Raw genomic sequence first — 142,828 nt, forward strand, 5'->3', positions numbered from 1 at the left:
AGGGGGTTGACATCTGCTGCGTCATAACTTCTCCGGGCCACGTAGTGTGAGCACAAGTAGAGTGACCCAACGTCTCATCCCAGTTTTCTGTGTAAGTTGTCCAAGGCAAACTCCCTGCTTGAATCCCTGCGTGGGGTACGTACCCTCCAGAGAAAATTGGATGCTTGGGACCCTGGGCTGGTATCTAGGTTAATGTTCTGTGCATCCACTTCGCAGCTGTTCTCTCTAAGCATGTCCCAACCTCGTTTTGGAAGAGTTTCCTGAGAGCGTCGGAAATAGGAAAGTAGCCGACAGGCCCACGAGGAGGCAGTGCTCTCCAGCAACAATGCTACCAGCCTCAGACACTTGCGTTCTCTTTGGTACATGAAAGAACACTGGGCTTGGAAGCTTCTTCCATCCAGTTTGCGAGTCGCCCTTCCACAGTGTCCTAGGATTCCAAGTGTTGCCATGCCGTCACAATGGCCAATTCTTAGGCCTATGACGGCAGAGTGTCTGGCAGCTCTCAAAGAGACCTTAGGAATGCTGGCTTTTTGGCTTCTTCCACCGAGAAACCAGCTCCTCCAGGTGCTCTGTCATTAGTGATTTCACGTCCGAGAATCTCTGGGCACCCTCATTCCTCCTCCACGAAGTAAGACACAAACGGAATTGCCCAAACGGGGAGAAGCCTTCTGAGCCCGGCAGAGAGGCCGACTCTCCCAATCAGCATTCCCACAAGGCTGAGCCCAGGGTACGGGACAGAGAGAGGGAGAAAGATAGCCGTAATCGCGAACTTTTCCACAATGTAGACTAGGCCTCAACTTTCCAGCCCACTTGAATTGCCTAGAGAAAGCACCAGGCCTCTCTGTGCTTTCCTGTGGCAGGAAACTTTGCTTTCGTTCTTTAGGAGACACATTGACTCAGGACTGCCCTACCCCAAGGACTCACGGTGTGCAGGCCGATTGGTTGAGATCAGCCCTTCTAGCTCTTTCACGGAGGATACCAACTGGGAAAAGAGCCGATCAAACCCTGGAAACCGTGGTGGTTTTCCCTAGTCTACACAGGAACAGCACTCTGAGGGAGAGGAGCTTCTGACGTGTAGTAGCAAAATCTCCTCTTCTCAATAGAAACATTTCGTTGTAAGCGGGTTCCGTAAGCCTTGCCCCATTTTCTCAGTTGCCTATAATGGAGGCCAATCAGGTGGCAGACTCCCCTCAGGCCCTACTTCCCAGGATGTGATACAGACACGTCGCCTGCTTCAGCCCAAAGGCACAGCTTATCGGAAGGTAAAAACCCTGAGTGGCAGAGTTCCTGCCTAATCCCTGCCACAAGCACAAGCAGATTGCCATTGGTCAAAGGCTTTCTCCACAAGCTTAACACGTTTGCTCCCATGTAGCCACCGAAGTCCGGGTTTACCTAGCTAGGAATCAAACTTGAGGAATAGTACTCAGAGGGCTGGCTGACTGCAAAAACAGTTTCACCAGGCAGCCCAAACCGAGTACACCTACTTGTAATATCCATGGGCAGAACAAATGGTGTCAACTTACACGCCTCCAGCACGGGAGGGGCGAGGGACACATTCTCCATGTGAAACAAGCCCATGCCTTCAGGGTGAAAGGCCTCTATGCCTCTTTGCTTCTGCAGCCCAGGGATAGGGTCAGGGGTGAAAGGCTTCCAAAAGAGCAGAGATAAAGAACCTTTGAACCACAGAGCCGGTGCAGCCGAGAACAAGGACTGCTCTTGGCCTGAGAACACCCACGGCCCAGCGCTACTTTGGAGTGCACATGTGTGGAGAAAGGGGGTTGACATCTGCTGCGTCATAACTTCTCCGGGCCACGTAGTGTGAGCACAAGTAGAGTGACCCAACGTCTCATCCCAGTTTTCTGTGTAAGTTGTCCAAGGCAAACTCCCTGCTTGAATCCCTGCGTGGGGTACGTACCCTCCAGAGAAAAATGGATGCTTGGGACCCTGGGCTGGTATCTAGGTTAATGTTCTGTGCATCCACTTCGCAGCTGTTCTCTCTAAGCATGTCCCAACCTCGTTTTGGAAGAGTTTCCTGAGAGCGTCGGAAATAGGAAAGTAGCCGACAGGCCCACGAGGAGGCAGTGCTCTCCAGCAACAATGCTACCAGCCTCAGACACTTGCGTTCTCTTTGGTACATGAAAGAACACTGGGCTTGGAAGCTTCTTCCATCCAGTTTGGGAGTCGCCCTTCCACAGTGTCCTAGGATTCCAAGTGTTGCCATGCCGTCACAATGGCCAATTCTTAGGCCTATGACGGCAGAGTGTCTGGCAGCTCTCAAAGAGACCTTAGGAATGCTGGCTTTTTGGCTTCTTCCACCGAGAAACCAGCTCCTCCAGGTGCTCTGTCATTAGTGATTTCACGTCCGAGAATCTCTGGGCACCCTCATTCCTCCTCCACGAAGTAAGACACAAACGGAATTGCCCAAACGGGAAGAAGCCTTCTGAGCCCGGCAGAGAGGCCGACTCTCCCAATCAGCATTCCCAAAAGGCTGAGCCCAGGGTACGGGACAGAGAGAGGGAGAAAGATAGCCGTAATCGCGAACTTTTCCACAATATAGACTAGGCCTCACCTTTCCAGCCCACTTGAATTGCCTAGAGAAAGCACCAGGCCTCTCTGTGCTTTCCTGTGGCAGGAAACTTTGCTTTCGTTCTTTAGGAGACACATTGACTCAGGACTGCCCTACCCCAAGGACTCACGGTGTGCAGGCCGATTGGTTGAGATCAGCCCTTCTAGCTCTTTCACGGAAGATACCAACTGGGAAAAGAGCCGATCAAAACCTGGAAACCGTGGTGGTTTTCCCTAGTCTACACAGGAACAGCACTCTGAGGGAGAGGGGCTGCTGACGTGTAGTAGCAAAATCTCCTCTTCTCAATAGAAACATTTCGTTGTAAGCGGGTACCGTAAGCCTTGCCCCATTTTCTCAGTTGCCTATAATGGAGGCCAATCAGGTGGCAGACTCCCCTCAGGCCCTACTTCCCAGGATGTGATACAGACACGTCGCCTGCTTCAGCCCAAAGGCACAGCTTATCGGAAGGTAAAAACCCTGAGTGGCAGAGTTCCTGCCTAATCCCTGCCACAAGAACAAGCAGATTGCCATTGGTCAAAGGCTTTCTCCACAAGCTTAACACGTTTGCTCCCATGTAGCCACCGAAGTCCAGGTTTACCTAGCTAGGAATCAAACTTGAGGAATAGTACTCAGAGGGCTGGCTGACTGCAAAAACAGTTTCACCAGGCAGCCCAAACCGAGTACACCTACTTGTAATATCCATGGGCAGAACAAATGGTGTCAACTTACACGCCTCCAGCACGGGAGGGGCGACGGCCACATTCTCCATGTGAAACAAGCCCATGCCTTCAGGGTGAAAGGCCTCTATGCCTCTTTGCTTCTGCAGCCCAGGGATAGGGTCAGGGGTGAAAGGCTTCCAAAAGAGCAGAGATAAAGAACCTTTGAACCACAGAGCCGGTGTAGCCGAGAACAAGGACTGCTCTTGGCCTGAGAAAACCCACGGCCCAGCGCTACTTTGGAGTGCACATGTGTGGAGAAAGGGGGTTGACATCTGCTGCGTCATAACTTCTCCGGGCCACGTAGTGTGAGCACAAGTAGAGTGACCCAACGTCTCATCCCAGTTTTCTGTGTAAGTTGTCCAAGGCAAACTCCCTGCTTGAATCCCTGCGTGGGGTACGTACCCTCCAGAGAAAATTGGATGCTTGGGACCCTGGGCTGGTATCTAGGTTAATGTTCTGTGCATCCACTTCGCAGCTGTTCTCTCTAAGCATGTCCCAACCTCGTTTTGGAAGAGTTTCCTGAGAGCGTCGGAAATAGGAAAGTAGCCGACAGGCCCACGAGGAGGCAGTGCTCTCCAGCAACAATGCTACCAGCCTCAGACACTTGCGTTCTCTTTGGTACATGAAAGAACACTGGGCTTGGAAGCTTCTTCCATCCAGTTTGCGAGTCGCCCTTCCACAGTGTCCTAGGATTCCAAGTGTTGCCATGCCGTCACAATGGCCAATTCTTAGGCCTATGACGGCAGAGTGTCTGGCAGCTCTCAAAGAGACCTTAGGAATGCTGGCTTTTTGGCTTCTTCCACCGAGAAACCAGCTCCTCCAGGTGCTCTGTCATTAGTGATTTCACGTCCGAGAATCTCTGGGCACCCTCATTCCTCCTCCACGAAGTAAGACACAAACGGAATTGCCCAAACGGGGAGAAGCCTTCTGAGCCCGGCAGAGAGGCCGACTCTCCCAATCAGCATTCCCACAAGGCTGAGCCCAGGGTACGGGACAGAGAGAGGGAGAAAGATAGCCGTAATCGCGAACTTTTCCACAATGTAGACTAGGCCTCAACTTTCCAGCCCACTTGAATTGCCTAGAGAAAGCACCAGGCCTCTCTGTGCTTTCCTGTGGCAGGAAACTTTGCTTTCGTTCTTTAGGAGACACATTGACTCAGGACTGCCCTACCCCAAGGACTCACGGTGTGCAGGCCGATTGGTTGAGATCAGCCCTTCTAGCTCTTTCACGGAGGATACCAACTGGGAAAAGAGCCGATCAAACCCTGGAAACCGTGGTGGTTTTCCCTAGTCTACACAGGAACAGCACTCTGAGGGAGAGGAGCTTCTGACGTGTAGTAGCAAAATCTCCTCTTCTCAATAGAAACATTTCGTTGTAAGCGGGTTCCGTAAGCCTTGCCCCATTTTCTCAGTTGCCTATAATGGAGGCCAATCAGGTGGCAGACTCCCCTCAGGCCCTACTTCCCAGGATGTGATACAGACACGTCGCCTGCTTCAGCCCAAAGGCACAGCTTATCGGAAGGTAAAAACCCTGAGTGGCAGAGTTCCTGCCTAATCCCTGCCACAAGCACAAGCAGATTGCCATTGGTCAAAGGCTTTCTCCACAAGCTTAACACGTTTGCTCCCATGTAGCCACCGAAGTCCGGGTTTACCTAGCTAGGAATCAAACTTGAGGAATAGTACTCAGAGGGCTGGCTGACTGCAAAAACAGTTTCACCAGGCAGCCCAAACCGAGTACACCTACTTGTAATATCCATGGGCAGAACAAATGGTGTCAACTTACACGCCTCCAGCACGGGAGGGGCGAGGGACACATTCTCCATGTGAAACAAGCCCATGCCTTCAGGGTGAAAGGCCTCTATGCCTCTTTGCTTCTGCAGCCCAGGGATAGGGTCAGGGGTGAAAGGCTTCCAAAAGAGCAGAGATAAAGAACCTTTGAACCACAGAGCCGGTGCAGCCGAGAACAAGGACTGCTCTTGGCCTGAGAACACCCACGGCCCAGCGCTACTTTGGAGTGCACATGTGTGGAGAAAGGGGGTTGACATCTGCTGCGTCATAACTTCTCCGGGCCACGTAGTGTGAGCACAAGTAGAGTGACCCAACGTCTCATCCCAGTTTTCTGTGTAAGTTGTCCAAGGCAAACTCCCTGCTTGAATCCCTGCGTGGGGTACGTACCCTCCAGAGAAAAATGGATGCTTGGGACCCTGGGCTGGTATCTAGGTTAATGTTCTGTGCATCCACTTCGCAGCTGTTCTCTCTAAGCATGTCCCAACCTCGTTTTGGAAGAGTTTCCTGAGAGCGTCGGAAATAGGAAAGTAGCCGACAGGCCCACGAGGAGGCAGTGCTCTCCAGCAACAATGCTACCAGCCTCAGACACTTGCGTTCTCTTTGGTACATGAAAGAACACTGGGCTTGGAAGCTTCTTCCATCCAGTTTGGGAGTCGCCCTTCCACAGTGTCCTAGGATTCCAAGTGTTGCCATGCCGTCACAATGGCCAATTCTTAGGCCTATGACGGCAGAGTGTCTGGCAGCTCTCAAAGAGACCTTAGGAATGCTGGCTTTTTGGCTTCTTCCACCGAGAAACCAGCTCCTCCAGGTGCTCTGTCATTAGTGATTTCACGTCCGAGAATCTCTGGGCACCCTCATTCCTCCTCCACGAAGTAAGACACAAACGGAATTGCCCAAACGGGAAGAAGCCTTCTGAGCCCGGCAGAGAGGCCGACTCTCCCAATCAGCATTCCCAAAAGTCTGAGCCCAGGGTACGGGACAGAGAGAGGGAGAAAGATAGCCGTAATCGCGAACTTTTCCACAATATAGACTAGGCCTCACCTTTCCAGCCCACTTGAATTGCCTAGAGAAAGCACCAGGCCTCTCTGTGCTTTCCTGTGGCAGGAAACTTTGCTTTCGTTCTTTAGGAGACACATTGACTCAGGACTGCCCTACCCCAAGGACTCACGGTGTGCAGGCCGATTGGTTGAGATCAGCCCTTCTAGCTCTTTCACGGAAGATACCAACTGGGAAAAGAGCCGATCAAAACCTGGAAACCGTGGTGGTTTTCCCTAGTCTACACAGGAACAGCACTCTGAGGGAGAGGGGCTGCTGACGTGTAGTAGCAAAATCTCCTCTTCTCAATAGAAACATTTCGTTGTAAGCGGGTACCGTAAGCCTTGCCCCATTTTCTCAGTTGCCTATAATGGAGGCCAATCAGGTGGCAGACTCCCCTCAGGCCCTACTTCCCAGGATGTGATACAGACACGTCGCCTGCTTCAGCCCAAAGGCACAGCTTATCGGAAGGTAAAAACCCTGAGTGGCAGAGTTCCTGCCTAATCCCTGCCACAAGAACAAGCAGATTGCCATTGGTCAAAGGCTTTCTCCACAAGCTTAACACGTTTGCTCCCATGTAGCCACCGAAGTCCAGGTTTACCTAGCTAGGAATCAAACTTGAGGAATAGTACTCAGAGGGCTGGCTGACTGCAAAAACAGTTTCACCAGGCAGCCCAAACCGAGTACACCTACTTGTAATATCCATGGGCAGAACAAATGGTGTCAACTTACACGCCTCCAGCACGGGAGGGGCGACGGCCACATTCTCCATGTGAAACAAGCCCATGCCTTCAGGGTGAAAGGCCTCTATGCCTCTTTGCTTCTGCAGCCCAGGGATAGGGTCAGGGGTGAAAGGCTTCCAAAAGAGCAGAGATAAAGAACCTTTGAACCACAGAGCCGGTGTAGCCGAGAACAAGGACTGCTCTTGGCCTGAGAAAACCCACGGCCCAGCGCTACTTTGGAGTGCACATGTGTGGAGAAAGGGGGTTGACATCTGCTGCGTCATAACTTCTCCGGGCCACGTAGTGTGAGCACAAGTAGAGTGACCCAACGTCTCATCCCAGTTTTCTGTGTAAGTTGTCCAAGGCAAACTCCCTGCTTGAATCCCTGCGTGGGGTACGTACCCTCCAGAGAAAATTGGATGCTTGGGACCCTGGGCTGGTATCTAGGTTAATGTTCTGTGCATCCACTTCGCAGCTGTTCTCTCTAAGCATGTCCCAACCTCGTTTTGGAAGAGTTTCCTGAGAGCGTCGGAAATAGGAAAGTAGCCGACAGGCCCACGAGGAGGCAGTGCTCTCCAGCAACAATGCTACCAGCCTCAGACACTTGCGTTCTCTTTGGTACATGAAAGAACACTGGGCTTGGAAGCTTCTTCCATCCAGTTTGCGAGTCGCCCTTCCACAGTGTCCTAGGATTCCAAGTGTTGCCATGCCGTCACAATGGCCAATTCTTAGGCCTATGACGGCAGAGTGTCTGGCAGCTCTCAAAGAGACCTTAGGAATGCTGGCTTTTTGGCTTCTTCCACCGAGAAACCAGCTCCTCCAGGTGCTCTGTCATTAGTGATTTCACGTCCGAGAATCTCTGGGCACCCTCATTCCTCCTCCACGAAGTAAGACACAAACGGAATTGCCCAAACGGGGAGAAGCCTTCTGAGCCCGGCAGAGAGGCCGACTCTCCCAATCAGCATTCCCACAAGGCTGAGCCCAGGGTACGGGACAGAGAGAGGGAGAAAGATAGCCGTAATCGCGAACTTTTCCACAATATAGACTAGGCCTCACCTTTCCAGCCCACTTGAATTGCCTAGAGAAAGCACCAGGCCTCTCTGTGCTTTCCTGTGGCAGGAAACTTTGCTTTCGTTCTTTAGGAGACACATTGACTCAGGACTGCCCTACCCCAAGGACTCACGGTGTGCAGGCCGATTGGTTGAGATCAGCCCTTCTAGCTCTTTCACGGAAGATACCAACTGGGAAAAGAGCCGATCAAAACCTGGAAACCGTGGTGGTTTTCCCTAGTCTACACAGGAACAGCACTCTGAGGGAGAGGGGCTGCTGACGTGTAGTAGCAAAATCTCCTCTTCTCAATAGAAACATTTCGTTGTAAGCGGGTACCGTAAGCCTTGCCCCATTTTCTCAGTTGCCTATAATGGAGGCCAATCAGGTGGCAGACTCCCCTCAGGCCCTACTTCCCAGGATGTGATACAGACACGTCGCCTGCTTCAGCCCAAAGGCACAGCTTATCGGAAGGTAAAAACCCTGAGTGGCAGAGTTCCTGCCTAATCCCTGCCACAAGAACAAGCAGATTGCCATTGGTCAAAGGCTTTCTCCACAAGCTTAACACGTTTGCTCCCATGTAGCCACCGAAGTCCAGGTTTACCTAGCTAGGAATCAAACTTGAGGAATAGTACTCAGAGGGCTGGCTGACTGCAAAAACAGTTTCACCAGGCAGCCCAAACCGAGTACACCTACTTGTAATATCCATGGGCAGAACAAATGGTGTCAACTTACACGCCTCCAGCACGGGAGGGGCGACGGCCACATTCTCCATGTGAAACAAGCCCATGCCTTCAGGGTGAAAGGCCTCTATGCCTCTTTGCTTCTGCAGCCCAGGGATAGGGTCAGGGGTGAAAGGCTTCCAAAAGAGCAGAGATAAAGAACCTTTGAACCACAGAGCCGGTGCAGCCGAGAACAAGGACTGCTCTTGGCCTGAGAACACCCACGGCCCAGCGCTACTTTGGAGTGCACATGTGTGGAGAAAGGGGGTTGACATCTGCTGCGTCATAACTTCTCCGGGCCACGTAGTGTGAGCACAAGTAGAGTGACCCAACGTCTCATCCCAGTTTTCTGTGTAAGTTGTCCAAGGCAAACTCCCTGCTTGAATCCCTGCGTGGGGTACGTACCCTCCAGAGAAAAATGGATGCTTGGGACCCTGGGCTGGTATCTAGGTTAATGTTCTGTGCATCCACTTCGCAGCTGTTCTCTCTAAGCATGTCCCAACCTCGTTTTGGAAGAGTTTCCTGAGAGCGTCGGAAATAGGAAAGTAGCCGACAGGCCCACGAGGAGGCAGTGCTCTCCAGCAACAATGCTACCAGCCTCAGACACTTGCGTTCTCTTTGGTACATGAAAGAACACTGGGCTTGGAAGCTTCTTCCATCCAGTTTGGGAGTCGCCCTTCCACAGTGTCCTAGGATTCCAAGTGTTGCCATGCCGTCACAATGGCCAATTCTTAGGCCTATGACGGCAGAGTGTCTGGCAGCTCTCAAAGAGACCTTAGGAATGCTGGCTTTTTGGCTTCTTCCACCGAGAAACCAGCTCCTCCAGGTGCTCTGTCATTAGTGATTTCACGTCCGAGAATCTCTGGGCACCCTCATTCCTCCTCCACGAAGTAAGACACAAACGGAATTGCCCAAACGGGAAGAAGCCTTCTGAGCCCGGCAGAGAGGCCGACTCTCCCAATCAGCATTCCCAAAAGGCTGAGCCCAGGGTACGGGACAGAGAGAGGGAGAAAGATAGCCGTAATCGCGAACTTTTCCACAATATAGACTAGGCCTCACCTTTCCAGCCCACTTGAATTGCCTAGAGAAAGCACCAGGCCTCTCTGTGCTTTCCTGTGGCAGGAAACTTTGCTTTCGTTCTTTAGGAGACACATTGACTCAGGACTGCCCTACCCCAAGGACTCACGGTGTGCAGGCCGATTGGTTGAGATCAGCCCTTCTAGCTCTTTCACGGAAGATACCAACTGGGAAAAGAGCCGATCAAAACCTGGAAACCGTGGTGGTTTTCCCTAGTCTACACAGGAACAGCACTCTGAGGGAGAGGGGCTGCTGACGTGTAGTAGCAAAATCTCCTCTTCTCAATAGAAACATTTCGTTGTAAGCGGGTACCGTAAGCCTTGCCCCATTTTCTCAGTTGCCTATAATGGAGGCCAATCAGGTGGCAGACTCCCCTCAGGCCCTACTTCCCAGGATGTGATACAGACACGTCGCCTGCTTCAGCCCAAAGGCACAGCTTATCGGAAGGTAAAAACCCTGAGTGGCAGAGTTCCTGCCTAATCCCTGCCACAAGAACAAGCAGATTGCCATTGGTCAAAGGCTTTCTCCACAAGCTTAACACGTTTGCTCCCATGTAGCCACCGAAGTCCAGGTTTACCTAGCTAGGAATCAAACTTGAGGAATAGTACTCAGAGGGCTGGCTGACTGCAAAAACAGTTTCACCAGGCAGCCCAAACCGAGTACACCTACTTGTAATATCCATGGGCAGAACAAATGGTGTCAACTTACACGCCTCCAGCACGGGAGGGGCGACGGCCACATTCTCCATGTGAAACAAGCCCATGCCTTCAGGGTGAAAGGCCTCTATGCCTCTTTGCTTCTGCAGCCCAGGGATAGGGTCAGGGGTGAAAGGCTTCCAAAAGAGCAGAGATAAAGAACCTTTGAACCACAGAGCCGGTGTAGCCGAGAACAAGGACTGCTCTTGGCCTGAGAAAACCCACGGCCCAGCGCTACTTTGGAGTGCACATGTGTGGAGAAAGGGGGTTGACATCTGCTGCGTCATAACTTCTCCGGGCCACGTAGTGTGAGCACAAGTAGAGTGACCCAACGTCTCATCCCAGTTTTCTGTGTAAGTTGTCCAAGGCAAACTCCCTGCTTGAATCCCTGCGTGGGGTACGTACCCTCCAGAGAAAATTGGATGCTTGGGACCCTGGGCTGGTATCTAGGTTAATGTTCTGTGCATCCACTTCGCAGCTGTTCTCTCTAAGCATGTCCCAACCTCGTTTTGGAAGAGTTTCCTGAGAGCGTCGGAAATAGGAAAGTAGCCGACAGGCCCACGAGGAGGCAGTGCTCTCCAGCAACAATGCTACCAGCCTCAGACACTTGCGTTCTCTTTGGTACATGAAAGAACACTGGGCTTGGAAGCTTCTTCCATCCAGTTTGCGAGTCGCCCTTCCACAGTGTCCTAGGATTCCAAGTGTTGCCATGCCGTCACAATGGCCAATTCTTAGGCCTATGACGGCAGAGTGTCTGGCAGCTCTCAAAGAGACCTTAGGAATGCTGGCTTTTTGGCTTCTTCCACCGAGAAACCAGCTCCTCCAGGTGCTCTGTCATTAGTGATTTCACGTCCGAGAATCTCTGGGCACCCTCATTCCTCCTCCACGAAGTAAGACACAAACGGAATTGCCCAAACGGGGAGAAGCCTTCTGAGCCCGGCAGAGAGGCCGACTCTCCCAATCAGCATTCCCACAAGGCTGAGCCCAGGGTACGGGACAGAGAGAGGGAGAAAGATAGCCGTAATCGCGAACTTTTCCACAATATAGACTAGGCCTCACCTTTCCAGCCCACTTGAATTGCCTAGAGAAAGCACCAGGCCTCTCTGTGCTTTCCTGTGGCAGGAAACTTTGCTTTCGTTCTTTAGGAGACACATTGACTCAGGACTGCCCTACCCCAAGGACTCACGGTGTGCAGGCCGATTGGTTGAGATCAGCCCTTCTAGCTCTTTCACGGAAGATACCAACTGGGAAAAGAGCCGATCAAAACCTGGAAACCGTGGTGGTTTTCCCTAGTCTACACAGGAACAGCACTCTGAGGGAGAGGGGCTGCTGACGTGTAGTAGCAAAATCTCCTCTTCTCAATAGAAACATTTCGTTGTAAGCGGGTACCGTAAGCCTTGCCCCATTTTCTCAGTTGCCTATAATGGAGGCCAATCAGGTGGCAGACTCCCCTCAGGCCCTACTTCCCAGGATGTGATACAGACACGTCGCCTGCTTCAGCCCAAAGGCACAGCTTATCGGAAGGTAAAAACCCTGAGTGGCAGAGTTCCTGCCTAATCCCTGCCACAAGAACAAGCAGATTGCCATTGGTCAAAGGCTTTCTCCACAAGCTTAACACGTTTGCTCCCATGTAGCCACCGAAGTCCAGGTTTACCTAGCTAGGAATCAAACTTGAGGAATAGTACTCAGAGGGCTGGCTGACTGCAAAAACAGTTTCACCAGGCAGCCCAAACCGAGTACACCTACTTGTAATATCCATGGGCAGAACAAATGGTGTCAACTTACACGCCTCCAGCACGGGAGGGGCGACGGCCACATTCTCCATGTGAAACAAGCCCATGCCTTCAGGGTGAAAGGCCTCTATGCCTCTTTGCTTCTGCAGCCCAGGGATAGGGTCAGGGGTGAAAGGCTTCCAAAAGAGCAGAGATAAAGAACCTTTGAACCACAGAGCCGGTGCAGCCGAGAACAAGGACTGCTCTTGGCCTGAGAAAACCCACGGCCCAGCGCTACTTTGGAGTGCACATGTGTGGAGAAAGGGGGTTGACATCTGCTGCGTCATAACTTCTCCGGGCCACGTAGTGTGAGCACAAGTAGAGTGACCCAACGTCTCATCCCAGTTTTCTGTGTAAGTTGTCCAAGGCAAACTCCCTGCTTGAATCCCTGCGTGGGGTACGTACCCTCCAGAGAAAATTGGATGCTTGGGACCCTGGGCTGGTATCTAGGTTAATGTTCTGTGCATCCACTTCGCAGCTGTTCTCTCTAAGCATGTCCCAACCTCGTTTTGGAAGAGTTTCCTGAGAGCGTCGGAAATAGGAAAGTAGCCGACAGGCCCACGAGGAGGCAGTGCTCTCCAGCAACAATGCTACCAGCCTCAGACACTTGCGTTCTCTTTGGTACATGAAAGAACACTGGGCTTGGAAGCTTCTTCCATCCAGTTTGCGAGTCGCCCTTCCACAGTGTCCTAGGATTCCAAGTGTTGCCATGCCGTCACAATGGCCAATTCTTAGGCCTATGACGGCAGAGTGTCTGGCAGCTCTCAAAGAGACCTTAGGAATGCTGGCTTTTTGGCTTCTTCCACCGAGAAACCAGCTCCTCCAGGTGCTCTGTCATTAGTGATTTCACGTCCGAGAATCTCTGGGCACCCTCATTCCTCCTCCACGAAGTAAGACACAAACGGAATTGCCCAAACGGGGAGAAGCCTTCTGAGCCCGGCAGAGAGGCCGACTCTCCCAATCAGCATTCCCACAAGGCTGAGCCCAGGGTACGGGACAGAGAGAGGGAGAAAGATAGCCGTAATCGCGAACTTTTCCACAATGTAGACTAGGCCTCAACTTTCCAGCCCACTTGAATTGCCTAGAGAAAGCACCAGGCCTCTCTGTGCTTTCCTGTGGCAGGAAACTTTGCTTTCGTTCTTTAGGAGACACATTGACTCAGGACTGCCCTACCCCAAGGACTCACGGTGTGCAGGCCGATTGGTTGAGATCAGCCCTTCTAGCTCTTTCACGGAGGATACCAACTGGGAAAAGAGCCGATCAAACCCTGGAAACCGTGGTGGTTTTCCCTAGTCTACACAGGAACAGCACTCTGAGGGAGAGGAGCTTCTGACGTGTAGTAGCAAAATCTCCTCTTCTCAATAGAAACATTTCGTTGTAAGCGGGTTCCGTAAGCCTTGCCCCATTTTCTCAGTTGCCTATAATGGAGGCCAATCAGGTGGCATACTCCCCTCAGGCCCTACTTCCCAGGATGTGATACAGACACGTCGCCTGCTTCAGCCCAAAGGCACAGCTTATCGGAAGGTAAAAACCCTGAGTGGCAGAGTTCCTGCCTAATCCCTGCCACAAGCACAAGCAGATTGCCATTGGTCAAAGGCTTTCTCCACAAGCTTAACACGTTTGCTCCCATGTAGCCACCGAAGTCCGGGTTTACCTAGCTAGGAATCAAACTTGAGGAATAGTACTCAGAGGGCTGGCTGACTGCAAAAACAGTTTCACCAGGCAGCCCAAACCGAGTACACCTACTTGTAATATCCATGGGCAGAACAAATGGTGTCAACTTACACGCCTCCAGCACGGGAGGGGCGAGGGACACATTCTCCATGTGAAACAAGCCCATGCCTTCAGGGTGAAAGGCCTCTATGCCTCTTTGCTTCTGCAGCCCAGGGATAGGGTCAGGGGTGAAAGGCTTCCAAAAGAGCAGAGATAAAGAACCTTTGAACCACAGAGCCGGTGCAGCCGAGAACAAGGACTGCTCTTGGCCTGAGAACACCCACGGCCCAGCGCTACTTTGGAGTGCACATGTGTGGAGAAAGGGGGTTGACATCTGCTGCGTCATAACTTCTCCGGGCCACGTAGTGTGAGCACAAGTAGAGTGACCCAACGTCTCATCCCAGTTTTCTGTGTAAGTTGTCCAAGGCAAACTCCCTGCTTGAATCCCTGCGTGGGGTACGTACCCTCCAGAGAAAAATGGATGCTTGGGACCCTGGGCTGGTATCTAGGTTAATGTTCTGTGCATCCACTTCGCAGCTGTTCTCTCTAAGCATGTCCCAACCTCGTTTTGGAAGAGTTTCCTGAGAGCGTCGGAAATAGGAAAGTAGCCGACAGGCCCACGAGGAGGCAGTGCTCTCCAGCAACAATGCTACCAGCCTCAGACACTTGCGTTCTCTTTGGTACATGAAAGAACACTGGGCTTGGAAGCTTCTTCCATCCAGTTTGGGAGTCGCCCTTCCACAGTGTCCTAGGATTCCAAGTGTTGCCATGCCGTCACAATGGCCAATTCTTAGGCCTATGACGGCAGAGTGTCTGGCAGCTCTCAAAGAGACCTTAGGAATGCTGGCTTTTTGGCTTCTTCCACCGAGAAACCAGCTCCTCCAGGTGCTCTGTCATTAGTGATTTCACGTCCGAGAATCTCTGGGCACCCTCATTCCTCCTCCACGAAGTAAGACACAAACGGAATTGCCCAAACGGGAAGAAGCCTTCTGAGCCCGGCAGAGAGGCCGACTCTCCCAATCAGCATTCCCAAAAGGCTGAGCCCAGGGTACGGGACAGAGAGAGGGAGAAAGATAGCCGTAATCGCGAACTTTTCCACAATATAGACTAGGCCTCACCTTTCCAGCCCACTTGAATTGCCTAGAGAAAGCACCAGGCCTCTCTGTGCTTTCCTGTGGCAGGAAACTTTGCTTTCGTTCTTTAGGAGACACATTGACTCAGGACTGCCCTACCCCAAGGACTCACGGTGTGCAGGCCGATTGGTTGAGATCAGCCCTTCTAGCTCTTTCACGGAAGATACCAACTGGGAAAAGAGCCGATCAAAACCTGGAAACCGTGGTGGTTTTCCCTAGTCTACACAGGAACAGCACTCTGAGGGAGAGGGGCTGCTGACGTGTAGTAGCAAAATCTCCTCTTCTCAATAGAAACATTTCGTTGTAAGCGGGTACCGTAAGCCTTGCCCCATTTTCTCAGTTGCCTATAATGGAGGCCAATCAGGTGGCAGACTCCCCTCAGGCCCTACTTCCCAGGATGTGATACAGACACGTCGCCTGCTTCAGCCCAAAGGCACAGCTTATCGGAAGGTAAAAACCCTGAGTGGCAGAGTTCCTGCCTAATCCCTGCCACAAGAACAAGCAGATTGCCATTGGTCAAAGGCTTTCTCCACAAGCTTAACACGTTTGCTCCCATGTAGCCACCGAAGTCCAGGTTTACCTAGCTAGGAATCAAACTTGAGGAATAGTACTCAGAGGGCTGGCTGACTGCAAAAACAGTTTCACCAGGCAGCCCAAACCGAGTACACCTACTTGTAATATCCATGGGCAGAACAAATGGTGTCAACTTACACGCCTCCAGCACGGGAGGGGCGACGGCCACATTCTCCATGTGAAACAAGCCCATGCCTTCAGGGTGAAAGGCCTCTATGCCTCTTTGCTTCTGCAGCCCAGGGATAGGGTCAGGGGTGAAAGGCTTCCAAAAGAGCAGAGATAAAGAACCTTTGAACCACAGAGCCGGTGTAGCCGAGAACAAGGACTGCTCTTGGCCTGAGAAAACCCACGGCCCAGCGCTACTTTGGAGTGCACATGTGTGGAGAAAGGGGGTTGACATCTGCTGCGTCATAACTTCTCCGGGCCACGTAGTGTGAGCACAAGTAGAGTGACCCAACGTCTCATCCCAGTTTTCTGTGTAAGTTGTCCAAGGCAAACTCCCTGCTTGAATCCCTGCGTGGGGTACGTACCCTCCAGAGAAAATTGGATGCTTGGGACCCTGGGCTGGTATCTAGGTTAATGTTCTGTGCATCCACTTCGCAGCTGTTCTCTCTAAGCATGTCCCAACCTCGTTTTGGAAGAGTTTCCTGAGAGCGTCGGAAATAGGAAAGTAGCCGACAGGCCCACGAGGAGGCAGTGCTCTCCAGCAACAATGCTACCAGCCTCAGACACTTGCGTTCTCTTTGGTACATGAAAGAACACTGGGCTTGGAAGCTTCTTCCATCCAGTTTGCGAGTCGCCCTTCCACAGTGTCCTAGGATTCCAAGTGTTGCCATGCCGTCACAATGGCCAATTCTTAGGCCTATGACGGCAGAGTGTCTGGCAGCTCTCAAAGAGACCTTAGGAATGCTGGCTTTTTGGCTTCTTCCACCGAGAAACCAGCTCCTCCAGGTGCTCTGTCATTAGTGATTTCACGTCCGAGAATCTCTGGGCACCCTCATTCCTCCTCCACGAAGTAAGACACAAACGGAATTGCCCAAACGGGGAGAAGCCTTCTGAGCCCGGCAGAGAGGCCGACTCTCCCAATCAGCATTCCCACAAGGCTGAGCCCAGGGTACGGGACAGAGAGAGGGAGAAAGATAGCCGTAATCGCGAACTTTTCCACAATATAGACTAGGCCTCACTTTTCCAGCCCACTTGAATTGCCTAGAGAAAGCACCAGGCCTCTCTGTGCTTTCCTGTGGCAGGAAACTTTGCTTTCGTTCTTTAGGAGACACATTGACTCAGGACTGCCCTACCCCAAGGACTCACGGTGTGCAGGCCGATTGGTTGAGATCAGCCCTTCTAGCTCTTTCACGGAAGATACCACCTGGGAAAATAGCCGATCAAAACCTGGAAACCGTGGTGGTTTTCCCTAGTCTACACAGGAACAGCACTCTGAGGGAGAGGAGCTGCTGACGTGTAGTAGCAAAATCTCCTCTTCTCAATAGAAACATTTCGTTGTAAGCGGGTACCGTAAGCCTTGCCCCATTTTCTCAGTTGCCTATAATGGAGGCCAATCAGGTGGCAGACTCCCCTCAGGCCCTACTTCCCAGGATGTGATACAGACACGTCGCCTGCTTCAGCCCAAAGGCACAGCTTATCGGAAGGTAAAAATCCTGAGTGGCAGAGTTCCTGCCTAATCCCTGCCACAAGAACAAGCAGATTGCCATTGGTCAAAGGCTTTCTCCACAAGCTTAACACGTTTGCTCCCATGTAGCCACCGAAGTCCAGGTTTACCTAGGTAGGAATCAAACTTGAGGAATAGTACTCAGAGGGCTGGCTGACTGCAAAAACAGTTTCACCAGGCAGCCCAAACCGAGTACACCTACTTGTAATATCCATGGGCAGAACAAATGGTGTCAACTTACACGCCTCCATCACTGGAGGGGCGACGGACACATTCTCCATGTGAAACAAGCCCATGCCTTCAGGGTGAAAGGCCTCTATGCCTCTTTGCTTCTGCAGCCCAGGGATAGGGTCAGGGGTGAAAGGCTTCCAAAAGAGCAGAGATAAAGAACCTTTGAACCACAGAGCCGGTGCAGCCGAGAACAAGGACTGCTCTTGGCCTGAGAACACCCACGGCCCAGCGCTTCTTTGGGGTGCACATGTGTGGAGAAAGGGGCTTGACATCTGCTGCGTCATAACTTCCCCGGGCCACGTAGTGTGAGCACAAGCAGAGTGACCCAACGTCTCATCCCAGTTTTCTGTGTAAGTTGTCCAAGGCAAACTCCCTGCTTGAATCCCTGCGTGGGGTACGTACCCTCCAGAGAAAAATGGATGCTTGGGACCCTGGGCTGGTATCTAGGTTAATGTTCTGTGCATCCACTTCGCAGCTGTTCTCTCTAAGCATGTCCCAACCTCATTTTGGAAGAGTTTCCTGAGAGCGTCGGAAATAGGAAAGTAGCCGACAGGCCCACGAGGAGGCAGTGCTCTCCAGCAACAATGCTACCAGCCTCAGACACTTGCGTTCTCTTTGGTAGATGAAAGAACACTGGGCTTGGAAGCTTCTTCCATCCAGTTTGCGAGTCGCCCTTCCACAGTGTCCTAGGATTCCAAGTGTTGCCATGCCGTCACAATGGCCAATTCTTAGGCCTATGACGGCAGAGTGTCTGGCAGCTCTCAAAGAGACCTTAGGAATGCTGGCTTTTTGGCTTCTTCCACCGAGAAACCTGCTCCTCCAGGTACTCTGTCATTAGAGATTTCACGTCCGAGAATCTCTGGGCACCCTCATTCCTCCTCCACGAAGTAAGACACAAACGGAATTGCCCAAACGGGAAGAAGCCTTCTGAGCCCGGCAGAGAGGCAGACTCTCCCAATCAGCATTCCCACAAGGCTGAGCCCAGGGTACGGGACAGAGAGAGGGAGAAAGATAGCCGTAATCGCGAATTTTTCCACAATGTAGACTAGGCCTCAACTTTCAAGCCCACTTGAATTGCCTAGAGAAAGCACCAGGCCTCTCTGTGCTTTCCTGTGGCAGGAAACTTTGCTTTCGTTCTTTAGGAGACACATTGACTCAGGATTGCCCTACCCCAAGGACTCACGGTGTGCAGGCCAATTGGTTGAGATCAGCCCTTCTAGCTCTTTCACGGAGGATACCAACTGGGAAAAGAGCCGATCAAACCCTGGAAACGGTGGTGGTTTTCCCTAGTCTACACAGGAACAGCACTCGGAGGGAGAGGAGCTTCTGACGTGTAGTAGCAAAATCTCCTCTTCTCAATAGAAACATTTCGTTGTAAGCGGGTTCCGTAAGCCTTGCCCCATTTTCTCAGTTGCCTATAATGGAGGCCAATCAGGTGGCAGACTCCCCTCAGGCCCTACTTCCCAGGATGTGATACAGACATGTCGCCTGCTTCAGCCCAAAGGCACAGCTTATCGGAAGGTAAAAACCCTGAGTGGCAGAGTTCCTGCCTAATCCCTGCCACAAGCACAAGCAGATTGAAATTGGTCAAAGGCTTTCTCCACAAGCTTAACACGTTTGCTCCCATGTAGCCACCGAAGTCCGGGTTTACCTAGCTAGGAATCAAACTTGAGGAATAGTACTCAGAGGTCTGGCTGACTGCAAAAACAGTTTCACCAGGCAGCCCAAACCGAGTACACCTACTTGTAATATCCACGGGCAGAACAAATGGTGTCAACTTACACGCCTCCAGCACGGGAGGGGCGACGGCCACATTCTCCATGTGAAACAAGCCCATGCCTTCAGGGTGAAAGGCCTCTATGCCTCTTTGCTTCTGCAGCCCAGGGATAGGGTCAGGGGTGAAAGGCTTCCAAAAGAGCAGAGATAAAGAACCTTTGAACCACAGAGCCGGTACAGCCGAGAACAAGGACTGCTCTTGGCCTGAGAACACCCACGGCCCAGCGCTACTTTGGAGTGCACATGTGTGGAGAAAGGGGGTTGACATCTGCTGCGTCATAACTTCTCTGGGCCACGTAGTGTGAGCACAAGCAGAGTGACCCAACGTCTCATCCCAGTTTTCTGTGTAAGTTGTCCAAGGCAAACTCCCTGCTTGAATCCCTGCGTGGGGTACGTACCCTCCAGAGAAAAATGGATGCTTGGGACCCTGGGCTGGTATCTAGGTTAATGTTCTGTGCATCCACTTCGCAGCTGTTCTCTCTAAGCATGTCCCAACCTCGTTTTGGAAGAGTTTCCTGAGAGCGTCCGAAATAGGAAAGTAGCCGACAGGCCCACGAGGAGGCAGTGCTCTCCTGCAACAATGCTACCAGCCTCAGACACTTGCGTTCTCTTTGGTAGATGAAAGAACACTGGGCTTGGAAGCTTCTTCCATCCAGTTTGCGAGTCGCCCTTCCACAGTGTCCTAGGATTCCAAGTGTTGCCATGCCGTCACAATGGCCAATTCTTAGGCCTATGACGGCAGAGTGTCTGGCAGCTCTCAAAGAGACCTTAGGAATGCTGGCTTTTTGGCTTCTTCCACCGAGAAACCAGCTCCTCCAGGTGCTCTGTCATTAGTGATTTCACGTCCGAGAATCTCTGGGCACCCTCATTCCTCCTCCACGAAGTAAGACACAAACGGAATTGCCCAAACGGGAAGAAGCCTTCTGAGCCCGGCAGAGAGGCAGACTCTCCCAATCAGCATTCCCACAAGGCTGAGCCCAGGGTACGGGACACAGAGAGGGAGAAAGATAGCCGTAATCGCGAATTTTTCCACAATGTAGACTAGTCCTCAACTTTCAAGCCCACTTGAATTGCCTAGAGAAAGCACCAGGCCTCTCTGTGCTTTCCTGTGGCAGGAAACTTTGCTTTCGTTCTTTAGGAGACACATTGACTCAGGACTGCCCTACCCCAAGGACTCACGGTGTGCAGGCCGATTGGTTGAGATCAGCCCTTCTAGCTCTTTCACGGAGGATACCAACTGGGAAAAGAGCCGATCAAACCCTGGAAACGGTGGTGGTTTTCCCTAGTCTACACAGGAACAGCACTCGGAGGGAGAGGAGCTTCTGACGTGTAGTAGCAAAATCTCCTCTTCTCAATAGAAACATTTCGTTGTAAGCGGGTTCCGTAAGCCTTGCCCCATTTTCTCAGTTGCCTATAATGGAGGCCAATCAGGTGGCAGACTCCCCTCAGGCCCTACTTCCCAGGATGTGATACAGACACGCCGCCTGCTTCAGCCCAAAGGCACAGCTTATCGGAAGGTAAAAACCCTGAGTGGCAGAGTTCCTGCCTAATCCCTGCCACAAGCACAAGCAGATTGCCATTGGTCAAAGGCTTTCTCCACAAGCTTAACACGTTTGCTCCCATGTAGCCACCGAAGTCCAGGTTTACCTAGCTAGGAATCAAACTTGAGGAATAGTACTCAGAGGGCTGGCTGACTGCAAAAACAGTTTCACCAGGCAGCCCAAACCGAGTACACCTACTTGTAATATCCATGGGCAGAACAAATGGTGTCAACTTACACGCCTCCAGCACGGGAGGGGCGACGGCCACATTCTCCATGTGAAACAAGCCCATGCCTTCAGGGTGAAAGGCCTCTATGCCTCTTTGCTTCTGCAGCCCAGGGATAGGGTCAGGGGTGAAAGGCTTCCAAAAGAGCAGAGATAAAGAACCTTTGAACCACAGAGCCGGTGTAGCCGAGAACAAGGACTGCTCTTGGCCTGAGAAAACCCACGGCCCAGCGCTACTTTGGAGTGCACATGTGTGGAGAAAGGGGGTTGACATCTGCTGCGTCATAACTTCTCCGGGCCACGTAGTGTGAGCACAAGTAGAGTGACCCAACGTCTCATCCCAGTTTTCTGTGTAAGTTGTCCAAGGCAAACTCCCTGCTTGAATCCCTGCGTGGGGTACGTACCCTCCAGAGAAAATTGGATGCTTGGGACCCTGGGCTGGTATCTAGGTTAATGTTCTGTGCATCCACTTCGCAGCTGTTCTCTCTAAGCATGTCCCAACCTCGTTTTGGAAGAGTTTCCTGAGAGCGTCGGAAATAGGAAAGTAGCCGACAGGCCCACGAGGAGGCAGTGCTCTCCAGCAACAATGCTACCAGCCTCAGACACTTGCGTTCTCTTTGGTACATGAAAGAACACTGGGCTTGGAAGCTTCTTCCATCCAGTTTGCGAGTCGCCCTTCCACAGTGTCCTAGGATTCCAAGTGTTGCCATGCCGTCACAATGGCCAATTCTTAGGCCTATGACGGCAGAGTGTCTGGCAGCTCTCAAAGAGACCTTAGGAATGCTGGCTTTTTGGCTTCTTCCACCGAGAAACCAGCTCCTCCAGGTGCTCTGTCATTAGTGATTTCACGTCCGAGAATCTCTGGGCACCCTCATTCCTCCTCCACGAAGTAAGACACAAACGGAATTGCCCAAACGGGGAGAAGCCTTCTGAGCCCGGCAGAGAGGCCGACTCTCCCAATCAGCATTCCCACAAGGCTGAGCCCAGGGTACGGGACAGAGAGAGGGAGAAAGATAGCCGTAATCGCGAACTTTTCCACAATATAGACTAGGCCTCACTTTTCCAGCCCACTTGAATTGCCTAGAGAAAGCACCAGGCCTCTCTGTGCTTTCCTGTGGCAGGAAACTTTGCTTTCGTTCTTTAGGAGACACATTGACTCAGGACTGCCCTACCCCAAGGACTCACGGTGTGCAGGCCGATTGGTTGAGATCAGCCCTTCTAGCTCTTTCACGGAAGATACCACCTGGGAAAATAGCCGATCAAAACCTGGAAACCGTGGTGGTTTTCCCTAGTCTACACAGGAACAGCACTCTGAGGGAGAGGAGCTGCTGACGTGTAGTAGCAAAATCTCCTCTTCTCAATAGAAACATTTCGTTGTAAGCGGGTACCGTAAGCCTTGCCCCATTTTCTCAGTTGCCTATAATGGAGGCCAATCAGGTGGCAGACTCCCCTCAGGCCCTACTTCCCAGGATGTGATACAGACACGTCGCCTGCTTCAGCCCAAAGGCACAGCTTATCGGAAGGTAAAAATCCTGAGTGGCAGAGTTCCTGCCTAATCCCTGCCACAAGAACAAGCAGATTGCCATTGGTCAAAGGCTTTCTCCACAAGCTTAACACGTTTGCTCCCATGTAACCACCGAAGTCCAGGTTTACCTAGGTAGGAATCAAACTTGAGGAATAGTACTCAGAGGGCTGGCTGACTGCAAAAACAGTTTCACCAGGCAGCCCAAACCGAGTACACCTACTTGTAATATCCATGGGCAGAACAAATGGTGTCAACTTACACGCCTCCATCACTGGAGGGGCGACGGACACATTCTCCATGTGAAACAAGCCCATGCCTTCAGGGTGAAAGGCCTCTATGCCTCTTTGCTTCTGCAGCCCAGGGATAGGGTCAGGGGTGAAAGGCTTCCAAAAGAGCAGAGATAAAGAACCTTTGAACCACAGAGCCGGTGCAGCCGAGAACAAGGACTGCTCTTGGCCTGAGAACACCCACGGCCCAGCGCTTCTTTGGGGTGCACATGTGTGGAGAAAGGGGCTTGACATCTGCTGCGTCATAACTTCCCCGGGCCACGTAGTGTGAGCACAAGCAGAGTGACCCAACGTCTCATCCCAGTTTTCTGTGTAAGTTGTCCAAGGCAAACTCCCTGCTTGAATCCCTGCGTGGGGTACGTACCCTCCAGAGAAAAATGGATGCTTGGGACCCTGGGCTGGTATCTAGGTTAATGTTCTGTGCATCCACTTCGCAGCTGTTCTCTCTAAGCATGTCCCAACCTCATTTTGGAAGAGTTTCCTGAGAGCGTCGGAAATAGGAAAGTAGCCGACAGGCCCACGAGGAGGCAGTGCTCTCCAGCAACAATGCTACCAGCCTCAGACACTTGCGTTCTCTTTGGTAGATGAAAGAACACTGGGCTTGGAAGCTTCTTCCATCCAGTTTGCGAGTCGCCCTTCCACAGTGTCCTAGGATTCCAAGTGTTGCCATGCCGTCACAATGGCCAATTCTTAGGCCTATGACGGCAGAGTGTCTGGCAGCTCTCAAAGAGACCTTAGGAATGCTGGCTTTTTGGCTTCTTCCACCGAGAAACCTGCTCCTCCAGGTACTCTGTCATTAGAGATTTCACGTCCGAGAATCTCTGGGCACCCTCATTCCTCCTCCACGAAGTAAGACACAAACGGAATTGCCCAAACGGGAAGAAGCCTTCTGAGCCCGGCAGAGAGGCAGACTCTCCCAATCAGCATTCCCACAAGGCTGAGCCCAGGGTACGGGACAGAGAGAGGGAGAAAGATAGCCGTAATCGCGAATTTTTCCACAATGTAGACTAGGCCTCAACTTTCAAGCCCACTTGAATTGCCTAGAGAAAGCACCAGGCCTCTCTGTGCTTTCCTGTGGCAGGAAACTTTGCTTTCGTTCTTTAGGAGACACATTGACTCAGGATTGCCCTACCCCAAGGACTCACGGTGTGCAGGCCAATTGGTTGAGATCAGCCCTTCTAGCTCTTTCACGGAGGATACCAACTGGGAAAAGAGCCGATCAAACCCTGGAAACGGTGGTGGTTTTCCCTAGTCTACACAGGAACAGCACTCGGAGGGAGAGGAGCTTCTGACGTGTAGTAGCAAAATCTCCTCTTCTCAATAGAAACATTTCGTTGTAAGCGGGTTCCGTAAGCCTTGCCCCATTTTCTCAGTTGCCTATAATGGAGGCCAATCAGGTGGCAGACTCCCCTCAGGCCCTACTTCCCAGGATGTGATACAGACATGTCGCCTGCTTCAGCCCAAAGGCACAGCTTATCGGAAGGTAAAAACCCTGAGTGGCAGAGTTCCTGCCTAATCCCTGCCACAAGCACAAGCAGATTGAAATTGGTCAAAGGCTTTCTCCACAAGCTTAACACGTTTGCTCCCATGTAGCCACCGAAGTCCGGGTTTACCTAGCTAGGAATCAAACTTGAGGAATAGTACTCAGAGGTCTGGCTGACTGCAAAAACAGTTTCACCAGGCAGCCCAAACCGAGTACACCTACTTGTAATATCCACGGGCAGAACAAATGGTGTCAACTTACACGCCTCCAGCACGGGAGGGGCGACGGCCACATTCTCCATGTGAAACAAGCCCATGCCTTCAGGGTGAAAGGCCTCTATGCCTCTTTGCTTCTGCAGCCCAGGGATAGGGTCAGGGGTGAAAGGCTTCCAAAAGAGCAGAGATAAAGAACCTTTGAACCACAGAGCCGGTACAGCCGAGAACAAGGACTGCTCTTGGCCTGAGAACACCCACGGCCCAGCGCTACTTTGGAGTGCACATGTGTGGAGAAAGGGGGTTGACATCTGCTGCGTCATAACTTCTCTGGGCCACGTAGTGTGAGCACAAGCAGAGTGACCCAACGTCTCATCCCAGTTTTCTGTGTAAGTTGTCCAAGGCAAACTCCCTGCTTGAATCCCTGCGTGGGGTACGTACCCTCCAGAGAAAAATGGATGCTTGGGACCCTGGGCTGGTATCTAGGTTAATGTTCTGTGCATCCACTTCGCAGCTGTTCTCTCTAAGCATGTCCCAACCTCGTTTTGGAAGAGTTTCCTGAGAGCGTCCGAAATAGGAAAGTAGCCGACAGGCCCACGAGGAGGCAGTGCTCTCCTGCAACAATGCTACCAGCCTCAGACACTTGCGTTCTCTTTGGTAGATGAAAGAACACTGGGCTTGGAAGCTTCTTCCATCCAGTTTGCGAGTCGCCCTTCCACAGTGTCCTAGGATTCCAAGTGTTGCCATGCCGTCACAATGGCCAATTCTTAGGCCTATGACGGCAGAGTGTCTGGCAGCTCTCAAAGAGACCTTAGGAATGCTGGCTTTTTGGCTTCTTCCACCGAGAAACCAGCTCCTCCAGGTGCTCTGTCATTAGTGATTTCACGTCCGAGAATCTCTGGGCACCCTCATTCCTCCTCCACGAAGTAAGACACAAACGGAATTGCCCAAACGGGAAGAAGCCTTCTGAGCCCGGCAGAGAGGCAGACTCTCCCAATCAGCATTCCCACAAGGCTGAGCCCAGGGTACGGGACACAGAGAGGGAGAAAGATAGCCGTAATCGCGAATTTTTCCACAATGTAGACTAGTCCTCAACTTTCAAGCCCACTTGAATTGCCTAGAGAAAGCACCAGGCCTCTCTGTGCTTTCCTGTGGCAGGAAACTTTGCTTTCGTTCTTTAGGAGACACATTGACTCAGGACTGCCCTACCCCAAGGACTCACGGTGTGCAGGCCGATTGGTTGAGATCAGCCCTTCTAGCTCTTTCACGGAGGATACCAACTGGGAAAAGAGCCGATCAAACCCTGGAAACGGTGGTGGTTTTCCCTAGTCTACACAGGAACAGCACTCGGAGGGAGAGGAGCTTCTGACGTGTAGTAGCAAAATCTCCTCTTCTCAATAGAAACATTTCGTTGTAAGCGGGTTCCGTAAGCCTTGCCCCATTTTCTCAGTTGCCTATAATGGAGGCCAATCAGGTGGCAGACTCCCCTCAGGCCCTACTTCCCAGGATGTGATACAGACACGCCGCCTGCTTCAGCCCAAAGGCACAGCTTATCGGAAGGTAAAAACCCTGAGTGGCAGAGTTCCTGCCTAATCCCTGCCACAAGCACAAGCAGATTGCCATTGGTCAAAGGCTTTCTCCACAAGCTTAACACGTTTGCTCCCATGTAGCCACCGAAGTCCCGGTTTACCTAGCTAGGAATCAAACTTGAGGAATAGTACTCAGAGGGCTGGCTGACTGCAAAAACAGTTTCACCAGGCAGCCCAAACCGAGTACACCTACTTGTAATATCCATGGGCAGAACAAATGGTGTCAACTTACACGCCTCCAGCACGGGAGGGGCGACGGCCACATTCTCCATGTGAAACAAGCCCATGCCTTCAGGGTGAAAGGCCTCTATGCCTCTTTGCTTCTGCAGCCCAGGGATAGGGTCAGGGGTGAAAGGCTTCCAAAAGAGCAGAGATAAAGGACCTTTGAACCACAGAGCCGGTACAGCCGAGAACAAGGACTGCTCTTGGCCTGAGAACACCCACTGCGCACCGCTTCTTTGGGGTCCACATGTGTAGAGAAAGGGCTTGATATCTACTACGTCACAACTTCTCTGGGGCACGTAGTGTGAGCACAAGCAGAGTGACCCAACGTCTCATCCCAGTTTTCTGTGTAAGTTGTCCAAGGCAAACTCCCTGCTTGAATCCCTGCGTGGGGTACGTACCCTCCAGAGAAAAATGGATGCTTGGGACCCTGGGCTGGTATCTAGGTTAATGTTCTGTGCATCCACTTCGCAGCTGTTCTCTCTAAGCATGTCCCAACCTCGTTTTGGAAGAGTTTCCTGAGAGCGTCCGAAATAGGAAAGTAGCCGACAGGCCCACGAGGAGGCAGTGCTCTCCTGCAACAATGCTACCAGCCTCAGACACTTGCGTTCTCTTTGGTACATGAAAGAACACTGGGCTTGGAAGCTTCTTCCATCCAGTTTGCGAGTCGCCCTTCCACAGTGTCCTAGGATTCCAAGTGTTGCCATGCCGTCACAATGGCCAATTCTTAGGCCTATGACGGCAGAGTGTCTGGCAGCTCTCAAAGAGACCTTAGGAATGCTGGCTTTTTGGCTTCTTCCACCGAGAAACCAGCTCCTCCAGGTGCTCTGTCATTAGTGATTTCACGTCCGAGAATCTCTGGGCACCCTCATTCCTCCTCCACGAAGTAAGACACAAACGGAATTGCCCAAACGGGAAGAAGCCTTCTGAGCCCGGCAGAGAGGCAGACTCTCCCAATCAGCATTCCCACAAGGCTGAGCCCAGGGTACGGGACACAGAGAGGGAGAAAGATAGCCGTAATCGCGAATTTTTCCACAATGTAGACTAGGCCTCAACTTTCAAGCCCACTTGAATTGCCTAGAGAAAGCACCAGGCCTCTCAGTGCTTTCCTGTGGCAGGAAACTTTGCTTTCGTTCTTTAGGAGACACATTGACTCAGGACTGCCCTACCCCAAGGACTCACGGTGTGCAGGCCGATTGGTTGAGATCAGCCCTTCTAGCTCTTTCACGGAGGATACCAACTGGGAAAAGAGCCGATCAAACCCTGGAAACGGTGGTGGTTTTCCCTAGTCTACACAGGAACAGCACTCGGAGGGAGAGGAGCTTCTGACGTGTAGTAGCAAAATCTCCTCTTCTCAATAGAAACATTTCGTTGTAAGCGGGTTCCGTAAGCCTTGCCCCATTTTCTCAGTTGCCTATAATGGAGGCCAATCAGGTGGCAGACTCCCCTCAGGCCCTACTTCCCAGGATGTGATACAGACACGTCGCCTGCTTCAGCCCAAAGGCACAGCTTATCGGAAGGTAAAAACCCTGAGTGGCAGAGTTCCTGCCTAATCCCTGCCACAAGCAGAAGCAGATTGCCATTGGTCAAAGGCTTTCTCCACAAGCTTAACACGTTTGCTCCCATGTAGCCACCGAAGTCCCGGTTTACCTAGCTAGGAATCAAACTTGAGGAATAGTACTCAGAGGGCTGGCTGACTGCAAAAACAGTTTCACCAGGCAGCCCAAACCGAGTACACCTACTTGTAATATCCATGGGCAGAACAAATGGTGTCAACTTACACGCCTCCAGCACGGGAGGGGCGACGGCCACATTCTCCATGTGAAACAAGCCCATGCCTTCAGGGTGAAAGGCCTCTATGCCTCTTTGCTTCTGCAGCCCAGGGATAGGGTCAGGGGTGAAAGGCTTCCAAAAGAGCAGAGATAAAGAACCTTTGAACCACACAGCCGGTACAGCCGAGAACAAGGACTGCTCTTGGCCTGAGAACACCCACTGCGCACCGCTTCTTTGGGGTCCACATGTGTAGAGAAAGGGCTTGATATCTGCTACGTCACAACTTCTCTGGGGCACGTAGTGTGAGCACAAGCAGAGTGACCCAACGTCTCATCCCAGTTTTCTGTGTAAGTTGTCCAAGGCAAACTCCCTGCTTGAATCCCTGCGTGGGGTACGTACCCTCCAGAGAAAAATGGATGCTTGGGACCCTGGGCTGGTATCTAGGTTAATGTTCTGTGCATCCACTTCGCAGCTGTTCTCTCTAAGCATGTCCCAACCTCGTTTTGGAAAAGTTTCCTGAGAGCGTCGGAAATAGGAAAGTAGCCGACAGGCCCACGAGGAGGCAGTGCTCTCCAGCAACAATGCTACCAGCCTCAGACACTTGCGTTCTCTTTGGTACATGAAAGAACACTGGGCTTGGAAGCTTCTTCCATCCAGTTTGCGAGTCGCCCTTCCACAGTGTCCTAGGATTCCAAGTGTTGCCATGCCGTCACAATGGCCAATTCTTAGGCCTATGACGGCAGAGTGTCTGGCAGCTCTCAAAGAGACCTTAGGAATGCTGGCTTTTTGGCTTCTTCCACCGAGAAACCTGCTCCTCCAGGTGCTCTGTCATTAGTGATTTCACGTCCGAGAATCTCTGGGCACCATCATTCCTCCTCCACGAAGTAAGACACAAACGGAATTGCCCAAACGGGAAGAAGCCTTCTGAGCCCGGCAGAGAGGCAGACTCTCCCAATCAGCATTCCCACAAGGCTGAGCCCAGGGTACGGGACAGAGAGAGGGAGAAAGATAGCCGTAATCGCGAACTTTTCCACAATGTAGACTAGGCCTCAACTTTCCAGCCCACTTGAATTGCCTAGAGAAAGCACCAGGCCTCTCTGTGCTTTCCTGTGGCAGGAAACTTTGCTTTCGTTCTTTAGGAGACACATTGACTCAGGACTGCCCTACCCCAAGGACTCACGGTGTGCAGGCCGATTGGTTGAGATCAGCCCTTCTAGCTCTTTCACGGAGGATACCAACTGGGAAAAGAGCCGATCAAACCCTGGAAACGGTGGTGGTTTTCCCTAGTCTACACAGGAACAGCACTCGGAGGGAGAGGAGCTTCTGACGTGTAGTAGCAAAATCTCCTCTTCTCAATAGAAACATTTCGTTGTAAGCGGGTTCCGTAAGCCTTGCCCCATTTTCTCAGTTGCCTATAATGGAGGCCAATCAGGTGGCAGACTCCCCTCAGGCCCTACTTCCCAGGATGTGATACAGACACGCCGCCTGCTTCAGCCCAAAGGCACAGCTTATCGGAAGGTAAAAACCCTGAGTGGCAGAGTTCCTGCCTAATCCCTGCCACAAGCACAAGCAGATTGCCATTGGTCAAAGGCTTTCTCCACAAGCTTAACACGTTTGCTCCCATGTAGCCACCGAAGTCCCGGTTTACCTAGCTAGGAATCAAACTTGAGGAATAGTACTCAGAGGGCTGGCTGACTGCAAAAACAGTTTCACCAGGCAGCCCAAACCGAGTACACCTACTTGTAATATCCATGGGCAGAACAAATGGTGTCAACTTACACGCCTCCAGCACGGGAGGGGCGACGGCCACATTCTCCATGTGAAACAAGCCCATGCCTTCAGGGTGAAAGGCCTCTATGCCTCTTTGCTTCTGCAGCCCAGGGATAGGGTCAGGGGTGAAAGGCTTCCAAAAGAGCAGAGATAAAGAACCTTTGAACCACAGAGCCGGTACAGCCGAGAACAAGGACTGCTCTTGGCCTGAGAACACCCACTGCGCACCGCTTCTTTGGGGTCCACATGTGTAGAGAAAGGGCTTGATATCTACTACGTCACAACTTCTCTGGGGCACGTAGTGTGAGCACAAGCAGAGTGACCCAACGTCTCATCCCAGTTTTCTGTGTAAGTTGTCCAAGGCAAACTCCCTGCTTGAATCCCTGCGTGGGGTACGTACCCTCCAGAGAAAAATGGATGCTTGGGACCCTGGGCTGGTATCTAGGTTAATGTTCTGTGCATCCACTTCGCAGCTGTTCTCTCTAAGCATGTCCCAACCTCGTTTTGGAAGAGTTTCCTGAGAGCGTCGGAAATAGGAAAGTAGCCGACAGGCCCACGAGGAGGCAGTGCTCTCCTGCAACAATGCTACCAGCCTCAGACACTTGCGTTCTCTTTGGTACATGAAAGAACACTGGGCTTGGAAGCTTCTTCCATCCAGTTTGCGAGTCGCCCTTCCACAGTGTCCTAGGATTCCAAGTGTTGCCATGCCGTCACAATGGCCAATTCTTAGGCCTATGACGGCAGAGTGTCTGGCAGCTCTCAAAGAGACCTTAGGAATGCTGGCTTTTTGGCTTCTTCCACCGAGAAACCAGCTCCTCCAGGTGCTCTGTCATTAGTGATTACACGTCCGAGAATCTCTGGGCACCCTCATTCCTCCTCCACGAAGTAAGACACAAACGGAATTGCCCAAACGGGAAGAAGCCTTCTGAGCCCGGCAGAGAGGCAGACTCTCCCAATCAGCATTCCCACAAGGCTGAGCCCAGGGTACGGGACAGAGAGAGGGAGAAAGATAGCCGTAATCGCGAACTTTTCCACAATGTAGACTAGGCCTCAACTTTCAAGCCCACTTGAATTGCCTAGAGAAAGCACCAGGCCTCTCAGTGCTTTCCTGTGGCAGGAAACTTTGCTTTCGTTCTTTAGAAGACACATTGACTCAGGACTGCCCTACCCCAAGGACTCACGGTGTGCAGGCCGATTGGTTGAGATCAGCCCTTCTAGCTCTTTCACGGAGGATACCAACTGGGAAAAGAGCCGATCAAACCCTGGAAACGGTGGTGGTTTTCCCTAGTCTACACAGGAACAGCACTCGGAGGGAGAGGAGCTTCTGACGTGTAGTAGCAAAATCTCCTCTTCTCAATAGAAACATTTCGTTGTAAGCGGGTTCCGTAAGCCTTGCCCCATTTTCTCAGTTGCCTATAATGGAGGCCAATCAGGTGGCAGACTCCCCTCAGGCCCTACTTCCCAGGATGTGATACAGACACGTCGCCTGCTTCAGCCCAAAGGCACAGCTTATCGGAAGGTAAAAACCCTGAGTGGCAGAGTTCCTGCCTAATCCCTGCCACAAGCACAAGCAGATTGCCATTGGTCAAAGGCTTTCTCCACAAGCTTAACACGTTTGCTCCCATGTAGCCACCGAAGTCCCGGTTTACCTAGCTAGGAATCAAACTTGAGGAATAGTACTCAGAGGGCTGGCTGACTGCAAAAACAGTTTCACCAGGCAGCCCAAACCGAGTACACCTACTTGTAATATCCATGGGCAGAACAAATGGTGTCAACTTACACGCCTCCAGCACGGGAGGGGCGAGGGACACATTCTCCATGTGAAACAAGCCCATGCCTTCAGGGTGAAAGGCCTCTATGCCTCTTTGCTTCTGCAGCCCAGGGATAGGGTCAGGGGTGAAAGGCTTCCAAAAGAGCAGAGATAAAGAACCTTTGAACCACAGAGCCGGTGCAGCCGAGAACAAGGACTGCTCTTGGCCTGAGAACACCCACGGCCCAGCGCTTCTTTGGGGTGCACATGTGTGGAGAAAGGGGGTTGACATCTGCTGCGTCATAACTTCTCCGGGCCACGTAGTGTGAGCACAAGCAGAGTGACCCAACGTCTCATCCCAGTTTTCTGTGTAAGTTGTCCAAGGCAAACTCCCTGCTTGAATCCCTGCGTGGGGTACGTACCCTCCAGAGGAAAATGGATGCTTGGGACCCTGGGCTGGTATCTAGGTTAATGTTCTGTGCATCCACTTCGCAGCTGTTCTCTCTAAGCATGTCCCAACCTCGTTTTGGAAGAGTTTCCTGATAGCGACAGAAATAGGAAAGTAGCCGACAGGCCCACGAGGAGGCAGTGCTCTCCTGCAACAATGCTACCAGCCTCAGACACTTGCGTTCTCTTTGGTAGATGAAAGAACACTGGGCTTGCAAGCTTCTTTCATCCAGTTTGCGAGTCGCCCTTCCACAGTGTCCTAGGATTCCAAGTGTTGCCATGCCGTCACAATGGCCAATTCTTAGGCCTATGACGGCAGAGTGTCTGGCAGCTCTCAAAGAGACCTTAGGAATGCTAGCTTTTTGGCTTCTTCCACCGAGAAACCTGCTCCTCCAGGTGCTCTGTCATTAGTGATTTCACGTCAGAGAATCTCTGGGCACCCTCATTCCTCCTCCACGAAGTAAGACACAAACGGAATTGCCCAAACGGGAAGAAGCCTTCTGAGCCCGGCAGAGAGGCAGACTCTCCCAATCAGCATTCCCACAAGGCTGAGCCCAGGGTACGGGACAGAGAGAGGGAGAAAGATAGCCGTAATCGCGAACTTTTCCACAATGTAGACTAGGCCTCACCTTTCCAGCCCACTTGAATTGCCTAGAGAAAGCACCAGGCCTCTCTGTGCTTTCCTGTGGCAGGAAACTTTGCTTTCGTTCTTTAGGAAACACATTGACTCAGGACTGCCCTACCCGAAGGACTCACGGTGTGCAGGCCGATTGGTTGAGATCAGCCCTTCTAGCTCTTTCACGGAGGATACCAACTGGGAAAAGAGCCGATCAAACCCTGGAAACGGTGGTGGTTTTCCCTAGTCTACACAGGAACAGCACTCGGAGGGAGAGGAGCTTCTGACGTGTAGTAGCAAAATCTCCTCTTCTCAATAGAAACATTTCGTTGTAAGCGGGTTCCGTAAGCCTTGCCCCATTTTCTCAGTTGCCTATAATGGAGGCCAATCAGGTGGCAGACTCCCCTCAGGCCCTACTTCCCAGGATGTGATACAGATATGTCGCCTGCTTCAGCCCAAAGGCACAGCTTATCGGAAGGTAAAAACCCTGAGTGGCAGAGTTCCTGCCTAATCCCTGCCACAAGCACAAGCAGATTGCCATTGGTCAAAGGCTTTCTCCACAAGCTTAACACGTTTGCTCCCATGTAGCCACCGAAGTCCGGGTTTACCTAGCTAGGAATCAAACTTGAGGAATAGTACTCAGAGGGCTGGCTGACTGCAAAAACAGTTTCACCAGGCAGCCCAAACCGAGTACACCTACTTGTAATATCCATGGGCAGAACAAATGGTGTCAACTTACACGCCTCCAGCACGGGAGGGGCGACGGCCACATTCTCCATGTGAAACAAGCCCATGCCTTCAGGGTGAAAGGCCTCTATTCCTCTTTGCTTCTGCAGCCCAGGGATAGGGTCAGGGGTGAAAGGCTTCCAAAAGAGCAGAGATAAAGAACCTTTGAACCACAGAGCCGGTGCAGCAGAGAACAAGGACTGCTCTTGGCCTGAGAACACCCACGGCCCAGCGCTTCTTTGGGGTGCACATGTGTGGAGAAAGGGGGTTGACATCTGCTGCGTCATAACTTCTCCGGGCCACGTAGTGTGAGCACAAGCAGAGTGACCCAACGTCTCATCCCAGTTTTCTGTGTAAGTTGTCCAAGGCAAACTCCCTGCTTGAATCCCTGCGTGGGGTACGTACCCTCCAGAGAAAAATGGATGCTTGGGACCCTGGGCTGGTATCTAGATTAATGTTCTGTGCATCCACTTCGCAGCTGTTCTCTCTAAGCATGTCCCAACCTCGTTTTGGAAGAGTTTCCTGAGAGCGTCGGAAATAGGAAAGTAGCCGACAGGCCCACGAGGAGGCAGTGCTCTCCAGCAACAATGCTACCAGCCTCAGACACTTGCGTTCTCTTTGGTACATGAAAGAACACTGGGCTTGGAAGCTTCTTCCATCCAGTTTGCGAGTCGCCCTTCCACAGTGTCCTAGGATTCCAAGTGTTGCCATGCCGTCACAATGGCCAATTCTTAGGCCTATGACGGCAGAGTGTCTGGCAGCTCTCAAAGAGACCTTAGGAATGCTGGCTTTTTGGCTTCTTCCACCGAGAAACCTGCTCCTCCAGGTGCTCTGTCATTAGTGATTTCACGTCCGAGAATCTCTGGGCACCCTCATTCCTCCTCCACGAAGTAAGACACAAACGGAATTGCCCAAACGGGAAGAAGCCTTCTGAGCCCGGCAGAGAGGCAGACTCTCCCAATCAGCATTCCCACAAGGCTGAGCCCAGGGTACGGGACAGAGAGAGGGAGAAAGATAGCCGTAATCGCGAAATTTTCCACAATGTAGACTAGGCCTCACCTTTCCAGCCCACTTGAATTGCCTAGAGAAAGCACCAGGCCTCTCTGTGCTTTCCTGTGGCAGGAAACTTTGCTTTCGTTCTTTAGGAGACACATTGACTCAGGACTGCCCTACCCCAAGGACTCACGGTGTGCAGGCCAATTGGTTGAGATCAGCCCTTCTAGCTCTTTCACGGAGGATACCAACTGGGAAAAGAGCCGATCAAACCCTGGAAACCGTGGTGGTTTTCCCTAGTCTACACAGGAACAGCACTCTGAGGGAGAGGAGCTGCTGACGTGTAGTAGCAAAATCTCCTCTTCTCAATAGAAACATTTCGTTGTAAGCGGGTTCCGTAAGCCTTGCCCCATTTTCTCAGTTGCCTATAATGGAGGCCAATCAGGTGGCAGACTCCCCTCAGGCCCTACTTCCGAGGATGTGATACAGACACGTCGCCTGCTTCAGCCCAAAGGCACAGCTTATCGGAAGGTAAAAACCCTGAGTGGCAGAGTTCCTGCCTAATCCCTGCCACAAGCACAAGCAGATTGCCATTGGTCAAAGGCTTTCTCCACAAGCTTAACACGTTTGCTCCCATGTAGCCACCGAAGTCCGGGTTTACCTAGCTAGGAATCAAACTTGAGGAATAGTACTCAGAGGGCTGGCTGACTGCAAAAACAGTTTCACCAGGCAGCCCAAACCGAGTACACCTACTTGTAATATCCATGGGCAGAACAAATGGTGTCAACTTACACGCCTCCAGCACGGGAGGGGCGAGGGACACATTCTCCATGTGAAACAAGCCCATGCCTTCAGGGTGAAAGGCCTCTATGCCTCTTTGCTTCTGCAGCCCAGGGATACGGTCAGGGGTGAAAGGCTTCCAAAAGAGCAGAGATAAAGAACCTTTGAACCACAGAGCCGGTGCAGCCGAGAACAAGGACTGCTCTTGGCCTGAGAACACCCACGGCCCAGCGCTTCTTTGGGGTGCACATGTGTGGAGAAAGGGGGTTGACATCTGCTGCGTCATAACTTCTCCGGGCCACGTAGTGTGAGCACAAGCAGAGTGACCCAACGTCTCATCCCAGTTTTCTGTGTAAGTTGTCCAAGGCAAACTCCCTGCTTGAATCCCTGCGTGGGGTACGTACCCTCCAGAGAAAAATGGATGCTTGGGACCCTGGGCTGGTATCTAGATTAATGTTCTGTGCATCCACTTCGCAGCTGTTCTCTCTAAGCATGTCCCAACCTCGTTTTGGAAGAGTTTCCTGAGAGCGTCGGAAATAGGAAAGTAGCCGACAGGCCCACGAGGAGGCAGTGCTCTCCAGCAACAATGCTACCAGCCTCAGACACTTGCGTTCTCTTTGGTACATGAAAGAACACTGGGCTTGGAAGCTTCTTCCATCCAGTTTGCGAGTCGCCCTTCCACAGTGTCCTAGGATTCCAAGTGTTGCCATGCCGTCACAATGGCCAATTCTTAGGCCTATGACGGCAGAGTGTCTGGCAGCTCTCAAAGAGACCTTAGGAATGCTGGCTTTTTGGCTTCTTCCACCGAGAAACCTGCTCCTCCAGGTGCTCTGTCATTAGTGATTTCACGTCCGAGAATCTCTGGGCACCCTCATTCCTCCTCCACGAAGTAAGACACAAACGGAATTGCCCAAACGGGAAGAAGCCTTCTGAGCCCGGCAGAGAGGCAGACTCTCCCAATCAGCATTCCCACAAGGCTGAGCCCAGGGTACGGGACAGAGAGAGGGAGAAAGATAGCCGTAATCGCGAACTTTTCCACAATGTAGACTAGGCCTCAACTTTCCAGCCCACTTGAATTGCCTAGAGAAAGCACCAGGCCTCTCTGTGCTTTCCTGTGGCAGGAAACTTTGCTTTCGTTCTTTAGGAGACACATTGACTCAGGACTGCCCTACCCCAAGGACTCACGGTGTGCAGGCCGATTGGTTGAGATCAGCCCTTCTAGCTCTTTCACGGAGGATACCAACTGGGAAAAGAGCCGATCAAACCCTGGAAACGGTGGTGGTTTTCCCTAGTCTACACAGGAACAGCACTCGGAGGGAGAGGAGCTTCTGACGTGTAGTAGCAAAATCTCCTCTTCTCAATAGAAACATTTCGTTGTAAGCGGGTTCCGTAAGCCTTGCCCCATTTTCTCAGTTGCCTATAATGGAGGCCAATCAGGTGGCAGACTCCCCTCAGGCCCTACTTCCCAGGATGTGATACAGACACGCCGCCTGCTTCAGCCCAAAGGCACAGCTTATCGGAAGGTAAAAACCCTGAGTGGCAGAGTTCCTGCCTAATCCCTGCCACAAGCACAAGCAGATTGCCATTGGTCAAAGGCTTTCTCCACAAGCTTAACACGTTTGCTCCCATGTAGCCACCGAAGTCCCGGTTTACCTAGCTAGGAATCAAACTTGAGGAATAGTACTCAGAGGGCTGGCTGACTGCAAAAACAGTTTCACCAGGCAGCCCAAACCGAGTACACCTACTTGTAATATCCATGGGCAGAACAAATGGTGTCAACTTACACGCCTCCAGCACGGGAGGGGCGACGGCCACATTCTCCATGTGAAACAAGCCCATGCCTTCAGGGTGAAAGGCCTCTATGCCTCTTTGCTTCTGCAGCCCAGGGATAGGGTCAGGGGTGAAAGGCTTCCAAAAGAGCAGAGATAAAGAACCTTTGAACCACAGAGCCGGTACAGCCGAGAACAAGGACTGCTCTTGGCCTGAGAACACCCACTGCGCACCGCTTCTTTGGGGTCCACATGTGTAGAGAAAGGGCTTGATATCTACTACGTCACAACTTCTCTGGGGCACGTAGTGTGAGCACAAGCAGAGTGACCCAACGTCTCATCCCAGTTTTCTGTGTAAGTTGTCCAAGGCAAACTCCCTGCTTGAATCCCTGCGTGGGGTACGTACCCTCCAGAGAAAAATGGATGCTTGGGACCCTGGGCTGGTATCTAGGTTAATGTTCTGTGCATCCACTTCGCAGCTGTTCTCTCTAAGCATGTCCCAACCTCGTTTTGGAAGAGTTTCCTGAGAGCGTCGGAAATAGGAAAGTAGCCGACAGGCCCACGAGGAGGCAGTGCTCTCCTGCAACAATGCTACCAGCCTCAGACACTTGCGTTCTCTTTGGTACATGAAAGAACACTGGGCTTGGAAGCTTCTTCCATCCAGTTTGCGAGTCGCCCTTCCACAGTGTCCTAGGATTCCAAGTGTTGCCATGCCGTCACAATGGCCAATTCTTAGGCCTATGACGGCAGAGTGTCTGGCAGCTCTCAAAGAGACCTTAGGAATGCTGGCTTTTTGGCTTCTTCCACCGAGAAACCAGCTCCTCCAGGTGCTCTGTCATTAGTGATTACACGTCCGAGAATCTCTGGGCACCCTCATTCCTCCTCCACGAAGTAAGACACAAACGGAATTGCCCAAACGGGAAGAAGCCTTCTGAGCCCGGCAGAGAGGCAGACTCTCCCAATCAGCATTCCCACAAGGCTGAGCCCAGGGTACGGGACAGAGAGAGGGAGAAAGATAGCCGTAATCGCGAACTTTTCCACAATGTAGACTAGGCCTCAACTTTCAAGCCCACTTGAATTGCCTAGAGAAAGCACCAGGCCTCTCAGTGCTTTCCTGTGGCAGGAAACTTTGCTTTCGTTCTTTAGGAGACACATTGACTCAGGACTGCCCTACCCCAAGGACTCACGGTGTGCAGGCCGATTGGTTGAGATCAGCCCTTCTAGCTCTTTCACGGAGGATACCAACTGGGAAAAGAGCCGATCAAACCCTGGAAACGGTGGTGGTTTTCCCTAGTCTACACAGGAACAGCACTCGGAGGGAGAGGAGCTTCTGACGTGTAGTAGCAAAATCTCCTCTTCTCAATAGAAACATTTCGTTGTAAGCGGGTTCCGTAAGCCTTGCCCCATTTTCTCAGTTGCCTATAATGGAGGCCAATCAGGTGGCAGACTCCCCTCAGGCCCTACTTCCCAGGATGTGATACAGACACGTCGCCTGCTTCAGCCCAAAGGCACAGCTTATCGGAAGGTAAAAACCCTGAGTGGCAGAGTTCCTGCCTAATCCCTGCCACAAGCACAAGCAGATTGCCATTGGTCAAAGGCTTTCTCCACAAGCTTAACACGTTTGCTCCCATGTAGCCACCGAAGTCCCGGTTTACCTAGCTAGGAATCAAACTTGAGGAATAGTACTCAGAGGGCTGGCTGACTGCAAAAACAGTTTCACCAGGCAGCCCAAACCGAGTACACCTACTTGTAATATCCATGGGCAGAACAAATGGTGTCAACTTACACGCCTCCAGCACGGGAGGGGCGAGGGACACATTCTCCATGTGAAACAAGCCCATGCCTTCAGGGTGAAAGGCCTCTATGCCTCTTTGCTTCTGCAGCCCAGGGATAGGGTCAGGGGTGAAAGGCTTCCAAAAGAGCAGAGATAAAGAACCTTTGAACCACAGAGCCGGTGCAGCCGAGAACAAGGACTGCTCTTGGCCTGAGAACACCCACGGCCCAGCGCTTCTTTGGGGTGCACATGTGTGGAGAAAGGGGGTTGACATCTGCTGCGTCATAACTTCTCCGGGCCACGTAGTGTGAGCACAAGCAGAGTGACCCAACGTCTCATCCCAGTTTTCTGTGTAAGTTGTCCAAGGCAAACTCCCTGCTTGAATCCCTGCGTGGGGTACGTACCCTCCAGAGGAAAATGGATGCTTGGGACCCTGGGCTGGTATCTAGGTTAATGTTCTGTGCATCCACTTCGCAGCTGTTCTCTCTAAGCATGTCCCAACCTCGTTTTGGAAGAGTTTCCTGATAGCGACAGAAATAGGAAAGTAGCCGACAGGCCCACGAGGAGGCAGTGCTCTCCTGCAACAATGCTACCAGCCTCAGACACTTGCGTTCTCTTTGGTAGATGAAAGAACACTGGGCTTGCAAGCTTCTTTCATCCAGTTTGCGAGTCGCCCTTCCACAGTGTCCTAGGATTCCAAGTGTTGCCATGCCGTCACAATGGCCAATTCTTAGGCCTATGACGGCAGAGTGTCTGGCAGCTCTCAAAGAGACCTTAGGAATGCTGGCTTTTTGGCTTCTTCCACCGAGAAACCTGCTCCTCCAGGTGCTCTGTCATTAGTGATTTCACGTCAGAGAATCTCTGGGCACCCTCATTCCTCCTCCACGAAGTAAGACACAAACGGAATTGCCCAAACGGGAAGAAGCCTTCTGAGCCCGGCAGAGAGGCAGACTCTCCCAATCAGCATTCCCACAAGGCTGAGCCCAGGGTACGGGACAGAGAGAGGGAGAAAGATAGCCGTAATCGCGAACTTTTCCACAATGTAGACTAGGCCTCACCTTTCCAGCCCACTTGAATTGCCTAGAGAAAGCACCAGGCCTCTCTGTGCTTTCCTGTGGCAGGAAACTTTGCTTTCGTTCTTTAGGAAACACATTGACTCAGGACTGCCCTACCCGAAGGACTCACGGTGTGCAGGCCGATTGGTTGAGATCAGCCCTTCTAGCTCTTTCACGGAGGATACCAACTGGGAAAAGAGCCGATCAAACCCTGGAAACGGTGGTGGTTTTCCCTAGTCTACACAGGAACAGCACTCGGAGGGAGAGGAGCTTCTGACGTGTAGTAGCAAAATCTCCTCTTCTCAATAGAAACATTTCGTTGTAAGCGGGTTCCGTAAGCCTTGCCCCATTTTCTCAGTTGCCTATAATGGAGGCCAATCAGGTGGCAGACTCCCCTCAGGCCCTACTTCCCAGGATGTGATACAGATATGTCGCCTGCTTCAGCCCAAAGGCACAGCTTATCGGAAGGTAAAAACCCTGAGTGGCAGAGTTCCTGCCTAATCCCTGCCACAAGCACAAGCAGATTGCCATTGGTCAAAGGCTTTCTCCACAAGCTTAACACGTTTGCTCCCATGTAGCCACCGAAGTCCGGGTTTACCTAGCTAGGAATCAAACTTGAGGAATAGTACTCAGAGGGCTGGCTGACTGCAAAAACAGTTTCACCAGGCAGCCCAAACCGAGTACACCTACTTGTAATATCCATGGGCAGAACAAATGGTGTCAACTTACACGCCTCCAGCACGGGAGGGGCGACGGCCACATTCTCCATGTGAAACAAGCCCATGCCTTCAGGGTGAAAGGCCTCTATGCCTCTTTGCTTCTGCAGCCCAGGGATACGGTCAGGGGTGAAAGGCTTCCAAAAGAGCAGAGATAAGGAACCTTTGAACCACAGAGCCGGTACAGCCGAGAACAAGGACTGCTCTTGGCCTGAGAACACCCACGGCCCAGCGCTACTTTGGAGTGCACATGTGTGGAGAAAGGGGGTTGATAACTGTTGCGTCATAACTTCTCCGGGCCACGTAGTGTGAGCACAAGCAGAGTGACCCAACGTCTCATCCCAGTTTTCTGTGTAAGTTGTCCAAGGCAAACTCCCAGCTTGAATGCCTGCGTGGGGTACGTACCCTCCAGAGAAAAATGGATGCTTGGGACCCTGGGCTGGTATCTAGGTTAATGTTCTGTGCATCCACTTCGCAGCTGTTCTCTCTAAGCATGTCCCAACCTCGTTTTGGAAGAGTTTCCTGAGAGCGTCGGAAATAGGAAAGTAGCCGACAGGCCCACGAGGAGGCAGTGCTCTCCAGCAACAATGCTACCAGCCTCAGACACTTGCGTTCTCTTTGGTACATGAAAGAACACTGGGCTTGGAAGCTTCTTCCATCCAGTTTGCGAGTCGCCCTTCCACAGTGTCCTAGGATTCCAAGTGTTGCCATGCCGTCACAATGGCCAATTCTTAGGCCTATGACGGCAGAGTGTCTGGCAGCTCTCAAAGAGACCTTAGGAATGCTGGCTTTTTGGCTTCTTCCACCGAGAAACCAGCTCCTCCAGGTGCTCTGTCATTAGTGATTTCACGTCAGAGAATCTCTGGGCACCCTCATTCCTCCTCCACGAAGTAAAACACAAACGGAATTGCCCAAACGGGAAGAAGCCTTCTGAGCCCGGCAGAGAGGCAGACTCTCCCAATCAGCATTCCCACAAGGCTGAGGCCAGGGTACGGGGCAGAGAGAGGGAGAAAGATAGCCGTAATCGCGAACTTTTCCACAATGTAGACTAGGCCTCACCTTTCCAGCCCACTTGAATTGCCTACAGAAAGCACCAGGCCTCTCTGTGCTTTCCTGTGGTAGGAAACTTTGCTTTCGTTCTTTAGGAGACACATTGACTCAGGACTGCCCTACCCCAAGGACTCACGGTGTGCAGGCCGATTGGTTGAGATCAGCCCTTCTAGCTCTTTCACGGAGGATACCAACTGGGAAAAGAGCCGATCAAACCCTGGAAACCGTGGTGGTTTTCCCTAGTCTACACAGGAACAGCACTCTGAGGGAGAGGAGCTGCTGACGTGTAGTAGCAAAATCTCCTCTTCTCAATAGAAACATTTCGTTGTAAGCGGGTTCCGTAAGCCTTGCCCCATTTTCTCAGTTGCCTATAATGGAGGCCAATCAGGTGGCAGACTCCCCTCAGGCCCTACTTCCCAGGATGTGATACAGACACGTCGCCTGCTTCAGCCCAAAGGCACAGCTTATCGGAAGGTAAAAACCCTGAGTGGCAGAGTTCCTGCCTAATCCCTGCCACAAGCACAAGCAGATTGCCATTGGTCAAAGGCTTTCTCCACAAGCTTAACACGTTTGCTCCCATGTAGCCACCGAAGTCCGGGTTTACCTAGCTAGGAATCAAACTTGAGGAATAGTACTCAGAGGGCTGGCTGACTGCAAAAACAGTTTCACCAGGCAGCCCAAACCGAGTACACCTACTTGTAATATCCATGGGCAGAACAAATGGTGTCAACTTACACGCCTCCAGCACGGGAGGGGCGAGGGACACATTCTCCATGTGAAACAAGCCCATGCCTTCAGGGTGAAAGGCCTCTATGCCTCTTTGCTTCTGCAGCCCAGGGATAGGGTCAGGGGTGAAAGGCTTCCAAAAGAGCAGAGATAAAGAACCTTTGAACCACAGAGCCGGTGCAGCAGAGAACAAGGACTGCTCTTGGCCTGAGAACACCCACGGCCCAGCGCTTCTTTGGGGTGCACATGTGTGGAGAAAGGGGGTTGACATCTGCTGCGTCATAACTTCTCCGGGCCACGTAGTGTGAGCACAAGCAGAGTGACCCAACGTCTCATCCCAGTTTTCTGTGTAAGTTGTCCAAGGCAAACTCCCTGCTTGAATCCCTGCGTGGGGTACGTACCCTCCAGAGAAAAATGGATGCTTGGGACCCTGGGCTGGTATCTAGATTAATGTTCTGTGCATCCACTTCGCAGCTGTTCTCTCTAAGCATGTCCCAACCTCGTTTTGGAAGAGTTTCCTGAGAGCGTCGGAAATAGGAAAGTAGCCGACAGGCCCACGAGGAGGCAGTGCTCTCCAGCAACAATGCTACCAGCCTCAGACACTTGCGTTCTCTTTGGTACATGAAAGAACACTGGGCTTGGAAGCTTCTTCCATCCAGTTTGCGAGTCGCCCTTCCACAGTGTCCTAGGATTCCAAGTGTTGCCATGCCGTCACAATGGCCAATTCTTAGGCCTATGACGGCAGAGTGTCTGGCAGCTCTCAAAGAGACCTTAGGAATGCTGGCTTTTTGGCTTCTTCCACCGAGAAACCTGCTCCTCCAGGTGCTCTGTCATTAGTGATTTCACGTCCGAGAATCTCTGGGCACCCTCATTCCTCCTCCACGAAGTAAGACACAAACGGAATTGCCCAAACGGGAAGAAGCCTTCTGAGCCCGGCAGAGAGGCAGACTCTCCCAATCAGCATTCCCACAAGGCTGAGCCCAGGGTACGGGACAGAGAGAGGGAGAAAGATAGCCGTAATCGCGAACTTTTCCACAATGTAGACTAGGCCTCACCTTTCCAGCCCACTTGAATTGCCTAGAGAAAGCACCAGGCCTCTCTGTGCTTTCCTGTGGCAGGAAACTTTGCTTTCGTTCTTTAGGAGACACATTGACTCAGGACTGCCCTACCCCAAGGACTCACGGTGTGCAGGCCGATTGGTTGAGATCAGCCCTTCTAGCTCTTTCACGGAGGATACCAACTGGGAAAAGAGCCGATCAAACCCTGGAAACCGTGGTGGTTTTCCCTAGTCTACACAGGAACAGCACTCTGAGGGAGAGGAGCTGCTGACGTGTAGTAGCAAAATCTCCTCTTCTCAATAGAAACATTTCGTTGTAAGCGGGTTCCGTAAGCCTTGCCCCATTTTCTCAGTTGCCTATAATGGAGGCCAATCAGGTGGCAGACTCCCCTCAGGCCCTACTTCCCAGGATGTGATACAGACACGTCGCCTGCTTCAGCCCAAAGGCACAGCTTATCGGAAGGTAAAAACCCTGAGTGGCAGAGTTCCTGCCTAATCCCTGCCACAAGCACAAGCAGATTGCCATTGGTCAAAGGCTTTCTCCACAAGCTTAACACGTTTGCTCCCATGTAGCCACCGAAGTCCGGGTTTACCTAGCTAGGAATCAAACTTGAGGAATAGTACTCAGAGGGCTGGCTGACTGCAAAAACAGTTTCACCAGGCAGCCCAAACCGAGTACACCTACTTGTAATATCCATGGGCAGAACAAATGGTGTCAACTTACACGCCTCCAGCACGGGAGGGGCGAGGGACACATTCTCCATGTGAAACAAGCCCATGCCTTCAGGGTGAAAGGCCTCTATGCCTCTTTGCTTCTGCAGCCCAGGGATACGGTCAGGGGTGAAAGGCTTCCAAAAGAGCAGAGATAAAGAACCTTTGAACCACAGAGCCGGTGCAGCCGAGAACAAGGACTGCTCTTGGCCTGAGAACACCCACGGCCCAGCGCTTCTTTGGGGTGCACATGTGTGGAGAAAGGGGGTTGACATCTGCTGCGTCATAACTTCTCCGGGCCACGTAGTGTGAGCACAAGCAGAGTGACCCAACGTCTCATCCCAGTTTTCTGTGTAAGTTGTCCAAGGCAAACTCCCTGCTTGAATCCCTGCGTGGGGTACGTACCCTCCAGAGAAAAATGGATGCTTGGGACCCTGGGCTGGTATCTAGATTAATGTTCTGTGCATCCACTTCGCAGCTGTTCTCTCTAAGCATGTCCCAACCTCGTTTTGGAAGAGTTTCCTGAGAGCGTCGGAAATAGGAAAGTAGCCGACAGGCCCACGAGGAGGCAGTGCTCTCCAGCAACAATGCTACCAGCCTCAGACACTTGCGTTCTCTTTGGTACATGAAAGAACACTGGGCTTGGAAGCTTCTTCCATCCAGTTTGCGAGTCGCCCTTCCACAGTGTCCTAGGATTCCAAGTGTTGCCATGCCGTCACAATGGCCAATTCTTAGGCCTATGACGGCAGAGTGTCTGGCAGCTCTCAAAGAGACCTTAGGAATGCTGGCTTTTTGGCTTCTTCCACCGAGAAACCTGCTCCTCCAGGTGCTCTGTCATTAGTGATTTCACGTCCGAGAATCTCTGGGCACCCTCATTCCTCCTCCACGAAGTAAGACACAAACGGAATTGCCCAAACGGGAAGAAGCCTTCTGAGCCCGGCAGAGAGGCAGACTCTCCCAATCAGCATTCCCACAAGGCTGAGCCCAGGGTACGGGACAGAGAGAGGGAGAAAGATAGCCGTAATCGCGAACTTTTCCACAATGTAGACTAGGCCTCAACTTTCCAGCCCACTTGAATTGCCTAGAGAAAGCACCAGGCCTCTCTGTGCTTTCCTGTGGCAGGAAACTTTGCTTTCGTTCTTTAGGAGACACATTGACTCAGGACTGCCCTACCCCAAGGACTCACGGTGTGCAGGCCGATTGGTTGAGATCAGCCCTTCTAGCTCTTTCACGGAGGATACCAACTGGGAAAAGAGCCGATCAAACCCTGGAAACGGTGGTGGTTTTCCCTAGTCTACACAGGAACAGCACTCGGAGGGAGAGGAGCTTCTGACGTGTAGTAGCAAAATCTCCTCTTCTCAATAGAAACATTTCGTTGTAAGCGGGTTCCGTAAGCCTTGCCCCATTTTCTCAGTTGCCTATAATGGAGGCCAATCAGGTGGCAGACTCCCCTCAGGCCCTACTTCCCAGGATGTGATACAGACACGCCGCCTGCTTCAGCCCAAAGGCACAGCTTATCGGAAGGTAAAAACCCTGAGTGGCAGAGTTCCTGCCTAATCCCTGCCACAAGCACAAGCAGATTGCCATTGGTCAAAGGCTTTCTCCACAAGCTTAACACGTTTGCTCCCATGTAGCCACCGAAGTCCCGGTTTACCTAGCTAGGAATCAAACTTGAGGAATAGTACTCAGAGGGCTGGCTGACTGCAAAAACAGTTTCACCAGGCAGCCCAAACCGAGTACACCTACTTGTAATATCCATGGGCAGAACAAATGGTGTCAACTTACACGCCTCCAGCACGGGAGGGGCGACGGCCACATTCTCCATGTGAAACAAGCCCATGCCTTCAGGGTGAAAGGCCTCTATGCCTCTTTGCTTCTGCAGCCCAGGGATAGGGTCAGGGGTGAAAGGCTTCCAAAAGAGCAGAGATAAAGAACCTTTGAACCACAGAGCCGGTACAGCCGAGAACAAGGACTGCTCTTGGCCTGAGAACACCCACTGCGCACCGCTTCTTTGGGGTCCACATGTGTAGAGAAAGGGCTTGATATCTACTACGTCACAACTTCTCTGGGGCACGTAGTGTGAGCACAAGCAGAGTGACCCAACGTCTCATCCCAGTTTTCTGTGTAAGTTGTCCAAGGCAAACTCCCTGCTTGAATCCCTGCGTGGGGTACGTACCCTCCAGAGAAAAATGGATGCTTGGGACCCTGGGCTGGTATCTAGGTTAATGTTCTGTGCATCCACTTCGCAGCTGTTCTCTCTAAGCATGTCCCAACCTCGTTTTGGAAGAGTTTCCTGAGAGCGTCGGAAATAGGAAAGTAGCCGACAGGCCCACGAGGAGGCAGTGCTCTCCTGCAACAATGCTACCAGCCTCAGACACTTGCGTTCTCTTTGGTACATGAAAGAACACTGGGCTTGGAAGCTTCTTCCATCCAGTTTGCGAGTCGCCCTTCCACAGTGTCCTAGGATTCCAAGTGTTGCCATGCCGTCACAATGGCCAATTCTTAGGCCTATGACGGCAGAGTGTCTGGCAGCTCTCAAAGAGACCTTAGGAATGCTGGCTTTTTGGCTTCTTCCACCGAGAAACCAGCTCCTCCAGGTGCTCTGTCATTAGTGATTACACGTCCGAGAATCTCTGGGCACCCTCATTCCTCCTCCACGAAGTAAGACACAAACGGAATTGCCCAAACGGGAAGAAGCCTTCTGAGCCCGGCAGAGAGGCAGACTCTCCCAATCAGCATTCCCACAAGGCTGAGCCCAGGGTACGGGACAGAGAGAGGGAGAAAGATAGCCGTAATCGCGAACTTTTCCACAATGTAGACTAGGCCTCAACTTTCAAGCCCACTTGAATTGCCTAGAGAAAGCACCAGGCCTCTCAGTGCTTTCCTGTGGCAGGAAACTTTGCTTTCGTTCTTTAGGAGACACATTGACTCAGGACTGCCCTACCCCAAGGACTCACGGTGTGCAGGCCGATTGGTTGAGATCAGCCCTTCTAGCTCTTTCACGGAGGATACCAACTGGGAAAAGAGCCGATCAAACCCTGGAAACGGTGGTGGTTTTCCCTAGTCTACACAGGAACAGCACTCGGAGGGAGAGGAGCTTCTGACGTGTAGTAGCAAAATCTCCTCTTCTCAATAGAAACATTTCGTTGTAAGCGGGTTCCGTAAGCCTTGCCCCATTTTCTCAGTTGCCTATAATGGAGGCCAATCAGGTGGCAGACTCCCCTCAGGCCCTACTTCCCAGGATGTGATACAGACACGTCGCCTGCTTCAGCCCAAAGGCACAGCTTATCGGAAGGTAAAAACCCTGAGTGGCAGAGTTCCTGCCTAATCCCTGCCACAAGCACAAGCAGATTGCCATTGGTCAAAGGCTTTCTCCACAAGCTTAACACGTTTGCTCCCATGTAGCCACCGAAGTCCCGGTTTACCTAGCTAGGAATCAAACTTGAGGAATAGTACTCAGAGGGCTGGCTGACTGCAAAAACAGTTTCACCAGGCAGCCCAAACCGAGTACACCTACTTGTAATATCCATGGGCAGAACAAATGGTGTCAACTTACACGCCTCCAGCACGGGAGGGGCGAGGGACACATTCTCCATGTGAAACAAGCCCATGCCTTCAGGGTGAAAGGCCTCTATGCCTCTTTGCTTCTGCAGCCCAGGGATAGGGTCAGGGGTGAAAGGCTTCCAAAAGAGCAGAGATAAAGAACCTTTGAACCACAGAGCCGGTGCAGCCGAGAACAAGGACTGCTCTTGGCCTGAGAACACCCACGGCCCAGCGCTTCTTTGGGGTGCACATGTGTGGAGAAAGGGGGTTGACATCTGCTGCGTCATAACTTCTCCGGGCCACGTAGTGTGAGCACAAGCAGAGTGACCCAACGTCTCATCCCAGTTTTCTGTGTAAGTTGTCCAAGGCAAACTCCCTGCTTGAATCCCTGCGTGGGGTACGTACCCTCCAGAGGAAAATGGATGCTTGGGACCCTGGGCTGGTATCTAGGTTAATGTTCTGTGCATCCACTTCGCAGCTGTTCTCTCTAAGCATGTCCCAACCTCGTTTTGGAAGAGTTTCCTGATAGCGACAGAAATAGGAAAGTAGCCGACAGGCCCACGAGGAGGCAGTGCTCTCCTGCAACAATGCTACCAGCCTCAGACACTTGCGTTCTCTTTGGTAGATGAAAGAACACTGGGCTTGCAAGCTTCTTTCATCCAGTTTGCGAGTCGCCCTTCCACAGTGTCCTAGGATTCCAAGTGTTGCCATGCCGTCACAATGGCCAATTCTTAGGCCTATGACGGCAGAGTGTCTGGCAGCTCTCAAAGAGACCTTAGGAATGCTAGCTTTTTGGCTTCTTCCACCGAGAAACCTGCTCCTCCAGGTGCTCTGTCATTACTGATTTCACGTCAGAGAATCTCTGGGCACCCTCATTCCTCCTCCACGAAGTAAGACACAAACGGAATTGCCCAAACGGGAAGAAGCCTTCTGAGCCCGGCAGAGAGGCAGACTCTCCCAATCAGCATTCCCACAAGGCTGAGCCCAGGGTACGGGACAGAGAGAGGGAGAAAGATAGCCGTAATCGCGAACTTTTCCACAATGTAGACTAGGCCTCACCTTTCCAGCCCACTTGAATTGCCTAGAGAAAGCACCAGGCCTCTCTGTGCTTTCCTGTGGCAGGAAACTTTGCTTTCGTTCTTTAGGAAACACATTGACTCAGGACTGCCCTACCCGAAGGACTCACGGTGTGCAGGCCGATTGGTTGAGATCAGCCCTTCTAGCTCTTTCACGGAGGATACCAACTGGGAAAAGAGCCGATCAAACCCTGGAAACGGTGGTGGTTTTCCCTAGTCTACACAGGAACAGCACTCGGAGGGAGAGGAGCTTCTGACGTGTAGTAGCAAAATCTCCTCTTCTCAATAGAAACATTTCGTTGTAAGCGGGTTCCGTAAGCCTTGCCCCATTTTCTCAGTTGCCTATAATGGAGGCCAATCAGGTGGCAGACTCCCCTCAGGCCCTACTTCCCAGGATGTGATACAGATATGTCGCCTGCTTCAGCCCAAAGGCACAGCTTATCGGAAGGTAAAAACCCTGAGTGGCAGAGTTCCTGCCTAATCCCTGCCACAAGCACAAGCAGATTGCCATTGGTCAAAGGCTTTCTCCACAAGCTTAACACGTTTGCTCCCATGTAGCCACCGAAGTCCGGGTTTACCTAGCTAGGAATCAAACTTGAGGAATAGTACTCAGAGGGCTGGCTGACTGCAAAAACAGTTTCACCAGGCAGCCCAAACCGAGTACACCTACTTGTAATATCCATGGGCAGAACAAATGGTGTCAACTTACACGCCTCCAGCACGGGAGGGGCGACGGCCACATTCTCCATGTGAAACAAGCCCATGCCTTCAGGGTGAAAGGCCTCTATGCCTCTTTGCTTCTGCAGCCCAGGGATACGGTCAGGGGTGAAAGGCTTCCAAAAGAGCAGAGATAAGGAACCTTTGAACCACAGAGCCGGTACAGCCGAGAACAAGGACTGCTCTTGGCCTGAGAACACCCACGGCCCAGCGCTACTTTGGAGTGCACATGTGTGGAGAAAGGGGGTTGATAACTGTTGCGTCATAACTTCTCCGGGCCACGTAGTGTGAGCACAAGCAGAGTGACCCAACGTCTCATCCCAGTTTTCTGTGTAAGTTGTCCAAGGCAAACTCCCAGCTTGAATGCCTGCGTGGGGTACGTACCCTCCAGAGAAAAATGGATGCTTGGGACCCTGGGCTGGTATCTAGGTTAATGTTCTGTGCATCCACTTCGCAGCTGTTCTCTCTAAGCATGTCCCAACCTCGTTTTGGAAGAGTTTCCTGAGAGCGTCGGAAATAGGAAAGTAGCCGACAGGCCCACGAGGAGGCAGTGCTCTCCAGCAACAATGCTACCAGCCTCAGACACTTGCGTTCTCTTTGGTACATGAAAGAACACTGGGCTTGGAAGCTTCTTCCATCCAGTTTGCGAGTCGCCCTTCCACAGTGTCCTAGGATTCCAAGTGTTGCCATGCCGTCACAATGGCCAATTCTTAGGCCTATGACGGCAGAGTGTCTGGCAGCTCTCAAAGAGACCTTAGGAATGCTGGCTTTTTGGCTTCTTCCACCGAGAAACCAGCTCCTCCAGGTGCTCTGTCATTAGTGATTTCACGTCAGAGAATCTCTGGGCACCCTCATTCCTCCTCCACGAAGTAAAACACAAACGGAATTGCCCAAACGGGAAGAAGCCTTCTGAGCCCGGCAGAGAGGCAGACTCTCCCAATCAGCATTCCCACAAGGCTGAGGCCAGGGTACGGGGCAGAGAGAGGGAGAAAGATAGCCGTAATCGCGAACTTTTCCACAATGTAGACTAGGCCTCACCTTTCCAGCCCACTTGAATTGCCTACAGAAAGCACCAGGCCTCTCTGTGCTTTCCTGTGGTAGGAAACTTTGCTTTCGTTCTTTAGGAGACACATTGACTCAGGACTGCCCTACCCCAAGGACTCACGGTGTGCAGGCCGATTGGTTGAGATCAGCCCTTCTAGCTCTTTCACGGAGGATACCAACTGGGAAAAGAGCCGATCAAACCCTGGAAACCGTGGTGGTTTTCCCTAGTCTACACAGGAACAGCACTCTGAGGGAGAGGAGCTGCTGACGTGTAGTAGCAAAATCTCCTCTTCTCAATAGAAACATTTCGTTGTAAGCGGGTTCCGTAAGCCTTGCCCCATTTTCTCAGTTGCCTATAATGGAGGCCAATCAGGTGGCAGACTCCCCTCAGGCCCTACTTCCCAGGATGTGATACAGACACGTCGCCTGCTTCAGCCCAAAGGCACAGCTTATCGGAAGGTAAAAACCCTGAGTGGCAGAGTTCCTGCCTAATCCCTGCCACAAGCACAAGCAGATTGCCATTGGTCAAAGGCTTTCTCCACAAGCTTAACACGTTTGCTCCCATGTAGCCACCGAAGTCCGGGTTTACCTAGCTAGGAATCAAACTTGAGGAATAGTACTCAGAGGGCTGGCTGACTGCAAAAACAGTTTCACCAGGCAGCCCAAACCGAGTACACCTACTTGTAATATCCATGGGCAGAACAAATGGTGTCAACTTACACGCCTCCAGCACGGGAGGGGCGAGGGACACATTCTCCATGTGAAACAAGCCCATGCCTTCAGGGTGAAAGGCCTCTATGCCTCTTTGCTTCTGCAGCCCAGGGATAGGGTCAGGGGTGAAAGGCTTCCAAAAGAGCAGAGATAAAGAACCTTTGAACCACAGAGCCGGTGCAGCAGAGAACAAGGACTGCTCTTGGCCTGAGAACACCCACGGCCCAGCGCTTCTTTGGGGTGCACATGTGTGGAGAAAGGGGGTTGACATCTGCTGCGTCATAACTTCTCCGGGCCACGTAGTGTGAGCACAAGCAGAGTGACCCAACGTCTCATCCCAGTTTTCTGTGTAAGTTGTCCAAGGCAAACTCCCTGCTTGAATCCCTGCGTGGGGTACGTACCCTCCAGAGAAAAATGGATGCTTGGGACCCTGGGCTGGTATCTAGATTAATGTTCTGTGCATCCACTTCGCAGCTGTTCTCTCTAAGCATGTCCCAACCTCGTTTTGGAAGAGTTTCCTGAGAGCGTCGGAAATAGGAAAGTAGCCGACAGGCCCACGAGGAGGCAGTGCTCTCCAGCAACAATGCTACCAGCCTCAGACACTTGCGTTCTCTTTGGTACATGAAAGAACACTGGGCTTGGAAGCTTCTTCCATCCAGTTTGCGAGTCGCCCTTCCACAGTGTCCTAGGATTCCAAGTGTTGCCATGCCGTCACAATGGCCAATTCTTAGGCCTATGACGGCAGAGTGTCTGGCAGCTCTCAAAGAGACCTTAGGAATGCTGGCTTTTTGGCTTCTTCCACCGAGAAACCTGCTCCTCCAGGTGCTCTGTCATTAGTGATTTCACGTCCGAGAATCTCTGGGCACCCTCATTCCTCCTCCACGAAGTAAGACACAAACGGAATTGCCCAAACGGGAAGAAGCCTTCTGAGCCCGGCAGAGAGGCAGACTCTCCCAATCAGCATTCCCACAAGGCTGAGCCCAGGGTACGGGACAGAGAGAGGGAGAAAGATAGCCGTAATCGCGAACTTTTCCACAATGTAGACTAGGCCTCACCTTTCCAGCCCACTTGAATTGCCTAGAGAAAGCACCAGGCCTCTCTGTGCTTTCCTGTGGCAGGAAACTTTGCTTTCGTTCTTTAGGAGACACATTGACTCAGGACTGCCCTACCCCAAGGACTCACGGTGTGCAGGCCGATTGGTTGAGATCAGCCCTTCTAGCTCTTTCACGGAGGATACCAACTGGGAAAAGAGCCGATCAAACCCTGGAAACCGTGGTGGTTTTCCCTAGTCTACACAGGAACAGCACTCTGAGGGAGAGGAGCTGCTGACGTGTAGTAGCAAAATCTCCTCTTCTCAATAGAAACATTTCGTTGTAAGCGGGTTCCGTAAGCCTTGCCCCATTTTCTCAGTTGCCTATAATGGAGGCCAATCAGGTGGCAGACTCCCCTCAGGCCCTACTTCCCAGGATGTGATACAGACACGTCGCCTGCTTCAGCCCAAAGGCACAGCTTATCGGAAGGTAAAAACCCTGAGTGGCAGAGTTCCTGCCTAATCCCTGCCACAAGCACAAGCAGATTGCCATTGGTCAAAGGCTTTCTCCACAAGCTTAACACGTTTGCTCCCATGTAGCCACCGAAGTCCGGGTTTACCTAGCTAGGAATCAAACTTGAGGAATAGTACTCAGAGGGCTGGCTGACTGCAAAAACAGTTTCACCAGGCAGCCCAAACCGAGTACACCTACTTGTAATATCCATGGGCAGAACAAATGGTGTCAACTTACACGCCTCCAGCACGGGAGGGGCGAGGGACACATTCTCCATGTGAAACAAGCCCATGCCTTCAGGGTGAAAGGCCTCTATGCCTCTTTGCTTCTGCAGCCCAGGGATAGGGTCAGGGGTGAAAGGCTTCCAAAAGAGCAGAGATAAAGAACCTTTGAACCACAGAGCCGGTGCAGCCGAGAACAAGGACTGCTCTTGGCCTGAGAACACCCACGGCCCAGCGCTTCTTTGGGGTGCACATGTGTGGAGAAAGGGGGTTGACATCTGCTGCGTCATAACTTCTCTGGGCCACGTAGTGTGAGCACAAGCAGAGTGACCCAACGTCTCATCCCAGTTTTCTGTGTAAGTTGTCCAAGGCAAACTCCCTGCTTGAATCCCTGCGTGGGGTACGTACCCTCCAGAGGAAAATGGATGCTTGGGACCCTGGGCTGGTATCTAGGTTAATGTTCTGTGCATCCACTTCGCAGCTGTTCTCTCTAAGCATGTCCCAACCTCGTTTTGGAAGAGTTTCCTGATAGCGACAGAAATAGGAAAGTAGCCGACAGGCCCACGAGGAGGCAGTGCTCTCCTGCAACAATGCTACCAGCCTCAGACACTTGCGTTCTCTTTGGTAGATGAAAGAACACTGGGCTTGCAAGCTTCTTTCATCCAGTTTGCGAGTCGCCCTTCCACAGTGTCCTAGGATTCCAAGTGTTGCCATGCCGTCACAATGGCCAATTCTTAGGCCTATGACGGCAGAGTGTCTGGCAGCTCTCAAAGAGACCTTAGGAATGCTAGCTTTTTGGCTTCTTCCACCGAGAAACCTGCTCCTCCAGGTGCTCTGTCATTAGTGATTTCACGTCAGAGAATCTCTGGGCACCCTCATTCCTCCTCCACGAAGTAAGACACAAACGGAATTGCCCAAACGGGAAGAAGCCTTCTGAGCCCGGCAGAGAGGCAGACTCTCCCAATCAGCATTCCCACAAGGCTGAGCCCAGGGTACGGGACAGAGAGAGGGAGAAAGATAGCCGTAATCACGAACTTTTCCACAATGTAGACTAGGCCTCACCTTTCCAGCCCACTTGAATTGCCTAGAGAAAGCACCAGGCCTCTCTGTGCTTTCCTGTGGCAGGAAACTTTGCTTTCGTTCTTTAGGAAACACATTGACTCAGGACTGCCCTACCCGAAGGACTCACGGTGTGCAGGCCGATTGGTTGAGATCAGCCCTTCTAGCTCTTTCACGGAGGATACCAACTGGGAAAAGAGCCGATCAAACCCTGGAAACGGTGGTGGTTTTCCCTAGTCTACACAGGAACAGCACTCGGAGGGAGAGGAGCTTCTGACGTGTAGTAGCAAAATCTCCTCTTCTCAATAGAAACATTTCGTTGTAAGCGGGTTCCGTAAGCCTTGCCCCATTTTCTCAGTTGCCTATAATGGAGGCCAATCAGTTGGCAGACTCCCCTCAGGCCCTACTTCCCAGGATGTGATACAGATATGTCGCCTGCTTCAGCCCAAAGGCACAGCTTATCGGAAGGTAAAAACCCTGAGTGGCAGAGTTCCTGCCTAATCCCTGCCACAAGCACAAGCAGATTGCCATTGGTCAAAGGCTTTCTCCACAAGCTTAACACGTTTGCTCCCATGTAGCCACCGAAGTCCGGGTTTACCTAGCTAGGAATCAAACTTGAGGAATAGTACTCAGAGGGCTGGCTGACTGCAAAAACAGTTTCACCAGGCAGCCCAAACCGAGTACACCTACTTGTAATATCCATGGGCAGAACAAATGGTGTCAACTTACACGCCTCCAGCACGGGAGGGGCGACGGCCACATTCTCCATGTGAAACAAGCCCATGCCTTCAGGGTGAAAGGCCTCTATGCCTCTTTGATTCTGCAACCCAGGGATAGGGTCAGGGGTGAAAGGCTTCCAAAAGAGCAGAGATAAGGAACCTTTGAACCACAGAGCCGGTACAGCCGAGAACAAGGACTGCTCTTGGCCTGAGAACACCCACGGCCCAGCGCTACTTTGGAGTGCACATGTGTGGAGAAAGGGGGTTGATATCTGCTGCGTCATAACTTCTCCGGGCCACGTAGTGTGAGCACAAGCAGAGTGACCCAACGTCTCATCCCAGTTTTCTGTGTAAGTTGTCCAAGGCAAACTCCCAGCTTGAATGCCTGCGTGGGGTACGTACCCTCCAGAGAAAAATGGATGCTTGGGACCTTGGGCTGGTATCTAGGTTAATGTTCTGTGCATCCACTTCGCAGCTGTTCTCTCTAAGCATGTCCCAACCTCGTTTTGGAAGAGTTTCCTGAGAGCGTCGGAAATAGGAAAGTAGCCGACAGGCCCACGAGGAGGCAGTGCTCTCCAGCAACAATGCTACCAGCCTCAGACACTTGCGTTCTCTTTGGTAGATGAAAGAACACTGGGCTTGGAAGCTTCTTCCATCCAGTTTGCGAGTCGCCCTTCCACAGTGTCCTAGGATTCCAAGTGTTGCCATGCCGTCACAATGGCCAATTCTTAGGCCTATGACGGCAGAGTGTCTGGCAGCTCTCAAAGAGACCTTAGGAATGCTGGCTTTTTGGCTTCTTCCACCGAGAAACCAGCTCCTCCAGGTGCTCTGTCATTAGTGATTTCACGTCAGAGAATCTCTGGGCACCCTCATTCCTCCTCCACGAAGTAAAACACAAACGGAATTGCCCAAACGGGAAGAAGCCTTCTGAGCCCGGCAGAGAGGCAGACTCTCCCAATCAGCATTCCCACAAGGCTGAGCCCAGGGTACGGGGCAGAGTGAGGGAGAAAGATAGCCGTAATCGCGAACTTTTCCACAATGTAGACTAGGCCTCACCTTTCCAGCCCACTTGAATTGCCTAGAGAAAGCACCAGGCCTCTCTGTGCTTTCCTGTGGCAGGAAACTTTGCTTTCGTTCTTTAGGAGACACATTGACTCAGGACTGCCCTACCCCAAGGACTCACGGTGTGCAGGCCGATTGGTTGAGATCAGCCCTTCTAGCTCTTTCACGGAGGATACCAACTGGGAAAAGAGCCGATCAAACCCTGGAAACCGTGGTGGTTTTCCCTAGTCTACACAGGAACAGCACTCTGAGGGAGAGGAGCTGCTGACGTGTAGTAGCAAAATCTCCTCTTCTCAATAGAAACATTTCCTTGTAAGCGGGTTCCGTAAGCCTTGCCCCATTTTCTCAGTTGCCTATAATGGAGGCCAATCAGGTGGCAGACTCCCCTCAGGCCCTACTTCCCAGGATGTGATACAGACACGTCGCCTGCTTCAGCCCAAAGGCACAGCTTATCGGAAGGTAAAAACCCTGAGTGGCAGAGTTCCTGCCTAATCCCTGCCACAAGCACAAGCAGATTGCCATTGGTCAAAGGCTTTCTCCACAAGCTTAACACGTTTGCTCCCATGTAGCCACCGAAGTCCGGGTTTACTTAGCTCGGAATCAAACTTGAGGAATAGTACTCAGAGGGCTGGCTGACAGCAAAAACAGTTTCACCAGGCAGCCCAAACCGAGTACACCTACTTGTAATATCCATGGGCAGAACAAATGGTGTCAACTTACACGCCTCCAGCACTGGAGGGGCGACGGACACATTCTCCATGTGAAACAAGCCCATGCCTTCAGGGAGAAAGGTCTCTATGCCTCTGTGCTTCTGCAGCCCAGGGATAGGGTCAGGTCTGAAAGGATTCCAAAAGAGCAGAGATAAAGAACCTTTGAACCACAGAGACGGTGCAGCCGAGAACAAGGACTGCTCTTGGCCTGAGAACACCCACGGCCCAGCGCTTCTTTGGGGTGCACATGTGTGGAGAAAGGGTGTTGACATCTGCTGCGTCATAACTTCTCTGGGCCACGTAGTGTGAGCACAAGCAGAGTGACCCAACGTCTCATCCCAGTTTTCTGTGTAAGTTGTCCAAGGCAAACTCCCTGCTTGAATCCCTGCGTGGGGTACGTACCCTCCAGAGGAAAATAGATGCTTGGGACCCTGGGCTGGTATCTAGGTTAATGTTCTGTGCATCCACTTCGCAGCTGTTCTCTCTAAGCATGTCCCAACCTCGTTTTGGAAGAGTTTCCTGATAGCGACAGAAATAGGAAAGTAGCCGACAGGCCCACGAGGAGGCAGTGCTCTCCTGCAACAATGCTACCAGCCTCAGACACTTGCGTTCTCTTTGGTAGATGAAAGAACACTGGGCTTGCAAGCTTCTTTCATCCAGTTTGCGAGTCGCCCTTCCACAGTGTCCTAGGATTCCAAGTGTTGCCATGCCGTCACAATGGCCAATTCTTAGGCCTATGACGGCAGAGTGTCTGGCAGCTCTCAAAGAGACCTTAGGAATGCTAGCTTTTTGGCTTCTTCCACCGAGAAACCTGCTCCTCCAGGTGCTCTGTCATTAGTGATTTCACGTCAGAGAATCTCTGGGCACCCTCATTCCTCCTCCACGAAGTAAGACACAAACGGAATTGCCCAAACGGGAAGAAGCCTTCTGAGCCCGGCAGAGAGGCAGACTCTCCCAATCAGCATTCCCACAAGGCTGAGCCCAGGGTACAGGACAGAGAGAGGGAGAAAGATAGCCGTAATCACGAACTTTTCCACAATGTAGACTAGGCCTCACCTTTCCAGCCCACTTGAATTGCCTAGAGAAAGCACCAGGCCTCTCTGTGCTTTCCTGTGGCAGGAAACTTTGCTTTCGTTCTTTAGGAAACACATTGACTCAGGACTGCCCTACCCGAAGGACTCACGGTGTGCAGGCCGATTGGTTGAGATCAGCCCTTCTAGCTCTTTCACGGAGGATACCAACTGGGAAAAGAGCCGATCAAACCCTGGAAACGGTGGTGGTTTTCCCTAGTCTACACAGGAACAGCACTCGGAGGGAGAGGAGCTTCTGACGTGTAGTAGCAAAATCTCCTCTTCTCAATAGAAACATTTCGTTGTAAGCGGGTTCCGTAAGCCTTGCCCCATTTTCTCAGTTGCCTATAATGGAGGCCAATCAGTTGGCAGACTCCCCTCAGGCCCTACTTCCCAGGATGTGATACAGATATGTCGCCTGCTTCAGCCCAAAGGCACAGCTTATCGGAAGGTAAAAACCCTGAGTGGCAGAGTTCCTGCCTAATCCCTGCCACAAGCACAAGCAGATTGCCATTGGTCAAAGGCTTTCTCCACAAGCTTAACACGTTTGCTCCCATGTAGCCACCGAAGTCCGGGTTTACCTAGCTAGGAATCAAACTTGAGGAATAGTACTCAGAGGGCTGGCTGACTGCAAAAACAGTTTCACCAGGCAGCCCAAACCGAGTACACCTACTTGTAATATCCATGGGCAGAACAAATGGTGTCAACTTACACGCCTCCAGCACGGGAGGGGCGACGGCCACATTCTCCATGTGAAACAAGCCCATGCCTTCAGGGTGAAAGGCCTCTATGCCTCTTTGATTCTGCAGCCCAGGGATAGGGTCAGGGGTGAAAGGCTTCCAAAAGAGCAGAGATAAGGAACCTTTGAACCACAGAGCCGGTACAGCCGAGAACAAGGACTGCTCTTGGCCTGAGAACACCCACGGCCCAGCGCTACTTTGGAGTGCACATGTGTGGAGAAAGGGGGTTGATATCTGCTGCGTCATAACTTCTCCGGGCCACGTAGTGTGAGCACAAGCAGAGTGACCCAACGTCTCATCCCAGTTTTCTGTGTAAGTTGTCCAAGGCAAACTCCCAGCTTGAATGCCTGCGTGGGGTACGTACCCTCCAGAGAAAAATGGATGCTTGGGACCCTGGGCTGGTATCTAGGTTAATGTTCTGTGCATCCACTTCGCAGCTGTTCTCTCTAAGCATGTCCCAACCTCGTTTTGGAAGAGTTTCCTGAGAGCGTCGGAAATAGGAAAGTAGCCGACAGGCCCACGAGGAGGCAGTGCTCTCCAGCAACAATGCTACCAGCCTCAGACACTTGCGTTCTCTTTGGTAGATGAAAGAACACTGGGCTTGGAAGCTTCTTCCATCCAGTTTGCGAGTCGCCCTTCCACAGTGTCCTAGGATTCCAAGTGTTGCCATGCCGTCACAATGGCCAATTCTTAGGCCTATGACGGCAGAGTGTCTGGCAGCTCTCAAAGAGACCTTAGGAATGCTGGCTTTTTGGCTTCTTCCACCGAGAAACCAGCTCCTCCAGGTGCTCTGTCATTAGTGATTTCACGTCAGAGAATCTCTGGGCACCCTCATTCCTCCTCCACGAAGTAAAACACAAACGGAATTGCCCAAACGGGAAGAAGCCTTCTGAGCCCGGCAGAGAGGCAGACTCTCCCAATCAGCATTCCCACAAGGCTGAGCCCAGGGTACGGGGCAGAGAGAGGGAGAAAGATAGCCGTAATCGCGAACTTTTCCACAATGTAGACTAGGCCTCACCTTTCCAGCCCACTTGAATTGCCTAGAGAAAGCACCAGGCCTCTCTGTGCTTTCCTGTGGCAGGAAACTTTGCTTTCGTTCTTTAGGAGACACATTGACTCAGGACTGCCCTACCCCAAGGACTCACGGTGTGCAGGCCGATTGGTTGAGATCAGCCCTTCTAGCTCTTTCACGGAGGATACCAACTGGGAAAAGAGCCGATCAAACCCTGGAAACCGTGGTGGTTTTCCCTAGTCTACACAGGAACAGCACTCTGAGGGAGAGGAGCTGCTGACGTGTAGTAGCAAAATCTCCTCTTCTCAATAGAAACATTTCGTTGTAAGCGGGTTCCGTAAGCCTTGCCCCATTTTCTCAGTTGCCTATAATGGAGGCCAATCAGGTGGCAGACTCCCCTCAGGCCCTACTTCCCAGGATGTGATACAGACACGTCGCCTGCTTCAGCCCAAAGGCACAGCTTATCGGAAGGTAAAAACCCTGAGTGGCAGAGTTCCTGCCTAATCCCTGCCACAAGCACAAGCAGATTGCCATTGGTCAAAGGCTTTCTCCACAAGCTTAACACGTTTGCTCCCATGTAGCCACCGAAGTCCGGGTTTACCTAGCTAGGAATCAAACTTGAGGAATAGTACTCAGAGGGCTGGCTGACTGCAAAAACAGTTTCACCAGGCAGCCCAAACCGAGTACACCTACTTGTAATATCCATGGGCAGAACAAATGGTGTCAACTTACACGCCTCCAGCACGGGAGGGGCGAGGGACACATTCTCCATGTGAAACAAGCCCATGCCTTCAGGGTGAAAGGCCTCTATGCCTCTTTGCTTCTGCAGCCCAGGGATAGGGTCAGGGGTGAAAGGCTTCCAAAAGAGCAGAGATAAAGAACCTTTGAACCACAGAGCCGGTGCAGCCGAGAACAAGGACTGCTCTTGGCCTGAGAACACCCACGGCCCAGCGCTTCTTTGGGGTGCACATGTGTGGAGAAAGGGGGTTGACATCTGCTGCGTCATAACTTCTCCGGGCCACGTAGTGTGAGCACAAGCAGAGTGACCCAACGTCTCATCCCAGTTTTCTGTGTAAGTTGTCCAAGGCAAACTCCCTGCTTGAATCCCTGCGTGGGGTACGTACCCTCCAGAGAAAAATGGATGCTTGGGACCCTGGGCTGGTATCTAGATTAATATTCTGTGCATCCACTTCGCAACTGTTCTCTCTAAGCATGTCCCAACCTCGTTTTGGAAGAGTTTCCTGAGAGCGTCGGAAATAGGAAAGTAGCCGACAGGCCCACGAGGAGGCAGTGCTCTCCAGCAACAATGCTACCAGCCTCAGACACTTGCGTTCTCTTTGGTAGATGAAAGAACACTGGGCTTGGAAGCTTCTTCCATCCAGTTTGCGAGTCGCCCTTCCACAGTGTCCTAGGATTCCAAGTGTTGCCATGCCGTCACAATGGCCAATTCTTAGGCCTATGACGGCAGAGTGTCTGGCAGCTCTCAAAGAGACCTTAGGAATGCTGGCTTTTTGGCTTCTTCCACCGAGAAACCTGCTCCTCCAGGTGCTCTGTCATTAGTGATTTCACGTCCGAGAATCTCTGGGCACCCTCATTCCTCCTCCACGAAGTAAGACACAAACGGAATTGCCCAAACGGGAAGAAGCCTTCTGAGCCCGGCAGAGAGGCAGACTCTCCCAATCAGCATTCCCACAAGGCTGAGCCCAGGGTACGGGACAGAGAGAGGGAGAAAGATAGCCGTAATCGCGAACTTTTCCACAATGTAGACTAGGCCTCAACTTTCCAGCCCACTTGAATTGCCTAGAGAAAGCACCAGGCCTCTCTGTGCTTTCCTGTGGCAGGAAACTTTGCTTTCGTTCTTTAGGAGACACATTGACTCAGGACTGCCCTACCCCAAGGACTCACGGTGTGCAGGCCGATTGGTTGAGATCAGCCCTTCTAGCTCTTTCACGGAGGATACCAACTGGGAAAAGAGCCGATCAAACCCTGGAAACCGTGGTGGTTTTCCCTAGTCTGCACAGGAACAGCACTCTGAGGGAGAGGAGCTGCTGACGTGTAGTAGCAAAATCTCCTCTTCTCAATAGAAACATTTCGTTGTAAGCGGGTTCCGTAAGCCTTGCCCCATTTTCTCAGTTGCCTATAATGGAGGCCAATCAGGTGGCAGACTCCCCTCAGGCCCTACTTCCCAGGATGTGATACAGACACGTCGCCTGCTTCAGCCCAAAGGCACAGCTTATCGGAAGGTAAAAACCCTGAGTGGCAGAGTTCCTGCCTAATCCCTGCCACAAGCACAAGCAGATTGCCATTGGTCAAAGGCTTTCTCCACAAGCTTAACACGTTTGCTCCCATGTAGCCACCGAAGTCCGGGTTTACCTAGCTAGGAATCAAACTTGAGGAATAGTACTCAGAGGGCTGGCTGACTGCAAAAACAGTTTCACCAGGCAGCCCAAACCGAGTACACCTACTTGTAATATCCATGGGCAGAACAAATGGTGTCAACTTACACGCCTCCAGCACGGGAGGGGCGAGGGACACATTCTCCATGTGAAACAAGCCCATGCCTTCAGGGTGAAAGGCCTCTATGCCTCTTTGCTTCTGCAGCCCAGGGATAGGGTCAGGGGTGAAAGGCTTCCAAAAGAGCAGAGATAAAGAACCTTTGAACCACAGAGCCGGTGCAGCCGAGAACAAGGACTGCTCTTGGCCTGAGAACACCCACGGCCCAGCGCTTCTTTGGGGTGCACATGTGTGGAGAAAGGGGGTTGACATCTGCTGCGTCATAACTTCTCCGGGCCACGTAGTGTGAGCACAAGCAGAGTGACCCAACGTCTCATCCCAGTTTTCTGTGTAAGTTGTCCAAGGCAAACTCCCTGCTTGAATCCCTGCGTGGGGTACGTACCCTCCAGAGAAAAATGGATGCTTGGGACCCTGGGCTGGTATCTAGATTAATGTTCTGTGCATCCACTTCGCAGCTGTTCTCTCTAAGCATGTCCCAACCTCGTTTTGGAAGAGTTTCCTGAGAGCGTCGGAAATAGGAAAGTAGCCGACAGGCCCACGAGGAGGCAGTGCTCTCCAGCAACAATGCTACCAGCCTCAGACACTTGCGTTCTCTTTGGTACATGAAAGAACACTGGGCTTGGAAGCTTCTTCCATCCAGTTTGCGAGTCGCCCTTCCACAGTGTCCTAGGATTCCAAGTGTTGCCATGCCGTCACAATGGCCAATTCTTAGGCCTATGACGGCAGAGTGTCTGGCAGCTCTCAAAGAGACCTTAGGAATGCTGGCTTTTTGGCTTCTTCCACCGAGAAACCTGCTCCTCCAGGTGCTCTGTCATTAGTGATTTCACGTCCGAGAATCTCTGGGCACCCTCATTCCTCCTCCACGAAGTAAGACACAAACGGAATTGCCCAAACGGGAAGAAGCCTTCTGAGCCCGGCAGAGAGGCAGACTCTCCCAATCAGCATTCCCACAAGGCTGAGCCCAGGGTACGGGACAGAGAGAGGGAGAAAGATAGCCATAATCGCGAACTTTTCCACAATGTAGACTAGGCCTCAACTTTCCAGCCCACTTGAATTGCCTAGAGAAAGCACCAGGCCTCTCTGTGCTTTCCTGTGGCAGGAAACTTTGCTTTCGTTCTTTAGGAGACACATTGACTCAGGACTGCCCTACCCCAAGGACTCACGGTGTGCAGGCCGATTGGTTGAGATCAGCCCTTCTAGCTCTTTCACGGAGGATACCAACTGGGAAAAGAGCCGATCAAAGCCTGGAAACCGTGGTGGTTTTCCCTAGTCTACACAGGAACAGCACTCTGAGGGAGAGGAGCTGCTGACGTGTAGTAGCAAAATCTCCTCTTCTCAATAGAAACATTTCGTTGTAAGCGGGTTCTGTAAGCCTTGCCCCATTTTCTCAGTTGCCTATAATGGAGGCCAATCAGGTGGCAGACTCCCCTCAGGCCCTACTTCCCAGGATGTGATACAGACACGTCGCCTGCTTCAGCCCAAAGGCACAGCTTATCGGAAGGTAAAAACCCTGAGTGGCAGAGTTCCTGCCTAATCCCTGCCACAAGCACAAGCAGATTGCCATTGGTCAAAGGCTTTCTCCACAAGCTTAACACGTTTGCTCCCATGTAGCCACCGAAGTCCGGGTTTACCTAGCTAGGAATCAAACTTGAGGAATAGTACTCAGAGGGCTGGCTGACTGCAAAAACAGTTTCACCAGGCAGCCCAAACCGAGTACACCTACTTGTAATATCCATGGGCAGAACAAATGGTGTCAACTTACACGCCTCCAGCACGGGAGGGGCGAGGGACACATTCTCCATGTGAAACAAGCCCATGCCTTCAGGGTGAAAGGCCTCTATGCCTCTTTGCTTCTGCAGCCCAGGGATAGGGTCAGGGGTGAAAGGCTTCCAAAAGAGCAGAGATAAAGAACCTTTGAACCACAGAGCCGGTGCAGCAGAGAACAAGGACTGCTCTTGGCCTGAGAACACCCACGGCCCAGCGCTTCTTTGGGGTGCACATGTGTGGAGAAAGGGGGTTGACATCTGCTGCGTCATAACTTCTCCGGGCCACGTAGTGTGAGCACAAGCAGAGTGACCCAACGTCTCATCCCAGTTTTCTGTGTAAGTTGTCCAAGGCAAACTCCCTGCTTGAATCCCTGCGTGGGGTACGTACCCTCCAGAGAAAAATGGATGCTTGGGACCCTGGGCTGGTATCTAGATTAATGTTCTGTGCATCCACTTCGCAGCTGTTCTCTCTAAGCATGTCCCAACCTCGTTTTGGAAGAGTTTCCTGAGAGCGTCGGAAATAGGAAAGTAGCCGACAGGCCCACGAGGAGGCAGTGCTCTCCAGCAACAATGCTACCAGCCTCAGACACTTGCGTTCTCTTTGGTACATGAAAGAACACTGGGCTTGGAAGCTTCTTCCATCCAGTTTGCGAGTCGCCCTTCCACAGTGTCCTAGGATTCCAAGTGTTGCCATGCCGTCACAATGGCCAATTCTTAGGCCTATGACGGCAGAGTGTCTGGCAGCTCTCAAAGAGACCTTAGGAATGCTGGCTTTTTGGCTTCTTCCACCGAGAAACCTGCTCCTCCAGGTGCTCTGTCATTAGTGATTTCACGTCCGAGAATCTCTGGGCACCCTCATTCCTCCTCCACGAAGTAAGACACAAACGGAATTGCCCAAACGGGAAGAAGCCTTCTGAGCCCGGCAGAGAGGCAGACTCTCCCAATCAGCATTCCCACAAGGCTGAGCCCAGGGTACGGGACAGAGAGAGGGAGAAAGATAGCCGTAATCGCGAACTTTTCCACAATGTAGACTAGGCCTCACCTTTCCAGCCCACTTGAATTGCCTAGAGAAAGCACCAGGCCTCTCTGTGCTTTCCTGTGGCAGGAAACTTTGCTTTCGTTCTTTAGGAGACACATTGACTCAGGACTGCCCTACCCCAAGGACTCACGGTGTGCAGGCCGATTGGTTGAGATCAGCCCTTCTAGCTCTTTCACGGAGGATACCAACTGGGAAAAGAGCCGATCAAACCCTGGAAACCGTGGTGGTTTTCCCTAGTCTACACAGGAACAGCACTCTGAGGGAGAGGAGCTGCTGACGTGTAGTAGCAAAATCTCCTCTTCTCAATAGAAACATTTCGTTGTAAGCGGGTTCCGTAAGCCTTGCCCCATTTTCTCAGTTGCCTATAATGGAGGCCAATCAGGTGGCAGACTCCCCTCAGGCCCTACTTCCCAGGATGTGATACAGACACGTCGCCTGCTTCAGCCCAAAGGCACAGCTTATCGGAAGGTAAAAACCCTGAGTGGCAGAGTTCCTGCCTAATCCCTGCCACAAGCACAAGCAGATTGCCATTGGTCAAAGGCTTTCTCCACAAGCTTAACACGTTTGCTCCCATGTAGCCACCGAAGTCCGGGTTTACCTAGCTAGGAATCAAACTTGAGGAATAGTACTCAGAGGGCTGGCTGACTGCAAAAACAGTTTCACCAGGCAGCCCAAACCGAGTACACCTACTTGTAATATCCATGGGCAGAACAAATGGTGTCAACTTACACGCCTCCAGCACGGGAGGGGCGAGGGACACATTCTCCATGTGAAACAAGCCCATGCCTTCAGGGTGAAAGGCCTCTATGCCTCTTTGCTTCTGCAGCCCAGGGATAGGGTCAGGGGTGAAAGGCTTCCAAAAGAGCAGAGATAAAGAACCTTTGAACCACAGAGCCGGTGCAGCCGAGAACAAGGACTGCTCTTGGCCTGAGAACACCCACGGCCCAGCACTTCTTTGGGGTGCACATGTGTGGAGAAAGGGGGTTGACATCTGCTGCGTCATAACTTCTCCGGGCCACGTAGTGTGAGCACAAGCAGAGTGACCCAACGTCTCATCCCAGTTTTCTGTGTAAGTTGTCCAAGGCAAACTCCCTGCTTGAATCCCTGCGTGGGGTACGTACCCTCCAGAGAAAAATGGATGCTTGGGACCCTGGGCTGGTATCTAGATTAATGTTCTGTGCATCCACTTCGCAGCTGTTCTCTCTAAGCATGTCCCAACCTCGTTTTGGAAGAGTTTCCTGAGAGCGTCGGAAATAGGAAAGTAGCCGACAGGCCCACGAGGAGGCAGTGCTCTCCAGCAACAATGCTACCAGCCTCAGACACTTGCGTTCTCTTTGGTACATGAAAGAACACTGGGCTTGGAAGCTTCTTCCATCCAGTTTGCGAGTCGCCCTTCCACAGTGTCCTAGGATTCCAAGTGTTGCCATGCCGTCACAATGGCCAATTCTTAGGCCTATGACGGCAGAGTGTCTGGCAGCTCTCAAAGAGACCTTAGGAATGCTGGCTTTTTGGCTTCTTCCACCGAGAAACCTGCTCCTCCAGGTGCTCTGTCATTAGTGATTTCACGTCCGAGAATCTCTGGGCACCCTCATTCCTCCTCCACGAAGTAAGACACAAACGGAATTGCCCAAACGGGAAGAAGCCTTCTGAGCCCGGCAGAGAGGCAGACTCTCCCAATCAGCATTCCCACAAGGCTGAGCCCAGGGTACGGGACAGAGAGAGGGAGAAAGATAGCCGTAATCGCGAACTTTTCCACAATGTAGACTAGGCCTCAACTTTCCAGCCCACTTGAATTGCCTAGAGAAAGCACCAGGCCTCTCTGTGCTTTCCTGTGGCAGGAAACTTTGCTTTCGTTCTTTAGGAGACACATTGACTCAGGACTGCCCTACCCCAAGGACTCACGGTGTGCAGGCCGATTGGTTGAGATCAGCCCTTCTAGCTCTTTCACGGAGGATACCAACTGGGAAAAGAGCCGATCAAACCCTGGAAACCGTGGTGGTTTTCCCTAGTCTACACAGGAACAGCACTCTGAGGGAGAGGAGCTGCTGACGTGTAGTAGCAAAATCTCCTCTTCTCAATAGAAACATTTCGTTGTAAACGGGTTCCGTAAGCCTTGCCCCATTTTCTCAGTTGCCTATAATGGAGGCCAATCAGGTGGCAGACTCCCCTCAGGCCCTACTTCCCAGGATGTGATACAGACACGTCGCCTGCTTCAGCCCAAAGGCACAGCTTATCGGAAGGTAAAAACCCTGAGTGGCAGAGTTCCTGCCTAATCCCTGCCACAAGCACAAGCAGATTGCCATTGGTCAAAGGCTTTCTCCACAAGCTTAACACGTTTGCTCCCATGTAGCCACCGAAGTCCGGGTTTACTTAGCTCGGAATCAAACTTGAGGAATAGTACTCAGAGGGCTGGCTGACAGCAAAAACAGTTTCACCAGGCAGCCCAAACCGAGTACACCTACTTGTAATATCCATGGGCAGAACAAATGGTGTCAACTTACACGCCTCCAGCACTGGAGGGGCGACGGACACATTCTCCATGTGAAACAAGCCCATGCCTTCAGGGAGAAAGGTCTCTATGCCTCTGTGCTTCTGCAGCCCAGGAATAGGGTCAGGTCTGAAAGGATTCCAAAAGAGCAGAGATAAAGAACCTTTGAACCACAGAGACGGTGCAGCCGAGAACAAGGACTGCTCTTGGCCTGAGAACACCCACGGCCCAGCGCTTCTTTGGGGTGCACATGTGTGGAGAAAGGGGGTTGACATCTGCTGCGTCATAACTTCTCCGGGCCACGTAGTGTGAGCACAAGCAGAGTGACCCAACGTCTCATCCCAGTTTTCTGTGTAAGTTGTCCAAGGCAAACTCCCTGCTTGAATCCCTGCGTGGGGTACGTACCCTCCAGAGGAAAATGGATGCTTGGGACCCTGGGCTGGTATCTAGGTTAATGTTCTGTGCATCCACTTCGCAGCTGTTCTCTCTAAGCATGTCCCAACCTCGTTTTGGAAGAGTTTCCTGATAGCGACAGAAATAGGAAAGTAGCCGACAGGCCCACGAGGAGGCAGTGCTCTCCTGCAACAATGCTACCAGCCTCAGACACTTGCGTTCTCTTTGGTAGATGAAAGAACACTGGGCTTGCAAGCTTCTTTCATCCAGTTTGCGAGTCGCCCTTCCACAGTGTCCTAGGATTCCAAGTGTTGCCATGCCGTCACAATGGCCAATTCTTAGGCCTATGACGGCAGAGTGTCTGGCAGCTCTCAAAGAGACCTTAGGAATGCTGGCTTTTTGGCTTCTTCCACTGAGAAACCTGCTCCTCCAGGTGCTCTGTCATTAGTGATTTCACGTCAGAGAATCTCTGGGCACCCTCATTCCTCCTCCACGAAGTAAGACACAAACGGAATTGCCCAAACGGGAAGAAGCCTTCTGAGCCCGGCAGAGAGGCAGACTCTCCCAATCAGCATTCCCACAAGGCTGAGCCCAGGGTACGGGACAGAGAGAGGGAGAAAGATAGCCGTAATCACGAACTTTTCCACAATGTAGACTAGGCCTCACCTTTCCAGCCCACTTGAATTGCCTAGAGAAAGCACCAGGCCTCTCTGTGCTTTCCTGTGGCAGGAAACTTTGCTTTCGTTCTTTAGGAAACACATTGACTCAGGACTGCCCTACCCGAAGGACTCACGGTGTGCAGGCCGATTGGTTGAGATCAGCCCTTCTAGCTCTTTCACGGAGGATACCAACTGGGAAAAGAGCCGATCAAACCCTGGAAACGGTGGTGGTTTTCCCTAGTCTACACAGGAACAGCACTCGGAGGGAGAGGAGCTTCTGACGTGTAGTAGCAAAATCTCCTCTTCTCAATAGAAACATTTCGTTGTAAGCGGGTTCCGTAAGCCTTGCCCCATTTTCTCAGTTGCCTATAATGGAGGCCAATCAGGTGGCAGACTCCCCTCAGGCCCTACTTCCCAGGATGTGATACAGACATGTCGCCGGCTTCAGCCCAAAGGCACAGCTAATCGGAAGGTAAAAACCCTGAGTGGCAGAGTTCCTGCCTAATCCCTGCCACAAGCACAAGCAGATTGCCATTGGTCAAAGGCTTTCTCCACAAGCTTAACACGTTTGCTCCCATGTAGCCACCGAAGTCCGGGTTTACCTAGCTAGGAATCAAACTTGAGGAATAGTACTCAGAGGGCTGGCTGACTGCAAAAACAGTTTCACCAGGCAGCCCAAACCGAGTACACCTACTTGTAATATCCATGGGCAGAACAAATGGTGTCAACTTACACGCCTCCAGCACGGGAGGGGCGAGGGACACATTCTCCATGTGAAACAAGCCCATGCCTTCAGGGTGAAAGGCCTCTATGCCTCTTTGCTTCTGCAGCCCAGGGATAGGGTCAGGGGTGAAAGGCTTCCAAAAGAGCAGAGATAAAGAACCTTTGAACCACAGAGCCGGTGCAGCAGAGAACAAGGACTGCTCTTGGCCTGAGAACACCCACGGCCCAGCGCTTCTTTGGGGTGCACATGTGTGGAGAAAGGGGGTTGACATCTGCTGCGTCATAACTTCTCCGGGCCACGTAGTGTGAGCACAAGCAGAGTGACCCAACGTCTCATCCCAGTTTTCTGTGTAAGTTGTCCAAGGCAAACTCCCTGCTTGAATCCCTGCGTGGGGTACGTACCCTCCAGAGAAAAATGGATGCTTGGGACCCTGGGCTGGTATCTAGATTAATGTTCTGTGCATCCACTTCGCAGCTGTTCTCTCTAAGCATGTCCCAACCTCGTTTTGGAAGAGTTTCCTGAGAGCGTCGGAAATAGGAAAGTAGCCGACAGGCCCACGAGGAGGCAGTGCTCTCCAGCAACAATGCTACCAGCCTCAGACACTTGCGTTCTCTTTGGTACATGAAAGAACACTGGGCTTGGAAGCTTCTTCCATCCAGTTTGCGAGTCGCCCTTCCACAGTGTCCTAGGATTCCAAGTGTTGCCATGCCGTCACAATGGCCAATTCTTAGGCCTATGACGGCAGAGTGTCTGGCAGCTCTCAAAGAGACCTTAGGAATGCTGGCTTTTTGGCTTCTTCCACCGAGAAACCTGCTCCTCCAGGTGCTCTGTCATTAGTGATTTCACGTCCGAGAATCTCTGGGCACCCTCATTCCTCCTCCACGAAGTAAGACACAAACGGAATTGCCCAAACGGGAAGAAGCCTTCTGAGCCCGGCAGAGAGGCAGACTCTCCCAATCAGCATTCCCACAAGGCTGAGCCCAGGGTACGGGACACAGAGAGGGAGAAAGATAGCCGTAATCGCGAACTTTTCCACAATGTAGACTAGGCCTCAACTTTCCAGCCCACTTGAATTGCCTAGAGAAAGCACCAGGCCTCTCTGTGCTTTCCTGTGGCAGGAAACTTTGCTTTCGTTCTTTAGGAGACACATTGACTCAGGACTGCCCTACCCCAAGGACTCACGGTGTGCAGGCCGATTGGTTGAGATCAGCCCTTCTAGCTCTTTCACGGAGGATACCAACTGGGAAAAGAGCCGATCAAACCCTGGAAACCGTGGTGGTTTTCCCTAGTCTACACAGGAACAGCACTCTGAGGGAGAGGAGCTGCTGACGTGTAGTAGCAAAATCTCCTCTTCTCAATAGAAACATTTCGTTGTAAGCGGGTTCCGTAAGCCTTGCCCCATTTTCTCAGTTGCCTATAATGGAGGCCAATCAGGTGGCAGACTCCCCTCAGGCCCTACTTCCCAGGATGTGATACAGACACGTCGCCTGCTTCAGCCCAAAGGCACAGCTTATCGGAAGGTAAAAACCCTGAGTGGCAGAGTTCCTGCCTAATCCCTGCCACAAGCACAAGCAGATTGCCATTGGTCAAAGGCTTTCTCCACAAGCTTAACACGTTTGCTCCCATGTAGCCACCGAAGTCCGGGTTTACTTAGCTCGGAATCAAACTTGAGGAATAGTACTCAGAGGGCTGGCTGACAGCAAAAACAGTTTCACCAGGCAGCCCAAACCGAGTACACCTACTTGTAATATCCATGGGCAGAACAAATGGTGTCAACTTACACGCCTCCAGCACTGGAGGGGCGACGGACACATTCTCCATGTGAAACAAGCCCATGCCTTCAGGGAGAAAGGTCTCTATGCCTCTGTGCTTCTGCAGCCCAGGGATAGGGTCAGGTCTGAAAGGATTCGAAAAGAGCAGAGATAAAGAACCTTTGAACCACAGAGACGGTGCAGCCGAGAACAAGGACTGCTCTTGGCCTGAGAACACCCACGGCCCAGCGCTTCTTTGGGGTGCACATGTGTGGAGAAAGGGGGTTGACATCTGCTGCGTCATAACTTCTCCGGGCCACGTAGTGTGAGCACAAGCAGAGTGACCCAACGTCTCATCCCAGTTTTCTGTGTAAGTTGTCCAAGGCAAACTCCCTGCTTGAATCCCTGCGTGGGGTACGTACCCTCCAGAGGAAAATGGATGCTTGGGACCCTGGGCTGGTATCTAGGTTAATGTTCTGTGCATCCACTTCGCAGCTGTTCTCTCTAAGCATGTCCCAACCTCGTTTTGGAAGAGTTTCCTGATAGCGACAGAAATAGGAAAGTAGCCGACAGGCCCACGAGGAGGCAGTGCTCTCCTGCAACAATGCTACCAGCCTCAGACACTTGCGTTCTCTTTGGTAGATGAAAGAACACTGGGCTTGCAAGCTTCTTTCATCCAGTTTGCGAGTCGCCCTTCCACAGTGTCCTAGGATTCCAAGTGTTGCCATGCCGTCACAATGGCCAATTCTTAGGCCTATGACGGCAGAGTGTCTGGCAGCTCTCAAAGAGACCTTAGGAATGCTGGCTTTTTGGCTTCTTCCACCGAGAAACCTGCTCCTCCAGGTGCTCTGTCATTAGTGATTTCACGTCAGAGAATCTCTGGGCACCCTCATTCCTCCTCCACGAAGTAAGACACAAACGGAATTGCCCAAACGGGAAGAAGCCTTCTGAGCCCGGCAGAGAGGCAGACTCTCCCAATCAGCATTCCCACAAGGCTGAGCCCAGGGTACGGGACAGAGAGAGGGAGAAAGATAGCCGTAATCACGAACTTTTCCACAATGTAGACTAGGCCTCACCTTTCCAGCCCACTTGAATTGCCTAGAGAAAGCACCAGGCCTCTCTGTGCTTTCCTGTGGCAGGAAACTTTGCTTTCGTTCTTTAGGAAACACATTGACTCAGGACTGCCCTACCCGAAGGACTCACGGTGTGCAGGCCGATTGGTTGAGATCAGCCCTTCTAGCTCTTTCACGGAGGATACCAACTGGGAAAAGAGCCGATCAAACCCTGGAAACGGTGGTGGTTTTCCCTAGTCTACACAGGAACAGCACTCGGAGGGAGAGGAGCTTCTGACGTGTAGTAGCAAAATCTCCTCTTCTCAATAGAAACATTTCGTTGTAAGCGGGTTCCGTAAGCCTTGCCCCATTTTCTCAGTTGCCTATAATGGAGGCCAATCAGGTGGCAGACTCCCCTCAGGCCCTACTTCCCAGGATGTGATACAGATATGTCGCCTGCTTCAGCCCAAAGGCACAGCTTATCGGAAGGTAAAAACCCTGAGTGGCAGAGTTCCTGCCTAATCCCTGCCACAAGCACAAGCAGATTGCCATTGGTCAAAGGCTTTCTCCACAAGCTTAACACGTTTGCTCCCATGTAGCCACCGAAGTCCGGGTTTACCTAGCTAGGAATCAAACTTGAGGAATAGTACTCAGAGGGCTGGCTGACTGCAAAAACAGTTTCACCAGGCAGCCCAAACCGAGTACACCTACTTGTAATATCCATGGGCAGAACAAATGGTGTCAACTTACAAGCCTCCAGCACGGGAGGGGCGACGGCCACATTCTCCATGTGAAACAAGCCCATGCCTTCAGGGTGAAAGGCCTCTATGCCTCTTTGCTTCTGCAGCCCAGGGATAGGGTCAGGGGTGAAAGGCTTCCAAAAGAGCAGAGATAAGGAACCTTTGAACCACAGAGCCGGTACAGCCGAGAACAAGGACTGCTCTTGGCCTGAGAACACCCACGGCCCAGCGCTACTTTGGAGTGCACATGTGTGGAGAAAGGGGGTTGATATCTGCTGCGTCATAACTTCTCCGGGCCACGTAGTGTGAGCACAAGCAGAGTGACCCAACGTCTCATCCCAGTTTTCTGTGTAAGTTGTCCAAGGCAAACTCCCAGCTTGAATGCCTGCGTGGGGTACGTACCCTCCAGAGAAAAATGGATGCTTGGGACCCTGGGCTGGTATCTAGGTTAATGTTCTGTGCATCCACTTCGCAGCTGTTCTCTCTAAGCATGTCCCAACCTCGTTTTGGAAGAGTTTCCTGAGAGCGTCGGAAATAGGAAAGTAGCCGACAGGCCCACGAGGAGGCAGTGCTCTCCAGCAACAATGCTACCAGCCTCAGACACTTGCGTTCTCTTTGGTACATGAAAGAACACTGGGCTTGGAAGCTTCTTCCATCCAGTTTGCGAGTCGCCCTTCCACAGTGTCCTAGGATTCCAAGTGTTGCCATGCCGTCACAATGGCCAATTCTTAGGCCTATGACGGCAGAGTGTCTGGCAGCTCTCAAAGAGACCTTAGGAATGCTGGCTTTTTGGCTTCTTCCACCGAGAAACCAGCTCCTCCAGGTGCTCTGTCATTAGTGATTTCACGTCCGAGAATCTCTGGGCACCCTCATTCCTCCTCCACGAAGTAAAACACAAACGGAATTGCCCAAACGGGAAGAAGCCTTCTGAGCCCGGCAGAGAGGCAGACTCTCCCAATCAGCATTCCCACAAGGCTGAGCCCAGGGTACGGGGCAGAGAGAGGGAGAAAGATAGCCGTAATCGCGAACTTTTCCACAATGTAGACTAGGCCTCAACTTTCCAGCCCACTTGAATTGCCTAGAGAAAGCACCAGGCCTCTCTGTGCTTTCCTGTGGCAGGAAACTTTGCTTTCGTTCTTTAGGAGACACATTGACTCAGGACTGCCCTACCCCAAGGACTCACGGTGTGCAGGCCGATTGGTTGAGATCAGCCCTTCTAGCTCTTTCACGGAGGATACCAACTGGGAAAAGAGCCGATCAAACCCTGGAAACCGTGGTGGTTTTCCCTAGTCTACACAGGAACAGCACTCTGAGGGAGAGGAGCTGCTGACGTGTAGTAGCAAAATCTCCTCTTCTCAATAGAAACATTTCGTTGTAAGCGGGTTCCGTAAGCCTTGCCCCATTTTCTCAGTTGCCTATAATGGAGGCCAATCAGGTGGCAGACTCCCCTCAGGCCCTACTTCCCAGGATGTGATACAGACACGTCGCCTGCTTCAGCCCAAAGGCACAGCTTATCGGAAGGTAAAAACCCTGAGTGGCAGAGTTCCTGCCTAATCCCTGCCACAAGCACAAGCAGATTGCCATTGGTCAAAGGCTTTCTCCACAAGCTTAACACGTTTGCTCCCATGTAGCCACCGAAGTCCGGGTTTACTTAGCTCGGAATCAAACTTGAGGAATAGTACTCAGAGGGCTGGCTGACAGCAAAAACAGTTTCACCAGGCAGCCCAAACCGAGTACACCTACTTGTAATATCCATGGGCAGAACAAATGGTGTCAACTTACACGCCTCCAGCACTGGAGGGGCGACGGACACATTCTCCATGTGAAACAAGCCCATGCCTTCAGGGAGAAAGGTCTCTATGCCTCTGTGCTTCTGCAGCCCAGGGATAGGGTCAGGTCTGAAAGGATTCCAAAAGAGCAGAGATAAAGAACCTTTGAACCACAGAGACGGTGCAGCCGAGAACAAGGACTGCTCTTGGCCTGAGAACACCCACGGCCCAGCGCTTCTTTGGGGTGCACATGTGTGGAGAAAGGGGGTTGACATCTGCTGCGTCATAACTTCTCCGGGCCACGTAGTGTGAGCACAAGCAGAGTGACCCAACGTCTCATCCCAGTTTTCTGTGTAAGTTGTCCAAGGCAAACTCCCTGCTTGAATCCCTGCGTGGGGTACGTACCCTCCAGAGGAAAATGGATGCTTGGGACCCTGGGCTGGTATCTAGGTTAATGTTCTGTGCATCCACTTCGCAGCTGTTCTCTCTAAGCATGTCCCAACCTCGTTTTGGAAGAGTTTCCTGATAGCGACAGAAATAGGAAAGTAGCCGACAGGCCCACGAGGAGGCAGTGCTCTCCTGCAACAATGCTACCAGCCTCAGACACTTGCGTTCTCTTTGGTAGATGAAAGAACACTGGGCTTGCAAGCTTCTTTCATCCAGTTTGCGAGTCGCCCTTCCACAGTGTCCTAGGATTCCAAGTGTTGCCATGCCGTCACAATGGCCAATTCTTAGGCCTATGACGGCAGAGTGTCTGGCAGCTCTCAAAGAGACCTTAGGAATGCTGGCTTTTTGGCTTCTTCCACCGAGAAACCTGCTCCTCCAGGTGCTCTGTCATTAGTGATTTCACGTCAGAGAATCTCTGGGCACCCTCATTCCTCCTCCACGAAGTAAGACACAAACGGAATTGCCCAAACGGGAAGAAGCCTTCTGAGCCCGGCAGAGAGGCAGACTCTCCCAATCAGCATTCCCACAAGGCTGAGCCCAGGGTACGGGACAGAGAGAGGGAGAAAGATAGCCGTAATCACGAACTTTTCCACAATGTAGACTAGGCCTCACCTTTCCAGCCCACTTGAATTGCCTAGAGAAAGCACCAGGCCTCTCTGTGCTTTCCTGTGGCAGGAAACTTTGCTTTCGTTCTTTAGGAAACACATTGACTCAGGACTGCCCTACCCGAAGGACTCACGGTGTGCAGGCCGATTGGTTGAGATCAGCCCTTCTAGCTCTTTCACGGAGGATACCAACTGGGAAAAGAGCCGATCAAACCCTGGAAACGGTGGTGGTTTTCCCTAGTCTACACAGGAACAGCACTCGGAGGGAGAGGAGCTTCTGACGTGTAGTAGCAAAATCTCCTCTTCTCAATAGAAACATTTCGTTGTAAGCGGGTTCCGTAAGCCTTGCCCCATTTTCTCAGTTGCCTATAATGGAGGCCAATCAGGTGGCAGACTCCCCTCAGGCCCTACTTCCCAGGATGTGATACAGATATGTCGCCTGCTTCAGCCCAAAGGCACAGCTTATCGGAAGGTAAAAACCCTGAGTGGCAGAGTTCCTGCCTAATCCCTGCCACAAGCACAAGCAGATTGCCATTGGTCAAAGGCTTTCTCCACAAGCTTAACACGTTTGCTCCCATGTAGCCACCGAAGTCCGGGTTTACCTAGCTAGGAATCAAACTTGAGGAATAGTACTCAGAGGGCTGGCTGACTGCAAAAACAGTTTCACCAGGCAGCCCAAACCGAGTACACCTACTTGTAATATCCATGGGCAGAACAAATGGTGTCAACTTACACGCCTCCAGCACGGGAGGGGCGACGGCCACATTCTCCATGTGAAACAAGCCCATGCCTTCAGGGTGAAAGGCCTCTATGCCTCTTTGCTTCTGCAGCCCAGGGATAGGGTCAGGGGTGAAAGGCTTCCAAAAGAGCAGAGATAAGGAACCTTTGAACCACAGAGCCGGTACAGCCGAGAACAAGGACTGCTCTTGGCCTGAGAACACCCACGGCCCAGCGCTACTTTGGAGTGCACATGTGTGGAGAAAGGGGGTTGATATCTGCTGCGTCATAACTTCTCCGGGCCACGTAGTGTGAGCACAAGCAGAGTGACCCAACGTCTCATCCCAGTTTTCTGTGTAAGTTGTCCAAGGCAAACTCCCAGCTTGAATGCCTGCGTGGGGTACGTACCCTCCAGAGAAAAATGGATGCTTGGGACCCTGGGCTGGTATCTAGGTTAATGTTCTGTGCATCCACTTCGCAGCTGTTCTCTCTAAGCATGTCCCAACCTCGTTTTGGAAGAGTTTCCTGAGAGCGTCGGAAATAGGAAAGTAGCCGACAGGCCCACGAGGAGGCAGTGCTCTCCAGCAACAATGCTACCAGCCTCAGACACTTGCGTTCTCTTTGGTAGATGAAAGAACACTGGGCTTGGAAGCTTCTTCCATCCAGTTTGCGAGTCGCCCTTCCACAGTGTCCTAGGATTCCAAGTGTTGCCATGCCGTCACAATGGCCAATTCTTAGGCCTATGACGGCAGAGTGTCTGGCAGCTCTCAAAGAGACCTTAGGAATGCTGGCTTTTTGGCTTCTTCCACCGAGAAACCTGCTCCTCCAGGTGCTCTGTCATTAGTGATTTCACGTCCGAGAATCTCTGGGCACCCTCATTCCTCCTCCACGAAGTAAGACACAAACGGAATTGCCCAAACGGGAAGAAGCCTTCTGAGCCCGGCAGAGAGGCAGACTCTCCCAATCAGCATTCCCACAAGGCTGAGCCCAGGGTACGGGGCAGAGAGAGGGAGAAAGATAGCCGTAATCGCGAACTTTTCCACAATGTAGACTAGGCCTCAACTTTCCAGCCCACTTGAATTGCCTAGAGAAAGCACCAGGCCTCTCTGTGCTTTCCTGTGGCAGGAAACTTTGCTTTCGTTCTTTAGGAGACACATTGACTCAGGACTGCCCTACCCCAAGGACTCACGGTGTGCAGGCCGATTGGTTGAGATCAGCCCTTCTAGCTCTTTCACGGAGGATACCAACTGGGAAAAGAGCCGATCAAACCCTGGAAACCGTGGTGGTTTTCCCTAGTCTACACAGGAACAGCACTCTGAGGGAGAGGAGCTGCTGACGTGTAGTAGCAAAATCTCCTCTTCTCAATAGAAACATTTCGTTGTAAGCGGGTTCCGTAAGCCTTGCCCCATTTTCTCAGTTGCCTATAATGGAGGCCAATCAGGTGGCAGACTCCCCTCAGGCCCTACTTCCCAGGATGTGATACAGACACGTCGCCTGCTTCAGCCCAAAGGCACAGCTTATCGGAAGGTAAAAACCCTGAGTGGCAGAGTTCCTGCCTAATCCCTGCCACAAGCACAAGCAGATTGCCATTGGTCAAAGGCTTTCTCCACAAGCTTAACACGTTTGCTCCCATGTAGCCACCGAAGTCCGGGTTTACTTAGCTCGGAATCAAACTTGAGGAATAGTACTCAGAGGGCTGGCTGACAGCAAAAACAGTTTCACCAGGCAGCCCAAACCGAGTACACCTACTTGTAATATCCATGGGCAGAACAAATGGTGTCAACTTACACGCCTCCAGCACTGGAGGGGCGACGGACACATTCTCCATGTGAAACAAGCCCATGCCTTCAGGGAGAAAGGTCTCTATGCCTCTGTGCTTCTGCAGCCCAGGGATAGGGTCAGGTCTGAAAGGATTCCAAAAGAGCAGAGATAAAGAACCTTTGAACCACCGAGACGGTGCAGCCGAGAACAAGGACTGCTCTTGGCCTGAGAACACCCACGGCCCAGCGCTTCTTTGGGGTGCACATGTGTGGAGAAAGGGGGTTGACATCTGCTGCGTCATAACTTCTCCGGGCCACGTAGTGTGAGCACAAGCAGAGTGACCCAACGTCTCATCCCAGTTTTCTGTGTAAGTTGTCCAAGGCAAACTCCCTGCTTGAATCCCTGCGTGGGGTACGTACCCTCCAGAGGAAAATGGATGCTTGGGACCCTGGGCTGGTATCTAGGTTAATGTTCTGTGCATCCACTTCGCAGCTGTTCTCTCTAAGCATGTCCCAACCTCGTTTTGGAAGAGTTTCCTGATAGCGACAGAAATAGGAAAGTAGCCGACAGGCCCACGAGGAGGCAGTGCTCTCCTGCAACAATGCTACCAGCCTCAGACACTTGCGTTCTCTTTGGTAGATGAAAGAACACTGGGCTTGCAAGCTTCTTTCATCCAGTTTGCGAGTCGCCCTTCCACAGTGTCCTAGGATTCCAAGTGTTGCCATGCCGTCACAATGGCCAATTCTTAGGCCTATGACGGCAGAGTGTCTGGCAGCTCTCAAAGAGACCTTAGGAATGCTGGCTTTTTGGCTTCTTCCACCGAGAAACCTGCTCCTCCAGGTGCTCTGTCATTAGTGATTTCACGTCAGAGAATCTCTGGGCACCCTCATTCCTCCTCCACGAAGTAAGACACAAACGGAATTGCCCAAACGGGAAGAAGCCTTCTGAGCCCGGCAGAGAGGCAGACTCTCCCAATCAGCATTCCCACAAGGCTGAGCCCAGGGTACGGGACAGAGAGAGGGAGAAAGATAGCCGTAATCACGAACTTTTCCACAATGTAGACTAGGCCTCACCTTTCCAGCCCACTTGAATTGCCTAGAGAAAGCACCAGGCCTCTCTGTGCTTTCCTGTGGCAGGAAACTTTGCTTTCGTTCTTTAGGAAACACATTGACTCAGGACTGCCCTACCCGAAGGACTCACGGTGTGCAGGCCGATTGGTTGAGATCAGCCCTTCTAGCTCTTTCACGGAGGATACCAACTGGGAAAAGAGCCGATCAAACCCTGGAAACGGTGGTGGTTTTCCCTAGTCTACACAGGAACAGCACTCGGAGGGAGAGGAGCTTCTGACGTGTAGTAGCAAAATCTCCTCTTCTCAATAGAAACATTTCGTTGTAAGCGGGTTCCGTAAGCCTTGCCCCATTTTCTCAGTTGCCTATAATGGAGGCCAATCAGGTGGCAGACTCCCCTCAGGCCCTACTTCCCAGGATGTGATACAGATATGTCGCCTGCTTCAGCCCAAAGGCACAGCTTATCGGAAGGTAAAAACCCTGAGTGGCAGAGTTCCTGCCTAATCCCTGCCACAAGCACAAGCAGATTGCCATTGGTCAAAGGCTTTCTCCACAAGCTTAACACGTTTGCTCCCATGTAGCCACCGAAGTCCGGGTTTACCTAGCTAGGAATCAAACTTGAGGAATAGTACTCAGAGGGCTGGCTGACTGCAAAAACAGTTTCACCAGGCAGCCCAAACCGAGTACACCTACTTGTAATATCCATGGGCAGAACAAATGGTGTCAACTTACACGCCTCCAGCACGGGAGGGGCGACGGCCACATTCTCCATGTGAAACAAGCCCATGCCTTCAGGGTGAAAGGCCTCTATGCCTCTTTGCTTCTGCAGCCCAGGGATAGGGTCAGGGGTGAAAGGCTTCCAAAAGAGCAGAGATAAGGAACCTTTGAACCACAGAGCCGGTACAGCCGAGAACAAGGACTGCTCTTGGCCTGAGAACACCCACGGCCCAGCGCTACTTTGGAGTGCACATGTGTGGAGAAAGGGGGTTGATATCTGCTGCGTCATAACTTCTCCGGGCCACGTAGTGTGAGCACAAGCAGAGTGACCCAACGTCTCATCCCAGTTTTCTGTGTAAGTTGTCCAAGGCAAACTCCCAGCTTGAATGCCTGCGTGGGGTACGTACCCTCCAGAGAAAAATGGATGCTTGGGACCCTGGGCTGGTATCTAGGTTAATGTTCTGTGCATCCACTTCGCAGCTGTTCTCTCTAAGCATGTCCCAACCTCGTTTTGGAAGAGTTTCCTGAGAGCGTCGGAAATAGGAAAGTAGCCGACAGGCCCACGAGGAGGCAGTGCTCTCCAGCAACAATGCTACCAGCCTCAGACACTTGCGTTCTCTTTGGTAGATGAAAGAACACTGGGCTTGGAAGCTTCTTCCATCCAGTTTGCGAGTCGCCCTTCCACAGTGTCCTAGGATTCCAAGTGTTGCCATGCCGTCACAATGGCCAATTCTTAGGCCTATGACGGCAGAGTGTCTGGCAGCTCTCAAAGAGACCTTAGGAATGCTGGCTTTTTGGCTTCTTCCACCGAGAAACCTGCTCCTCCAGGTGCTCTGTCATTAGTGATTTCACGTCCGAGAATCTCTGGGCACCCTCATTCCTCCTCCACGAAGTAAGACACAAACGGAATTGCCCAAACGGGAAGAAGCCTTCTGAGCCCGGCAGAGAGGCAGACTCTCCCAATCAGCATTCCCACAAGGCTGAGCCCAGGGTACGGGACAGAGAGAGGGAGAAAGATAGCCGTAATCGCGAACTTTTCCACAATGTAGACTAGGCCTCACCTTTCCAGCCCACTTGAATTGCCTAGAGAAAGCACCAGGCCTCTCTGTGCTTTCCTGTGGCAGGAAACTTTGCTTTCGTTCTTTAGGAGACACATTGACTCAGGACTGCCCTACCCCAAGGACTCACGGTGTGCAGGCCGATTGGTTGAGATCAGCCCTTCTAGCTCTTTCACGGAGGATACCAACTGGGAAAAGAGCCGATCAAACCCTGGAAACCGTGGTGGTTTTCCCTAGTCTACACAGGAACAGCACTCTGAGGGAGAGGAGCTGCTGACGTGTAGTAGCAAAATCTCCTCTTCTCAATAGAAACATTTCGTTGTAAGCGGGTTCCGTAAGCCTTGCCCCATTTTCTCAGTTGCCTATAATGGAGGCCAATCAGGTGGCAGACTCCCCTCAGGCCCTACTTCCCAGGATGTGATACAGACACGTCGCCTGCTTCAGCCCAAAGGCACAGCTTATCGGAAGGTAAAAACCCTGAGTGGCAGAGTTCCTGCCTAATCCCTGCCACAAGCACAAGCAGATTGCCATTGGTCAAAGGCTTTCTCCACAAGCTTAACACGTTTGCTCCCATGTAGCCACCGAAGTCCGGGTTTACCTAGCTAGGAATCAAACTTGAGGAATAGTACTCAGAGGGCTGGCTGACTGCAAAAACAGTTTCACCAGGCAGCCCAAACCGAGTACACCTACTTGTAATATCCATGGGCAGAACAAATGGTGTCAACTTACACGCCTCCAGCACGGGAGGGGCGAGGGACACATTCTCCATGTGAAACAAGCCCATGCCTTCAGGGTGAAAGGCCTCTATGCCTCTTTGCTTCTGCAGCCCAGGGATAGGGTCAGGGGTGAAAGGCTTCCAAAAGAGCAGAGATAAAGAACCTTTGAACCACAGAGCCGGTGCAGCCGAGAACAAGGACTGCTCTTGGCCTGAGAACACCCACGGCCCAGCGCTTCTTTGGGGTGCACATGTGTGGAGAAAGGGGGTTGACATCTGCTGCGTCATAACTTCTCCGGGCCACGTAGTGTGAGCACAAGCAGAGTGACCCAACGTCTCATCCCAGTTTTCTGTGTAAGTTGTCCAAGGCAAACTCCCTGCTTGAATCCCTGCGTGGGGTACGTACCCTCCAGAGAAAAATGGATGCTTGGGACCCTGGGCTGGTATCTAGATTAATGTTCTGTGCATCCACTTCGCAGCTGTTCTCTCTAAGCATGTCCCAACCTCGTTTTGGAAGAGTTTCCTGAGAGCGTCGGAAATAGGAAAGTAGCCGACAGGCCCACGAGGAGGCAGTGCTCTCCAGCAACAATGCTACCAGCCTCAGACACTTGCGTTCTCTTTGGTACATGAAAGAACACTGGGCTTGGAAGCTTCTTCCATCCAGTTTGCGAGTCGCCCTTCCACAGTGTCCTAGGATTCCAAGTGTTGCCATGCCGTCACAATGGCCAATTCTTAGGCCTATGACGGCAGAGTGTCTGGCAGCTCTCAAAGAGACCTTAGGAATGCTGGCTTTTTGGCTTCTTCCACCGAGAAACCTGCTCCTCCAGGTGCTCTGTCATTAGTGATTTCACGTCCGAGAATCTCTGGGCACCCTCATTCCTCCTCCACGAAGTAAGACACAAACGGAATTGCCCAAACGGGAAGAAGCCTTCTGAGCCCGGCAGAGAGGCAGACTCTCCCAATCAGCATTCCCACAAGGCTGAGCCCAGGGTACGGGACAGAGAGAGGGAGAAAGATAGCCGTAATCGCGAACTTTTCCACAATGTAGACTAGGCCTCAACTTTCCAGCCCACTTGAATTGCCTAGAGAAAGCACCAGGCCTCTCTGTGCTTTCCTGTGGCAGGAAACTTTGCTTTCGTTCTTTAGGAGACACATTGACTCAGGACTGCCCTACCCCAAGGACTCACGGTGTGCAGGCCGATTGGTTGAGATCAGCCCTTCTAGCTCTTTCACGGAGGATACCAACTGGGAAAAGAGCCGATCAAACCCTGGAAACCGTGGTGGTTTTCCCTAGTCTACACAGGAACAGCACTCTGAGGGAGAGGAGCTGCTGACGTGTAGTAGCAAAATCTCCTCTTCTCAATAGAAACATTTCGTTGTAAGCGGGTTCCGTAAGCCTTGCCCCATTTTCTCAGTTGCCTATAATGGAGGCCAATCAGGTGGCAGACTCCCCTCAGGCCCTACTTCCCAGGATGTGATACAGACACGTCGCCTGCTTCAGCCCAAAGGCACAGCTTATCGGAAGGTAAAAACCCTGAGTGGCAGAGTTCCTGCCTAATCCCTGCCACAAGCACAAGCAGATTGCCATTGGTCAAAGGCTTTCTCCACAAGCTTAACACGTTTGCTCCCATGTAGCCACCGAAGTCCGGGTTTACTTAGCTCGGAATCAAACTTGAGGAATAGTACTCAGAGGGCTGGCTGACAGCAAAAACAGTTTCACCAGGCAGCCCAAACCGAGTACACCTACTTGTAATATCCATGGGCAGAACAAATGGTGTCAACTTACACGCCTCCAGCACTGGAGGGGCGACGGACTCATTCTCCATGTGAAACAAGCCCATGCCTTCAGGGAGAAAGGTCTCTATGCCTCTGTGCTTCTGCAGCCCAGGGATAGGGTTAGGTCTGAAAGGATTCCAAAAGAGCAGAGATAAAGAACCTTTGAACCACAGAGCCGGTGCAGCCGAGAACAAGGACTGCTCTTGGCCTGAGAACACCCACGGCCCAGCGCTTCTTTGGGGTGCACATGTGTGGAGAAAGGGGGTTGACATCTGCTGCGTCATAACTTCTCCGGGCCACGTAGTGTGAGCACAAGCAGAGTGACCCAACGTCTCATCCCAGTTTTCTGTGTAAGTTGTCCAAGGCAAACTCCCTGCTTGAATCCCTGCGTGGGGTACGTACCCTCCAGAGAAAAATGGATGCTTGGGACCCTGGGCTGGTATCTAGATTAATGTTCTGTGCATCCACTTCGCAGCTGTTCTCTCTAAGCATGTCCCAACCTCGTTTTGGAAGAGTTTCCTGAGAGCGTCGGAAATAGGAAAGTAGCCGACAGGCCCACGAGGAGGCAGTGCTCTCCAGCAACAATGCTACCAGCCTCAGACACTTGCGTTCTCTTTGGTACATGAAAGAACACTGGGCTTGGAAGCTTCTTCCATCCAGTTTGCGAGTCGCCCTTCCACAGTGTCCTAGGATTCCAAGTGTTGCCATGCCGTCACAATGGCCAATTCTTAGGCCTATGACGGCAGAGTGTCTGGCAGCTCTCAAAGAGACCTTAGGAATGCTGGCTTTTTGGCTTCTTCCACCGAGAAACCTGCTCCTCCAGGTGCTCTGTCATTAGTGATTTCACGTCCGAGAATCTCTGGGCACCCTCATTCCTCCTCCACGAAGTAAGACACAAACGGAATTGCCCAAACGGGAAGAAGCCTTCTGAGCCCGGCAGAGAGGCAGACTCTCCCAATCAGCATTCCCACAAGGCTGAGCCCAGGGTACGGGACAGAGAGAGGGAGAAAGATAGCCGTAATCGCGAACTTTTCCACAATGTAGACTAGGCCTCAACTTTCCAGCCCACTTGAATTGCCTAGAGAAAGCACCAGGCCTCTCTGTGCTTTCCTGTGGCAGGAAACTTTGCTTTCGTTCTTTAGGAGACACATTGACTCAGGACTGCCCTACCCCAAGGACTCACGGTGTGCAGGCCGATTGGTTGAGATCAGCCCTTCTAGCTCTTTCACGGAGGATACCAACTGGGAAAAGAGCCGATCAAACCCTGGAAACCGTGGTGGTTTTCCCTAGTCTACACAGGAACAGCACTCTGAGGGAGAGGAGCTGCTGACGTGTAGTAGCAAAATCTCCTCTTCTCAATAGAAACATTTCGTTGTAAGCGGGTTCCGTAAGCCTTGCCCCATTTTCTCAGTTGCCTATAATGGAGGCCAATCAGGTGGCAGACTCCCCTCAGGCCCTACTTCCCAGGATGTGATACAGACACGTCGCCTGCTTCAGCCCAAAGGCACAGCTTATCGGAAGGTAAAAACCCTGAGTGGCAGAGTTCCTGCCTAATCCCTGCCACAAGCACAAGCAGATTGCCATTGGTCAAAGGCTTTCTCCACAAGCTTAACACGTTTGCTCCCATGTAGCCACCGAAGTCCGGGTTTACTTAGCTCGGAATCAAACTTGAGGAATAGTACTCAGAGGGCTGGCTGACAGCAAAAACAGTTTCACCAGGCAGCCCAAACCGAGTACACCTACTTGTAATATCCATGGGCAGAACAAATGGTGTCAACTTACACGCCTCCAGCACTGGAGGGGCGACGGACACATTCTCCATGTGAAACAAGCCCATGCCTTCAGGGAGAAAGGTCTCTATGCCTCTGTGCTTCTGCAGCCCAGGGATAGGGTCAGGTCTGAAAGGATTCCAAAAGAGCAGAGATAAAGAACCTTTGAACCACAGAGACGGTGCAGCCGAGAACAAGGACTGCTCTTGGCCTGAGAACACCCACGGCCCAGCTCTTCTTTGGGGTGCACATGTGTGGAGAAAGGGGGTTGACATCTGCTGCGTCATAACTTCTCCGGGCCACGTAGTGTGAGCACAAGCAGAGTGACCCAACGTCTCATCCCAGTTTTCTGTGTAAGTTGTCCAAGGCAAACTCCCTGCTTGAATCCCTGCGTGGGGTACGTACCCTCCAGAGGAAAATGGATGCTTGGGACCCTGGGCTGGTATCTAGGTTAATGTTCTGTGCATCCACTTCGCAGCTGTTCTCTCTAAGCATGTCCCAACCTCGTTTTGGAAGAGTTTCCTGATAGCGACAGAAATAGGAAAGTAGCCGACAGGCCCACGAGGAGGCAGTGCTCTCCTGCAACAATGCTACCAGCCTCAGACACTTGCGTTCTCTTTGGTAGATGAAAGAACACTGGGCTTGCAAGCTTCTTTCATCCAGTTTGCGAGTCGCCCTTCCACAGTGTCCTAGGATTCCAAGTGTTGCCATGCCGTCACAATGGCCAATTCTTAGGCCTATGACGGCAGAGTGTCTGGCAGCTCTCAAAGAGACCTTAGGAATGCTGGCTTTTTGGCTTCTTCCACCGAGAAACCTGCTCCTCCAGGTGCTCTGTCATTAGTGATTTCACGTCAGAGAATCTCTGGGCACCCTCATTCCTCCTCCACGAAGTAAGACACAAACGGAATTGCCCAAACGGGAAGAAGCCTTCTGAGCCCGGCAGAGAGGCAGACTCTCCCAATCAGCATTCCCACAAGGCTGAGCCCAGGGTACGGGACAGAGAGAGGGAGAAAGATAGCCGTAATCACGAACTTTTCCACAATGTAGACTAGGCCTCACCTTTCCAGCCCACTTGAATTGCCTAGAGAAAGCACCAGGCCTCTCTGTGCTTTCCTGTGGCAGGAAACTTTGCTTTCGTTCTTTAGGAAACACATTGACTCAGGACTGCCCTACCCGAAGGACTCACGGTGTGCAGGCCGATTGGTTGAGATCAGCCCTTCTAGCTCTTTCACGGAGGATACCAACTGGGAAAAGAGCCGATCAAACCCTGGAAACGGTGGTGGTTTTCCCTAGTCTACACAGGAACAGCACTCGGAGGGAGAGGAGCTTCTGACGTGTAGTAGCAAAATCTCCTCTTCTCAATAGAAACATTTCGTTGTAAGCGGGTTCCGTAAGCCTTGCCCCATTTTCTCAGTTGCCTATAATGGAGGCCAATCAGGTGGCAGACTCCCCTCAGGCCCTACTTCCCAGGATGTGATACAGATATGTCGCCTGCTTCAGCCCAAAGGCACAGCTTATCGGAAGGTAAAAACCCTGAGTGGCAGAGTTCCTGCCTAATCCCTGCCACAAGCACAAGCAGATTGCCATTGGTCAAAGGCTTTCTCCACAAGCTTAACACGTTTGCTCCCATGTAGCCACCGAAGTCCGGGTTTACCTAGCTAGGAATCAAACTTGAGGAATAGTACTCAGAGGGCTGGCTGACTGCAAAAACAGTTTCACCAGGCAGCCCAAACCGAGTACACCTACTTGTAATATCCATGGGCAGAACAAATGGTGTCAACTTACACGCCTCCAGCACGGGAGGGGCGACGGCCACATTCTCCATGTGAAACAAGCCCATGCCTTCAGGGTGAAAGGCCTCTATGCCTCTTTGCTTCTGCAGCCCAGGGATAGGGTCAGGGGTGAAAGGCTTCCAAAAGAGCAGAGATAAGGAACCTTTGAACCACAGAGCCGGTACAGCCGAGAACAAGGACTGCTCTTGGCCTGAGAACACCCACGGCCCAGCGCTACTTTGGAGTGCACATGTGTGGAGAAAGGGGGTTGATATCTGCTGCGTCATAACTTCTCCGGGCCACGTAGTGTGAGCACAAGCAGAGTGACCCAACGTCTCATCCCAGTTTTCTGTGTAAGTTGTCCAAGGCAAACTCCCAGCTTGAATGCCTGCGTGGGGTACGTACCCTCCAGAGAAAAATGGATGCTTGGGACCCTGGGCTGGTATCTAGGTTAATGTTCTGTGCATCCACTTCGCAGCTGTTCTCTCTAAGCATGTCCCAACCTCGTTTTGGAAGAGTTTCCTGAGAGCGTCGGAAATAGGAAAGTAGCCGACAGGCCCACGAGGAGGCAGTGCTCTCCAGCAACAATGCTACCAGCCTCAGACACTTGCGTTCTCTTTGGTAGATGAAAGAACACTGGGCTTGGAAGCTTCTTCCATCCAGTTTGCGAGTCGCCCTTCCACAGTGTCCTAGGATTCCAAGTGTTGCCATGCCGTCACAATGGCCAATTCTTAGGCCTATGACGGCAGAGTGTCTGGCAGCTCTCAAAGAGACCTTAGGAATGCTGGCTTTTTGGCTTCTTCCACCGAGAAACCAGCTCCTGCAGGTGCTCTGTCATTAGTGATTTCACGTCAGAGAATCTCTGGGCACCCTCATTCCTCCTCCACGAAGTAAAACACAAACGGAATTGCCCAAACGGGAAGAAGCCTTCTGAGCCCGGCAGAGAGGCAGACTCTCCCAATCAGCATTCCCACAAGGCTGAGCCCAGGGTACGGGGCAGAGAGAGGGAGAAAGATAGCCGTAATCGCGAACTTTTCCACAATGTAGACTAGGCCTCAACTTTCCAGCCCACTTGAATTGCCTAGAGAAAGCACCAGGCCTCTCTGTGCTTTCCTGTGGCAGGAAACTTTGCTTTCGTTCTTTAGGAGACACATTGACTCAGGACTGCCCTACCCCAAGGACTCACGGTGTGCAGGCCGATTGGTTGAGATCAGCCCTTCTAGCTCTTTCACGGAGGATACCAACTGGGAAAAGAGCCGATCAAACCCTGGAAACCGTGGTGGTTTTCCCTAGTCTACACAGGAACAGCACTCTGAGGGAGAGGAGCTGCTGACGTGTAGTAGCAAAATCTCCTCTTCTCAATAGAAACATTTCGTTGTAAGCGGGTTCCGTAAGCCTTGCCCCATTTTCTCAGTTGCCTATAATGGAGGCCAATCAGGTGGCAGACTCCCCTCAGGCCCTACTTCCCAGGATGTGATACAGACACGTCGCCTGCTTCAGCCCAAAGGCACAGCTTATCGGAAGGTAAAAACCCTGAGTGGCAGAGTTCCTGCCTAATCCCTGCCACAAGCACAAGCAGATTGCCATTGGTCAAAGGCTTTCTCCACAAGCTTAACACGTTTGCTCCCATGTAGCCACCGAAGTCCGGGTTTACCTAGCTAGGAATCAAACTTGAGGAATAGTACTCAGAGGGCTGGCTGACTGCAAAAACAGTTTCACCAGGCAGCCCAAACCGAGTACACCTACTTGTAATATCCATGGGCAGAACAAATGGTGTCAACTTACACGCCTCCAGCACGGGAGGGGCGAGGGACACATTCTCCATGTGAAACAAGCCCATGCCTTCAGGGTGAAAGGCCTCTATGCCTCTTTGCTTCTGCAGCCCAGGGATAGGGTCAGGGGTGAAAGGCTTCCAAAAGAGCAGAGATAAAGAACCTTTGAACCACAGAGCCGGTGCAGCCGAGAACAAGGACTGCTCTTGGCCTGAGAACACCCACGGCCCAGCGCTTCTTTGGGGTGCACATGTGTGGAGAAAGGGGGTTGACATCTGCTGCGTCATAACTTCTCCGGGCCACGTAGTGTGAGCACAAGCAGAGTGACCCAACGTCTCATCCCAGTTTTCTGTGTAAGTTGTCCAAGGCAAACTCCCTGCTTGAATCCCTGCGTGGGGTACGTACCCTCCAGAGAAAAATGGATGCTTGGGACCCTGGGCTGGTATCTAGATTAATGTTCTGTGCATCCACTTCGCAGCTGTTCTCTCTAAGCATGTCCCAACCTCGTTTTGGAAGAGTTTCCTGAGAGCGTCGGAAATAGGAAAGTAGCCGACAGGCCCACGAGGAGGCAGTGCTCTCCAGCAACAATGCTACCAGCCTCAGACACTTGCGTTCTCTTTGGTACATGAAAGAACACTGGGCTTGGAAGCTTCTTCCATCCAGTTTGCGAGTCGCCCTTCCACAGTGTCCTAGGATTCCAAGTGTTGCCATGCCGTCACAATGGCCAATTCTTAGGCCTATGACGGCAGAGTGTCTGGCAGCTCTCAAAGAGACCTTAGGAATGCTGGCTTTTTGGCTTCTTCCACCGAGAAACCTGCTCCTCCAGGTGCTCTGTCATTAGTGATTTCACGTCCGAGAATCTCTGGGCACCCTCATTCCTCCTCCACGAAGTAAGACACAAACGGAATTGCCCAAACGGGAAGAAGCCTTCTGAGCCCGGCAGAGAGGCAGACTCTCCCAATCAGCATTCCCACAAGGCTGAGCCCAGGGTACGGGACAGAGAGAGGGAGAAAGATAGCCGTAATCGCGAACTTTTCCACAATGTAGACTAGGCCTCAACTTTCCAGCCCACTTGAATTGCCTAGAGAAAGCACCAGGCCTCTCTGTGCTTTCCTGTGGCAGGAAACTTTGCTTTCGTTCTTTAGGAGACACATTGACTCAGGACTGCCCTACCCCAAGGACTCACGGTGTGCAGGCCGATTGGTTGAGATCAGCCCTTCTAGCTCTTTCACGGAGGATACCAACTGGGAAAAGAGCCGATCAAACCCTGGAAACCGTGGTGGTTTTCCCTAGTCTACACAGGAACAGCACTCTGAGGGAGAGGAGCTGCTGACGTGTAGTAGCAAAATCTCCTCTTCTCAATAGAAACATTTCGTTGTAAGCGGGTTCCGTAAGCCTTGCCCCATTTTCTCAGTTGCCTATAATGGAGGCCAATCAGGTGGCAGACTCCCCTCAGGCCCTACTTCCCAGGATGTGATACAGATATGTCGCCTGCTTCAGCCCAAAGGCACAGCTTATCGGAAGGTAAAAACCCTGAGTGGCAGAGTTCCTGCCTAATCCCTGCCACAAGCACAAGCAGATTGCCATTGGTCAAAGGCTTTCTCCACAAGCTTAACACGTTTGCTCCCATGTAGCCACCGAAGTCCGGGTTTACCTAGCTAGGAATCAAACTTGAGGAATAGTACTCAGAGGGCTGGCTGACTGCAAAAACAGTTTCACCAGGCAGCCCAAACCGAGTACACCTACTTGTAATATCCATGGGCAGAACAAATGGTGTCAACTTACACGCCTCCAGCACGGGAGGGGCGACGGCCACATTCTCCATGTGAAACAAGCCCATGCCTTCAGGGTGAAAGGCCTCTATGCCTCTTTGCTTCTGCAGCCCAGGGATAGGGTCAGGGGTGAAAGGCTTCCAAAAGAGCAGAGATAAGGAACCTTTGAACCACAGAGCCGGTACAGCCGAGAACAAGGACTGCTCTTGGCCTGAGAACACCCACGGCCCAGCGCTACTTTGGAGTGCACATGTGTGGAGAAAGGGGGTTGATATCTGCTGCGTCATAACTTCTCCGGGCCACGTAGTGTGAGCACAAGCAGAGTGACCCAACGTCTCATCCCAGTTTTCTGTGTAAGTTGTCCAAGGCAAACTCCCAGCTTGAATGCCTGCGTGGGGTACGTACCCTCCAGAGAAAAATGGATGCTTGGGACCCTGGGCTGGTATCTAGGTTAATGTTCTGTGCATCCACTTCGCAGCTGTTCTCTCTAAGCATGTCCCAACCTCGTTTTGGAAGAGTTTCCTGAGAGCGTCGGAAATAGGAAAGTAGCCGACAGGCCCACGAGGAGGCAGTGCTCTCCAGCAACAATGCTACCAGCCTCAGACACTTGCGTTCTCTTTGGTACATGAAAGAACACTGGGCTTGGAAGCTTCTTCCATCCAGTTTGCGAGTCGCCCTTCCACAGTGTCCTAGGATTCCAAGTGTTGCCATGCCGTCACAATGGCCAATTCTTAGGCCTATGACGGCAGAGTGTCTGGCAGCTCTCAAAGAGACCTTAGGAATGCTGGCTTTTTGGCTTCTTCCACCGAGAAACCAGCTCCTCCAGGTGCTCTGTCATTAGTGATTTCACGTCAGAGAATCTCTGGGCACCCTCATTCCTCCTCCACGAAGTAAAACACAAACGGAATTGCCCAAACGGGAAGAAGCCTTCTGAGCCCGGCAGAGAGGCAGACTCTCCCAATCAGCATTCCCACAAGGCTGAGCCCAGGGTACGGGGCAGAGAGAGGGAGAAAGATAGCCGTAATCGCGAACTTTTCCACAATGTAGACTAGGCCTCAACTTTCCAGCCCACTTGAATTGCCTAGAGAAAGCACCAGGCCTCTCTGTGCTTTCCTGTGGCAGGAAACTTTGCTTTCGTTCTTTAGGAGACACATTGACTCAGGACTGCCCTACCCCAAGGACTCACGGTGTGCAGGCCGATTGGTTGAGATCAGCCCTTCTAGCTCTTTCACGGAGGATACCAACTGGGAAAAGAGCCGATCAAACCCTGGAAACCGTGGTGGTTTTCCCTAGTCTACACAGGAACAGCACTCTGAGGGAGAGGAGCTGCTGACGTGTAGTAGCAAAATCTCCTCTTCTCAATAGAAACATTTCGTTGTAAGCGGGTTCCGTAAGCCTTGCCCCATTTTCTCAGTTGCCTATAATGGAGGCCAATCAGGTGGCAGACTCCCCTCAGGCCCTACTTCCCAGGATGTGATACAGACACGTCGCCTGCTTCAGCCCAAAGGCACAGCTTATCGGAAGGTAAAAACCCTGAGTGGCAGAGTTCCTGCCTAATCCCTGCCACAAGCACAAGCAGATTGCCATTGGTCAAAGGCTTTCTCCACAAGCTTAACACGTTTGCTCCCATGTAGCCACCGAAGTCCGGGTTTACCTAGCTAGGAATCAAACTTGAGGAATAGTACTCAGAGGGCTGGCTGACTGCAAAAACAGTTTCACCAGGCAGCCCAAACCGAGTACACCTACTTGTAATATCCATGGGCAGAACAAATGGTGTCAACTTACACGCCTCCAGCACGGGAGGGGCGAGGGACACATTCTCCATGTGAAACAAGCCCATGCCTTCAGGGTGAAAGGCCTCTATGCCTCTTTGCTTCTGCAGCCCAGGGATAGGGTCAGGGGTGAAAGGCTTCCAAAAGAGCAGAGATAAAGAACCTTTGAACCACAGAGCCGGTGCAGCCGAGAACAAGGACTGCTCTTGGCCTGAGAACACCCACGGCCCAGCGCTTCTTTGGGGTGCACATGTGTGGAGAAAGGGGGTTGACATCTGCTGCGTCATAACTTCTCCGGGCCACGTAGTGTGAGCACAAGCAGAGTGACCCAACGTCTCATCCCAGTTTTCTGTGTAAGTTGTCCAAGGCAAACTCCCTGCTTGAATCCCTGCGTGGGGTACGTACCCTCCAGAGAAAAATGGATGCTTGGGACCCTGGGCTGGTATCTAGATTAATGTTCTGTGCATCCACTTCGCAGCTGTTCTCTCTAAGCATGTCCCAACCTCGTTTTGGAAGAGTTTCCTGAGAGCGTCGGAAATAGGAAAGTAGCCGACAGGCCCACGAGGAGGCAGTGCTCTCCAGCAACAATGCTACCAGCCTCAGACACTTGCGTTCTCTTTGGTACATGAAAGAACACTGGGCTTGGAAGCTTCTTCCATCCAGTTTGCGAGTCGCCCTTCCACAGTGTCCTAGGATTCCAAGTGTTGCCATGCCGTCACAATGGCCAATTCTTAGGCCTATGACGGCAGAGTGTCTGGCAGCTCTCAAAGAGACCTTAGGAATGCTGGCTTTTTGGCTTCTTCCACCGAGAAACCTGCTCCTCCAGGTGCTCTGTCATTAGTGATTTCACGTCCGAGAATCTCTGGGCACCCTCATTCCTCCTCCACGAAGTAAGACACAAACGGAATTGCCCAAACGGGAAGAAGCCTTCTGAGCCCGGCAGAGAGGCAGACTCTCCCAATCAGCATTCCCACAAGGCTGAGCCCAGGGTACGGGACAGAGAGAGGGAGAAAGATAGCCGTAATCGCGAACTTTTCCACAATGTAGACTAGGCCTCACCTTTCCAGCCCACTTGAATTGCCTAGAGAAAGCACCAGGCCTCTCTGTGCTTTCCTGTGGCAGGAAACTTTGCTTTCGTTCTTTAGGAGACACATTGACTCAGGACTACCCTACCCCAAGGACTCACGGTGTGCAGGCCGATTGGTTGAGATCAGCCCTTCTAGCTCTTTCACGGAGGATACCAACTGGGAAAAGAGCCGATCAAACCCTGGAAACGGTGGTGGTTTTCCCTAGTCTACACAGGAACAGCACTCGGAGGGAGAGGAGCTTCTGACGTGTAGTAGCAAAATCTCCTCTTCTCAATAGAAACATTTCGTTGAAAGCGGGTTCCGTAAGCCTTGCCCCATTTTCTCAGTTGCCTATAATGGAGGCCAATCAGGTGGCAGACTCCCCTCAGGCCCTACTTCCCAGGATGTGATACAGATATGTCGCCTGCTTCAGCCCAAAGGCACAGCTTATCGGAAGGTAAAAACCCTGAGTGGCAGAGTTCCTGCCTAATCCCTGCCACAAGCACAAGCAGATTGCCATTGGTCAAAGGCTTTCTCCACAAGCTTAACACGTTTGCTCCCATGTAGCCACCGAAGTCCGGGTTTACCTAGCTAGGAATCAAACTTGAGGAATAGTACTCAGAGGGCTGGCTGACTGCAAAAACAGTTTCACCAGGCAGCCCAAACCGAGTACACCTACTTGTAATATCCATGGGCAGAACAAATGGTGTCAACTTACACGCCTCCAGCACGGGAGGGGCGACGGCCACATTCTCCATGTGAAACAAGCCCATGCCTTCAGGGTGAAAGGCCTCTATGCCTCTTTGCTTCTGCAGCCCAGGGATAGGGTCAGGGGTGAAAGGCTTCCAAAAGAGCAGAGATAAGGAACCTTTGAACCACAGAGCCGGTACAGCCGAGAACAAGGACTGCTCTTGGCTTGAGAACACCCACGGCCCAGCGCTACTTTGGAGTGCACATGTGTGAAGAAAGGGGGTTGATATCTGCTGCGTCATAACTTCTCCGGGCCACGTAGTGTGAGCACAAGCAGAGTGACCCAACGTCTCATCCCAGTTTTCTGTGTAAGTTGTCCAAGGCAAACTCCCAGCTTGAATGCCTGCGTGGGGTACGTACCCTCCAGAGAAAAATGGATGCTTGGGACCCTGGGCTGGTATCTAGGTTAATGTTCTGTGCATCCACTTCGCAGCTGTTCTCTCTAAGCATGTCCCAACCTCGTTTTGGAAGAGTTTCCTGAGAGCGTCGGAAATAGGAAAGTAGCTGACAGGCCCACGAGGAGGCAGTGCTCTCCAGCAACAATGCTACCAGCCTCAGACACTTGCGTTCTCTTTGGTAGATGAAAGAACACTGGGCTTGGAAGCTTCTTCCATCCAGTTTGCGAGTCGCCCTTCCACAGTGTCCTAGGATTCCAAGTGTTGCCATGCCGTCACAATGGCCAATTCTTAGGCCTATGACGGCAGAGTGTCTGGCAGCTCTCAAAGAGACCTTAGGAATGCTGGCTTTTTGGCTTCTTCCACCGAGAAACCAGCTCCTGCAGGTGCTCTGTCATTAGTGATTTCACGTCAGAGAATCTCTGGGCACCCTCATTCCTCCTCCACGAAGTAAAACACAAACGGAATTGCCCAAACGGGAAGAAGCCTTCTGAGCCCGGCAGAGAGGCAGACTCTCCCAATCAGCATTCCCACAAGGCTGAGCCCAGGGTACGGGGCAGAGAGAGGGAGAAAGATAGCCGTAATCGCGAACTTTTCCACAATGTAGACTAGGCCTCAACTTTCCAGCCCACTTGAATTGCCTAGAGAAAGCACCAGGCCTCTCTGTGCTTTCCTGTGGCAGGAAACTTTGCTTTCGTTCTTTAGGAGACACATTGACTCAGGACTGCCCTACCCCAAGGACTCACGGTGTGCAGGCCGATTGGTTGAGATCAGCCCTTCTAGCTCTTTCACGGAGGATACCAACTGGGAAAAGAGCCGATCAAACCCTGGAAACCGTGGTGGTTTTCCCTAGTCTACACAGGAACAGCACTCTGAGGGAGAGGAGCTGCTGACGTGTAGTAGCAAAATCTCCTCTTCTCAATAGAAACATTTCGTTGTAAGCGGGTTCCGTAAGCCTTGCCCCATTTTCTCAGTTGCCTATAATGGAGGCCAATCAGGTGGCAGACTCCCCTCAGGCCCTACTTCCCAGGATGTGATACAGACACGTCGCCTGCTTCAGCCCAAAGGCACAGCTTATCGGAAGGTAAAAACCCTGAGTGGCAGAGTTCCTGCCTAATCCCTGCCACAAGCACAAGCAGATTGCCATTGGTCAAAGGCTTTCTCCACAAGCTTAACACGTTTGCTCCCATGTAGCCACCGAAGTCCGGGTTTACCTAGCTAGGAATCAAACTTGAGGAATAGTACTCAGAGGGCTGGCTGACTGCAAAAACAGTTTCACCAGGCAGCCCAAACCGAGTACACCTACTTGTAATATCCATGGGCAGAACAAATGGTGTCAACTTACACGCCTCCAGCACGGGAGGGGCGAGGGACACATTCTCCATGTGAAACAAGCCCATGCCTTCAGGGTGAAAGGCCTCTATGCCTCTTTGCTTCTGCAGCCCAGGGATAGGGTCAGGGGTGAAAGGCTTCCAAAAGAGCAGAGATAAAGAACCTTTGAACCACAGAGCCGGTGCAGCCGAGAACAAGGACTGCTCTTGGCCTGAGAACACCCACGGCCCAGCGCTTCTTTGGGGTGCACATGTGTGGAGAAAGGGGGTTGACATCTGCTGCGTCATAACTTCTCCGGGCCACGTAGTGTGAGCACAAGCAGAGTGACCCAACGTCTCATCCCAGTTTTCTGTGTAAGTTGTCCAAGGCAAACTCCCTGCTTGAATCCCTGCGTGGGGTACGTACCCTCCAGAGAAAAATGGATGCTTGGGACCCTGGGCTGGTATCTAGATTAATGTTCTGTGCATCCACTTCGCAGCTGTTCTCTCTAAGCATGTCCCAACCTCGTTTTGGAAGAGTTTCCTGAGAGCGTCGGAAATAGGAAAGTAGCCGACAGGCCCACGAGGAGGCAGTGCTCTCCAGCAACAATGCTACCAGCCTCAGACACTTGCGTTCTCTTTGGTACATGAAAGAACACTGGGCTTGGAAGCTTCTTCCATCCAGTTTGCGAGTCGCCCTTCCACAGTGTCCTAGGATTCCAAGTGTTGCCATGCCGTCACAATGGCCAATTCTTAGGCCTATGACGGCAGAGTGTCTGGCAGCTCTCAAAGAGACCTTAGGAATGCTGGCTTTTTGGCTTCTTCCACCGAGAAACCTGCTCCTCCAGGTGCTCTGTCATTAGTGATTTCACGTCCGAGAATCTCTGGGCACCCTCATTCCTCCTCCACGAAGTAAGACACAAACGGAATTGCCCAAACGGGAAGAATCCTTCTGAGCCCGGCAGAGAGGCAGACTCTCCCAATCAGCATTCCCACAAGGCTGAGCCCAGGGTACGGGACAGAGAGAGGGTGAAAGATAGCCGTAATCGCGAACTTTTCCACAATGTAGACTAGGCCTCAACTTTCCAGCCCACTTGAATTGCCTAGAGAAAGCACCAGGCCTCTCTGTGCTTTCCTGTGGCAGGAAACTTTGCTTTCGTTCTTTAGGAGACACATTGACTCAGGACTACCCTACCCCAAGGACTCACGGTGTGCAGGCCGATTGGTTGAGATCAGCCCTTCTAGCTCTTTCACGGAGGATACCAACTGGGAAAAGAGCCGATCAAACCCTGGAAACGGTGGTGGTTTTCCCTAGTCTACACAGGAACAGCACTCGGAGGGAGAGGAGCTTCTGACGTGTAGTAGCAAAATCTCCTCTTCTCAATAGAAACATTTCGTTGTAAGCGGGTTCCGTAAGCCTTGCCCCATTTTCTCAGTTGCCTATAATGGAGGCCAATCAGGTGGCAGACTCCCCTCAGGCCCTACTTCCCAGGATGTGATACAGATATGTCGCCTGCTTCAGCCCAAAGGCACAGCTTATCGGAAGGTAAAAACCCTGAGTGGCAGAGTTCCTGCCTAATCCCTGCCACAAGCACAAGCAGATTGCCATTGGTCAAAGGCTTTCTCCACAAGCTTAACACGTTTGCTCCCATGTAGCCACCGAAGTCCGGGTTTACCTAGCTAGGAATCAAACTTGAGGAATAGTACTCAGAGGGCTGGCTGACTGCAAAAACAGTTTCACCAGGCAGCCCAAACCGAGTACACCTACTTGTAATATCCATGGGCAGAACAAATGGTGTCAACTTACACGCCTCCAGCACGGGAGGGGCGACGGCCACATTCTCCATGTGAAACAAGCCCATGCCTTCAGGGTGAAAGGCCTCTATGCCTCTTTGCTTCTGCAGCCCAGGGATAGGGTCAGGGGTGAAAGGCTTCCAAAAGAGCAGAGATAAGGAACCTTTGAACCACAGAGCCGGTACAGCCGAGAACAAGGACTGCTCTTGGCCTGAGAACACCCACGGCCCAGCGCTACTTTGGAGTGCACATGTGTGGAGAAAGGGGGTTGATATCTGCTGCGTCATAACTTCTCCGGGCCACGTAGTGTGAGCACAAGCAGAGTGACCCAACGTCTCATCCCAGTTTTCTGTGTAAGTTGTCCAAGGCAAACTCCCAGCTTGAATGCCTGCGTGGGGTACGTACCCTCCAGAGAAAAATGGATGCTTGGGACCCTGGGCTGGTATCTAGGTTAATGTTCTGTGCATCCACTTCGCAGCTGTTCTCTCTAAGCATGTCCCAACCTCGTTTTGGAAGAGTTTCCTGAGAGCGTCGGAAATAGGAAAGTAGCCGACAGGCCCACGAGGAGGCAGTGCTCTCCAGCAACAATGCTACCAGCCTCAGACACTTGCGTTCTCTTTGGTAGATGAAAGAACACTGGGCTTGGAAGCTTCTTCCATCCAGTTTGCGAGTCGCCCTTCCACAGTGTCCTAGGATTCCAAGTGTTGCCATGCCGTCACAATGGCCAATTCTTAGGCCTATGACGGCAGAGTGTCTGGCAGCTCTCAAAGAGACCTTAGGAATGCTGGCTTTTTGGCTTCTTCCACCGAGAAACCAGCTCCTCCAGGTGCTCTGTCATTAGTGATTTCACGTCAGAGAATCTCTGGGCACCCTCATTCCTCCTCCACGAAGTAAAACACAAACGGAATTGCCCAAACGGGAAGAAGCCTTCTGAGCCCGGCAGAGAGGCAGACTCTCCCAATCAGCATTCCCACAAGGCTGAGCCCAGGGTACGGGGCAGAGAGAGGGAGAAAGATAGCCGTAATCGCGAACTTTTCCACAATGTAGACTAGGCCTCAACTTTCCAGCCCACTTGAATTGCCTAGAGAAAGCACCAGGCCTCTCTGTGCTTTCCTGTGGCAGGAAACTTTGCTTTCGTTCTTTAGGAGACACATTGACTCAGGACTGCCCTACCCCAAGGACTCACGGTGTGCAGGCCGATTGGTTGAGATCAGCCCTTCTAGCTCTTTCACGGAGGATACCAACTGGGAAAAGAGCCGATCAAACCCTGGAAACCGTGGTGGTTTTCCCTAGTCTACACAGGAACAGCACTCTGAGGGAGAGGAGCTGCTGACGTGTAGTAGCAAAATCTCCTCTTCTCAATAGAAACATTTCGTTGTAAGCGGGTTCCGTAAGCCTTGCCCCATTTTCTCAGTTGCCTATAATGGAGGCCAATCAGGTGGCAGACTCCCCTCAGGCCCTACTTCCCAGGATGTGATACAGACACGTCGCCTGCTTCAGCCCAAAGGCACAGCTTATCGGAAGGTAAAAACCCTGAGTGGCAGAGTTCCTGCCTAATCCCTGCCACAAGCACAAGCAGATTGCCATTGGTCAAAGGCTTTCTCCACAAGCTTAACACGTTTGCTCCCATGTAGCCACCGAAGTCCGGGTTTACCTAGCTAGGAATCAAACTTGAGGAATAGTACTCAGAGGGCTGGCTGACTGCAAAAACAGTTTCACCAGGCAGCCCAAACCGAGTACACCTACTTGTAATATCCATGGGCAGAACAAATGGTGTCAACTTACACGCCTCCAGCACGGGAGGGGCGAGGGACACATTCTCCATGTGAAACAAGCCCATGCCTTCAGGGTGAAAGGCCTCTATGCCTCTTTGCTTCTGCAGCCCAGGGATAGGGTCAGGGGTGAAAGGCTTCCAAAAGAGCAGAGATAAAGAACCTTTGAACCACAGAGCCGGTGCAGCCGAGAACAAGGACTGCTCTTGGCCTGAGAACACCCACGGCCCAGCGCTTCTTTGGGGTGCACATGTGTGGAGAAAGGGGGTTGACATCTGCTGCGTCATAACTTCTCCGGGCCACGTAGTGTGAGCACAAGCAGAGTGACCCAACGTCTCATCCCAGTTTTCTGTGTAAGTTGTCCAAGGCAAACTCCCTGCTTGAATCCCTGCGTGGGGTACGTACCCTCCAGAGAAAAATGGATGCTTGGGACCCTGGGCTGGTATCTAGATTAATGTTCTGTGCATCCACTTCGCAGCTGTTCTCTCTAAGCATGTCCCAACCTCGTTTTGGAAGAGTTTCCTGAGAGCGTCGGAAATAGGAAAGTAGCCGACAGGCCCACGAGGAGGCAGTGCTCTCCAGCAACAATGCTACCAGCCTCAGACACTTGCGTTCTCTTTGGTACATGAAAGAACACTGGGCTTGGAAGCTTCTTCCATCCAGTTTGCGAGTCGCCCTTCCACAGTGTCCTAGGATTCCAAGTGTTGCCATGCCGTCACAATGGCCAATTCTTAGGCCTATGACGGCAGAGTGTCTGGCAGCTCTCAAAGAGACCTTAGGAATGCTGGCTTTTTGGCTTCTTCCACCGAGAAACCTGCTCCTCCAGGTGCTCTGTCATTAGTGATTTCACGTCCGAGAATCTCTGGGCACCCTCATTCCTCCTCCACGAAGTAAGACACAAACGGAATTGCCCAAACGGGAAGAAGCCTTCTGAGCCCGGCAGAGAGGCAGACTCTCCCAATCAGCATTCCCACAAGGCTGAGCCCAGGGTACGGGACAGAGAGAGGGAGAAAGATAGCCGTAATCGCGAACTTTTCCACAATGTAGACTAGGCCTCACCTTTCCAGCCCACTTGAATTGCCTAGAGAAAGCACCAGGCCTCTCTGTGCTTTCCTGTGGCAGGAAACTTTGCTTTCGTTCTTTAGGAGACACATTGACTCAGGACTACCCTACCCCAAGGACTCACGGTGTGCAGGCCGATTGGTTGAGATCAGCCCTTCTAGCTCTTTCACGGAGGATACCAACTGGGAAAAGAGCCGATCAAACCCTGGAAACGGTGGTGGTTTTCCCTAGTCTACACAGGAACAGCACTCGGAGGGAGAGGAGCTTCTGACGTGTAGTAGCAAAATCTCCTCTTCTCAATAGAAACATTTCGTTGTAAGCGGGTTCCGTAAGCCTTGCCCCATTTTCTCAGTTGCCTATAATGGAGGCCAATCAGGTGGCAGACTCCCCTCAGGCCCTACTTCCCAGGATGTGATACAGATATGTCGCCTGCTTCAGCCCAAAGGCACAGCTTATCGGAAGGTAAAAACCCTGAGTGGCAGAGTTCCTGCCTAATCCCTGCCACAAGCACAAGCAGATTGCCATTGGTCAAAGGCTTTCTCCACAAGCTTAACACGTTTGCTCCCATGTAGCCACCGAAGTCCGGGTTTACCTAGCTAGGAATCAAACTTGAGGAATAGTACTCAGAGGGCTGGCTGACTGCAAAAACAGTTTCACCAGGCAGCCCAAACCGAGTACACCTACTTGTAATATCCATGGGCAGAACAAATGGTGTCAACTTACACGCCTCCAGCACGGGAGGGGCGACGGCCACATTCTCCATGTGAAACAAGCCCATGCCTTCAGGGTGAAAGGCCTCTATGCCTCTTTGCTTCTGCAGCCCAGGGATAGGGTCAGGGGTGAAAGGCTTCCAAAAGAGCAGAGATAAGGAACCTTTGAACCACAGAGCCGGTACAGCCGAGAACAAGGACTGCTCTTGGCTTGAGAACACCCACGGCCCAGCGCTACTTTGGAGTGCACATGTGTGGAGAAAGGGGGTTGATATCTGCTGCGTCATAACTTCTCCGGGCCACGTAGTGTGAGCACAAGCAGAGTGACCCAACGTCTCATCCCAGTTTTCTGTGTAAGTTGTCCAAGGCAAACTCCCAGCTTGAATGCCTGCGTGGGGTACGTACCCTCCAGAGAAAAATGGATGCTTGGGACCCTGGGCTGGTATCTAGGTTAATGTTCTGTGCATCCACTTCGCAGCTGTTCTCTCTAAGCATGTCCCAACCTCGTTTTGGAAGAGTTTCCTGAGAGCGTCGGAAATAGGAAAGTAGCTGACAGGCCCACGAGGAGGCAGTGCTCTCCAGCAACAATGCTACCAGCCTCAGACACTTGCGTTCTCTTTGGTAGATGAAAGAACACTGGGCTTGGAAGCTTCTTCCATCCAGTTTGCGAGTCGCCCTTCCACAGTGTCCTAGGATTCCAAGTGTTGCCATGCCGTCACAATGGCCAATTCTTAGGCCTATGACGGCAGAGTGTCTGGCAGCTCTCAAAGAGACCTTAGGAATGCTGGCTTTTTGGCTTCTTCCACCGAGAAACCAGCTCCTGCAGGTGCTCTGTCATTAGTGATTTCACGTCAGAGAATCTCTGGGCACCCTCATTCCTCCTCCACGAAGTAAAACACAAACGGAATTGCCCAAACGGGAAGAAGCCTTCTGAGCCCGGCAGAGAGGCAGACTCTCCCAATCAGCATTCCCACAAGGCTGAGCCCAGGGTACGGGGCAGAGAGAGGGAGAAAGATAGCCGTAATCGCGAACTTTTCCACAATGTAGACTAGGCCTCAACTTTCCAGCCCACTTGAATTGCCTAGAGAAAGCACCAGGCCTCTCTGTGCTTTCCTGTGGCAGGAAACTTTGCTTTCGTTCTTTAGGAGACACATTGACTCAGGACTGCCCTACCCCAAGGACTCACGGTGTGCAGGCCGATTGGTTGAGATCAGCCCTTCTAGCTCTTTCACGGAGGATACCAACTGGGAAAAGAGCCGATCAAACCCTGGAAACCGTGGTGGTTTTCCCTAGTCTACACAGGAACAGCACTCTGAGGGAGAGGAGCTGCTGACGTGTAGTAGCAAAATCTCCTCTTCTCAATAGAAACATTTCGTTGTAAGCGGGTTCCGTAAGCCTTGCCCCATTTTCTCAGTTGCCTATAATGGAGGCCAATCAGGTGGCAGACTCCCCTCAGGCCCTACTTCCCAGGATGTGATACAGACACGTCGCCTGCTTCAGCCCAAAGGCACAGCTTATCGGAAGGTAAAAACCCTGAGTGGCAGAGTTCCTGCCTAATCCCTGCCACAAGCACAAGCAGATTGCCATTGGTCAAAGGCTTTCTCCACAAGCTTAACACGTTTGCTCCCATGTAGCCACCGAAGTCCGGGTTTACCTAGCTAGGAATCAAACTTGAGGAATAGTACTCAGAGGGCTGGCTGACTGCAAAAACAGTTTCACCAGGCAGCCCAAACCGAGTACACCTACTTGTAATATCCATGGGCAGAACAAATGGTGTCAACTTACACGCCTCCAGCACGGGAGGGGCGAGGGACACATTCTCCATGTGAAACAAGCCCATGCCTTCAGGGTGAAAGGCCTCTATGCCTCTTTGCTTCTGCAGCCCAGGGATAGGGTCAGGGGTGAAAGGCTTCCAAAAGAGCAGAGATAAAGAACCTTTGAACCACAGAGCCGGTGCAGCCGAGAACAAGGACTGCTCTTGGCCTGAGAACACCCACGGCCCAGCGCTTCTTTGGGGTGCACATGTGTGGAGAAAGGGGGTTGACATCTGCTGCGTCATAACTTCTCCGGGCCACGTAGTGTGAGCACAAGCAGAGTGACCCAACGTCTCATCCCAGTTTTCTGTGTAAGTTGTCCAAGGCAAACTCCCTGCTTGAATCCCTGCGTGGGGTACGTACCCTCCAGAGAAAAATGGATGCTTGGGACCCTGGGCTGGTATCTAGATTAATGTTCTGTGCATCCACTTCGCAGCTGTTCTCTCTAAGCATGTCCCAACCTCGTTTTGGAAGAGTTTCCTGAGAGCGTCGGAAATAGGAAAGTAGCCGACAGGCCCACGAGGAGGCAGTGCTCTCCAGCAACAATGCTACCAGCCTCAGACACTTGCGTTCTCTTTGGTACATGAAAGAACACTGGGCTTGGAAGCTTCTTCCATCCAGTTTGCGAGTCGCCCTTCCACAGTGTCCTAGGATTCCAAGTGTTGCCATGCCGTCACAATGGCCAATTCTTAGGCCTATGACGGCAGAGTGTCTGGCAGCTCTCAAAGAGACCTTAGGAATGCTGGCTTTTTGGCTTCTTCCACCGAGAAACCTGCTCCTCCAGGTGCTCTGTCATTAGTGATTTCACGTCCGAGAATCTCTGGGCACCCTCATTCCTCCTCCACGAAGTAAGACACAAACGGAATTGCCCAAACGGGAAGAAGCCTTCTGAGCCCGGCAGAGAGGCAGACTCTCCCAATCAGCATTCCCACAAGGCTGAGCCCAGGGTACGGGACAGAGAGAGGGAGAAAGATAGCCGTAATCGCGAACTTTTCCACAATGTAGACTAGGCCTCAACTTTCCAGCCCACTTGAATTGCCTAGAGAAAGCACCAGGCCTCTCTGTGCTTTCCTGTGGCAGGAAACTTTGCTTTCGTTCTTTAGGAGACACATTGACTCAGGACTACCCTACCCCAAGGACTCACGGTGTGCAGGCCGATTGGTTGAGATCAGCCCTTCTAGCTCTTTCACGGAGGATACCAACTGGGAAAAGAGCCGATCAAACCCTGGAAACGGTGGTGGTTTTCCCTAGTCTACACAGGAACAGCACTCGGAGGGAGAGGAGCTTCTGACGTGTAGTAGCAAAATCTCCTCTTCTCAATAGAAACATTTCGTTGTAAGCGGGTTCCGTAAGCCTTGCCCCATTTTCTCAGTTGCCTATAATGGAGGCCAATCAGGTGGCAGACTCCCCTCAGGCCCTACTTCCCAGGATGTGATACAGATATGTCGCCTGCTTCAGCCCAAAGGCACAGCTTATCGGAAGGTAAAAACCCTGAGTGGCAGAGTTCCTGCCTAATCCCTGCCACAAGCACAAGCAGATTGCCATTGGTCAAAGGCTTTCTCCACAAGCTTAACACGTTTGCTCCCATGTAGCCACCGAAGTCCGGGTTTACCTAGCTAGGAATCAAACTTGAGGAATAGTACTCAGAGGGCTGGCTGACTGCAAAAACAGTTTCACCAGGCAGCCCAAACCGAGTACACCTACTTGTAATATCCATGGGCAGAACAAATGGTGTCAACTTACACGCCTCCAGCACGGGAGGGGCGACGGCCACATTCTCCATGTGAAACAAGCCCATGCCTTCAGGGTGAAAGGCCTCTATGCCTCTTTGCTTCTGCAGCCCAGGGATAGGGTCAGGGGTGAAAGGCTTCCAAAAGAGCAGAGATAAGGAACCTTTGAACCACAGAGCCGGTACAGCCGAGAACAAGGACTGCTCTTGGCCTGAGAACACCCACGGCCCAGCGCTACTTTGGAGTGCACATGTGTGGAGAAAGGGGGTTGATATCTGCTGCGTCATAACTTCTCCGGGCCACGTAGTGTGAGCACAAGCAGAGTGACCCAACGTCTCATCCCAGTTTTCTGTGTAAGTTGTCCAAGGCAAACTCCCAGCTTGAATGCCTGCGTGGGGTACGTACCCTCCAGAGAAAAATGGATGCTTGGGACCCTGGGCTGGTATCTAGGTTAATGTTCTGTGCATCCACTTCGCAGCTGTTCTCTCTAAGCATGTCCCAACCTCGTTTTGGAAGAGTTTCCTGAGAGCGTCGGAAATAGGAAAGTAGCCGACAGGCCCACGAGGAGGCAGTGCTCTCCAGCAACAATGCTACCAGCCTCAGACACTTGCGTTCTCTTTGGTAGATGAAAGAACACTGGGCTTGGAAGCTTCTTCCATCCAGTTTGCGAGTCGCCCTTCCACAGTGTCCTAGGATTCCAAGTGTTGCCATGCCGTCACAATGGCCAATTCTTAGGCCTATGACGGCAGAGTGTCTGGCAGCTCTCAAAGAGACCTTAGGAATGCTGGCTTTTTGGCTTCTTCCACCGAGAAACCAGCTCCTCCAGGTGCTCTGTCATTAGTGATTTCACGTCAGAGAATCTCTGGGCACCCTCATTCCTCCTCCACGAAGTAAAACACAAACGGAATTGCCCAAACGGGAAGAAGCCTTCTGAGCCCGGCAGAGAGGCAGACTCTCCCAATCAGCATTCCCACAAGGCTGAGCCCAGGGTACGGGGCAGAGAGAGGGAGAAAGATAGCCGTAATCGCGAACTTTTCCACAATGTAGACTAGGCCTCAACTTTCCAGCCCACTTGAATTGCCTAGAGAAAGCACCAGGCCTCTCTGTGCTTTCCTGTGGCAGGAAACTTTGCTTTCGTTCTTTAGGAGACACATTGACTCAGGACTGCCCTACCCCAAGGACTCACGGTGTGCAGGCCGATTGGTTGAGATCAGCCCTTCTAGCTCTTTCACGGAGGATACCAACTGGGAAAAGAGCCGATCAAACCCTGGAAACCGTGGTGGTTTTCCCTAGTCTACACAGGAACAGCACTCTGAGGGAGAGGAGCTGCTGACGTGTAGTAGCAAAATCTCCTCTTCTCAATAGAAACATTTCGTTGTAAGCGGGTTCCGTAAGCCTTGCCCCATTTTCTCAGTTGCCTATAATGGAGGCCAATCAGGTGGCAGACTCCCCTCAGGCCCTACTTCCCAGGATGTGATACAGACACGTCGCCTGCTTCAGCCCAAAGGCACAGCTTATCGGAAGGTAAAAACCCTGAGTGGCAGAGTTCCTGCCTAATCCCTGCCACAAGCACAAGCAGATTGCCATTGGTCAAAGGCTTTCTCCACAAGCTTAACACGTTTGCTCCCATGTAGCCACCGAAGTCCGGGTTTACCTAGCTAGGAATCAAACTTGAGGAATAGTACTCAGAGGGCTGGCTGACTGCAAAAACAGTTTCACCAGGCAGCCCAAACCGAGTACACCTACTTGTAATATCCATGGGCAGAACAAATGGTGTCAACTTACACGCCTCCAGCACGGGAGGGGCGAGGGACACATTCTCCATGTGAAACAAGCCCATGCCTTCAGGGTGAAAGGCCTCTATGCCTCTTTGCTTCTGCAGCCCAGGGATAGGGTCAGGGGTGAAAGGCTTCCAAAAGAGCAGAGATAAAGAACCTTTGAACCACAGAGCCGGTGCAGCCGAGAACAAGGACTGCTCTTGGCCTGAGAACACCCACGGCCCAGCGCTTCTTTGGGGTGCACATGTGTGGAGAAAGGGGGTTGACATCTGCTGCGTCATAACTTCTCCGGGCCACGTAGTGTGAGCACAAGCAGAGTGACCCAACGTCTCATCCCAGTTTTCTGTGTAAGTTGTCCAAGGCAAACTCCCTGCTTGAATCCCTGCGTGGGGTACGTACCCTCCAGAGAAAAATGGATGCTTGGGACCCTGGGCTGGTATCTAGATTAATGTTCTGTGCATCCACTTCGCAGCTGTTCTCTCTAAGCATGTCCCAACCTCGTTTTGGAAGAGTTTCCTGAGAGCGTCGGAAATAGGAAAGTAGCCGACAGGCCCACGAGGAGGCAGTGCTCTCCAGCAACAATGCTACCAGCCTCAGACACTTGCGTTCTCTTTGGTACATGAAAGAACACTGGGCTTGGAAGCTTCTTCCATCCAGTTTGCGAGTCGCCCTTCCACAGTGTCCTAGGATTCCAAGTGTTGCCATGCCGTCACAATGGCCAATTCTTAGGCCTATGACGGCAGAGTGTCTGGCAGCTCTCAAAGAGACCTTAGGAATGCTGGCTTTTTGGCTTCTTCCACCGAGAAACCTGCTCCTCCAGGTGCTCTGTCATTAGTGATTTCACGTCCGAGAATCTCTGGGCACCCTCATTCCTCCTCCACGAAGTAAGACACAAACGGAATTGCCCAAACGGGAAGAAGCCTTCTGAGCCCGGCAGAGAGGCAGACTCTCCCAATCAGCATTCCCACAAGGCTGAGCCCAGGGTACGGGACAGAGAGAGGGAGAAAGATAGCCGTAATCGCGAACTTTTCCACAATGTAGACTAGGCCTCAACTTTCCAGCCCACTTGAATTGCCTAGAGAAAGCACCAGGCCTCTCTGTGCTTTCCTGTGGCAGGAAACTTTGCTTTCGTTCTTTAGGAGACACATTGACTCAGGACTACCCTACCCCAAGGACTCACGGTGTGCAGGCCGATTGGTTGAGATCAGCCCTTCTAGCTCTTTCACGGAGGATACCAACTGGGAAAAGAGCCGATCAAACCCTGGAAACGGTGGTGGTTTTCCCTAGTCTACACAGGAACAGCACTCGGAGGGAGAGGAGCTTCTGACGTGTAGTAGCAAAATCTCCTCTTCTCAATAGAAACATTTCGTTGTAAGCGGGTTCCGTAAGCCTTGCCCCATTTTCTCAGTTGCCTATAATGGAGGCCAATCAGGTGGCAGACTCCCCTCAGGCCCTACTTCCCAGGATGTGATACAGATATGTCGCCTGCTTCAGCCCAAAGGCACAGCTTATCGGAAGGTAAAAACCCTGAGTGGCAGAGTTCCTGCCTAATCCCTGCCACAAGCACAAGCAGATTGCCATTGGTCAAAGGCTTTCTCCACAAGCTTAACACGTTTGCTCCCATGTAGCCACCGAAGTCCGGGTTTACCTAGCTAGGAATCAAACTTGAGGAATAGTACTCAGAGGGCTGGCTGACTGCAAAAACAGTTTCACCAGGCAGCCCAAACCGAGTACACCTACTTGTAATATCCATGGGCAGAACAAATGGTGTCAACTTACACGCCTCCAGCACGGGAGGGGCGACGGCCACATTCTCCATGTGAAACAAGCCCATGCCTTCAGGGTGAAAGGCCTCTATGCCTCTTTGCTTCTGCAGCCCAGGGATAGGGTCAGGGGTGAAAGGCTTCCAAAAGAGCAGAGATAAGGAACCTTTGAACCACAGAGCCGGTACAGCCGAGAACAAGGACTGCTCTTGGCCTGAGAACACCCACGGCCCAGCGCTACTTTGGAGTGCACATGTGTGGAGAAAGGGGGTTGATATCTGCTGCGTCATAACTTCTCCGGGCCACGTAGTGTGAGCACAAGCAGAGTGACCCAACGTCTCATCCCAGTTTTCTGTGTAAGTTGTCCAAGGCAAACTCCCAGCTTGAATGCCTGCGTGGGGTACGTACCCTCCAGAGAAAAATGGATGCTTGGGACCCTGGGCTGGTATCTAGGTTAATGTTCTGTGCATCCACTTCGCAGCTGTTCTCTCTAAGCATGTCCCAACCTCGTTTTGGAAGAGTTTCCTGAGAGCGTCGGAAATAGGAAAGTAGCCGACAGGCCCACGAGGAGGCAGTGCTCTCCAGCAACAATGCTACCAGCCTCAGACACTTGCGTTCTCTTTGGTAGATGAAAGAACACTGGGCTTGGAAGCTTCTTCCATCCAGTTTGCGAGTCGCCCTTCCACAGTGTCCTAGGATTCCAAGTGTTGCCATGCCGTCACAATGGCCAATTCTTAGGCCTATGACGGCAGAGTGTCTGGCAGCTCTCAAAGAGACCTTAGGAATGCTGGCTTTTTGGCTTCTTCCACCGAGAAACCAGCTCCTCCAGGTGCTCTGTCATTAGTGATTTCACGTCAGAGAATCTCTGGGCACCCTCATTCCTCCTCCACGAAGTAAAACACAAACGGAATTGCCCAAACGGGAAGAAGCCTTCTGAGCCCGGCAGAGAGGCAGACTCTCCCAATCAGCATTCCCACAAGGCTGAGCCCAGGGTACGGGGCAGAGAGAGGGAGAAAGATAGCCGTAATCGCGAACTTTTCCACAATGTAGACTAGGCCTCAACTTTCCAGCCCACTTGAATTGCCTAGAGAAAGCACCAGGCCTCTCTGTGCTTTCCTGTGGCAGGAAACTTTGCTTTCGTTCTTTAGGAGACACATTGACTCAGGACTGCCCTACCCCAAGGACTCACGGTGTGCAGGCCGATTGGTTGAGATCAGCCCTTCTAGCTCTTTCACGGAGGATACCAACTGGGAAAAGAGCCGATCAAACCCTGGAAACCGTGGTGGTTTTCCCTAGTCTACACAGGAACAGCACTCTGAGGGAGAGGAGCTGCTGACGTGTAGTAGCAAAATCTCCTCTTCTCAATAGAAACATTTCGTTGTAAGCGGGTTCCGTAAGCCTTGCCCCATTTTCTCAGTTGCCTATAATGGAGGCCAATCAGGTGGCAGACTCCCCTCAGGCCCTACTTCCCAGGATGTGATACAGACACGTCGCCTGCTTCAGCCCAAAGGCACAGCTTATCGGAAGGTAAAAACCCTGAGTGGCAGAGTTCCTGCCTAATCCCTGCCACAAGCACAAGCAGATTGCCATTGGTCAAAGGCTTTCTCCACAAGCTTAACACGTTTGCTCCCATGTAGCCACCGAAGTCCGGGTTTACCTAGCTAGGAATCAAACTTGAGGAATAGTACTCAGAGGGCTGGCTGACTGCAAAAACAGTTTCACCAGGCAGCCCAAACCGAGTACACCTACTTGTAATATCCATGGGCAGAACAAATGGTGTCAACTTACACGCCTCCAGCACGGGAGGGGCGAGGGACACATTCTCCATGTGAAACAAGCCCATGCCTTCAGGGTGAAAGGCCTCTATGCCTCTTTGCTTCTGCAGCCCAGGGATAGGGTCAGGGGTGAAAGGCTTCCAAAAGAGCAGAGATAAAGAACCTTTGAACCACAGAGCCGGTGCAGCCGAGAACAAGGACTGCTCTTGGCCTGAGAACACCCACGGCCCAGCGCTTCTTTGGGGTGCACATGTGTGGAGAAAGGGGGTTGACATCTGCTGCGTCATAACTTCTCCGGGCCACGTAGTGTGAGCACAAGCAGAGTGACCCAACGTCTCATCCCAGTTTTCTGTGTAAGTTGTCCAAGGCAAACTCCCTGCTTGAATCCCTGCGTGGGGTACGTACCCTCCAGAGAAAAATGGATGCTTGGGACCCTGGGCTGGTATCTAGATTAATGTTCTGTGCATCCACTTCGCAGCTGTTCTCTCTAAGCATGTCCCAACCTCGTTTTGGAAGAGTTTCCTGAGAGCGTCGGAAATAGGAAAGTAGCCGACAGGCCCACGAGGAGGCAGTGCTCTCCAGCAACAATGCTACCAGCCTCAGACACTTGCGTTCTCTTTGGTACATGAAAGAACACTGGGCTTGGAAGCTTCTTCCATCCAGTTTGCGAGTCGCCCTTCCACAGTGTCCTAGGATTCCAAGTGTTGCCATGCCGTCACAATGGCCAATTCTTAGGCCTATGACGGCAGAGTGTCTGGCAGCTCTCAAAGAGACCTTAGGAATGCTGGCTTTTTGGCTTCTTCCACCGAGAAACCTGCTCCTCCAGGTGCTCTGTCATTAGTGATTTCACGTCCGAGAATCTCTGGGCACCCTCATTCCTCCTCCACGAAGTAAGACACAAACGGAATTGCCCAAACGGGAAGAAGCCTTCTGAGCCCGGCAGAGAGGCAGACTCTCCCAATCAGCATTCCCACAAGGCTGAGCCCAGGGTACGGGACAGAGAGAGGGAGAAAGATAGCCGTAATCGCGAACTTTTCCACAATGTAGACTAGGCCTCAACTTTCCAGCCCACTTGAATTGCCTAGAGAAAGCACCAGGCCTCTCTGTGCTTTCCTGTGGCAGGAAACTTTGCTTTCGTTCTTTAGGAGACACATTGACTCAGGACTACCCTACCCCAAGGACTCACGGTGTGCAGGCCGATTGGTTGAGATCAGCCCTTCTAGCTCTTTCACGGAGGATACCAACTGGGAAAAGAGCCGATCAAACCCTGGAAACGGTGGTGGTTTTCCCTAGTCTACACAGGAACAGCACTCGGAGGGAGAGGAGCTTCTGACGTGTAGTAGCAAAATCTCCTCTTCTCAATAGAAACATTTCGTTGTAAGCGGGTTCCGTAAGCCTTGCCCCATTTTCTCAGTTGCCTATAATGGAGGCCAATCAGGTGGCAGACTCCCCTCAGGCCCTACTTCCCAGGATGTGATACAGATATGTCGCCTGCTTCAGCCCAAAGGCACAGCTTATCGGAAGGTAAAAACCCTGAGTGGCAGAGTTCCTGCCTAATCCCTGCCACAAGCACAAGCAGATTGCCATTGGTCAAAGGCTTTCTCCACAAGCTTAACACGTTTGCTCCCATGTAGCCACCGAAGTCCGGGTTTACCTAGCTAGGAATCAAACTTGAGGAATAGTACTCAGAGGGCTGGCTGACTGCAAAAACAGTTTCACCAGGCAGCCCAAACCGAGTACACCTACTTGTAATATCCATGGGCATAACAAATGGTGTCAACTTACACGCCTCCAGCACGGGAGGGGCGACGGCCACATTCTCCATGTGAAACAAGCCCATGCCTTCAGGGTGAAAGGCCTCTATGCCTCTTTGCTTCTGCAGCCCAGGGATAGGGTCAGGGGTGAAAGGCTTCCAAAAGAGCAGAGATAAGGAACCTTTGAACCACAGAGCCGGTACAGCCGAGAACAAGGACTGCTCTTGGCCTGAGAACACCCACGGCCCAGCGCTACTTTGGAGTGCACATGTGTGGAGAAAGGGGGTTGATATCTGCTGCGTCATAACTTCTCCGGGCCACGTAGTGTGAGCACAAGCAGAGTGACCCAACGTCTCATCCCAGTTTTCTGTGTAAGTTGTCCAAGGCAAACTCCCAGCTTGAATGCCTGCGTGGGGTACGTACCCTCCAGAGAAAAATGGATGCTTGGGACCCTGGGCTGGTATCTAGGTTAATGTTCTGTGCATCCACTTCGCAGCTGTTCTCTCTAAGCATGTCCCAACCTCGTTTTGGAAGAGTTTCCTGAGAGCGTCGGAAATAGGAAAGTAGCCGACAGGCCCACGAGGAGGCAGTGCTCTCCAGCAACAATGCTACCAGCCTCAGACACTTGCGTTCTCTTTGGTAGATGAAAGAACACTGGGCTTGGAAGCTTCTTCCATCCAGTTTGCGAGTCGCCCTTCCACAGTGTCCTAGGATTCCAAGTGTTGCCATGCCGTCACAATGGCCAATTCTTAGGCCTATGACGGCAGAGTGTCTGGCAGCTCTCAAAGAGACCTTAGGAATGCTGGCTTTTTGGCTTCTTCCACCGAGAAACCAGCTCCTCCAGGTGCTCTGTCATTAGTGATTTCACGTCAGAGAATCTCTGGGCACCCTCATTCCTCCTCCACGAAGTAAAACACAAACGGAATTGCCCAAACGGGAAGAAGCCTTCTGAGCCCGGCAGAGAGGCAGACTCTCCCAATCAGCATTCCCACAAGGCTGAGCCCAGGGTACGGGACAGAAAGAGGGAGAAAGATAGCCGTAATCGCGAACTTTTCCACAATGTAGACTAGGCCTCACCTTTCCAGCCCACTTGAATTGCCTAGAGAAAGCACCAGGCCTCTCTGTGCTTTCCTGTGGCAGGAAACTTTGCTTTCGTTCTTTAGGAGACACATTGACTCAGGACTGCCCTACCCCAAGGACTCACGGTGTGCAGGCCGATTGGTTGAGATCAGCCCTTCTAGCTCTTTCACGGAGGATACCAACTGGGAAAAGAGCCGATCAAACCCTGGAAACCGTGGTGGTTTTCCCTAGTCTACACAGGAACAGCACTCTGAGGGAGAGGAGCTGCTGACGTGTAGTAGCAAAATCTCCTCTTCTCAATAGAAACATTTCGTTGTAAGCGGGTTCCGTAAGCCTTGCCCCATTTTCTCAGTTGCCTATAATGCAGGCCAATCAGGTGGCAGACTCCCCTCAGGCCCTACTTCCCAGGATGTGATACAGACACGTCGCCTGCTTCAGCCCAAAGGCACAGCTTATCGGAAGGTAAAAACCCTGAGTGGCAGAGTTCCTGCCTAATCCCTGCCACAAGCACAAGCAGATTGCCATTGGTCAAAGGCTTTCTCCACAAGCTTAACACGTTTGCTCCCATGTAGCCACCGAAGTCCGGGTTTACCTAGCTAGGAATCAAACTTGAGGAATAGTACTCAGAGGGCTGGCTGACTGCAAAAACAGTTTCACCAGGCAGCCCAAACCGAGTACACCTACTTGTAATATCCATGGGCAGAACAAATGGTGTCAACTTACACGCCTCCAGCACGGGAGGGGCGAGGGACACATTCTCCATGTGAAACAAGCCCATGCCTTCAGGGTGAAAGGCCTCTATGCCTCTTTGCTTCTGCAGCCCAGGGATAGGGTCAGGGGTGAAAGGCTTCCAAAAGAGCAGAGATAAAGAACCTTTGAACCACAGAGCCGGTGCAGCAGAGAACAAGGACTGCTCTTGGCCTGAGAACACCCACGGCCCAGCGCTTCTTTGGGGTGCACATGTGTGGAGAAAGGGGGTTGACATCTGCTGCGTCATAACTTCTCCGGGCCACGTAGTGTGAGCACAAGCAGAGTGACCCAACGTCTCATCCCAGTTTTCTGTGTAAGTTGTCCAAGGCAAACTCCCTGCTTGAATCCCTGCGTGGGGTACGTACCCTCCAGAGAAAAATGGATGCTTGGGACCCTGGGCTGGTATCTAGATTAATGTTCTGTGCATCCACTTCGCAGCTGTTCTCTCTAAGCATGTCCCAACCTCGTTTTGGAAGAGTTTCCTGAGAGCGTCGGAAATAGGAAAGTAGCCGACAGGCCCACGAGGAGGCAGTGCTCTCCAGCAACAATGCTACCAGCCTCAGACACTTGCGTTCTCTTTGGTACATGAAAGAACACTGGGCGTGGAAGCTTCTTCCATCCAGTTTGCGAGTCGCCCTTCCACAGTGTCCTAGGATTCCAAGTGTTGCCATGCCGTCACAATGGCCAATTCTTAGGCCTATGACGGCAGAGTGTCTGACAGCTCTCAAAGAGACCTTAGGAATGCTGGCTTTTTGGCTTCTTCCACCGAGAAACCAGCTCCTCCAGGTGCTCTGTCATTAGTGATTTCACGTCCGAGAATCTCTGGGCACCCTCATTCCTCCTCCACGAAGTAAGACACAAACGGAATTGCCCAAACGGGAAGAAGCCTTCTGAGCCCGGCAGAGAGGCAGACTCTCCCAATCAGCATTCCCACAAGGCTGAGCCCAGGGTACGGGACAGAGAGAGGGAGAAAGATAGCCGTAATCGCGAACTTTTCACAATGTAGACTAGGCCTCAACTTTCCAGCCCACTTGAATTGCCTAGAGAAAGCACCAGGCCTCTCTGTGCTTTCCTGTGGCAGGAAACTTTGCTTTCGTTCTTTAGGAGACACATTGACTCAGGACTGCCCTACCCCAAGGACTCACGGTGTGCAGGCCGATTGGTTGAGATCAGCCCTTCTAGCTCTTTCACGGAGGATACCAACCTGGAAAAGAGCCGATCAAACCCTGGAAACGGTGGTGGTTTTCCCTAGTCTACACAGGAACAGCACTCGGAGGGAGAGGAGCTTCTGACGTGTAGTAGCAAAATCTCCTCTTCTCAATAGAAACATTTCGTTGTAAGCGGGTTCCGTAAGCCTTGCCCCATTTTCTCAGTTGCCTATAATGGAGGCCAATCAGGTGGCAGACTCCCCTCAGGCCCTACTTCCCAGGATGTGATACAGATATGTCGCCTGCTTCAGCCCAAAGGCACAGCTTATCGGAAGGTAAAAACCCTGAGTGGCAGAGTTCCTGCCTAATCCCTGCCACAAGCACAAGCAGATTGCCATTGGTCAAAGGCTTTCTCCACAAGCTTAACACGTTTGCTCCCATGTAGCCACCGAAGTCCGGGTTTACCTAGCTAGGAATCAAACTTGAGGAATAGTACTCAGAGGGCTGGCTGACTGCAAAAACAGTTTCACCAGGCAGCCCAAACCGAGTACACCTACTTGTAATATCCATGGGCAGAACAAATGGTGTCAACTTACACGCCTCCAGCACGGGAGGGGCGACGGCCACATTCTCCATGTGAAACAAGCCCATGCCTTCAGGGTGAAAGGCCTCTATGCCTCTTTGCTTCTGCAGCCCAGGGATAGGGTCAGGGGTGAAAGGCTTCCAAAAGAGCAGAGATAAGGAACCTTTGAACCACAGAGCCGGTACAGCCGAGAACAAGGACTGCTCTTGGCCTGAGAACACCCACGGCCCAGCGCTACTTTGGAGTGCACATGTGTGGAGAAAGGGGGTTGATATCTGCTGCGTCATAACTTCTCCGGGCCACGTAGTGTGAGCACAAGCAGAGTGACCCAACGTCTCATCCCAGTTTTCTGTGTAAGTTGTCCAAGGCAAACTCCCAGCTTGAATGCCTGCGTGGGGTACGTACCCTCCAGAGAAAAATGGATGCTTGGGACCCTGGGCTGGTATCTAGGTTAATGTTCTGTGCATCCACTTCGCAGCTGTTCTCTCTAAGCATGTCCCAACCTCGTTTTGGAAGAGTTTCCTGAGAGCGTCGGAAATAGGAAAGTAGCCGACAGGCCCACGAGGAGGCAGTGCTCTCCAGCAACAATGCTACCAGCCTCAGACACTTGCGTTCTCTTTGGTAGATGAAAGAACACTGGGCTTGGAAGCTTCTTCCATCCAGTTTGCGAGTCGCCCTTCCACAGTGTCCTAGGATTCCAAGTGTTGCCATGCCGTCACAATGGCCAATTCTTAGGCCTATGACGGCAGAGTGTCTGGCAGCTCTCAAAGAGACCTTAGGAATGCTGGCTTTTTGGCTTCTTCCACCGAGAAACCAGCTCCTCCAGGTGCTCTGTCATTAGTGATTTCACGTCCGAGAATCTCTGGGCACCCTCATTCCTCCTCCACGAAGTAAGACACAAACGGAATTGCCCAAACGGGAAGAAGCCTTCTGAGCCCGGCAGAGAGGCAGACTCTCCCAATCAGCATTCCCACAAGGCTGAGCCCAGGGTACGGGGCAGAGAGAGGGAGAAAGATAGCCGTAATCGCGAACTTTTCCACAATGTAGACTAGGCCTCACCTTTCCAGCCCACTTGAATTGCCTAGAGAAAGCACCAGGCCTCTCTGTGCTTTCCTGTGGCAGGAAACTTTGCTTTCGTTCTTTAGGAGACACATTGACTCAGGACTGCCCTACCCCAAGGACTCACGGTGTGCAGGCCGATTGGTTGAGATCAGCCCTTCTAGCTCTTTCACGGAGGATACCAACTGGGAAAAGAGCCGATCAAACCCTGGAAACCGTGGTGGTTTTCCCTAGTCTACACAGGAACAGCACTCTGAGGGAGAGGAGCTGCTGACGTGTAGTAGCAAAATCTCCTCTTCTCAATAGAAACATTTCGTTGTAAGCGGGTTCCGTAAGCCTTGCCCCATTTTCTCAGTTGCCTATAATGCAGGCCAATCAGGTGGCAGACTCCCCTCAGGCCCTACTTCCCAGGATGTGATACAGACACGTCGCCTGCTTCAGCCCAAAGGCACAGCTTATCGGAAGGTAAAAACCCTGAGTGGCAGAGTTCCTGCCTAATCCCTGCCACAAGCACAAGCAGATTGCCATTGGTCAAAGGCTTTCTCCACAAGCTTAACACGTTTGCTCCCATGTAGCCACCGAAGTCCGGGTTTACCTAGCTAGGAATCAAACTTGAGGAATAGTACTCAGAGGGCTGGCTGACTGCAAAAACAGTTTCACCAGGCAGCCCAAACCGAGTACACCTACTTGTAATATCCATGGGCAGAACAAATGGTGTCAACTTACACGCCTCCAGCACGGGAGGGGCGACGGCCACATTCTCCATGTGAAACAAGCCCATGCCTTCAGGGTGAAAGGCCTCTATGCCTCTTTGCTTCTGCAGCCCAGGGATAGGGTCAGGGGTGAAAGGCTTCCAAAAGAGCAGAGATAAGGAACCTTTGAACCACAGAGCCGGTACAGCCGAGAACAAGGACTGCTCTTGGCCTGAGAACACCCACGGCCCAGCGCTACTTTGGAGTGCACATGTGTGGAGAAAGGGGGTTGATATCTGCTGCGTCATAACTTCTCCGGGCCACGTAGTGTGAGCACAAGCAGAGTGACCCAACGTCTCATCCCAGTTTTCTGTGTAAGTTGTCCAAGGCAAACTCCCACCTTGAATGCCTGCGTGGGGTACGTACCCTCCAGAGAAAAATGGATGCTTGGGACCCTGGGCTGGTATCTAGGTTAATGTTCTGTGCATCCACTTCGCAGCTGTTCTCTCTAAGCATGTCCCAACCTCGTTTTGGAAGAGTTTCCTGAGAGCGTCGGAAATAGGAAAGTAGCCGACAGGCCCACGAGGAGGCAGTGCTCTCCAGCAACAATGCTACCAGCCTCAGACACTTGCGTTCTCTTTGGTAGATGAAAGAACACTGGGCTTGGAAGCTTCTTCCATCCAGTTTGCGAGTCGCCCTTCCACAGTGTCCTAGGATTCCAAGTGTTGCCATGCCGTCACAATGGCCAATTCTTAGGCCTATGACGGCAGAGTGTCTGGCAGCTCTCAAAGAGACCTTAGGAATGCTGGCTTTTTGGCTTCTTCCACCGAGAAACCAGCTCCTCCAGGTGCTCTGTCATTAGTGATTTCACGTCCGAGAATCTCTGGGCACCCTCATTCCTCCTCCACGAAGTAAAAAACAAACGGAATTGCCCAAACGGGAAGAAGCCTTCTGAGCCCGGCAGAGAGGCAGACTCTCCCAATCAGCATTCCCACAAGGCTGAGCCCAGGGTACGGGGCAGAGAGAGGGAGAAAGATAGCCGTAATCGCGAACTTTTCCACAATGTAGACTAGGCCTCACCTTTCCAGCCCACTTGAATTGCCTAGAGAAAGCACCAGGCCTCTCTGTGCTTTCCTGTGGCAGGAAACTTTGCTTTCGTTCTTTAGGAGACACATTGACTCAGGACTGCCCTACCCCAAGGACTCACGGTGTGCAGGCCGATTGGTTGAGATCAGCCCTTCTAGCTCTTTCACGGAGGATACCAACTGGGAAAAGAGCCGATCAAACCCTGGAAACCGTGGTGGTTTTCCCTAGTCTACACAGGAACAGCACTCTGAGGGAGAGGAGCTGCTGACGTGTAGTAGCAAAATCTCCTCTTCTCAATAGAAACATTTCGTTGTAAGCGGGTTCCGTAAGCCTTGCCCCATTTTCTCAGTTGCCTATAATGGAGGCCAATCAGGTGGCAGACTCCCCTCAGGCCCTACTTCCCAGGATGTGATACAGACACGTCGCCTGCTTCAGCCCAAAGGCACAGCTTATCGGAAGGTAAAAACCCTGAGTGGCAGAGTTCCTGCCTAATCCCTGCCACAAGCACAAGCAGATTGCCATTGGTCAAAGGCTTTCTCCACAAGCTTAACACGTTTGCTCCCATGTAGCCACCGAAGTCCGGGTTTACTTAGCTCGGAATCAAACTTGAGGAATAGTACTCAGAGGGCTGGCTGACAGCAAAAACTGTTTCACCAGACAGCCCAAACCGAGTACACCTACTTGTAATATCCATGGGCAGAACAAATGGTGTCAACTTACACGCCTCCAGCACGGGAGGGGCGACGGCCACATTCTCCATGTGAAACAAGCCCATGCCTTCAGGGTGAAAGGCCTCTATGCCTCTTTGCTTCTGCAGCCCAGGGATAGGGTCAGGGGTGAAAGGCTTCCAAAAGAGCAGAGATAAAGAACCTTTGAACCACAGAGCCGGTGCAGCAGAGAACAAGGACTGCTCTTGGCCTGAGAACACCCACGGCCCAGCGCTTCTTTGGGGTGCACATGTGTGGAGAAAGGGGGTTGACATCTGCTGCGTCATAACTTCTCCGGGCCACGTAGTGTGAGCACAAGCAGAGTGACCCAACGTCTCATCCCAGTTTTCTGTGTAAGTTGTCCAAGGCAAACTCCCTGCTTGAATCCCTGCGTGGGGTACGTACCCTCCAGAGAAAAATGGATGCTTGGGACCCTGGGCTGGTATCTAGATTAATGTTCTGTGCATCCACTTCGCAGCTGTTCTCTCTAAGCATGTCCCAACCTCGTTTTGGAAGAGTTTCCTGAGAGCGTCGGAAATAGGAAAGTAGCCGACAGGCCCACGAGGAGGCAGTGCTCTCCAGCAACAATGCTACCAGCCTCAGACACTTGCGTTCTCTTTGGTACATGAAAGAACACTGGGCTTGGAAGCTTCTTCCATCCAGTTTGCGAGTCGCCCTTCCACAGTGTCCTAGGATTCCAAGTGTTGCCATGCCGTCACAATGGCCAATTCTTAGGCCTATGACGGCAGAGTGTCTGGCAGCTCTCAAAGAGACCTTAGGAATGCTGGCTTTTTGGCTTCTTCCACCGAGAAACCAGCTCCTCCAGGTGCTCTGTCATTAGTGATTTCACGTCCGAGAATCTCTGGGCACCCTCATTCCTCCTCCACGAAGTAAGACACAAACGGAATTGCCCAAACGGGAAGAAGCCTTCTGAGCCCGGCAGAGAGGCAGACTCTCCCAATCAGCATTCCCACAAGGCTGAGCCCAGGGTACGGGACAGAGAGAGGGAGAAAGATAGCCGTAATCGCGAACTTTTCCACAATGTAGACTAGGCCTCACCTTTCCAGCCCACTTGAATTGCCTAGAGAAAGCACCAGGCCTCTCTGTGCTTTCCTGTGGCAGGAAACTTTGCTTTCGTTCTTTAGGAGACACATTGACTCAGGACTGCCCTACCCCAAGGACTCACGGTGTGCAGGCCGATTGGTTGAGATCAGCCCTTCTAGCTCTTTCACGGAGGATACCAACTGGGAAAAGAGCCGATCAAACCCTGGAAACCGTGGTGGTTTTCCCTAGTCTACACAGGAACAGCACTCGGAGGGAGAGGAGCTGCTGACGTGTAGTAGCAAAATCTCCTCTTCTCAATAGAAACATTTCGTTGTAAGCGGGTTCCGTAAGCCTTGCCCCATTTTCTCAGTTGCCTATAATGCAGGCCAATCAGGTGGCAGACTCCCCTCAGGCCCTACTTCCCAGGATGTGATACAGACACGTCGCCTGCTTCAGCCCAAAGGCACAGCTTATCGGAAGGTAAAAACCCTGAGTGGCAGAGTTCCTGCCTAATCCCTGCCACAAGCACAAGCAGATTGCCATTGGTCAAAGGCTTTCTCCACAAGCTTAACACGTTTGCTCCCATGTAGCCACCGAAGTCCGGGTTTACCTAGCTAGGAATCAAACTTGAGGAATAGTACTCAGAGGGCTGGCTGACTGCAAAAACAGTTTCACCAGGCAGCCCAAACCGAGTACACCTACTTGTAATATCCATGGGCAGAACAAATGGTGTCAACTTACACGCCTCCAGCACGGGAGGGGCGACGGCCACATTCTCCATGTGAAACAAGCCCATGCCTTCAGGGTGAAAGGCCTCTATGCCTCTTTGCTTCTGCAGCCCAGGGATAGGGTCAGGGGTGAAAGGCTTCCAAAAGAGCAGAGATAAGGAACCTTTGAACCACAGAGCCGGTACAGCCGAGAACAAGGACTGCTCTTGGCCTGAGAACACCCACGGCCCAGCGCTACTTTGGAGTGCACATGTGTGGAGAAAGGGGGTTGATATCTGCTGCGTCATAACTTCTCCGGGCCACGTAGTGTGAGCACAAGCAGAGTGACCCAACGTCTCATCCCAGTTTTCTGTGTAAGTTGTCCAAGGCAAACTCCCAGCTTGAATGCCTGCGTGGGGTACGTACCCTCCAGAGAAAAATGGATGCTTGGGACCCTGGGCTGGTATCTAGGTTAATGTTCTGTGCATCCACTTCGCAGCTGTTCTCTCTAAGCATGTCCCAACCTCGTTTTGGAAGAGTTTCCTGAGAGCGTCGGAAATAGGAAAGTAGCCGACAGGCCCACGAGGAGGCAGTGCTCTCCAGCAACAATGCTACCAGCCTCAGACACTTGCGTTCTCTTTGGTAGATGAAAGAACACTGGGCTTGGAAGCTTCTTCCATCCAGTTTGCGAGTCGCCCTTCCACAGTGTCCTAGGATTCCAAGTGTTGCCATGCCGTCACAATGGCCAATTCTTAGGCCTATGACGGCAGAGTGTCTGGCAGCTCTCAAAGAGACCTTAGGAATGCTGGCTTTTTGGCTTCTTCCACCGAGAAACCAGCTCCTCCAGGTGCTCTGTCATTAGTGATTTCACGTCCGAGAATCTCTGGGCACCCTCATTCCTCCTCCACGAAGTAAGACACAAACGGAATTGCCCAAACGGGAAGAAGCCTTCTGAGCCCGGCAGAGAGGCAGACTCTCCCAATCAGCATTCCCACAAGGCTGAGCCCAGGGTACGGGGCAGAGAGAGGGAGAAAGATAGCCGTAATCGCGAACTTTTCCACAATGTAGACTAGGTCTCACCTTTCCAGCCCACTTGAATTGCCTAGAGAAAGCACCAGGCCTCTCTGTGCTTTCCTGTGGCAGGAAACTTTGCTTTCGTTCTTTAGGAGACACATTGACTCAGGACTGCCCTACCCCAAGGACTCACGGTGTGCAGGCCGATTGGTTGAGATCAGCCCTTCTAGCTCTTTCACGGAGGATACCAACTGGGAAAAGAGCCGATCAAACCCTGGAAACCGTGGTGGTTTTCCCTAGTCTACACAGGAACAGCACTCTGAGGGAGAGGAGCTGCTGACGTGTAGTAGAAAAATCTCCTCTTCTCAATAGAAACATTTCGTTGTAAGCGGGTTCCGTAAGCCTTGCCCCATTTTCTCAGTTGCCTATAATGCAGGCCAATCAGGTGGCAGACTCCCCTCAGGCCCTACTTCCCAGGATGTGATACAGACACGTCGCCTGCTTCAGCCCAAAGGCACAGCTTATCGGAAGGTAAAAACCCTGAGTGGCAGAGTTCCTGCCTAATCCCTGCCACAAGCACAAGCAGATTGCCATTGGTCAAAGGCTTTCTCCACAAGCTTAACACGTTTGCTCCCATGTAGCCACCGAAGTCCGGGTTTACCTAGCTAGGAATCAAACTTGAGGAATAGTACTCAGAGGGCTGGCTGACTGCAAAAACAGTTTCACCAGGCAGCCCAAACCGAGTACACCTACTTGTAATATCCATGGGCAGAACAAATGGTGTCAACTTACACGCCTCCAGCACGGGAGGGGCGAGGGACACATTCTCCATGTGAAACAAGCCCATGCCTTCAGGGTGAAAGGCCTCTATGCCTCTTTGCTTCTGCAGCCCAGGGATAGGGTCAGGGGTGAAAGGCTTCCAAAAGAGCAGAGATAAAGAACCTTTGAACCACAGAGCCGGTGCAGCCGAGAACAAGGACTGCTCTTGGCCTGAGAACACCCACGGCCCAGCGCTTCTTTGGGGTGCACATGTGTGGAGAAAGGGGGTTGACATCTGCTGCGTCATAACTTCTCCGGGCCACGTAGTGTGAGCACAAGCAGAGTGACCCAACGTCTCATCCCAGTTTTCTGTGTAAGTTGTCCAAGGCAAACTCCCTGCTTGAATCCCTGCGTGGGGTACGTACCCTCCAGAGAAAAATGGATGCTTGGGACCCTGGGCTGGTATCTAGATTAATGTTCTGTGCATCCACTTCGCAGCTGTTCTCTCTAAGCATGTCCCAACCTCGTTTTGGAAGAGTTTCCTGAGAGCGTCGGAAATAGGAAAGTAGCCGACAGGCCCACGAGGAGGCAGTGCTCTCCAGCAACAATGCTACCAGCCTCAGACACTTGCGTTCTCTTTGGTACATGAAAGAACACTGGGCTTGGAAGCTTCTTCCATCCAGTTTGCGAGTCGCCCTTCCACAGTGTCCTAGGATTCCAAGTGTTGCCATGCCGTCACAATGGCCAATTCTTAGGCCTATGACAGCAGAGTGTCTGGCAGCTCTCAAAGAGACCTTAGGAATGCTGGCTTTTTGGCTTCTTCCACCGAGAAACCTGCTCCTCCAGGTGCTCTGTCATTAGTGATTTCACGTCCGAGAATCTCTGGGCACCCTCATTCCTCCTCCACGAAGTAAGACACAAACGGAATTGCCCAAACGGGAAGAAGCCTTCTGAGCCCGGCAGAGAGGCAGACTCTCCCAATCAGCATTCCCACAAGGCTGAGCCCAGGGTACGGGACAGAGAGAGGGAGAAAGATAGCCGTAATCGCGAACTTTTCCACAATGTAGACTAGGCCTCACCTTTCCAGCCCACTTGAATTGCCTAGAGAAAGCACCAGGCCTCTCTGTGCTTTCCTGTGGCAGGAAACTTTGCTTTCGTTCTTTAGGAGACACATTGACTCAGGACTACCCTACCCCAAGGACTCACGGTGTGCAGGCCGATTGGTTGAGATCAGCCCTTCTAGCTCTTTCACGGAGGATACCAACTGGGAAAAGAGCCGATCAAACCCTGGAAACGGTGGTGGTTTTCCCTAGTCTACACAGGAACAGCACTCGGAGGGAGAGGAGCTTCTGACGTGTAGTAGCAAAATCTCCTCTTCTCAATAGAAACATTTCGTTGTAAGCGGGTTCCGTAAGCCTTGCCCCATTTTCTCAGTTGCCTATAATGGAGGCCAATCAGGTGGCAGACTCCCCTCAGGCCCTACTTCCCAGGATGTGATACAGATATGTCGCCTGCTTCAGCCCAAAGGCACAGCTTATCGGAAGGTAAAAACCCTGAGTGGCAGAGTTCCTGCCTAATCCCTGCCACAAGCACAAGCAGATTGCCATTGGTCAAAGGCTTTCTCCACAAGCTTAACACGTTTGCTCCCATGTAGCCACCGAAGTCCGGGTTTACCTAGCTAGGAATCAAACTTGAGGAATAGTACTCAGAGGGCTGGCTGACTGCAAAAACAGTTTCACCAGGCAGCCCAAACCGAGTACACCTACTTGTAATATCCATGGGCAGAACAAATGGTGTCAACTTACACGCCTCCAGCACGGGAGGGGCGACGGCCACATTCTCCATGTGAAACAAGCCCATGCCTTCAGGGTGAAAGGCCTCTATGCCTCTTTGCTTCTGCAGCCCAGGGATAGGGTCAGGGGTGAAAGGCTTCCAAAAGAGCAGAGATAAGGAACCTTTGAACCACAGAGCCGGTACAGCCGAGAACAAGGACTGCTCTTGGCCTGAGAACACCCACGGCCCAGCGCTACTTTGGAGTGCACATGTGTGGAGAAAGGGGGTTGATATCTGCTGCGTCATAACTTCTCCGGGCCACGTAGTGTGAGCACAAGCAGAGTGACCCAACGTCTCATCCCAGTTTTCTGTGTAAGTTGTCCAAGGCAAACTCCCAGCTTGAATGCCTGCGTGGGGTACGTACCCTCCAGAGAAAAATGGATGCTTGGGACCCTGGGCTGGTATCTAGGTTAATGTTCTGTGCATCCACTTCGCAGCTGTTCTCTCTAAGCATGTCCCAACCTCGTTTTGGAAGAGTTTCCTGAGAGCGTCGGAAATAGGAAAGTAGCCGACAGGCCCACGAGGAGGCAGTGCTCTCCAGCAACAATGCTACCAGCCTCAGACACTTGCGTTCTCTTTGGTACATGAAAGAACACTGGGCTTGGAAGCTTCTTCCATCCAGTTTGCGAGTCGCCCTTCCACAGTGTCCTAGGATTCCAAGTGTTGCCATGCCGTCACAATGGCCAATTCTTAGGCCTATGACGGCAGAGTGTCTGGCAGCTCTCAAAGAGACCTTAGGAATGCTGGCTTTTTGGCTTCTTCCACCGAGAAACCAGCTCCTCCAGGTGCTCTGTCATTAGTGATTTCACGTCCGAGAATCTCTGGGCACCCTCATTCCTCCTCCACGAAGTAAAACACAAACGGAATTGCCCAAACGGGAAGAAGCCTTCTGAGCCCGGCAGAGAGGCAGACTCTCCCAATCAGCATTCCCACAAGGCTGAGCCCAGGGTACGGGACAGAGAGAGGGAGAAAGATAGCCGTAATCGCGAACTTTTCCACAATGTAGACTAGGCCTCACCTTTCCAGCCCACTTGAATTGCCTAGAGAAAGCACCAGGCCTCTCTGTGCTTTCCTGTGGCAGGAAACTTTGCTTTCGTTCTTTAGGAGACACATTGACTCAGGACTGCCCTACCCCAAGGACTCACGGTGTGCAGGCCGATTGGTTGAGATCAGCCCTTCTAGCTCTTTCACGGAGGATACCAACTGGGAAAAGAGCCGATCAAACCCTGGAAACCGTGGTGGTTTTCCCTAGTCTACACAGGAACAGCACTCTGAGGGAGAGGAGCTGCTGACGTGTAGTAGCAAAATCTCCTCTTCTCAATAGAAACATTTCGTTGTAAGCGGGTTCCGTAAGCCTTGCCCCATTTTCTCAGTTGCCTATAATGGAGGCCAATCAGGTGGCAGACTCCCCTCAGGCCCTACTTCCCAGGATGTGATACAGACACGTCGCCTGCTTCAGCCCAAAGGCACAGCTTATCGGAAGGTAAAAACCCTGAGTGGCAGAGTTCCTGCCTAATCCCTGCCACAAGCACAAGCAGATTGCCATTGGTCAAAGGCTTTCTCCACAAGCTTAACACGTTTGCTCCCATGTAGCCACCGAAGTCCGGGTTTACCTAGCTCGGAATCAAACTTGAGGAATAGTACTCAGAGGGCTGGCTGACTGCAAAAACAGTTTCACCAGGCAGCCCAAACCGAGTACACCTACTTGTAATATCCATGGGCAGAACAAATGGTGTCAACTTACACGCCTCCAGCACGGGAGGGGCGAGGGACACATTCTCCATGTGAAACAAGCCCATGCCTTCAGGGTGAAAGGCCTCTATGCCTCTTTGCTTCTGCAGCCCAGGGATAGGGTCAGGGGTGAAAGGCTTCCAAAAGAGCAGAGATAAAGAACCTTTGAACCACAGAGCCGGTGCAGCCGAGAACAAGGACTGCTCTTGGCCTGAGAACACCCACGGCCCAGCGCTTCTTTGGGGTGCACATGTGTGGAGAAAGGGGGTTGACATCTGCTGCGTCATAACTTCTCCGGGCCACGTAGTGTGAGCACAAGCAGAGTGACCCAACGTCTCATCCCAGTTTTCTGTGTAAGTTGTCCAAGGCAAACTCCCTGCTTGAATCCCTGCGTGGGGTACGTACCCTCCAGAGAAAAATGGATGCTTGGGACCCTGGGCTGGTATCTAGATTAATGTTCTGTGCATCCACTTCGCAGCTGTTCTCTCTAAGCATGTCCCAACCTCGTTTTGGAAGAGTTTCCTGAGAGCGTCGGAAATAGGAAAGTAGCCGACAGGCCCACGAGGAGGCAGTGCTCTCCAGCAACAATGCTACCAGCCTCAGACACTTGCGTTCTCTTTGGTACATGAAAGAACACTGGGCTTGGAAGCTTCTTCCATCCAGTTTGCGAGTCGCCCTTCCACAGTGTCCTAGGATTCCAAGTGTTGCCATGCCGTCACAATGGCCAATTCTTAGGCCTATGACGGCAGAGTGTCTGGCAGCTCTCAAAGAGACCTTAGGAATGCTGGCTTTTTGGCTTCTTCCACCGAGAAACCAGCTCCTCCAGGTGCTCTGTCATTAGTGATTTCACGTCCGAGAATCTCTGGGCACCCTCATTCCTCCTCCACGAAGTAAGACACAAACGGAATTGCCCAAACGGGAAGAAGCCTTCTGAGCCCGGCAGAGAGGCAGACTCTCCCAATCAGCATTCCCACAAGGCTGAGCCCAGGGTACGGGACAGAGAGAGGGAGAAAGATAGCCGTAATCGCGAACTTTTCCACAATGTAGACTAGGCCTCACCTTTCCAGCCCACTTGAATTGCCTAGAGAAAGCACCAGGCCTCTCTGTGCTTTCCTGTGGCAGGAAACTTTGCTTTCGTTCTTTAGGAGACACATTGACTCAGGACTGCCCTACCCCAAGGACTCACGGTGTGCAGGCCGATTGGTTGAGATCAGCCCTTCTAGCTCTTTCACGGAGGATACCAACTGGGAAAAGAGCCGATCAAACCCTGGAAACCGTGGTGGTTTTCCCTAGTCTACACAGGAACAGCACTCTGAGGGAGAGGAGCTGCTGACGTGTAGTAGCAAAATCTCCTCTTCTCAATAGAAACATTTCGTTGTAAGCGGGTTCCGTAAGCCTTGCCCCATTTTCTCAGTTGCCTATAATGCAGGCCAATCAGGTGGCAGACTCCCCTCAGGCCCTACTTCCCAGGATGTGATACAGACACGTCGCCTGCTTCAGCCCAAAGGCACAGCTTATCGGAAGGTAAAAACCCTGAGTGGCAGAGTTCCTGCCTAATCCCTGCCACAAGCACAAGCAGATTGCCATTGGTCAAAGGCTTTCTCCACAAGCTTAACACGTTTGCTCCCATGTAGCCACCGAAGTCCGGGTTTACCTAGCTAGGAATCAAACTTGAGGAATAGTACTCAGAGGGCTGGCTGACTGCAAAAACAGTTTCACCAGGCAGCCCAAACCGAGTACACCTACTTGTAATATCCATGGGCAGAACAAATGGTGTCAACTTACACGCCTCCAGCACGGGAGGGGCGACGGCCACATTCTCCATGTGAAACAAGCCCATGCCTTCAGGGTGAAAGGCCTCTATGCCTCTTTGCTTCTGCAGCCCAGGGATAGGGTCAGGGGTGAAAGGCTTCCAAAAGAGCAGAGATAAGGAACCTTTGAACCACAGAGCCGGTACAGCCGAGAACAAGGACTGCTCTTGGCCTGAGAACACCCACGGCCCAGCGCTACTTTGGAGTGCACATGTGTGGAGAAAGGGGGTTGATATCTGCTGCGTCATAACTTCTCCGGGCCACGTAGTGTGAGCACAAGCAGAGTGACCCAACGTCTCATCCCAGTTTTCTGTGTAAGTTGTCCAAGGCAAACTCCCAGCTTGAATGCCTGCGTGGGGTACGTACCCTCCAGAGAAAAATGGATGCTTGGGACCCTGGGCTGGTATCTAGGTTAATGTTCTGTGCATCCACTTCGCAGCTGTTCTCTCTAAGCATGTCCCAACCTCGTTTTGGAAGAGTTTCCTGAGAGCGTCGGAAATAGGAAAGTAGCCGACAGGCCCACGAGGAGGCAGTGCTCTCCAGCAACAATGCTACCAGCCTCAGACACTTGCGTTCTCTTTGGTAGATGAAAGAACACTGGGCTTGGAAGCTTCTTCCATCCAGTTTGCGAGTCGCCCTTCCACAGTGTCCTAGGATTCCAAGTGTTGCCATGCCGTCACAATGGCCAATTCTTAGGCCTATGACGGCAGAGTGTCTGGCAGCTCTCAAAGAGACCTTAGGAATGCTGGCTTTTTGGCTTCTTCCACCGAGAAACCAGCTCCTCCAGGTGCTCTGTCATTAGTGATTTCACGTCCGAGAATCTCTGGGCACCCTCATTCCTCCTCCACGAAGTAAAAAACAAACGGAATTGCCCAAACGGGAAGAAGCCTTCTGAGCCCGGCAGAGAGGCAGACTCTCCCAATCAGCATTCCCACAAGGCTGAGCCCAGGGTACGGGGCAGAGAGAGGGAGAAAGATAGCCGTAATCGCGAACTTTTCCACAATGTAGACTAGGCCTCACCTTTCCAGCCCACTTGAATTGCCTAGAGAAAGCACCAGGCCTCTCTGTGCTTTCCTGTGGCAGGAAACTTTGCTTTCGTTCTTTAGGAGACACATTGACTCAGGACTGCCCTACCCCAAGGACTCACGGTGTGCAGGCCGATTGGTTGAGATCAGCCCTTCTAGCTCTTTCACGGAGGATACCAACTGGGAAAAGAGCCGATCAAACCCTGGAAACCGTGGTGGTTTTCCCTAGTCTACACAGGAACAGCACTCTGAGGGAGAGGAGCTGCTGACGTGTAGTAGCAAAATCTCCTCTTCTCAATAGAAACATTTCGTTGTAAGCGGGTTCCGTAAGCCTTGCCCCATTTTCTCAGTTGCCTATAATGGAGGCCAATCAGGTGGCAGACTCCCCTCAGGCCCTACTTCCCAGGATGTGATACAGACACGTCGCCTGCTTCAGCCCAAAGGCACAGCTTATCGGAAGGTAAAAACCCTGAGTGGCAGAGTTCCTGCCTAATCCCTGCCACAAGCACAAGCAGATTGCCATTGGTCAAAGGCTTTCTCCACAAGCTTAACACGTTTGCTCCCATGTAGCCACCGAAGTCCGGGTTTACTTAGCTCGGAATCAAACTTGAGGAATAGTACTCAGAGGGCTGGCTGACAGCGAAAACTGTTTCACCAGGCAGCCCAAACCGAGTACACCTACTTGTAATATCCATGGGCAGAACAAATGGTGTCAACTTACACGCCTCCAGCACGGGAGGGGCGACGGCCACATTCTCCATGTGAAACAAGCCCATGCCTTCAGGGTGAAAGGCCTCTATGCCTCTTTGCTTCTGCAGCCCAGGGATAGGGTCAGGGGTGAAAGGCTTCCAAAAGAGCAGAGATAAAGAACCTTTGAACCACAGAGCCGGTGCAGCAGAGAACAAGGACTGCTCTTGGCCTGAGAACACCCACGGCCCAGCGCTTCTTTGGGGTGCACATGTGTGGAGAAAGGGGGTTGACATCTGCTGCGTCATAACTTCTCCGGGCCACGTAGTGTGAGCACAAGCAGAGTGACCCAACGTCTCATCCCAGTTTTCTGTGTAAGTTGTCCAAGGCAAACTCCCTGCTTGAATCCCTGCGTGGGGTACGTACCCTCCAGAGAAAAATGGATGCTTGGGACCCTGGGCTGGTATCTAGATTAATGTTCTGTGCATCCACTTCGCAGCTGTTCTCTCTAAGCATGTCCCAACCTCGTTTTGGAAGAGTTTCCTGAGAGCGTCGGAAATAGGAAAGTAGCCGACAGGCCCACGAGGAGGCAGTGCTCTCCAGCAACAATGCTACCAGCCTCAGACACTTGCGTTCTCTTTGGTACATGAAAGAACACTGGGCGTGGAAGCTTCTTCCATCCAGTTTGCGAGTCGCCCTTCCACAGTGTCCTAGGATTCCAAGTGTTGCCATGCCGTCACAATGGCCAATTCTTAGGCCTATGACGGCAGAGTGTCTGGCAGCTCTCAAAGAGACCTTAGGAATGCTGGCTTTTTGGCTTCTTCCACCGAGAAACCAGCTCCTCCAGGTGCTCTGTCATTAGTGATTTCACGTCCGAGAATCTCTGGGCACCCTCATTCCTCCTCCACGAAGTAAGACACAAACGGAATTGCCCAAACGGGAAGAAGCCTTCTGAGCCCGGCAGAGAGGCAGACTCTCCCAATCAGCATTCCCACAAGGCTGAGCCCAGGGTACGGGACAGAGAGAGGGAGAAAGATAGCCGTAATCGCGAACTTTTCACAATGTAGACTAGGCCTCACCTTTCCAGCCCACTTGAATTGCCTAGAGAAAGCACCAGGCCTCTCTGTGCTTTCCTGTGGCAGGAAACTTTGCTTTCGTTCTTTAGGAGACACATTGACTCAGGACTGCCCTACCCCAAGGACTCACGGTGTGCAGGCCGATTGGTTGAGATCAGCCCTTCTAGCTCTTTCACGGAGGATACCAACTGGGAAAAGAGCCGATCAAACCCTGGAAACCGTGGTGGTTTTCCCTAGTCTACACAGGAACAGCACTCGGAGGGAGAGGAGCTGCTGACGTGTAGTAGCAAAATCTCCTCTTCTCAATAGAAACATTTCGTTGTAAGCGGGTTCCGTAAGCCTTGCCCCATTTTCTCAGTTGCCTATAATGCAGGCCAATCAGGTGGCAGACTCCCCTCAGGCCCTACTTCCCAGGATGTGATACAGACACGTCGCCTGCTTCAGCCCAAAGGCACAGCTTATCGGAAGGTAAAAACCCTGAGTGGCAGAGTTCCTGCCTAATCCCTGCCACAAGCACAAGCAGATTGCCATTGGTCAAAGGCTTTCTCCACAAGCTTAACACGTTTGCTCCCATGTAGCCACCGAAGTCCGGGTTTACCTAGCTAGGAATCAAACTTGAGGAATAGTACTCAGAGGGCTGGCTGACTGCAAAAACAGTTTCACCAGGCAGCCCAAACCGAGTACACCTACTTGTAATATCCATGGGCAGAACAAATGGTGTCAACTTACACGCCTCCAGCACGGGAGGGGCGACGGCCACATTCTCCATGTGAAACAAGCCCATGCCTTCAGGGTGAAAGGCCTCTATGCCTCTTTGCTTCTGCAGCCCAGGGATAGGGTCAGGGGTGAAAGGCTTCCAAAAGAGCAGAGATAAGGAACCTTTGAACCACAGAGCCGGTACAGCCGAGAACAAGGACTGCTCTTGGCCTGAGAACACCCACGGCCCAGCGCTACTTTGGAGTGCACATGTGTGGAGAAAGGGGGTTGATATCTGCTGCGTCATAACTTCTCCGGGCCACGTAGTGTGAGCACAAGCAGAGTGACCCAACGTCTCATCCCAGTTTTCTGTGTAAGTTGTCCAAGGCAAACTCCCAGCTTGAATGCCTGCGTGGGGTACGTACCCTCCAGAGAAAAATGGATGCTTGGGACCCTGGGCTGGTATCTAGGTTAATGTTCTGTGCATCCACTTCGCAGCTGTTCTCTCTAAGCATGTCCCAACCTCGTTTTGGAAGAGTTTCCTGAGAGCGTCGGAAATAGGAAAGTAGCCGACAGGCCCACGAGGAGGCAGTGCTCTCCAGCAACAATGCTACCAGCCTCAGACACTTGCGTTCTCTTTGGTAGATGAAAGAACACTGGGCTTGGAAGCTTCTTCCATCCAGTTTGCGAGTCGCCCTTCCACAGTGTCCTAGGATTCCAAGTGTTGCCATGCCGTCACAATGGCCAATTCTTAGGCCTATGACGGCAGAGTGTCTGGCAGCTCTCAAAGAGACCTTAGGAATGCTGGCTTTTTGGCTTCTTCCACCGAGAAACCAGCTCCTCCAGGTGCTCTGTCATTAGTGATTTCACGTCCGAGAATCTCTGGGCACCCTCATTCCTCCTCCACGAAGTAAAAAACAAACGGAATTGCCCAAACGGGAAGAAGCCTTCTGAGCCCGGCAGAGAGGCAGACTCTCCCAATCAGCATTCCCACAAGGCTGAGCCCAGGGTACGGGGCAGAGAGAGGGAGAAAGATAGCCGTAATCGCGAACTTTTCCACAATGTAGACTAGGCCTCACCTTTCCAGCCCACTTGAATTGCCTAGAGAAAGCACCAGGCCTCTCTGTGCTTTCCTGTGGCAGGAAACTTTGCTTTCGTTCTTTAGGAGACACATTGACTCAGGACTGCCCTACCCCAAGGACTCACGGTGTGCAGGCCGATTGGTTGAGATCAGCCCTTCTAGCTCTTTCACGGAGGATACCAACTGGGAAAAGAGCCGATCAAACCCTGGAAACCGTGGTGGTTTTCCCTAGTCTACACAGGAACAGCACTCTGAGGGAGAGGAGCTGCTGACGTGTAGTAGCAAAATCTCCTCTTCTCAATAGAAACATTTCGTTGTAAGCGGGTTCCGTAAGCCTTGCCCCATTTTCTCAGTTGCCTATAATGGAGGCCAATCAGGTGGCAGACTCCCCTCAGGCCCTACTTCCCAGGATGTGATACAGACACGTCGCCTGCTTCAGCCCAAAGGCACAGCTTATCGGAAGGTAAAAACCCTGAGTGGCAGAGTTCCTGCCTAATCCCTGCCACAAGCACAAGCAGATTGCCATTGGTCAAAGGCTTTCTCCACAAGCTTAACACGTTTGCTCCCATGTAGCCACCGAAGTCCGGGTTTACTTAGCTCGGAATCAAACTTGAGGAATAGTACTCAGAGGGCTGGCTGACAGCAAAAACTGTTTCACCAGACAGCCCAAACCGAGTACACCTACTTGTAATATCCATGGGCAGAACAAATGGTGTCAACTTACACGCCTCCAGCACGGGAGGGGCGACGGCCACATTCTCCATGTGAAACAAGCCCATGCCTTCAGGGTGAAAGGCCTCTATGCCTCTTTGCTTCTGCAGCCCAGGGATAGGGTCAGGGGTGAAAGGCTTCCAAAAGAGCAGAGATAAAGAACCTTTGAACCACAGAGCCGGTGCAGCAGAGAACAAGGACTGCTCTTGGCCTGAGAACACCCACGGCCCAGCGCTTCTTTGGGGTGCACATGTGTGGAGAAAGGGGGTTGACATCTGCTGCGTCATAACTTCTCCGGGCCACGTAGTGTGAGCACAAGCAGAGTGACCCAACGTCTCATCCCAGTTTTCTGTGTAAGTTGTCCAAGGCAAACTCCCTGCTTGAATCCCTGCGTGGGGTACGTACCCTCCAGAGAAAAATGGATGCTTGGGACCCTGGGCTGGTATCTAGATTAATGTTCTGTGCATCCACTTCGCAGCTGTTCTCTCTAAGCATGTCCCAACCTCGTTTTGGAAGAGTTTCCTGAGAGCGTCGGAAATAGGAAAGTAGCCGACAGGCCCACGAGGAGGCAGTGCTCTCCAGCAACAATGCTACCAGCCTCAGACACTTGCGTTCTCTTTGGTACATGAAAGAACACTGGGCTTGGAAGCTTCTTCCATCCAGTTTGCGAGTCGCCCTTCCACAGTGTCCTAGGATTCCAAGTGTTGCCATGCCGTCACAATGGCCAATTCTTAGGCCTATGACGGCAGAGTGTCTGGCAGCTCTCAAAGAGACCTTAGGAATGCTGGCTTTTTGGCTTCTTCCACCGAGAAACCAGCTCCTCCAGGTGCTCTGTCATTAGTGATTTCACGTCCGAGAATCTCTGGGCACCCTCATTCCTCCTCCACGAAGTAAGACACAAACGGAATTGCCCAAACGGGAAGAAGCCTTCTGAGCCCGGCAGAGAGGCAGACTCTCCCAATCAGCATTCCCACAAGGCTGAGCCCAGGGTACGGGACAGAGAGAGGGAGAAAGATAGCCGTAATCGCGAACTTTTCCACAATGTAGACTAGGCCTCACCTTTCCAGCCCACTTGAATTGCCTAGAGAAAGCACCAGGCCTCTCTGTGCTTTCCTGTGGCAGGAAACTTTGCTTTCGTTCTTTAGGAGACACATTGACTCAGGACTGCCCTACCCCAAGGACTCACGGTGTGCAGGCCGATTGGTTGAGATCAGCCCTTCTAGCTCTTTCACGGAGGATACCAACTGGGAAAAGAGCCGATCAAACCCTGGAAACCGTGGTGGTTTTCCCTAGTCTACACAGGAACAGCACTCTGAGGGAGAGGAGCTGCTGACGTGTAGTAGCAAAATCTCCTCTTCTCAATAGAAACATTTCGTTGTAAGCGGGTTCCGTAAGCCTTGCCCCATTTTCTCCGTTGCCTATAATGCAGGCCAATCAGGTGGCAGACTCCCCTCAGGCCCTACTTCCCAGGATGTGATACAGACACGTCGCCTGCTTCAGCCCAAAGGCACAGCTTATCGGAAGGTAAAAACCCTGAGTGGCAGAGTTCCTGCCTAATCCCTGCCACAAGCACAAGCAGATTGCCATTGGTCAAAGGCTTTCTCCACAAGCTTAACACGTTTGCTCCCATGTAGCCACCGAAGTCCGGGTTTACCTAGCTAGGAATCAAACTTGAGGAATAGTACTCAGAGGGCTGGCTGACTGCAAAAACAGTTTCACCAGGCAGCCCAAACCGAGTACACCTACTTGTAATATCCATGGGCAGAACAAATGGTGTCAACTTACACGCCTCCAGCACGGGAGGGGCGACGGCCACATTCTCCATGTGAAACAAGCCCATGCCTTCAGGGTGAAAGGCCTCTATGCCTCTTTGCTTCTGCAGCCCAGGGATAGGGTCAGGGGTGAAAGGCTTCCAAAAGAGCAGAGATAAGGAACCTTTGAACCACATAGCCGGTACAGCCGAGAACAAGGACTGCTCTTGGCCTGAGAACACCCACGGCCCAGCGCTACTTTGGAGTGCACATGTGTGGAGAAAGGGGGTTGATATCTGCTGCGTCATAACTTCTCCGGGCCACGTAGTGTGAGCACAAGCAGAGTGACCCAACGTCTCATCCCAGTTTTCTGTGTAAGTTGTCCAAGGCAAACTCCCAGCTTGAATGCCTGCGTGGGGTACGTACCCTCCAGAGAAAAATGGATGCTTGGGACCCTGGGCTGGTATCTAGGTTAATGTTCTGTGCATCCACTTCGCAGCTGTTCTCTCTAAGCATGTCCCAACCTCGTTTTGGAAGAGTTTCCTGAGAGCGTCGGAAATAGGAAAGTAGCCGACAGGCCCACGAGGAGGCAGTGCTCTCCAGCAACAATGCTACCAGCCTCAGACACTTGCGTTCTCTTTGGTACATGAAAGAACACTGGACTTGGAAGCTTCTTCCATCCAGTTTGCGAGTCGCCCTTCCACAGTGTCCTAGGATTCCAAGTGTTGCCATGCCGTCACAATGGCCAATTCTTAGGCCTATGACGGCAGAGTGTCTGGCAGCTCTCAAAGAGACCTTAGGAATGCTGGCTTTTTGGCTTCTTCCACCGAGAAACCAGCTCCTCCAGGTGCTCTGTCATTAGTGATTTCACGTCCGAGAATCTCTGGGCACCCTCATTCCTCCTCCACGAAGTAAGACACAAACGGAATTGCCCAAACGGGAAGAAGCCTTCTGAGCCCGGCAGAGAGGCAGACTCTCCCAATCAGCATTCCCACAAGGCTGAGCCCAGGGTACGGGACAGAGAGAGGGAGAAAGATAGCCGTAATCGCGAACTTTTCCACAATGTAGACTAGGCCTCACCTTTCCAGCCCACTTGAATTGCCTAGAGAAAGCACCAGGCCTCTCTGTGCTTTCCTGTGGCAGGAAACTTTGCTTTCGTTCTTTAGGAGACACATTGACTCAGGACTGCCCTACCCCAAGGACTCACGGTGTGCAGGCCGATTGGTTGAGATCAGCCCTTCTAGCTCTTTCACGGAGGATACCAACTGGGAAAAGAGCCGATCAAACCCTGGAAACCGTGGTGGTTTTCCCTAGTCTACACAGGAACAGCACTCTGAGGGAGAGGAGCTGCTGACGTGTAGTAGCAAAATCTCCTCTTCTCAATAGAAACATTTCGTTGTAAGCGGGTTCCGTAAGCCTTGCCCCATTTTCTCAGTTGCCTATAATGGAGGCCAATCAGGTGGCAGACTCCCCTCAGGCCCTACTTCCCAGGATGTGATACAGACACGTCGCCTGCTTCAGCCCAAAGGCACAGCTTATCGGAAGGTAAAAACCCTGAGTGGCAGAGTTCCTGCCTAATCCCTGCCACAAGCACAAGCAGATTGCCATTGGTCAAAGGCTTTCTCCACAAGCTTAACACGTTTGCTCCCATGTAGCCACCGAAGTCCGGGTTTACTTAGCTCGGAATCAAACTTGAGGAATAGTACTCAGAGGGCTGGCTGACAGCAAAAACTGTTTCACCAGACAGCCCAAACCGAGTACACCTACTTGTAATATCCATGGGCAGAACAAATGGTGTCAACTTACACGCCTCCAGCACGGGAGGGGCGACGGCCACATTCTCCATGTGAAACAAGCCCATGCCTTCAGGGTGAAAGGCCTCTATGCCTCTTTGCTTCTGCAGCCCAGGGATAGGGTCAGGGGTGAAAGGCTTCCAAAAGAGCAGAGATAAAGAACCTTTGAACCACAGAGCCGGTGCAGCAGAGAACAAGGACTGCTCTTGGCCTGAGAACACCCACGGCCCAGCGCTTCTTTGGAGTGCACATGTGTGGAGAAAGGGGGTTGACATCTGCTGCGTCATAACTTCTCCGGGCCACGTAGTGTGAGCACAAGCAGAGTGACCCAACGTCTCATCCCAGTTTTCTGTGTAAGTTGTCCAAGGCAAACTCCCTGCTTGAATCCCTGCGTGGGGTACGTACCCTCCAGAGAAAAATGGATGCTTGGGACCCTGGGCTGGTATCTAGATTAATGTTCTGTGCATCCACTTCGCAGCTGTTCTCTCTAAGCATGTCCCAACCTCGTTTTGGAAGAGTTTCCTGAGAGCGTCGGAAATAGGAAAGTAGCCGACAGGCCCACGAGGAGGCAGTGCTCTCCAGCAACAATGCTACCAGCCTCAGACACTTGCGTTCTCTTTGGTACATGAAAGAACACTGGGCTTGGAAGCTTCTTCCATCCAGTTTGCGAGTCGCCCTTCCACAGTGTCCTAGGATTCCAAGTGTTGCCATGCCGTCACAATGGCCAATTCTTAGGCCTATGACGGCAGAGTGTCTGGCAGCTCTCAAAGAGACCTTAGGAATGCTGGCTTTTTGGCTTCTTCCACCGAGAAACCAGCTCCTCCAGGTGCTCTGTCATTAGTGATTTCACGTCCGAGAATCTCTGGGCACCCTCATTCCTCCTCCACGAAGTAAGACACAAACGGAATTGCCCAAACGGGAAGAAGCCTTCTGAGCCCGGCAGAGAGGCAGACTCTCCCAATCAGCATTCCCACAAGGCTGAGCCCAGGGTACGGGACAGAGAGAGGGAGAAAGATAGCCGTAATCGCGAACTTTTCCACAATGTAGACTAGGCCTCACCTTTCCAGCCCACTTGAATTGCCTAGAGAAAGCACCAGGCCTCTCTGTGCTTTCCTGTGGCAGGAAACTTTGCTTTCGTTCTTTAGGAGACACATTGACTCAGGACTGCCCTACCCCAAGGACTCACGGTGTGCAGGCCGATTGGTTGAGATCAGCCCTTCTAGCTCTTTCACGGAGGATACCAACTGGGAAAAGAGCCGATCAAACCCTGGAAACCGTGGTGGTTTTCCCTAGTCTACACAGGAACAGCACTCTGAGGGAGAGGAGCTGCTGACGTGTAGTAGCAAAATCTCCTCTTCTCAATAGAAACATTTCGTTGTAAGCGGGTTCCGTAAGCCTTGCCCCATTTTCTCAGTTGCCTATAATGCAGGCCAATCAGGTGGCAGACTCCCCTCAGGCCCTACTTCCCAGGATGTGATACAGACACGTCGCCTGCTTCAGCCCAAAGGCACAGCTTATCGGAAGGTAAAAACCCTGAGTGGCAGAGTTCCTGCCTAATCCCTGCCACAAGCACAAGCAGATTGCCATTGGTCAAAGGCTTTCTCCACAAGCTTAACACGTTTGCTCCCATGTAGCCACCGAAGTCCGGGTTTACCTAGCTAGGAATCAAACTTGAGGAATAGTACTCAGAGGGCTGGCTGACTGCAAAAACAGTTTCACCAGGCAGCCCAAACCGAGTACACCTACTTGTAATATCCATGGGCAGAACAAATGGTGTCAACTTACACGCCTCCAGCACGGGAGGGGCGACGGCCACATTCTCCATGTGAAACAAGCCCATGCCTTCAGGGTGAAAGGCCTCTATGCCTCTTTGCTTCTGCAGCCCAGGGATAGGGTCAGGGGTGAAAGGCTTCCAAAAGAGCAGAGATAAGGAACCTTTGAACCACAGAGCCGGTACAGCCGAGAACAAGGACTGCTCTTGGCCTGAGAACACCCACGGCCCAGCGCTACTTTGGAGTGCACATGTGTGGAGAAAGGGGGTTGATATCTGCTGCGTCATAACTTCTCCGGGCCACGTAGTGTGAGCACAAGCAGAGTGACCCAACGTCTCATCCCAGTTTTCTGTGTAAGTTGTCCAAGGCAAACTCCCAGCTTGAATGCCTGCGTGGGGTACGTACCCTCCAGAGAAAAATGGATGCTTGGGACCCTGGGCTGGTATCTAGGTTAATGTTCTGTGCATCCACTTCGCAGCTGTTCTCTCTAAGCATGTCCCAACCTCGTTTTGGAAGAGTTTCCTGAGAGCGTCGGAAATAGGAAAGTAGCCGACAGGCCCACGAGGAGGCAGTGCTCTCCAGCAACAATGCTACCAGCCTCAGACACTTGCGTTCTCTTTGGTAGATGAAAGAACACTGGGCTTGGAAGCTTCTTCCATCCAGTTTGCGAGTCGCCCTTCCACAGTGTCCTAGGATTCCAAGTGTTGCCATGCCGTCACAATGGCCAATTCTTAGGCCTATGACGGCAGAGTGTCTGGCAGCTCTCAAAGAGACCTTAGGAATGCTGGCTTTTTGGCTTCTTCCACCGAGAAACCAGCTCCTCCAGGTGCTCTGTCATTAGTGATTTCACGTCCGAGAATCTCTGGGCACCCTCATTCCTCCTCCACGAAGTAAAAAACAAACGGAATTGCCCAAACGGGAAGAAGCCTTCTGAGCCCGGCAGAGAGGCAGACTCTCCCAATCAGCATTCCCACAAGGCTGAGCCCAGGGTACGGGGCAGAGAGAGGGAGAAAGATAGCCGTAATCGCGAACTTTTCCACAATGTAGACTAGGCCTCACCTTTCCAGCCCACTTGAATTGCCTAGAGAAAGCACCAGGCCTCTCTGTGCTTTCCTGTGGCAGGAAACTTTGCTTTCGTTCTTTAGGAGACACATTGACTCAGGACTGCCCTACCCCAAGGACTCACGGTGTGCAGGCCGATTGGTTGAGATCAGCCCTTCTAGCTCTTTCACGGAGGATACCAACTGGGAAAAGAGCCGATCAAACCCTGGAAACCGTGGTGGTTTTCCCTAGTCTACACAGGAACAGCACTCTGAGGGAGAGGAGCTGCTGACGTGTAGTAGCAAAATCTCCTCTTCTCAATAGAAACATTTCGTTGTAAGCGGGTTCCGTAAGCCTTGCCCCATTTTCTCAGTTGCCTATAATGCAGGCCAATCAGGTGGCAGACTCCCCTCAGGCCCTACTTCCCAGGATGTGATACAGACACGTCGCCTGCTTCAGCCCAAAGGCACAGCTTATCGGAAGGTAAAAACCCTGAGTGGCAGAGTTCCTGCCTAATCCCTGCCACAAGCACAAGCAGATTGCCATTGGTCAAAGGCTTTCTCCACAAGCTTAACACGTTTGCTCCCATGTAGCCACCGAAGTCCGGGTTTACCTAGCTAGGAATCAAACTTGAGGAATAGTACTCAGAGGGCTGGCTGACTGCAAAAACAGTTTCACCAGGCAGCCCAAACCGAGTACACCTACTTGTAATATCCATGGGCAGAACAAATGGTGTCAACTTACACGCCTCCAGCACGGGAGGGGCGAGGGACACATTCTCCATGTGAAACAAGCCCATGCCTTCAGGGTGAAAGGCCTCTATGCCTCTTTGCTTCTGCAGCCCAGGGATAGGGTCAGGGGTGAAAGGCTTCCAAAAGAGCAGAGATAAAGAACCTTTGAACCACAGAGCCGGTGCAGCAGAGAACAAGGACTGCTCTTGGCCTGAGAACACCCACGGCCCAGCGATTCTTTGGGGTGCACATGTGTGGAGAAAGGGGGTTGACATCTGCTGCGTCATAACTTCTCCGGGCCACGTAGTGTGAGCACAAGCAGAGTGACCCAACGTCTCATCCCAGTTTTCTGTGTAAGTTGTCCAAGGCAAACTCCCTGCTTGAATCCCTGCGTGGGGTACGTACCCTCCAGAGAAAAATGGATGCTTGGGACCCTGGGCTGGTATCTAGGTTAATGTTCTGTGCATCCACTTCGCAGCTGTTCTCTCTAAGCATGTCCCAACCTCGTTTTGGAAGAGTTTCCTGAGAGCGTCGGAAATAGGAAAGTAGCCGACAGGCCCACGAGGAGGCAGTGCTCTCCAGCAACAATGCTACCAGCCTCAGACACTTGCGTTCTCTTTGGTACATGAAAGAACACTGGGCTTGGAAGCTTCTTCCATCCAGTTTGCGAGTCGCCCTTCCACAGTGTCCTAGGATTCCAAGTGTTGCCATGCCGTCACAATGGCCAATTCTTAGGCCTATGACGGCAGAGTGTCTGGCAGCTCTCAAAGAGACCTTAGGAATGCTGGCTTTTTGGCTTCTTCCACCGAGAAACCAGCTCCTCCAGGTGCTCTGTCATTAGAGATTTCACGTCAGAGAATCTCTGGGCACCCTCATTCCTCCTCCACGAAGTAAGACACAAACGGAATTGCCCAAACGGGAAGAAGCCTTCTGAGCCCGGCAGAGAGGCAGACTCTCCCAATCAGCATTCCCACAAGGCTGAGCCCAGGGTACGGGACAGAGAGAGGGAGAAAGATAGCCGTAATCGCGAACTTTTCCACAATGTAGACTAGGCCTCACCTTTCCAGCCCACTTGAATTGCCTAGAGAAAGCACCAGGCCTCTCTGTGCTTTCCTGTGGCAGGAAACTTTGCTTTCGTTCTTTAGGAGACACATTGACTCAGGACTGCCCTACCCCAAGGACTCACGGTGTGCAGGCCGATTGGTTGAGATCAGCCCTTCTAGCTCTTTCACGGAGGATACCAACTGGGAAAAGAGCCGATCAAACCCTGGAAACCGTGGTGGTTTTCCCTAGTCTACACAGGAACAGCACTCTGAGGGAGAGGAGCTGCTGACGTGTAGTAGCAAAATCTCCTCTTCTCAATAGAAACATTTCGTTGTAAGCGGGTTCCGTAAGCCTTGCCCCATTTTCTCAGTTGCCTATAATGGAGGCCAATCAGGTGGCAGACTCCCCTCAGGCCCTACTTCCCAGGATGTGATACAGACACGTCGCCTGCTTCAGCCCAAAGGCACAGCTTATCGGAAGGTAAAAACCCTGAGTGGCAGAGTTCCTGCCTAATCCCTGCCACAAGCACAAGCAGATTGCCATTGGTCAAAGGCTTTCTCCACAAGCTTAACACGTTTGCTCCCATGTAGCCACCGAAGTCCGGGTTTACCTAGCTAGGAATCAAACTTGAGGAATAGTACTCAGAGGGCTGGCTGACTGCAAAAACAGTTTCACCAGGCAGCCCAAACCGAGTACACCTACTTGTAATATCCATGGGCAGAACAAATGGTGTCAACTTACACGCCTCCAGCACGGGAGGGGCGAGGGACACATTCTCCATGTGAAACAAGCCCATGCCTTCAGGGTGAAAGGCCTCTATGCCTCTTTGCTTCTGCAGCCCAGGGATAGGGTCAGGGGTGAAAGGCTTCCAAAAGAGCAGAGATAAAGAACCTTTGAACCACAGAGCCGGTGCAGCAGAGAACAAGGACTGCTCTTGGCCTGAGAACACCCACGGCCCAGCGCTTCTTTGGGGTGCACATGTGTGGAGAAAGGGGGTTGACATCTGCTGCGTCATAACTTCTCCGGGCCACGTAGTGTGAGCACAAGCAGAGTGACCCAACGTCTCATCCCAGTTTTCTGTGTAAGTTGTCCAAGGCAAACTCCCTGCTTGAATCCCTGCGTGGGGTACGTACCCTCCAGAGAAAAATGGATGCTTGGGACCCTGGGCTGGTATCTAGATTAATGTTCTGTGCATCCACTTCGCAGCTGTTCTCTCTAAGCATGTCCCAACCTCGTTTTGGAAGAGTTTCCTGAGAGCGTCGGAAATAGGAAAGTAGCCGACAGGCCCACGAGGAGGCAGTGCTCTCCAGCAACAATGCTACCAGCCTCAGACACTTGCGTTCTCTTTGGTACATGAAAGAACACTGGGCTTGGAAGCTTCTTCCATCCAGTTTGCGAGTCGCCCTTCCACAGTGTCCTAGGATTCCAAGTGTTGCCATGCCGTCACAATGGCCAATTCTTAGGCCTATGACGGCAGAGTGTCTGGCAGCTCTCAAAGAGACCTTAGGAATGCTGGCTTTTTGGCTTCTTCCACCGAGAAACCAGCTCCTCCAGGTGCTCTGTCATTAGTGATTTCACGTCCGAGAATCTCTGGGCACCCTCATTCCTCCTCCACGAAGTAAGACACAAACGGAATTGCCCAAACGGGAAGAAGCCTTCTGAGCCCGGCAGAGAGGCAGACTCTCCCAATCAGCATTCCCACAAGGCTGAGCCCAGGGTACGGGACAGAGAGAGGGAGAAAGATAGCCGTAATCGCGAACTTTTCCACAATGTAGACTAGGCCTCACCTTTCCAGCCCACTTGAATTGCCTAGAGAAAGCACCAGGCCTCTCTGTGCTTTCCTGTGGCAGGAAACTTTGCTTTCGTTCTTTAGGAGACACATTGACTCAGGACTGCCCTACCCCAAGGACTCACGGTGTGCAGGCCGATTGGTTGAGATCAGCCCTTCTAGCTCTTTCACGGAGGATACCAACTGGGAAAAGAGCCGATCAAACCCTGGAAACCGTGGTGGTTTTCCCTAGTCTACACAGGAACAGCACTCTGAGGGAGAGGAGCTGCTGACGTG

The sequence above is a fragment of the Balaenoptera physalus genome (genome assembly GCF_965194825.1).
Source record: "Balaenoptera physalus genome assembly, chromosome: 12".
In the NCBI taxonomy this organism is placed as follows: domain Eukaryota; kingdom Metazoa; phylum Chordata; class Mammalia; order Artiodactyla; family Balaenopteridae; genus Balaenoptera; species Balaenoptera physalus.